The 142,964-nt window shown below is 50.9% G+C and overlaps 1 protein-coding gene across 5 annotated transcripts; it reads left to right on the top strand.

The window, feature by feature from the left end:
• Window positions 1-26,068: 26,068 nt before the first annotated feature.
• Window positions 26,069-134,756, top strand: LINGO3 (leucine rich repeat and Ig domain containing 3). Of its 5 annotated transcripts, none has more exons than XM_038383592.2 (3): window positions 26,069-26,611; window positions 69,908-70,012; window positions 131,874-134,756. In XM_038383592.2, exon 3 carries the CDS (start codon window positions 131,908-131,910, stop codon window positions 133,723-133,725), a length of 1,818 nt encoding a protein of 605 aa, XP_038239520.1. In that variant the 5' UTR covers window positions 26,069-26,611; window positions 69,908-70,012; window positions 131,874-131,907; the 3' UTR covers window positions 133,726-134,756. The 5 variants fall into 5 exon arrangements, with proteins under 5 accessions (XP_038239520.1, XP_043358617.1, XP_043358618.1 ...); XM_043502682.1 differs by having other exon boundaries at window positions 69,908-70,016; XM_043502683.1 differs by lacking the exon at window positions 69,908-70,012.
• The last annotated feature ends 8,208 nt before the right edge of the window (window positions 134,757-142,964 follow it).

Here is a 142,964-nt window from a genome sequence, read left to right as displayed (position 1 = left end):
GGCCCTACCCTAGAGCCCACACCCCGGCTGGATCCCTCCTCCCCTCTTGCACCCCAACCACCTGCCCCAGACCGGAGCGCCCTCTGGCACCCTGAACCCCCATTCCTGGGCCTACCCCTGAGCCCCCAGCCCCTGCCTGAGCCCTCACCCCCTCCCGCACCCCATGCCCCTGCCCCAGCCCAGTGAAAATGAGCGAGTGAGGGTGGGGGACAGCAAGTGACAGACGGGGGGGAAGGAATGAGTCGGGGGTTGGGGGCCTCGGAGAAGGGACAGGGGCAGGGCCTCGGGGCGGGGCAAGGGTGTTCGGTTTTGTGCGATTCGAAAGTTGGCAATCCTAAGTGAGAGAGATGCCCACAAGGTTGGGCCCCGCCGCACAGAGCAGGTGCCCAGTGGCGGATTAAGGCACCAGCTCCTGCGGGTCGGGCTTGAGGGGCCTGGGGAGAGCTGTGTGCGAGGGGAGCCCGGGGCTGAGCCAACAGGGGGCTGTGAGCAGGACTGAGGTGTCTTCGTGGCACAGGAAGAGCGCTTGAACGGTGCCAGCCCGCGCGGAGCCTGGCGCCAGGCCAGCGTTATTAGGCTCTCACTTTCCCAAGCAACAAATCCGCCCACACGATGGAATTAAACAATATTGTTTTGAAACAAGGGCTTTCCATGGCGTAGCGATCCGGCTAAATCGATTACTATCAACATCCCCCGCCCCGTGCTTGTGAGGCCCCACAGAATCCTGGCCGTGTGCACGCACAACCCCCGTGCATGTGCGTGCGCACGCATACACACAGCTGCATGCACACTCACACTAATGGCCCTGTCCGCACCACACACCCATTGAGGCGGGCTGACGCATTTCCCAGCTGCTGTGTTTCTTCCTCCCCCCCCCTTCCCCTCCCCCCAGGGGCTCACTGCGCCCAAAGGGCCCCTGCTGCGGCCATCCCGGCTGGAGCCCCACACTTCTGAGACGTGGGGCCATGTCGGTCCCGTCCTCCCCGCCCTCGAGAGCTGGCCCCTCCCTGCGGGCGCTGGCAGGGCTGGGGATCTCAGGGCTGGCCACCTTCGGAGTTAGGCCAAGGCAGCCCCCGGTGCTCAGGGCTCTTGAGAAATGGCTCTGCCCCCATTGCCAAGCAGAGGGCCCAGCACCCAGCAGGGCTTGGGGTGCTGGGGAAGACGGATTCTCTGCTTCGCTGGCTCTGTCTCCTTCACTGAGAGTCTGGTCACCCCAACCATGGCCCCCACCCTCCCCCTTCCTCCCCCACTGCTCCCTGCCCCTTCCCATCTCTTCTCCTCCTCTCTCCTGCCCTTCATCACCCCCTTCTGCCCCTGCTCCCCTCCCCTCCGCCGCCTGCTCATCCTGCCAGCCCCCTCTCTGCCCCCCACTCCCTCACTCCACTTTGGGCATAGGGCCCTGTCTCCTCCTGTCTGTGCAGCAACAGGCACTTGTGGCCAATTTGGGGGTTGATCCCCTACACACAGAGCTGCAGCACATCTGGGGTCTGCTCGCCCCATGCCCCCTGCTTGCCCCCTGCCCAGATGCCAAGCTGTGCCCACCAGCTCTCAGCCAGCGCTTTCCTCTCTCCTGGGCTTAAGTATCCTTTCCCCTGGGGAATTTTCGGATTACCTCGCGGGGGACGGTCTCTCTCACCGGGCAGCAGCCCTGAGTGTGCTGGGACTCTCCGGGTTTGCACTGGGGGCGGGGGGCTATGCCACTCCAGTCCTGCACCCTGCCCCCCAGTGCAAAGTGGTGCCAAACGCTACAGGGCAGATTCTGTTCCCTGTTCCAGCCCCAGTGAGCTGCTCCAGGCCCCTGTACGCCACTCCGGCAGCGTACAGGGCTGTCCCTGCACTGCAACTGGCCCACACGGACCCCACAACACGGCAGACCCTTCTTAAGTACTCTTAGGCTGCCCACCTCACTAGCCCCAGCCTAGAGGGTGTGCGGGGGCAAGGCGGGGTCCTTCTCCCCAAGCCCATGGGGCTATGGAGGAGCAAGGGGGGTCCTAGATACTGACGGCAGACCCAAAGGCGAGGCAGGGGGCAGGTGAGCACAGGGCTGGGATGGATGGGAACTGCCAGGGGCTGCTGAGGCCGGTGCCATACCCCCTCGGGGCTCCCGCGGCAGGCAATTTTAGAGGCAATGCCCCTTCCCGCTCTGCTGCTCCCTCCGCCCCATGCCCCCAGTGCCCTCATGCCCAAAATGTCTGTGGTGCCAGCTCAGTGGGGGAGATGCAGTAAGCGCCCCGCATGGGGCCTTGCTCGCCCAGTCGTTCCCTGCCCGGCCCCTAATGCAGAGAGAGGTTGGGAATGCCGAGCCCTGTCTTGGGTCCTGGAGAGCCCCACAGCTCCCTGGCATTAAAGGGAAACGTCCCTTCTGCCTTTAGTCCTTCTCCTCCCTCATTCGCTGCCCCACATGGTGCTTGCTTCTCTCTCCCCATTCGCCCACCCTACTGTCGGGCTGGGGCTGTTTGCCCACATAGGCACCACCTGTAGGCAGCAGCCACCCCTTGGGAAATGCTGCTTCATCAGAGAGACCCCAGCAGGGCAGCCTCCCCTCCTTCCTTCCTCCACTCCCCTTTCTTCTCCCCCCATGCTCCCCGCTCTCCCCCCAGCTCTCCCATCCCCCCCAGGGGACCAGTGGGCCATGCAGGATCCCCAGCCCCAGGATCTGACAGTGCTGATGGAGGGGCACTGATTGCCTCTGACAGTCAGAATGGGGGTGATTAACCTTCTGCCTGATGAACCCTGCCCCCCCGCAAGCCCCAGGAAACACCTTGCCTCTGCACGGCAGGTTTGTGATCTGAAGCGGCAGCTCCTCCTCTACCCTGTTCTCAGCTTTGCTGACCGGCGCCCCCGGGGCACTGCCTGTCACCCCCATCTCCCCAGCGCCTCCTGCAGGCTCACCCCTTTGGTGGGATTCTGGGAGAGGGTGTGTTTAAGCTATTGGGGTCTCTTGGGTGGGGGGCAGGGGGGTCAGCACTGGTTCTGGGACCTGAGAGGCTCCATTTCCACAAAGGAGTGACGGATTGAGTGTTGTTGCCCTGGAAATACCACCTGAGAGGCCAAGCGGGGAAGAAGTGCTGCAGACCCAGGGAAGGTTAAAACACCTGGGATCCAGAGGCCTGGATTCTCCTGGCAGTGGTGTAGTGAGTGGCTGAGGGGGTGCTTGGCTGGGACCTGTGACAGGCTGCACGCCAGCTCCTAGGGCAGGCATCCGCGATAGGTTTGGCTCCTGGCTGGCAGTGGTGGTAGAAAGGCCAAGGCTGAAGTGGGCCATGCAGGCTGAGCTCCCTTCTCACTGGCCCTCAGGCAGGATGTGAGGGACGTCCAGTGCCGCTGCCCAGCCAGTGGATTCAGGTGAACGTCATTGATGGAGAGGGAGGCGAAAACAGAACTGGATGGACCAGGGTTTGGTCCCCCAGTGGGGTGGGGGGTGAGCAGGAACGGGAAGCTGCTCCTCACTCCTGCCCAATGAATATCCAAAGGCATAGAAATCCGCTCCCGTGCCCTGCAGGAAGCGCTATTCAGCATTATCCCAGCTGTGGCAGGGTCAGCCTTCCACCTAGGAGTGGCTCCATCCCTGACGGTCAGTCTAATGATACATACACCCCTGCCGGACTGGTGTCTGGCCAGGTCTCCCAGCCGGAGCAAAGCATCCGGCTACAGAGGTCAGCTGCTTAATGCTGGCAGCTCTGCAGTGGCCCCCTCACATCCCAGCATCAGGGAGAGCTGGGGCACCTTCCTTGCCCCCGATGCTGCCCCAGTGTGGTGGGGCTTGACCCAGGGGCTCTCCTCCCTTCCTTTCTCAGCCCCCTGAAGGGAGAGGGTTCTTTGCCGAGGGCTGGAGGGTGCATAATTCTTTTGATACCCCGATCTCACATGCAGCCCCTTGCTGCCGGGCTCTCCTCCATCGCCTGTGTCCCAGCATCCTGTGCTCCTCGCAGCCGGCGCCACGGTGGTCCGTGCAGTGGGTTATGGGGCTCCTCACTGTTGAACTTTCCCCATCCGTAAAGAGCAGCCGGATACCAAAGCAAGGGCACAGTGTGTGCACGCACCCCCCCTCCCCGTAACAGCCGACGTTAGTGCTGCCTCCTCCAATGCCACCTGCTGCTCAAGAACATAAGGATGGCCACGTTGGGTCAGACCAAAGGTCCATCTAGCCCAGTGTCCTGTCCTCTGACAGTGGCTGGTGCCAGGTGCTTCAGAGGGAGTTAACAGAACAGGGAGATTAAGCGTCCCGTCCCACTTTCTGGCAGTTGGACCCAGGGATGCCTGGGGTTGCATCCCTGACCATCTTGGCTAATAGCCATTGATCATAGAATCATAGAATATCAGGGTTGGAAGGGACCTCAGGAGGTATCTAGTCCAACCCCCTGCTCAAAGCAGGACCAATCCCCAACTAAATCATCCCAGCCAGGGCTTTGCCAAGCCTGACCTTAAAAATCTCTAAGGAAGGAGATTCCACCACCTCCCTAGGTAACCCATTCCAGTGCTTCACCACCCTCCTTGTGGAAAAGTTTTTCCTAATATCCAACCTAGACCTCCCCTACTGCAACTTGAGACCATTGCTCCTCGTTCTGTCATCTGCCACCACTGAGAACAGCCGAGCTCCATCCTCTTTGGATGGACCTATCCACCAGGAACTGCTGACATACCATTCCCTGGTAACAGGTTGGCTGTGCGATGTGCAAAGTGGCACTTCCTTAGGTTTGTTTTAAACCTGCTGCCTATTAGTTTCATTGGATGACCCCTGGTTCTTATGCGAAGGGGTAAATAACACTTCGCTATTCACTTTCTCCGCACCGGTCATGATTTTACAGACCTCTCTCGTATCTCCTTCCCCCCCCCCCCAAGTCGTCTCTTTTCCAAACTGAACAGTGCCGGTCTTTCATCTCTTCTTGTAAGGAAGTTCTTCCATACCCGTAATCATTTGTGCTGCCCTTCTCTGTACCTTTTCCAATTCTAATACATCTTTATTTGAGAGGGAGTGACCAGAACTGCAGGCAATATTCAAGGTGTGGGCGTACCATGGATTTATATAGAGGCGTTGTGATATTTACTGTCTTATCTATCCTACCCCTCGGTTAGCGTTGTTGACAGCCGTTGCACACGGAGCAGATGTTTTCAGAAAACTATCCACAATGAAGGATTTTTAGGAATTTAAAAGGGCAGTGCGAAGTGAACCAAGTCAAAGCAATGACATAGCTGCATTTGCATATCCCACACTAAGCTCTGGAAGGGATACGTGGCGTGCGGGGGAGGCTGGAATACCTTAACCATTAGCACCAGGGGGAGTCTGCTGGAAGAGTAGGTAGGGGATTTGACTGGAAGTGGAGGCTGTTGCAAATCAGATCTCCTCCCTCTCTCTCAACCGTGAGGATATTGGCATTATATGGCCTGCCACAACATGTCCACCACTGCAGGGCTACTGCAGCTTGCAAAGCTCTGGTGGAATAGCAAATGCTAGGAAAGTCTCAGAGAATAGAGGACCCTGGGTCTGGTAACTGGGATGCCTTTGCTTTCTGTGTCCCTCACCTCGACATCTCTGAGAACCTGGTCACCCATCTCCGTTTCGTCCCCTCCTGCCTCTGGGCTGGTTGGCTACAGCCAAAAGTAGAAGGGAGCCCCCATTCTCCCCAGATTTCTGATCTGAGCGGAGGCAGGAACCACCAGGAATTTCATGGGAGGGCCTGTTCTCCAGAGAGCTCCAGTTTGATCAATCAAACCAAAGGAGCATGAAGAAACTTCTGAACATCTGGGTGCTCAGCTGGCCTGGGTCACCTATTGCTGCTTGCCAGATGTAGTGCAGACCTAGGGGCTGTTTTGGGGTCAGTGAAGCCTACCAAGGCATGGACACAACCCTGGCGTGATTTGAGGGGGATGGGACATGCTTCCCCCGCTCCGGCATTTTAACTCTTCTGTTGATGTCCTCTGCTTGGAAACTCCATGGTCCTGGGTGGTGGTTGTCAGCACTGGGATGGGACCTAGCATCTCTGAATCATAAAGCATAAGCTTCTAATACCTGAGTTATAAAAGTCACCCTGTAAGCAACGCTGGGGCAGGTTTATCAACCTCTCTCTTCCCCAACCACCGCTAAATGAGGACAAAACTGAGTTGGTGTAGGTTGCATTAACTGCATGACTCCTGCATTTTCACTCCAGGTCCCTTGTCTCTTGACTATAGCTTTCCTGTCCTGCAAATATTTTTGAGATTTCAAACACCTTTCAAAGTTTTCACAAGCCAAAACCTTAAAGATTTTTTTAAAATAAATTTTTACCTAAACAGATTTTTTTAGTTCTAATTAGCTTACATTTCTGCACAGAACATCATTTCAAACTGGAATTTTTCATTTCAAAAATATTAAAATAGGAGGTTTTGAAAATGTCAAAACATTTTTAATACATTTTTAGCTCAAGAAATTGATCAGAACTGACCCTTCTTGTGAAAAGTTGGGGGTTTGCTGACTTCCCTTCCCACCCCAGCAGGAGACTTCTAGGAAGCTCCACAGATACAAACTTCCACCCCCGCCCCTTGGCTGGAGAAGCCAAGCAGCAGAGCCCTGGGTCCCAGCTTGGAGACCCGGAGGTGCTATAAGAGGTCAGAGCATTACCGACCGTTCCCTGTCTGCATTATCTCTCCCTTCAGCTTCCTGTCTATGGCTTTGGTGCCACCAGAGCAGACAGAACCCCAGAGTGCATTTCCGGACATCCTGTAAAGCAGCTAGTCCTGCCCCTTGTTAGCCTGTCCCTAACTTGTGACCCAAGGATCTGGCTATCGGGGGCCATCTCACTAATTGCAGCATCTTCCCATCCGTCTCCCTGTTCGGTGTCTGTCTGGCTACTCTCTCTCTCTCTTTCTCTCTCTCTCTAACCTGTTCATATTCACCGCTCTGTCGCTGCTTCCCTCTCCCCCGGGATGGGTTCAGCGCATAGCCATGCTGGCAGAGGGACTGAATGGGGGGAGCAGCGCTCAGGCACTGGGAAAGGCAATCTAGAGGCAGCACCCTTCGCTGTCAGTGCCCCGTGCCACACGGGGCATAAGTGAGGTCTGAAGACTCCCCCTGAACCTGTCCATGAGGAAGGAGTCAGCTCTCTGCAGGGGCTGAATGATGGGCCCCGGGGCCTAGGGTCACTGCTCACTCTGAGGCTGAATCAGGGCAGGGCCAAGTGAGACTGGCATTAAACATTCACCTCTGCCAGTGGGGGCAATTGAAGCCCTGAGAAGGGACGTGCCTCGTCTGGAGCTGGGAAGGGAGCCCACAAGCCCCGGGGCCCAAGCCTGGGCCTGCCTATAAACCCCCGCCACGCACACATACACACACAGGACAGCTGCCATAACAGCCGGCACCGCAGGGACTGACCCAGGAACCTGCCGAGCTAAAAGCCTGAGCGGCTCCCGCTGGGGCGGCCACCAACTCCTACCCCCCGTGGCGCGAACACAGAGGGGCCATGTAACGCTCTAACCAGCTTCCGTCTCCACTTACACCCCACGCCATCTTTCCACGACAGCCCTGCCTGCCTTACCCCTCTCCCCAGCACTGCCCGCAGCCCCGAGGGCTCAGCCCGCTTTCCCTGCTGCAGCTTTTGCCAGTTTCCTTTAACCGTCAGGCCTTATCAAGGTCAAATGTCCCAGGTGCTCTGGTCACCGCAGAGCAGTCCCCAGATCTCGCAGAGGTGGGAACGCGATTTAATTCAATTACGCGCGGCGGCAGCAGCCAGGTCTCTGGGGCATGGGCAAGGGAAGGCACCTGGGATGGCTCCTGCTTGCCAGGTGCAAAGGGCCTGTTTGCCGGCCTTATCATCTCAGTGCCTGGAATTCTAATCTCCCTGGAAAATGAGCTCCGAGCCGCCTGGAAGGGTTCGATGCCACGCTGAGAGAAATGCTGGCGGGATTCGCACAGGGAGTGATGGGGCAGCACAGTTCACATGAGCCTGGTGCAACTGAGCCCAGGGAAAAGGTAGGTTCCTGTGCTCGCTGAGGACAGACGGGGCCCTCATGAGTCTTTCTCATGCTATGTAAATGCGCCCGTTCTCAGCTGTTACATGTAAGAGAGACAGAAATGAGAGAGTGTGAGTTGCCCCTTTGCAAAATCTTGCTGAAAAGAAATGGAGGGGTCCCAGATCTACAGAGGAGGACACATTTCCTGCAGGCTGCTGAGTGCATTTTCTGCCCAGAGCCCCAGCTTGACACAGACACCATATGCCCAGCCATGCCTCACAAAGTGGTTCCCCCTCCCCTCCAATAAGTGAAATGCTCACAGGCAGCTCGGCAAGCCGCACAATCTTCAAAATCTAGCCCTGAAACAAGCCATTAAAGGTCCTGCCCCGGCCACTGATTTCCCCACTTCCCATGATCCTGCAGGAGCGGATCACACTGCCACAAGTGGGTGTCGGAGAGTAGAGCAAAGTAAACTCTCCTCTGCCCCGTGACAGCCGCTATCGAGAGCTGAACCCACCACCTCGAGGGGAAAGCCCGTCTCGGCTACAGCTTGATCTAAAGACTCCTCTCTCCAGCTGGGGCTGTAACATGCCCATATCAGCTGTAGCTTGCATGCAGCTGGGGGAATCCAGAACACACCCTGACCTGTGGGTTACACCCCCCTCTCCCCATGTCCCCCAAAGCGCCCAATGAACCAGGCTTTGAAAGGATCCTGCCCAGAGTGCAGTACCCCAGGCACCCACTAGGCTGCCCATCACATGCCCTGCCGATGCCATTATTAGGGAATGTGCCAGGTGCAGGGTCCCAAGGCAATTGGTTCCCATGCTGCCTCCCCAGTGGATATCACTTGCTCAGCCTTGCTGAGCAGGTCTTCCCACCCCCCCCCCATGCACCTTCTCCCACCCCCCAGCATCCCTCTCCGCTCTTTCCCCATACAGTAGCAGAAGTTCACGCAGAGGGCAGTGCGCGGCTGCTGTCACGAAGCCTCCCCATGCAGCCTCTAGCTTCCCGCAGCCTTCCAAGCTTCTATTTTAATAGTGGTTTTGTCTTTCCAGAGCAGTGTGTCTGGAAGATCCCTGTCAGGTTGCATTACCTCTGCCCTCCGCAGTGCTGCGGGTCTGCATGGGCTCCAAAGATGCAGGGAACCCGGCAGCATTGCTTACTCTCACCCTTTGGCTGCCCCGTCCCTTTGGGTCCCGGCCTGACATGCAGAGCTGCAGGATTCCTCAGTGGAAGGAGCAAAGGCTTTGCTTCAGCTGCATTTCTTTTATCAAGATCAAGATGGGGTGGGAGAGGTGAGACCTGCCAAAATGTACTTATGGGAGCAAGGACTGCTGGATATAGCACTCGACTGTGAGTGCGGGCCCTGGGTCCTATTTTTGTGTCTACTCCTGGCCTTAGGCATGTCACTTCAATTCTTAGTGCCTCAGTTTCCCCTTCTGTCTCAAAGGGGATAATGAGGCTTCTTCCCCTGCTACAGAGATAGCTTTGAGCAACTTATTTAATGTGTGCAATGGGCTTAGAGACAGGAGGGTGAATTGTTGTTGCAGCCTATGACCCCAGATGAGGGACATGAAGAAAATAGCAGAGTGGGCAAGAGAGGAATTTGCTCCGTTAGCAAACCTGGCATTATCTGTCAACTCCGATTGGTGAGGCCACATATCTGCATGGCTGGCTGGCTGTGCTTAGAAGAGGGTGTCCCCTGCAAGAGCAGGCAATGCCCTCTCAGGCATGTTATAATCCTCTCTTAGTATGTAGAAGGTAGATGGCCACTTGAAAACCTAGGTGACTGGTCTTTCTATACCTGGTGCTCAACGGAGTGACTAGACTAGAAGATTGGGAATCAGCCCACCTCTGTTTATAACTAGCAAAGTGTGTGCTGTTGGGTAGGTCACAGTCCTGCTCCGGGCCTCAGTTTCCCCAATCTGTAAAATGAGTCTAATGATTCTGAGCTTCTCCAGATGAAATGTGCTAGGTCTGTAGCTGTGTTATTATTAAACCAGCATGATGCTACAGGGTGCTGTCACGCTGTGGGTGCTGTCCTTCATGAGAGACTGTGTCACCTCAGACGAGACCAAGTCTAGTCACTAAGGAGCCAAGGCCCAAACTCTGAAAAGTGCCTAGTGAATCTGAGTGTTTCCATTTTGGAGCAACGTGCACTCTAATAAAGGGGCCTGGTTTTCAGAAAGTGCTGAGCACCTGCCCTCTGAAAACCAGGCTCCTTTAAAGTGTCTCAAGGTGGGCCCCCAAAATCATTAGCTGCTTTGAAAAATGCAGGCCCAAGACTGTGGGTTACTCCTGGTGCCCTTGCCAAGTTCTAGTCTGGATAACTACTTCCAGCCTATGGAAGTGCCCCTGGCACTGCCATCAGGTTGTGGTAGTACACTATACTTCCAGTCCTCGGTGTTGCCATGTGCTGTCAGTTACTGCATTCCACCCCAGAAGCAGCTGAATTTCAGCAGTGATTTCCGTCTGGGGAAAGCACTCTGGGATCCTTCAAGAAAACTGTTGCTACACAAATGTAGGACAGAAGTTCCTTGGCAAAGCCGTGAGGGTGAGGGGGAAGCTTTCACAGCGTCTGCCCACACTGTGTCTGGCTCTTGCTAATCCTGGCCATTCCTGACTCTTAGGAGCACTCCATGCACTCACATTATAAGATATCTAGATCCTTAACTTTGGAGCTGTTGTCTCTCCCTATGAGGCATATCTCTAGCAGAGATCCTCTGAACCCTTTGCAACTGGGGCTGCCTGCACTCATACCTGAATGAATAATTTGCTGTCAATATATTTTACAGATTTAGCCTCTTTGTGCTCATGGAATATCCACCAGCAGATTGCAATTTCCTCCTGCTTATTCATTATACGGATTTATGCAGCAAGGGTTTCTTTGGAGAGAGGTTTTGTTTTGCTTTTTTTCACTTTCTGGATTGCTCACAAATCAACATTCAGGCTGGGTTGCGTAGCTGGGATCGGGCAGATGTGGTGTGTGTAAATTAAAAAGGGGTTCTCTGCCGGTAGTTGCATGTGCAATGTTGGAATCCACTTTCCTGGAAAGCAAATGCAAACGGCATGCAAGCAACATGCATTTGGTTGAATGTTCAGGCTAATATTCCTAGCCACTGCTTTGCAATATTCACCCAGCTATGGGCCTGAGCACATCCCATGAGTTTTGTGAGAATCTTGCTCACTTGGCCTGTAAACCCTTGGGGGGCAGAGAACCTGCCTTGCTCTGTTTGTGGACAGAAACTTACCTGGCCCCCATTACTGCAGTACTTAGCACCTTGCAACCTTCAGTGTTTTTATCCTTACAGCACTCCTCTGAGGTAAGGAAAGCCTATTCACCCCACTGTGAAGAGGGGAAACTGAGGCAGAGACTCACTCAGGTGGTCAGTGGGACAGCAGGGAATTGAACTAGGGTCTCCCAAGTTACTCACTTAAGCACTAGACCATCCATCTTCTCTGAACTTAACAAATCCTGACTAACATGCTGTGCCTTGGTGAATGACTGACCCACCCCAACTCTTTTGTACTTTCAGAACATTGCAAATGGCCCTGGATAGGCACTTTGCCAGATCTTATATTTCAAGCTGAAAGGCTCCTGGCTCTGCGTGAAACAGAGAGCACAGGACAACGTCAGGGCTTCGCTGGAAATTCTGCTGGCTTCTCTGATGCCTTTTCTTTTTCCAAAACCTTGCTGGCAGAGGACAGCGGCTTTGTCCCTAAAACAAAGGAACTGAAATCCAAACCGCCCGCTCAGCGGGTCGCCAAGGTGGAAGAGAACAGCAGGTGAGCTGTGCAAACGCACAGGGCTAATTTGTGGGGCGCCAATCTCCTTTCACTCGAGCCAGGCAGGAGGCACTTGTTACAGGCCTGCGTGCGGCACGTGTGGGTTTCCGATCACACCTTTACCTCTGCACCTCTGGCTTGGTTCCTATTTGGTATTTGAGACTCAAAGCTACCAAAGCAAAGTTGGTACCACTAAATCTCGTGAGTATTGGGAGGAGTTGTTAAAATTATAGGGAAACTACTAGGAAGGTTTGCAAGACCCTCAACTCTGATCTAGATTAAAATTATTCAAGCCTGATAGGGGAACAAAAACCCTCCACATGCTTGAGATAATTATACCTAGCTCATGTATAGTGCTTTTGTCAGTAGATCTCAAAGCGCTCCACAATCTTGAACTGGATGTAGTGAAGTAGTATTGTTCCCATCTCGTTTGTTTTTACTGAATCTTAAGAGGATTAATTTCCATTGATGTACAGTATATAACTGTACCTACTTTAATTCCAAAGCACTTTACAAGAAAATATTAGATAGATGGAGAAATCGCACCCCCCCCCCCGCCCCCAACATGCAGCTGTGCCTGGGGCAGAGCACAGCCCCACTTTAACAGCAGTACTGCACACCAGTTTAGATAATAGTGAAGGAGACCACACCAAGCTAAAAGCCCAGCTGGAGATTAGGAAGGCAGATGGAATTATCTGACCTGCAGTTTCATCAGGACAACGGGGCTGCCCCCCTGGCTCTTTTGAAAAATACAAGGTGATCTTTAATGATCACAAGTGACCAAGAGTTTCATTTTAGGTATCTGAAAAACATAGGAGCTGCCCATCCCTGGTATTGACCATCCTATTTGATTGCCTCACGACATGTCACGTACTTATCTCCATTTTACAGACGGAGCACTGATGGGCTACGGGACTTTCCCAAGGGCACTCAGGAAGTTTGTGCCAGAGCAGGGGACTGAGTGCAGGTCTCTTAACATCTTGATTAGTGCACTGGCCACTTGACAGTTCTTCCTATGTACAACAGTGTGGCGTTAGGGTGTTTGGTTTAGCGCTGACTTAGAGGTGAAGAAGAACCCCACTTCTTGCAGTGTATGGGCTTTCTCAGAAGTTCTGCCTCTCCCGGATAGCCTAGGCCCAACCCTGTTTAGCTTGCAACGACATGCTACGAAGGTGGTATTGCTGCTTCTCTCAGTGATTCAGTGAGACCCTCACAGGAATTGCAACAGCTGGCATTGCTACTTGTGGGGTCCCCGCTGCTGGCTTTGCAGCCATAGTTCGCCAGCAAACCCTGTTTCCTCGAGCCCTGATTACACTGGTGGTGGTGAATAAAGAAATCAGCTGCATGCAGTGGATTTGTTGTTGATGGACAGAAAGAGCCATGTCCGTTTCAGCTGCATTGGACGCACAAATGTGGTTCATCTCCTGGGGGTTCTATTTATTCCTAGCCTTAGCAGTTCAGGCCTGAAGGTGTCAGGAAGCCTGGTGCCAGCTCAGGAACTCCTGATGCCATTCTAGGCCGGCACAAGACAGTGTCCTCCATCCAATTCCCAGCAGGCTTGCTGGCCCTTTAAAGCATACGGGCTGAGAGACAGCTAATTCAGATGAGAACTGCAGCCAGCCCACCCAAAAATATGTCAGGGCAACTTGAGAGGCTGAGTTGGAGGCTCTGTCCCAGCCCCGGGTTGGGCGTTTCACGTTGCTCAGGAGTGACGTCTCCGGACAATTCAGCATCGATGGGAAATACAGATATAGAGAAATTCTGGATGCTCCAGGAGTCTTGCTGTCATTGAGGGGGCTCCAGGCCTGTTTACTCACTTACGAGCTGATGGGTGAAGCCAGGCAGGATTGCTCTGTCCAGGGTACAGGGGACTGAAAGGCTTGCTCAGGTATGTAGAGGAGAGGGTGGAGTTTGTTTGGGAGTTCTGGGCGGATGAAAGGAGCCAGCCGGGCAGCCCTGGAGAACTTGGTCCTCTATTTCTCTACAGAGCAGGTACAGCATGGCCAGAGGTAGGGTGAGCTTCCCCCATCCCATCCCCCCTGTGTGTCTTAACTTTTGAGCTGGAGGGGCCAGCACTAGGCATGAGAGAGGAATTCAGTCTCCAGGGCCCACTGAATCCTTCCCAACCTGCTGGGACTGCCAGCAAGGGGCCCCGTGGTAATGGTTTTTCTTGTGATGTGGACAATTGTCTGAGAGAGACCCTGCATGTGCTTTTCACACAGGCCACTAGCTGATTTAGACTCATAGACTTTAAGGTCAGAAGGGACCATTATGATGGTCGCACAACACAGGCCACAGAATCTCACCCACCCACTCCTGTAACAAATCCCTGACCTATGTCTGAGCTATTAAAGTCTTCAACTCGTGGTTTAAAGACTTCAAGATGCAGAGATCCTCCAGCAAGTGACCCGGGCCCCACGCTGCAGAGGAAGGCGAAAAACCCCCAGGTCCTCTGCCAATCTGCCCTGGAGGAAAATTCCTTCCCGACCCCAAATATAGCGATCAGCTGAACCCTGAGCATATGAGCAAGATTCACCAGCCAGATACCGCGGAAAGAATTCTCTGTCGTAACTCAGATCCCACCCCATCTAACATCCCATCACAGGCCATGGGGCATATCTACTGCTAATAGTCAAAGATCAATTAATTGCCAAAATTAGGCTATCCTATCATACCATCCCCTCCATTTAGTTGGGGTTGGTCGGGCTTTGAGCAGGGGGGGTGGACTAGATGACCTCCTGAGGCATGATGGCATACATCATACATGGCATGATTTTTAGCGGTTCTGAGCGCTCTCAGCTCCAACTGAAGCCAATAGGAAGCGGAGACAGTAAACGCTGCTGGAAAGTCAGGTCACTTGCTGTGCTTAGGTGTCGAACTACAGGCATAGGTGTGAACTTCTGCTCCAATTGAAGTCAATGGCAAAATACACTGGGGCCAGGATTTCATCTCCGGTGGCTGACTTTAGGCACCCAGAACTTAAACTCTTTCTAAATTGTCTTGGTCCCAAATTTTACAGACTTAGTATCCTAAAATTACGTGCCTAAAATTGTATTTAAGCAGTTGATGCAATATTCAGGTACTAGAGGCTACCTTTGGGTGCCTAAGTATAGACTAAATTGCACCCAGTTCTGACAATGTGGCCCTCAGTTACTACACTCTTTGAATGAAGCTTGCTGAATGCCTTTTGCTAAAGCAAACCAAACACCCTGTGGTACTATAAAACAGGCCCCAGATTTCAGACATCCTGCATTGCTTGGAGGTGAAATTGTTTTTTCCTTCATTGCTGGTTTTAATACTTATGCCTAATTGGAGGGTATGACCCATCTCCATCAGAAATACAGGCACTTGGCCAGAGAACTTTTATTGAATTACTCATTTTTTTTATTAAAAGCAAATGGGATTGTTGACCGTGCAGGCAGTTAGTGTTTGCAGAGCAATAGAGACAGGCATGGTGCTTTACTGACAAATAAAAAGATGACATTTCTCTCCCATGGGCTTTAGAATCTAAAATTAAATAAGTCACACACAAACAGTACAGCAGATCACGGTGTGGGGGAAGGGGCAGAGAAGGGAGATGGGGAAACAGCAGGTTAGAAGGGGAGAAGATAACTGCTTGTGGAGCAGTGTAGATTTTTTTGCAGAGAGCAGGTTGCATACACAGATTTATTTGGTTAATCACCTTTTAGAATAGCCCTCAGCACTAGTTATAAGGCACTTTTCATCCACAATCTCAAAGCACTTTTATAAAGCAGGGTTTGTGTTGTCATCATTACACAGACACACAAATGCAGACACAGGGAGGGATAAGATTGCCCCTAGGATCACACAGTGACTGGGTCAAGGTCGTAATGATTAGGCCGAGGTCATGGAGCGGGAGTGACTAGAACCCAGCTTCGTGTGTCACAGTCCCCTGTTCCAGCCACCTGAATTCTTCCAAATTAATTTCAGTCCCTTTTGTTGTGGGTGGGTTCCCCAGGCGAAGTGCGCTCTAAGGTGGAATTTGAACGAGGAGAGTGGGAGAGCGTTCTCAGCAACTGGAGCAGCATGGAAGACGTCAGTAAGTGGGAGGAAACCAAAAAAACCCCAAGCGTTCTGTCCTGGGCGTGAATGCAGGACCACGCCAGCGTCCTCCATATCTCCTGTTCAGATCAGCAACCTTGTCATCACCAAGGGGGCTCCAGACCCGCATGGAGGGTTTTGGTTTTTCATTTAAGAAACGTGGAGTTGAAGGAGAAGCTAGGAAATGCCACTTGTGTGTGTGTGTCAGGACTGGGGCATGGGCAGTCAGGTCTAGTGGTTGGAGGCAGCCTTGCCAGCCAGGATGAGCACTGAGGGTCAGAGCTGGAGCCAGGACCCAGCCGTCAGAGCCAAGGCGCAGAGCTGAAACCAAGCAAGGGAGCAGGCCTGGAGCAAGGCTGAAGCAGAAGGAATCACAGTTGCAGGTGTACGCCCTGAGCAGCCAGTGGCCTGCTGGCGCTAGTGGGTGTAAGTGCATGCTTTCAGTGCACACCGGCCAATCAGGTGGTTCTGCTGTAGCCCATCTGGGCGCATTATGTAAGGGGACTGTTGCCCCCTTACTAACATTCAGTGGGGGTGTTTTGGTTGGCTAGCTCCCAGTACTAAAAGGGGAAGGGTCTATGGGAAACCAGGACCCTGAGACTGATAGTCGCCAGGATCAATGGGGAGAGGCCAGTGCTCTAGGTCAGCCTAATGACAGGGCGGGCAGGCTAATCAGGGTGTCAGGAGGCCAGGGAGGTCCTGTCCTCAGTGTGAGCTGGATTTGCCTGGGTCAGACAGAGAGGGGCTGAGCTAAGGAGAAAGCAGGGGCCCAAGCTGAGCTGGGGAGCATAACTGTGCCGGATCCAGAGGGACCAGAAAAGCAGCCCAGAGAGAGCAGCCCCTGTCCTGGGAGCAGAGCTGCAGCCCCAGAGCCAGAGGCACAGCCCAGAGAGAGCGGACTTGCCCTGGGAGTAGAGCTGCAGCCAGAGGGGCCAGAAAAGCAGCCCAGGAAGCAGGTCAGTGCTGGGAGCAGAGTCACAGAAGCAGCCGGCAGAGCAGACCTGTCCTGGGAGCAGAGCTGCAGCAACCAGAGCCAGAGGGGCCAAAGAAGCAGCCCAGGAAGCTGGAGGCCGAGCAGCAGCAGCAGGGCAGAGACCGAGCGGTGGAGCTGGGGCTGGAGCAGTCCGGAGCTGGGTGCAGTGAGCAGCTGGGGAGAGCGAGGGGGACCCTGGGCAGCAGGCCCAGCACAGGGAGACACCTCAGCCAAGAGGCTCTGCAGGCCAGGCTTGGATCATAAACCCGACAGGGCGGGGGCAACACTGGGAAGAAGGGTCCTACCACTTAGAGCCTGAGAGCATGTGGCCACCACCAGAGCGAGTGTCCAACCCACAGCATCCCTGCAGGACAGCCGGGGCCTGAGAAAGAAGGCCTGGGACTTACAAGGAACAGACTGAACTGCCCTGACGTTCCAGAGACGCTGTCTGTGATGTTCCCTGCCATAGAACGGGTTGATGTGTTTCCTTTAACCTTTCCCATTTTTCCTTATTCTTTTTAAAATTAATTGTTGATTAAATAACTTGCATTTGCTTTAACTTGTACGTAATGGTCAGTGGGTCAGAGAAGTGCCCAGTGCAGAGAGAGGACCCCAGAGTGGGGACACCCTAGCCCCTGTCTTAGGTGACCACAGCAGGGTTGGGGGTCAAGCCCCGCAGGAATCCTGGGCCCAGCCTTGTTGGGATTACAAGGGCTCTGCCAGACAGGAGAGGGGAAGGGGAGTCCTCAAGAGCAGGGAGGCCACTGGATAAAGGAAATGGGAGCGAGGACTCAGATCCTTTCGCTAGCCCACTTCACCGGGGTCGTGCAGAAGCCAGGAAAGTTCCCCACAATAGCGGGACTATTCCCCCGCTTACAATTAGTCAGTCTGGCCCAGGCCCTCTCCGAAAGGAGAAGCATTCCTTTTTTGCCCTTTTTTTTTTTCTCCGCTTTGATTTCTGAAGGCCCTGGACTCTGCCTTTTGTGGGCTGCAGAAGCACCCTGACTTTTGTTTGGACTATGCCCCCGTAAGGGAACAGATGTCCTGAGCAGCACAGCTGGAGGGGTCCAGCTGTGAACTCCATAAGAACAGCCATACTGGGTCAGACCAAAGCTCCATCTAGCCCAGTATCCTTTCTTCCAACAGTGGCCAATGCCAGGTGCCCCCAGGGGGAATGAACAGAACCTGGAATCATCAGGTGATCCATCCTGTCCCCCATTCCCAGCTTCTGGCAAACAAGGGTTAGGGACACCATCCCTGCCCATCCTGGCTAATTGCCATTGATGAACCTATCCTCCAGGAACTTATCTAGTTCTTTTTTGAACCCTGTTATAGTCTTGGCCTTCACAACGTCCTCTGGCAAAGAGTTCCACAGGTTGACTTTGCTTTGTCTGGAGAAATACTTCCTTTTGTTTGTTTAAACCTGCTGCCTATTCATTTCATTTGGTGACTCCTAGTTCTTGTGTTCTGAGAAGGAGTAAATAACACTGCCTGATTTACTTTCTCCACACCCATCGTCATTGTATAGACCTCTATTATATCCCCCCTTAGTTGTCTTTTTTCCAAGCTGAAGGGTCCCAGTCTTACTAATCTCTCCTCATAAGGCTGCTGTTCCATCCCCCTCATCATTTTTGTTGCCATTTTCTGAACCTTTTCCAGTTCCAATACATCTTTTTTGAGATGGGTTGACCACATCTGCACGCAGTATTCAAGATGTGAGTGTACCATGGATTTATATAGAGGCAACATGATATTTTCTGCCTTATTATCCATCCCTTTCTTAATGATTCCCAATGTTCTGTTCGCTTTTCTGACGGCCGCTGTACATTGAGTGGATGTTTTCAGAGAACTATCCACAACGACTCCAAGATCTCCTTCTTGAGTGGTAACAGCTAATTAGGCCCCATCATTTTATATGTACAGTTGGGATGATGTTTTCCAGTGTGCAGTACTTTGCCTTTGTCAACATTGAATTTCATCTGCCATTTTGTTGCCCGGTCACCCAGTTTTGTGAGATCCTTTTGTAGCTCTTCACAGTTTGCCTGGGACTTAACTAGCTTGAGTAGTTTTGTATCATCTGCAAATTTTGCCACCTCACTGTTTGCCCCTTTTCCCAGATCATTTATGAATGTGTTAAATAGGACTGGGCCCAGTACAGATGCCTGGGGGGACACCACTATTCACATCTCTCCATTCTGAAACCTGACCGTTTATTCCTACTCTTTATCTCCTATCTTTCCAGGACAGCTGCACGGCAACGCTGCGGCTCAGGGAGCGACGCTGAGCTGGGCAGATGCCCACCCTCTCCCCCAGGGAGTGCCAGAGCGGTATAACGTCCTACACTACGAAAGGGGAATTCCTGTTAGCGGTGTGCAGTCTATGGGCTATGCCAGAACTGAACAGGTCTGATTCCAGTCTGCAGAGGGCAGGGAGGCAATTACAACAGCTAGGCAATTATAATATTATTTCCCTACATATCTTTCCAGGTTCTTAGTTGACCCCATACTACCCAGGAGTATTTTCCTGCTGCCTCATCCACTCCTGGACCTCAGCCCAAAATGCTGCTCGTAAAAGCAGGGACAGCCTCTGGCAGACAGAACTCCTCCTCCTCCCAGGGCCCTGTCTGCAATTGGGCTGAAAGCAACCTGGAATCAGGCCTCAGGTGTCAGTGGGAAGCTACTGCTGCAGCATCTTCCCTTGCTCGTTCTTGGCTGGTTCTCCCAGGCCAACTAGGGGTTGTTTTTTTGTTTACTGAATCAGCTGAATGTGCTATTCATAAAACAAGTAGGTTGGTGCTGCAGGGAAAAGCCAAGCGCTGTCACACTGGTTTATGCTGTGCACAATTCTCCCTGCAGCTCCTCCAGAGCACGTCCTGCAGTCCCCTCTGCTGTTCCCAGTGCTTAATGTGTAATGAAAGAGGTGCCGGCATTCAAGCAATTTTTGTACTTTCATAACTGATGTGGCAGAGGTGCCAGGGCTATGAACTGCCAAGCCCAGCGGTGCCAGAACTCAGCCCTGGTACAAATTAAGCACTGGCTATTCTGCTCCTAACTTTCTTCACAGCAAGGAGGCTACGCCATCAACAAAATACCTGCAACTTGCCGTATCTACATAACGCCAGTAAGGGGCGCTCTATTATTCATTCCAATACGGAGCCAGGCCGAAAGGTGAGGCGACACTGAGGAAGTTGCGGGTGGGAAGGGAGGGAGGGTAGAAGGACACCAGCTTGGAAGCCCTAAAGATGGGACACTCCTTCAGATGAAAGCCTCATCAGGGCTTGAGTGCAGAGAGAATCTCCAGCGGGTGGTGAGGGGAGTGTGAGGCTGTCCGCAGCTGCCCGAGGCTGGGGAGAACAGAAGAGCCAGTGGTAAATGCGAAGAGGAACAGAGGGGGGCCAAAGCTTTGCCTTGGAGTGGAGGATCTCCACAACTGGACCAGCCAGTGTGTGCTCCCCGGCTGGGCTGCAGGGCCAGTCAGGGCCGTGCTAACACCCGCAAGCCCTTAAAAATCATGAGCCTGCCACCCCCCAAAAGCATGAGACTGACTTAAAAGGCATGAAATTTTTGGAAAACCACACATGCTGGGGGGTCCTTTTATTTCTGATTTCTGAGCCTTTAGGGCACGCTCGGGTCACGTGTTCAAGCTTTTCTCAGCAGCCATGAGGGCTGGAAGCTCTCTTTTGCGTTTGTGACAGCTGGGATTCTCACCTAATCACCTGACTCCAGGAGCTGGGGCTTTAGGAAAAGCACCAAATATTGCGAGAGCTGGCAACACCCCCATATTGCTCTTAAGCCAGTTGGAAAAAGAGCAGCCAGGAACTCCTATCAACCGTATCCTGCTGCAGCATTTTCAGCCCTTGCTCAAGCCCACCCCTCTGCTTGTCCCCAGCTGGCAGTGCTGAACATGAACTGCCAAGGGTCTTAGAATCATAGAATATCAGGGTTAGAAGGGACCTCATCTAGTCCAACCCTCTGCTCAAAGCAGGACTCATCCCCAATCCCTAAATGGCCCCCTCAAGGATTGAGCTCACAATCCTGGGTTTAGCAGGCCAATGCTCAAACCACTGAGCTATCACTTCCCTTTGTTTCCCAAGCTTTTATGCAGCCCTATTTGAGAAGGAGAGACATGGGTCAAGAAGGTCCATGAAGTACAGACGAGGGGTTCGCTTCCTTCCTTAGCAGATTTCTTTTCCTGTCGCATTCAGCTGAAATCCGCTCCTGAGTTCTGATCGCTCGCCAGCGAATATGCAACAGATGGTTGATCCTGTGTGAAAAAGACCCAGGGAGAAAGAAAGACTTACCAGGTTGCTACTAGGCACAGGGAATGCCTCCTTCAGGAATGCACCTCCATTTAAGAGCAGGAAGATCCTTGCTCCCACTCCCACCACCCCCTTTAGATTTTCGAATTGGGTGCTCCTGGATGTGAGGGAAGAGCTGAGAGCCCTGGCTCGAGGCAGGCAGCTCTTGGGACAACTTCCCATCCACACAGCTCTGCCAAGGTACTGTAATCCTGCCCTCCAATACCCCCTGCTGTTCCATGGCTGGATTTCTCCCAAAACTGTGCCGTGCTCTTTCTGTGGATAAAGCATTCAAGAAGTTACTGCCTGGAACAATCCTGCTTTGGCAGGAGGTGGCGGGAGATGGTTTTGTCCCCCTCTAAGTTCTATGATTGGGGAGAGAAAGAAAGGATCTGGGGCTTGGAGACAGTCACACCTGCCTTTGCTGAGCCTGCTCCCTGGTGGGGGCTCTGCATTGTCAGGCCTGTTGGCCTGCAGCGAGGTGGTGTCACGGTGGGAAGGTGCAGCCTCAGTGGATGGTTGCCGTCATGCTAACGGCTCCGAGCTGCCACCTGGCAGCAGAACCTGACTCTGGGATTCTTGAGGCTGGGAACCAGGGCAGCTCTGGGAGCAGGACACTAAGGATTTCAGGAGGGGTGGCAACCCCGTTTCTATTATGGGGGGTCCTCCACATTGCCAGGGCCTCCCCTACAGTATCCAGGATGGTTATCTAAAGCTTGGCCTGCCCCTGGGACTGCCCACCCATGTTTCTATCTAGATCACACTCATCTCTGTGGTATCTCGGCTCTCCCACTAATTTGGGCCACATACAGGCAAGCACTGCGGGAATGGGTCACGACTGGCAGGAGTCGGTGGAGGCTGGGCCCAGCCATGTGGCAGCCGCTTAGGAGTCATCAGGCTCACGCAGCAGGGAGCAGGCCCTGGGGTGATGCGCTGGGGGGTGGGGAGGAGGCTTCTTCAGGCAGCAGGATCGCAAAGCAAGTGCCAGGCTCTCCCAACCTGGCACCGCGTCCCTGTGGGATGACAAGGGAGGTGGGGACCTGGCAGCAGGAGGGAGCAAGAGATAGCAATTGCATTCACCGAGAAGGAGCAGGCAGGCAGGCAGGCAGGACGCTGGCCAGGCCAGCAGCTGTCATGCTGAGATCCATCCCCTCTCTTCCTTCACTCCTCCTCCATGAGGTCTTTAATCTGCACCCCAACCACCACTACCACACACACACACACACGCTCCTTTCTCAGCCCCCTTTGTGTGGGGGATAGGGGTTGTTGAGTGGAATTCCTGCTTGCTACAGGCAAGGTGGCCTCTCAGATTTCACTCTGGGGCAGCATCTAGCTAAGATGGGCAATCCTGGCACCAGATGGGGCTGAGGAGGGCATCAAGGAGGGAAGAGCCTTGGAACAGAGCTGGGAAAGCCCTGTCCCTGTAGATCATCTGCATCACCGCCTCCGCCGAGATACAAATATCGTGTAGGGGACGATCCTAAATGTTTTGGTCAATATAGGCTGTAAGTATCCCAGCAATGACCCACCCCTTCCCCCATCATAGGAAACTTTTCCCTCATGTCCACCCCAGATCTTCCCTTTTGTCATTTTACCCCATCACTTCTCATGTGCCACCCTGAACAACCCATCTCCTTTCTCAGTGTAAATGTATGGAAACTGGTCATCATATGCTTCTCCTACCCCCCAAGTCATCACTTAGACAAGATGGGTGCAGTTAGCTCTGCTCTGCAGTCCTCCCATGTCAGTCGCTCCAGCCCCCTGGTCATTTTTGTTTCTCTTCTGTACACTTCTGCCAAGCTGTTGGTATTTTTCTGGCCATGCGGCAAGCAGGAGTGAACACGACATGTTAGATGCCATCTCACCAGTGTTGGGGCCTTCACCTCCCCTGCCTCTTTGCATGGTGCCTCAGTGTGCAGCCCAAAACCGCACTGGCTTTTCTGCTGCCACGTTACATCTGAATCTCCTGTCTCCAAGCTCTTGCTGTCCCCTTGTCTTTTTTTCTGCTCCACCCCGCTGCATGTCGATGCTCCATTTTATTTTTCACCTCCTGCATTTTTCTCTAGTGAATCTCAGTTTCACTTCTTATTTTTAATCCCTCTCTGAAAAGGCCTTTTATATTAATTCTTTATTCCCACTGGTGTTTGCAATTTCTCCTCATTTAGCATTGTCAGTGTGTTCCTTTAATATGCTGTTTATCTCGCCCCATCTTCCAGATCAGTAATGAAGGGATATTTCTCCCCAACCCCACTCCTTGCAGTTCCCTACAAGACATCTCCCTCAGATGCAACACGAGCCTGTTTATCCTTTGTTTAAGGTTCCTTAGGCAGGCCATCTATCCAAGCCAATTTGAGTTCATTGAAGAGTGCAATTTTATGAGTCCCTGTGTCACCTGCTTTACTAAAATCCAGATAGAAAACATCCCCTCCCCCACTAATTTTGCAATTCCCTCTGAACAAGCAATCCGACTGGTCAAGTGAGATCTAGACTTTCTACTCTGAGCTGTTTATTCCTGAGCAGTGACTCCGTTGCTGTTCGCTGATTTATGGTCTCGTAATATTTGTTCAGTTATTTTATTAAGGGTTACAGGGAAACCAATCTAAGCTGCAAGCAGAGTGCTAGAGGGCTGCATCTGAAAACTGTGCACATGCTCTGTGTTAGAACATTAAGGTTTGCACCAAAGACTTGCAGGATCCAGTCATTTTGACAGTTTGCCACTGAATATCAATGAGAGAGAACATGGCCCCAGGACAGAGTGATGGGTGGTGAGGGGGTCCCTTCATCCCAGAATTTATACAGGTGAGGATCTCTTCCCCAAGGAAAGGCAGTGTGTCTAACAGGCAGAGCAAAGGGCTCAGCCTAAGGAGTTGTAGATTCTATTCCCAACTCTGCAACTTGCCTCCTTTGTGATCTTGGGCTGATCATATGTCTTGGTGCCTCCGTTTTCCCTCATACAAAATATGCTAACACATGTCCTAGAGAATGGGATCCACCACTGTACCGGGACTGCAGTGGCCCCTCCAACTGTCAGTCAGCTGCCTGTCCCAGTCCCATCCTAGCCCACAGGAGCTGTGCTAAGCTGTTCTCTTCTGGGAGGCCTGTCCATCACACATCCAGCAGGCATAGAAACCTCTTCCAGCAGGAAAAATCACATCCGTGTTTTGCCTCTGGCAAAGAAAGTGCGGGCTTTATGGTGGAAAGCAATTTCCCTGTCTCCGGATTACTAACAACAAACTCAGGCCCACAGGCTGGAGAAGCGAAAAGAGCTTCATTGACTTGGAGTTTTAAAACAGGGTCTTAATGACTAGATTCAAATTAGCCACTGTCACCTTTTCATCCCGGGGAATTGAAATGAAATGTGATTCTCGACAGCAGCCTTGGGCTAGTCCAGCTCCTACTACACATATGGCCCTTTTAAAACATGTCTCAAGTAAAGTAGGTATCTTCTGCTTTCACGGGTTCTACTGTTTTTGTCATGGTATTGTCTGAAATACAATTTAACCCCCCCCCCACACACACGTATCTAAACAACCCCTGTTTTACCTGCAAATCAAGAGGAGTAGGAGATCTGGGGGGAAAAGGAAAACAAAAAGAAATGACTTTGGACTGTTTTGTTTTTCCAGTGAAATTATAAAGCCATGTCCCAAGGCAAAGGAACACTGTCTGAGTGTCAAAAGAGCAGGACATGATTCTCCACCAGCACAGGGGCAGGGCTGGGTGACAGGACGGGCGAGTAGAAACCATGGCACCCAAAGAATAATAATAACACCTGACAGTTCCCACGGCAGAATTCTGCCGTAATGGGGCAAGAGCAGTGAGAGCACGTAGGGTCTACTGGCCACGAGTCTGGGAATCAGACAGTGACTCACAAAGCCCACTTAGGCCCCTAGGCTCCCTGTGCACTGCATGGGGAGAAGTAAGTGCCTAAGAATGCCATCCCCAAAGGCCAGTACTGCAGCCACGGACCTAAGCCAGGCAAGGAGAGAGGTGGCCAACAGGCATGTGTGAAGCTCCATCCATTGGGACACCTGTCAGTTTAAAGAACAGGAGAACTTGTGGCACCTTAGAGTCTAACACATTTATTTGAGCATAAGCTTTCGTGAGCTACAGCTCACTTCATCGGATGTTCACGAAAGCTTATGCTCAAATAAATGTGTCAGTCTCTAAGGTGCCACAAGTCCTCCTTTTCTTTTTGTGGATACAGACTAACACGGCTGCTACTCTGAAACCTGTCAGTTTAGCGATCCCCAGACAGGAGCTCACCCCCGGCATCAGACAGCTGAGGCCTGCTCCAGGGATCCTGCCCTTTGGGAGCTAGACAGTGCAAGCTAACTGCTCCGGGCTCTCACAAGCTGCAATGCTTTGGATTGATGCTGCAGAACTATTTAACATAGCGCTTTGTGTCCTCCGCCAGATCTCCCCAGGGAAGCAGCAGAAGCCCTAGGGCTTGGCACCTTGAAAACTCCCCTGGCCCAAACACTGATAAATGCGCAAGCAGGCGCAGTGGAGCAAGGCTGGCTGGTCTAACTAGTCTTTTTAATCTCTGGAGTCTGTGCTTTACAGACATTGACTAATGAATCCAGAATTGTCCAGTGTGAGTGGAGGGGGGACTGGGGTTGGAGGGACATTGCCCCAGTGCAGATGCTTATTAAGTGCTGCTGGAGCAGGAGGTAGGGTGGTTGAATAGACCTGGCATTGGCTTGGCAGTCCGCAGCGGTGAGCTCGGTTGCCTGGCTCTGCCACTGAGCCGCCATATAAACTTGGGCAAATCCCTTAAACTCTGCATGCCTCCCTTTCCTCATCTGTAATGACCCTGCCGCACGTTTGTAAAGTGCTTGGAGGTCACTCAGGGAAAGATGTGATCTCAGTGCTGAGTGCTTATCGGGAGATCCCAAAGAAGGAGCTTAGGCAATCAGCCTCAAACAGCCCCAAGAAAGATGCCCGCGGGGGAGCGGCCGGGGGAGGGGGGCAAGAGGACAAACCAGGCTTGTTGCACCGACTCCCCGCGGTTTCCATCCGTTGCGCTGCGTTTCTGTTCGCCTGGGTCTGCCCAGCCCAGCAGCCAGGGAAGGCGCCGCTTTGCAGGGGTGGCCCCGGGCAGCGCTTTCCCCGACGTCTCCCACAACGAGCCCCTGCTGCGGCGGCTGGAGACCTGGCGCCCCGAGCCGCGGCCGCCGCCGCTTTCCCAGCCACGGCGGCGGTCCCCGCTGCCGCGACCCCGGCTGGAGGACGGGCGGCGACGATCCAGCCCCCCGCCGCCCGGGGACCGCTCGGCCAGCCCGCCCCCTCCCTGCGCTCGCCCGGCGGCGGCTGGGGACGTTCGCCAGGGTCCCTGACCCCGCCTTCGAAGTGCTGGCCGGCGGGGCTCGCCGGGCTCGGCGCCGGGGAGCCGCCGAACCCTCCCGCAGCGCCTGGGCCGGGGGCCGCAGCCGCTCTTCCGTCCGAGGCCCCGGGAGCGGCCGGGGATCCCCTCGCGGCGCCAGCGGGGATCCGGGCGTCTCTCCTCCCGGCGAGCTCCAGCCCCCGGCCCCGGCGAGCGGGATGGGCAGCCCGGGCGAGCCGCTGCGGTGAGTGCGGGGGGGGGGGGGTCCTGCCCGGATCTGGGGGCGGGGGTCCGGCGGAGCGGAGACCGGCAGGTCCTGGCGGCTGGCGAGCCCGGGGCTCGCCGTGCCCGCTGCGGGCTGGGAAGCGGGCGGTGCATGCGGGCCTGAGGGCCAAGCGCCGGCTGGGGGTGTCTTGCCCGGTGCCTTGGAGAGGTGCCCCCCCAGCCAAGCCCCAGGTGCCCGGCGCTGCTTGCACCAGCTGCGGAGCCGGGCTGGGGGGGGGGGAATGGAGTTAAAACAACCGGCTGCCCCCCGGTAGTGTGTGGGGGTGAGAGCAGGGCACAGCCTGTGCCTTTGGGGTCTGTGTCCACCTGGGCATGGCTGGGTATTGCAGCAGGTCTGGTGTCCCCCCTCGCGGCCCCCCCTTTCTGTCCACCCCTCCATCCACCTGCTCCCTCCCATTCTTCTGATTCTCCTCTGCTCTTCCCCCCCCCCCACCTCCTCTGCCCCTGGTCTGCCCCTTCTCTGCTTCCCCTCCTCCAACTCCTGGCCCAGCCTCTGCTTGAGGCATCTCTTCCTCTCTCTGCCCCCCACCTCCCCGCCCAGACGCTGCTGCCAGGGGACCCCCTTCAGCACGGCGGGCAGGAGGCTCATCACGCTCTTCTAAAATGCAAGCGGGCTGTGGTCCGAAATGAGCCCTCTCGGCCCTTCCCGGTGCGCCAGGCCCCCTCCTCTTCTGGCTGCTCTGAGCTGAGTTCATCTCGCCCCCTCCCACGGGGGCAGGACAGGATTGTGCTCTGGAGTGTGTTTCCCCAGGGCTTTGGCCAGTCTAGTTTGTCCGGAAAGTGAGCTGAGAGTTGGTGTCAGATGTTAAGGCCGGAAGGGACCATTGGGGTCATTGTATCTGACCTCCCGCACAGGACAGGCCAGCAAAGCTTCTGCATCAAACCCAAAGCTTCTCTTTGAGCTGTAGCGTGTTTTTTGTTCAGTTTTTGAAAGACGTCCAGGCTAGCTTGAAAGGCTTCCAGGGATGGAGAATCCACCATGTTCTTAGAAGAGTGGTTCCAGCCGTTAATTCCCCCTGCTGCTAACAAAATCTGCACCTCATTTCGAGCCTGAAATAAGTCTAGCTTCATCTTCCAACTCTTAGCCTCTCATTACGCCTTTTCCTGCTAGATTAAAGCATGGTCTGGTACCAGAAATCTCTTCCCCATGTGAGTCCTTGTAGACCATCCTCACGTCCCCTCTTAACCTTCTCTTGGGTAAACTACATTGACTGAGTTGCTTAAGTGTTTCACTCTAAGGCATGTTTTCCAGCCCTCGAATCATTCTTGTATCTCTTTTCTGAACCCTTTCCAATTCCCTGCTGCCCAGAGTCTGTCTGCTCCCTTCTGCAAAACATTTTAAAGTTAGGTGGATGCTTCCACTCAAAGATCCTAGTTTCAGTGTCAACGCCTATGTTGTGGGATTGTGTTTCGCGTAGGAGAGGCTGTGAGAAGAGGAGCCTAGGTAGGGTGACCAGATGTCCTGATTTAAAAGGGAAAGTCCCAATATTTGGAGCTTTTTCTTATATAGACACCTATTAGCCCCCACCCCCGTCCCGATTTTTCACACTGGCTTTCTGGTCACCCTAGCCTAGAGGGAAAGGGAAAAAGCAGAGAATGGGGCAGAGTGAAAGTCCAATCTAGTGAGAGAGACAGACAGATGCTGAACGAAAGGGAGGAGAGAAAGAGAAACACGTCTGGATAAATGACTACAGATAACAGGGTAACCATGTATAGCACTGTGGTTACATACACCACAATGGATATTGAACCTTAGACCTGATGCACCAAAAATCCCTTATCCCTTGAGCTAAATAAATAGCTGCTTTGCTTTGATATAGCTGGCTGTTATAGTTGCTGGAGCCAGCCACTAGAAGGAGACGTGGTGTGACGAAGTGGGACTGTTCTTAATGTTTCCTCTGAATAGTGTGGGTGTGCCTCAGTTTCCTCTAGGCAGTTATTAAGTATCTAGGTGGTGGGATAAGGGTACGTCATCCTTGCAGAGCCCTAGAGGGCAGGTGTGTGCAGGGGTCTGGACACAGAGAATGGCCGACACCCTGTTTCCTGGCAACTGATGGCCTGGGCCCTTCCCCCCTGCAAGGTGAGAGCTAAAGGGTTGGAGAACAAAGGAATCAGGTGCCCTCCTGGCCCAGGAAAGGGACAAAGCCCAGAGGACAAGGGGCTGGAGAGAGTTTCAGTTTGGGGCTGGCTGGGGACATGGAGTGAAGTGCAGATGGGGTTGTCTGGCTCACTGCCCCCCAGAATGGACCCGGCTGAAGGGTCTTGTTCTCTGCACCTACAAGCTCTGTGTTAGACCATGTTCTTGCATCTAATAAACCTCGGTTTTACTGGCTGGCTGAGAGTCATGTCTGACTGCGGAGTTGGGGGGCAGGACCCTCTGGCTTCCCCAGGACCCCGCCTGGATGGACTGGCTGTGGGAAGCGCACGGAGGAGCAGAGGATGCTAAATGCTCCGAGGTCAGACCCAGGAAGGTGGAAGCTGTGTGATCTGTGTGTCCTGCAGACAGGCTGCTCATAGAAAGGAGACTCCCCACAGAGTCCTGACTGGCTTCGTAGGGAGCAGTTCCAGAGCATCGCCCGGGGACTCCGTGACACATGGCCACACATACGTTGCTAGCATATGAAACCCATCTCTGCCAGCCTAGTTCAGGGGCATTCTAGGTCTATCCAAGAGCACACACATTTGTTGTCTGCTTTGGGTGAGTTTTTGGTGCTTGGGAGACAGGCCAGTCCTTGCTTACAGACAGCCCCCCAACCTGAAGCAAATACTCACCAGCAACCACACACCACACAACAGAACCACTAACCCAGGAACCTATTCTTGCAACAAAGCCCGTTGCCAACTCTGTCCACATATCTATTCAGGGGACACCATCATAGGGCCTAATCACATCAGCCACACTATCAGAGGCTCGTTCACCTGTGCGTCTACCAATGTGATATATGCCATCATGTGCCAGCAATGCTCCTCTGCCACGTACATTGGCCAAACTGGACAGTCTCTACGTAAAAGAATAAATGGACACAAATCATATGTCAAGAATTATAACATTCAAAAACCAGTCAGAGAACACTTCAATCTCTCCGGTCACTCGATTACTCAAATAAATTTGATAGTCTCTAAGGTGCCACAAGTACTCCTTTTCTTTTTTGCGAATACAGACTAATACGGCTGCTACTCTGAGACCTGAGAGTGGCTATCCCTCAACAAAAAAACTTCAAAAACAGACTCCAGCGAGAGACTGCTGAATTGGAATTAATTTGCAAACTGGATACAATTAACTGAGGCTTGAATAGAGACTGGGAGTGGATGGGTCATTACACAAAGTAAAACTATTTCCCCATGTTATTTCTCCCCCCCACCCCACCCCCCACTGTTCTTCAGACGTTCTTGTTAACTGCTGGAAATGGCCCACCTTGATTATCACCATAAAAGGTTTTCCTCTTCCCCCCCCCACTGGTAATAGCTCATCTTAAGTGTTCATTCTCCTTACAGTGTGTATGATAAAACCCATTGTTTCATGTTCTCTGTGTGTGTATATAAATCTCCCCACTGTATTTTCCACCGAATGCATCCGATGAAGTGAGCTGTAGCTCACGAAAGCTTATGTTCAAATAAATTTGTTAGTCTCTAAGGTGCCACAAGTCCTCCTTTTCTTTTTTGGTGCTTGGATTTTTGTCTGTCGGTTGTTGTTTTTTAATACAAGGATGCTGTTATCAGGGCGTGGGGAGCAGGGGGATTAAAAGTTTGATGTCATCCCTCCAGGGGAAAAAAGCAGCCTGAAATTTTGTAAACCCACTGGCTCTGGGAGGTGCCCGTCCCTAGCCCTGTTGGACCAAATAAAGTTTGAAACAGCCTCTGCCCTCCTGTTGTGGGAAGATTTTTCCAAGTCCTGAAACACTGGAGGTGGGGCAGAAAGGGCTGGAGGTTTGAAGAACACCCATGCTGACGCTGGGGAGGGGAGCACGAGTCCACTCTCATCTGGGGGATGAGAAGGGAAGGAGAAGTCTGGAGCTGAGTTGCTTTTTCCTTGTGGGGCTTGGGGAGTGGAGGGATCTGACCCCAAGGGACCTCCCCCTGCCTTCCTTCAGGCCTGGCTGAGTCCATATGGGACTCCAAGCAGGCTGGCTCTGGGGAAGGGGAGTGGGTTGTGTGGCCAGCAGGGAGATGCTGCCTCCTGTCGTCTCCATCTGCAGCCAGGCAGTTTCCTGAGCCATCCTGCCAGGCACTCAGAAGATGAGCAGATCTTGTTACAAGCCATGGCCCATAGTGTGGTCCTTGCCCAGCTGCCGCCATCTCTAGTCACGGGGGAGCTCGTACGGTCCGTCCCGTCACGCCTCCTCTGGGGGAGTCACGGCTGTTGGCCAAACCTCACGTGGCTTCATTTCAAGTGTCTGCACTGAGCACTTGGGCTTGTGCTTCCGAGGTCATTCTTTGGGCCCGGGGCACACGGGGATGGGGGAAGGGGGCGAGGCAGCTTTGGGCAGATGAGGGAGGACAGGAAATTCCTCCCTGGGGAATTCCAGGGAATTCCTTCCTCATGCAGAGCAGGACCCCCTGCCTTTAAGATCCAACGGCGATGCTCACTGAGGGGGGCTCCAAGGAGATGCGCCGGAGGCATGTTAAAAAGCCTTAGGAAAGCAGGACTGAGTGACGGGGTGGGGTGAATGGATGCCCAAGTCCCTGTTTCCCCCGCGTGCTGGTCTGACACCCGAGTGGCAGGGCGTGGACGTGGTTTCCCTCTGATTGTATCAGTGGCGTGTTGTTTGCTGTGGTGGGTTCTGGACAAGTGGGAGCGGGGATGGTCTTGTGGTTCAGGCACTGGACTGGGGCTTGGAGAACATGGGCTCAGCTCCTGGCTCCTCTGCAGACTCCCCGTGTGCCCTGGAACGTGTCACTGAATCTCTCCGTTTCCCCCCTGTTCTAGCTCTGGCTTAGTCTCCCCTAGTGAACAGTCTCAGGTAGATGTATTGGACCCAGCCTTTGGAGCCTCCCTTCTAAGCCAAATGGCTCTGAGCAGCTTCCAGGCGTCTCTAATCCTGGCCTCTCAGGCACACTCCTAGGGTGCCCGCACCCGCTCTGGCACCTCTTCCTTGAGCGGTGGAAACCCCACAGTCCCACTGCCCGCACCTCAAGACCAGTGCTGTGCCCCCACAGTAGCTTGTGTATGCTCCCATCTGAGCTCCACCCTCATGGGCGCTCTGATGGATAGGCATAAACTGACACCAGTCTCCTCCAAAATGTAATTCAGAATTGCCAAATTAGGAGCATTGTGGGTAGATCTGAATAGCCTGGGGCTTTGGAAAAGTTTGGATCCACTACACAATTTTGTGGATTGGTCATTGTTGTGAGTGTGAGAGTCTTAACCCTCCTCTGGCTTATCTGGAATTCTGCCTTGTTAGAGAAAGGCTGTTGGACGTGCCGGCCCATTAATCTCATCCAGTTTGGGAATTCCCTTGTGAATGAATCAAGGGAGCCATTTCTGGTCCTCCCTTGTCTGATCTCGGGAGAAAGAAGCAATAGAAGAGAATAACCTCTTAAGAAAGGGAAATCCCATTTTCCTATGAATGTTTCTATTAATAAAAGTCAAAGGGAGTAAAAAGATACCAAACAACCACCCAGAAAACAGAATTGCCCCTAGACAGAACCTTCTTTCCATGAGACACTAGCTCGTCTTTAAAGCTGAAATGCCGGCTTCTATTGTTGGCCTTAAAAATGAAGCTACTTTGACCCTCTCCTTTTTCAGTTGTGACTTACTGTGGCCATTTTGTGATCACACATTTTGTGCATTGTGGTCCAGTGGGCAAAGCACAGGACTGGGAGACAGAACACTTGGGTTCTATTCCTGTGTCTGCTACTACCTTTCTTTTATCACCTTGGGCCAGTTACTTAACCTCTCTGTGCTTCAGTTACGCTGTATAAAATGAGGGTAAAGTTGAATTCAATACAAGAAATGTCAACTATGTCCTTCAATACGATTGTATAAGGATAGTTAAAAACACGATAGGAAGCTGCCAGTTTGACAGCCTCTTGATGGATTTGATTTAATTTAATCTAATTTATGTATTCATAGTCATTTCTATGGTGCTCATTAAGACCTGGGGGGGTGAGGGAGAAACTGCCATTGGAAAAGAGATGGCACAGAGAGATGAATTTTAGATCCAGACTGCACCAAAGAGTCAGGGGTTGGCTCTGGGGTTCCAATATATTGGAATGCAGGGAATTTTTCACATGTGGCCAACTATTATGTTCTTACTGCAGATCTCAGGATGTTTGAAGTCTGTCTTAAAGCCCTATAAGATTGCAGGAGAATCTCTGCTTTCCTTTTAAAAACAAAAAAGTTAAACTGCAGCCATAGTGGTTGCAGAGAAAAGCTTGAAACCTGTGACGTGAGCGCGACCAGCAGGCTCAAAAACCGGAAGACAAATAGAAAGGGCCCCAAATTTGTTGTTTCTTCTTAAAACAAAAAACCTCAAGATTTTAAGCCAATCCCATGACCTTTTTAGGGGATGATTCAGGATTTCTGAACGCTTGGGATGGCAGCAATGAGTAAGTTAAGTTCAGTGAGCCAAAATTCTTCTCCCATTAATGCTCGTGCAACTCAGCTGGCTTCAAAGTAGCCGAGAGCAGAATTGACTCAGCCTCAAAATTAAGTCAAGAATTTCCTGTGCTATGGGTTGGAAAGTCTGTGGGCCTTTCCCAGGCTTTCCAGTGAGTGGGCTGAGCTTCCTACAACCTTATGCATCCCGCAAAGTGCGCCTCAGCTCTTATTGGGAGTGCCTCGCATCTCTCAGGAGGTTCTTGGGGCCCAGTCATGGTAGGTCTCTACTTCCCAGCCACAGAGTCCAAGCAGACCCCCTACAAGTTTTCATTGGGTAAAGCACTAGCGCTGTTCTCCGTTATCCTGTTGCCACTCAAGAAAGAGATCTTGGAGTCTTCGTAGAAGGTTCTTTGAAAAGGTCTGCTCAGTGCTCAGCGGCAGTCAAAAAAGTGAACAGAACATTAGGCGCCATTAGGAAAGGGATAGATAATAAGACAGAAAATACCATTATGCCACTATGTAAATCCACGATGCCTTGAACGGTGCATGCAGTTCTGGTCGCCCCATCTCAAAAAAGAAATACTAGAATTGGAAAACGTACGGAGAAGAGCAGCAAAAGTGTAGGGGGATCGAACAGCTTCCGAATGAGGAGAGATTATAAAGACTAGGATCATTCAGTTTAGAAAAGGGACAACAAAGGGGGGATATGATAAAGGTCTATAAAATCACGAATGATGTGGAGAAAGTGAATAGGGAAGTGTTATTTACCCCTGTGACGTTGCACTCTATATGATGTTATGAAAATATGCTAATGAGTGTGAATATAATGTAACTGGAATATTCTTCATGCAAAAAGTCTTTTGTAAGGTATCATTACAAAGCTTATAATCTATTGAGTGTGGTCATCCTACTTGTATGTATGTATCATTCTTGTATCTGAAACTAGAAATATGAAATATAACTCTGAGGGCCTATTGTAATTACACAAAGTATGGGCCATTAATGGTGGTTTGGAATCTTGATGGCTCCCATCAGCCAGGACAATTGACTGTGGATGGCTCAGTTTGCAGGCAGGCCTGCCTGTGAGTCAGGCTGGGAGGAATGAAGGCTTGGGGTCTCACAGGACATGTGACCATCTTAAACCTGGTGTTTTTCCATTTAGAAGGCGGGGTGGGGACAAAAGATTCCCACCTTGTGCAAAGCCATATAAGATGGTAGAACAGACCAAAGGGGGCTGCAATCATGAGAAATCCCCTAGCTACCACCTGAGCTGGAACAAGGGCTGTACCAGGGGAAAGGATTGTGTCCAGTCTGTGATAGAAGCTTATTGAAACATCTGAGGGTGAGGTTTTATCTGTATTCAGTTTTCTTACTGTATTAGGATAGACTTGCGTGTTTTGTTTTATTTTGCTTGGTAATTCACTTTGTTCTGTCTGTTACTACTTGGAACCACTTAAATCCTACTTTTTGTATTTAATAAAAACACTTTTTACTTATTTATTAACCCAGAGTATGTATTAATACCTGGGGAAGGGAGGGCAAACAGCTGTGCATATCTCTCTATCAGTGTTATAGAGGGCGAATAATTTATGAGTTTACCCTGTATCAGATTTATACAGGGTAAAACTGATTTATTTGGGATTTGGACCTCATTGGGCATCTGAGTGTTGGAGACAGGAACACTTCTTACGCTGCTTTCAGATAAGCTTGCAGTTTGTGAGAAGTGGTTCAGATCTGGGTCTGTGTTTGTGGCTGCAAGTGTGTCTGGCACAACCAGGCAGGGTTCTGGAGTCCCAAGCTGGCAGGGAAAGCAGGGGCAGAAGTAGTCTTGGCACATCAGTTGGCAGCCACAAGAGGGTTTCTGTGATCCAACCCATCACAACCCCTTCACATAACACAAGAACCAGGGGTCACCCAATGAAATTAATAGGCATCAGGCTTAAAACTAATATAAGGAAGTACTACTTCACACAGTCAACCTGTGGAACTCATTGCCAGAGCTTTTGCGAAGGCCAAACATATAACAGGGTTCAAAAAAGAATTGTATCAGTTCATGGAGGATAGGTCCATCAATGGCTATTGACCAAGATGTTTAGGGATGCAGCCCCATGCTCTGTCTGTCCCGAAACCTCTGAGTGCCAGAAGCTGGGACTGGATGACAGGAGATGGATCACTCAAGATTGCCCTGTTCTGTTAATTCCCTCTAACGCATTTGGCATTGTCCGCTGTCAGAGGCAAGATACTGGGCTAGATGGACCATTGGTCTGACCCAGCATGGCCATTCTTATATTAAGCTTATGGAGATATTGAAACCGGAAAAGGCATTTTTAAAATTTGCTTGGAGACGTCTGGCTTTATTAGTGATGTATCTATTGCTCTGAGGCCGCATAATTAATCACTGCTGTCCCCCCTCTAAGCCATGTTACAGGCCTGAATTAAACATTTAATTTGAAAGCTGATTGCACAGAAGGACAAGGGCATCTGGATGTATTTGCGCTCGGTATTTAAAGACTGGAAATCGATCCTATTGGAATCAACGTGGCCTCTTCTAATCTATTTTTCATTGGCCTGTGAATAACTCCTGCTCAATCCAGCACTCCCCAATCTGTCTGTGGGAGTTTGTGGCATGTTCTCTGAGCCTGTCTCATTGCTCAGAGCAGTGTGCTGAGACACTTGTCTATTTCAGGAAGTCGCTTTTTTTTTTTGAGGCAGGGGAAGACGGGGCGAAATGAACAGACCGTTGCGAACAGACTGGAATATTGGCGCAGCGATGAGCTATACTGCCACTGACTTTCGATCTGTTTGGGTTTTTATATTGTGCCCACCCTCACTGTTGTAACTGAGCATGTCCTTGCTATTTCAATTGTCTGAAACTTGTATTTGTCTCTCGACAATTCTTCCCAGTTGGCAGCGTTGATAGTAGTGTGTCTGGTGTAGCCTTTGGATTCAGCTGGGTGATGCTCCGAATGTTGTGCACTCTCATGGTCACCAGTGACTGTCTTGGTCCAGTCGCTAAGCAAGTTCTGTCTCGTAAAATTTGGGAGTAGTTGATGGTGTCATTTTACTGGATCATAGCTGCCATGGGAGGCTGTAGCATGAGAGGAAAGTGATCTCTCGCCTCCCAAGGGCCAGTCCTATGGAGGACTTTGAATATTAGCGCCAATGTCTTGAACTGGATTCTTTAATATTTGCAGTGACTTTACATATGTACCTATCAAGGACCTGATGCTGTCCTGGTGACTTGAATTTTCTATAGCATCTGCTATCAGCCTGTATACCAAATCTCTTTAGAGAGTTAAAGTGACCCAGAGCAGCATTGTGGCTGAGCAGGGAAATATCCTTGATTCCACGCCCAGCTCTGCCGTTGGTTCACTGTGTGACCTGGGGCAAGTCATTTCACTGTGTGTCTCAGTTTCCCTGCCTTTACAATGGATGTAATAGTACTTGCTCTGTGGTGTCATACATGTAAACAGAGTCAGGATGAGCTCTACCCTGACATCTGGTGGCGAGTCATGGTGGGTTGTGGAAAAGAACTTCAGGGGCTGATCTCATTTGCATAGGCACACCCACCCTGCCTAGATGGTCACTTTGGCTGCTGTAGGAGCCCCAGTTTCTATGTTATTGGGGCAGGAATAAACTGTTATTATCCTGATTATGTGAATCAAGGACAGTGGAACTGTACTCGGCCTTTTGTTATGATGGAGGGACTCACCATCAACTAAGCAGCAGTCACTAAGCAAGGGTCATGGGTTCCAAAACTGAGTGAAGGGAGAGAAGCTGGGGATAGGTATTAATACTTGGTGGTATGGGTCCCCTGGTGAGGGCTTACGTGCTAATTGCACTGTCTCTTCTCTCCCCTGTGGAATGTCAGAGCTAATTTTGATTCCATTAGGAGTCTAGTTATAGGCTGCTGAGCTGAATTCACTTTGGGCTAATGGTGCACCAGCACTGAGGCTCCACAAAAGAGGTAAGCTTACTAAGAGCTGAAATCACTGAGTGTTGCGTTAAGTAGTGGGGGAGCCTGAAGATATGGCAGAGCAGTTTGTGGGACAGCTGGCAGAGCAGAGCGGCAGTTTGTCGGATGCCTGGAGCAGCTCATGGGGGTGGCTGGCAGAGCGGAGCCCTATGGAGAGGTGGGGCAATCAGCTTTGGACCACGTAAGGTGCCCCTTAACCCCGCCCCCCATCTCCACCCAAGTTGGGAGGTAAAACTCTGCAGATAAACTTTCAAACTCTGGGGCTGCCCTGACCAGGAACAGAGACTTTTGGGACTTTGGGTGATTTTGGGTTGCTGGACTCAAGAACCAAAGGGAAAGGGCATGCCCCAATTTGCTTGGGGTGGGTTTTTTTGCTCCTGGGTTGTGTTATGAATCCTGTTGGTGGTGTTTCCCCAACATAATGCCACATTGTTTCTCTCTGTTATTAAAAGGCTTTTTGCTACACTCAGACTATGTGCTTGCGAGAGGGGAAGTATTGCCTCTTGGAGGCACCCAGTGGGGGTGGTATATATTTGTCCCAGGTCACTGGGTAGGGGCTCGAGCCGGTTTTGCATTGTGTTATTGGAATGGACCCCCTAGATACTGAACCTGGCCCTTGTTGCTGTCAACTCTGATGGGCAGAAGGGTTACATACATATTCTTGTCCAATTGGCTAACCACTCTAACTGCCTTTTTGTGCTTCTCCACTCACTGCTCTTGTACCAACCAGCCCCTTGATTAATCACTGATGCTACGTTTTTAATAGGGAGAGGATAATACTTCTCTACCCCTGTCCTAGGAGGGCTGTGAGTCTTAATGAATGTGTGTAAAGCACTTTGAGATGCTTGTATGAAAAGAGCTATTGAAATGCAACGTGTTACTGTGAATTAATTACAGACCGCCACAGTGCAAAGACATTGTGTAATGAAGAAAGGGTAGTGGGGCAAGCCACAGAGGGGTAGCAAAACAAATAGGCGAGGGAGAGAAATGTTTTAAGCTGAGATTTGAAGAAAGGACAAAGGAAAGCAATAAACCTACAAGAGATCTCAGAAAGGTGACAACCCTGGCTCTGGCTGGCTGTGTTAGGAGCACTGATTTTTTTGACTTCTGGGCTTTATCGGTTGAGTTTTGTGGGAGGCTGGTTTTCAAGTGTTTCGATACAGTTTACATTTATAGACAAAGGAAATGCTTCTGCAAGGATTGACGCCCAGGATTGCAAGTGCACCCAGAACACACCCGTTCAGGTGTGTGATATAAGCAATGTCAGCTGACTAGGGGCACAGTTGCAGCAAAGCCCTGCATGTCTGCGATGGTGTGCTCTTGTCTACTAGTGGCTGGCTGATAGGTAGCCTCAGAGACCTGTTACTGCTGCACACTCCGAGATCTCCTTTGGCAAAGGCGGTGGTGGAGGCTTGTGTCTTCGGAATGGAAAGGCCCGGGGTCTCGTCCTGTCTCATGGACAGGATCCAGTTAGTGATTGTCTGTTTCTGCAGCACGTGGATTTGTTTGGGAGTTCTAAGTCCCCAAGAAAAATGTGATCAGCCCCCCTCAGGACAGGCTCAGGGGATCTAGTGGAGCTGCAGTTTGGGAAGCATTGCTTTGCTTCGCTATCTTGGCTGCTGGGTGGGCTACAACAGCCTTGTATGTTTCTCTCCTTTAATCATGTCAGTAGCCTAAAAGTGGCATTGCTCCAAGTCCTGCCCCTGGGGGAGGGTATCCAGCTTGGTTTCCTGCACCAGGCCTAAGGAGTGGTTCAGTCCCAGAGTGCACTGCCTCTCATCTTTGATCCCTTAAGGGATATCCTGGGCAGAGCAGAAGAATGATGCCCAGGGATCTGCAGGCATTACATTGGGAAGTGGGTTGAATAGCTTATGTGCCTAATGTGTAGGAGCTAAGAAATAGTATCTCTCATCAGAGGAGCCCAAAGAGCTTTACAAATACTCACTAAACCTCTCTCTGAGGCAGGTGATGTTGTGCCTCCCCATTTCAAGGTGGGGAAACTGAGGTAAGCAACTTGCACCATAACACAGCTAGAAGGTAGCAAAGCCAGGAATCAAACCCACGTGTTTTCCCTCCATGTACACTGCTGTATATGCTAGACCATGCTGTTCACAGCACACGCTCAGTCGCTGCTGGGAAGATCTACCTGCTAGATAGACGGGGTCAAATTCTGTTCTCGTTTACAGCAGTGTGAACGTGGAGCAAATCCGTGGACATTCGTCTCCTTGTTGCAGATTTGCACTGGCGTAGCTGAGAGCAGAACCTGGCCCAGATAGGGAGAGACTTTACTCTGTGTGTGTAATATATCTCTCACACACACACACATGTAAGGATTTGGTTTTAATAGAACTCCTATCCATACACACGTGCGGGAGAGAGGACTATGTTACAGGCAAATGGAAGATGGAATGGAGAAATCTTAGCTGTATTTAGCTACCCCGAGGAAACTGCAGTCTATTGCATTTCCCTCCTATTTGTACAGCACCAGCCGCACTGTCATTGCTCAACAAACCCCTACTACAAGAGGGGAAGTGCCGGCTTCTCTGAAATGGCTGTGTTTCTCCTCTGGGCTTGGCAGTTCAGTGAGATAAGAAAGCTCTGTCTTCATCAAGCTGTTACTTCCCATGCCACTCAAGGCGTTTAAAAAATAATAAATCCTTCTTCCGCTCTACTTCTTGTGCGACTAGCCAGCTCCATGCCTCTGCAAGTTCCCTCCTGGGCACAGAGACCCAGCCTGACAGGATTTCCATATTTGGGGCCATCTCCAGCGTTCAGCCAGGTTGGCCTCCCTAATTAGACCTCTCCCCAGCACTGCCGCTCATAGGTTTCTTCACAGCGGCTTTGCCGTTCGGCTCCAAGAGCCCCTCGCTGCTTTCAAAAGAGCCGTCAGACCATAGGGACATTCCGGGAAGAAAGGGTAGTGGGGCAAGCCACAGAGGGGTAGTAAAACAAATAGGCGAGGGAGAGAAATGTTTTAAGCTGAGATTTGAAAAAAAGACAAAGGAAAGCAATAAACCTACAAGAGATCTTGGAAAGGTGACAACGCTGGGCTTCACAGAGTCACTCGCTCTCCCTGGGCCAAATTCTCTTTTATTGATTTGTTTTTGTTTTCTCTTTCCCTCTGAATTTTTCATGACCGTCGCAATCTGCAGCAAACCTCCCTCGTGCGCCGCGCTGAGCTCCCCAGCTGGGACCTGCCAGTTGAAAGTCCAGCGCCTGTCACTCGGGCTGCATGGCAGCCAATGAGTGAAAGAGCCCCCCGTGCCCTGTCCCCACCTTGATTTTTAGCTGCCCAAAGCCAAAGCCGCACAGCTACTCTGGTGGGAATGTGCGTTCTCCACCACGACAGATACAGGGTATGTCTACACTGCAGTTGCAGCCCGTTTACCCATACCTGTCTCGCTTTCATCTAGCTAGCGTGCTATCAGAGCCGTGAAGCCACTGCAGAAGTGGCTGGAGAAGCCCACCTGGAGCTCTGGGTAATTCTTCGGGTGGATACTCCATACTAACTCCTGCACTGCCCACGGCTTCACTGCTCCAACACCTGCGTTAGCTAGATTAAAGCTAGCTTGGGGTAAGTCTGCGTGAGCTTCAATCAGACCCTGTGCCAGCAGTGCAGACATCCCCACAGCTGTGATGCCCTGTGCCAGCAGTGCAGACATCCCCACTGCTAGCTCAGACCTCAGCCCTTCACTGGGAGAGATGTTTCCAGTGGCTCCTCACAGGCAGCTATAACTCAGCAGGCGTGGGGCTCTGGGTAACTTTTGTTAATTTAAGACAGTAGGATCGAGTCATGAATGGAATGCTGGGTATGTGCCACCCTGATCCTCCGCTGGGTGGAATCGGAACTGCTCAGCTGCGTATCATAGGCCCTACGCTGTCAGCACCAGCAAATATCCTCCTTGGGCTCAAGGGGTCAGACCCCTGTGTGTTACAGCAGTTCTGTTGCTGCCTGGCCATTACGTTCCAAGCAGAGCTGAGTGGCAGCTGTGACATCCTAAACTGGCCGTGGCTGTCTCTGCAATACATGTCTTTATTTGTGGCTGGCGAAAGGTGCGAGATTGGCAACCGGCCCTGGAGAGTGAACTCCTCTTTCTGTTCCCAGAACAGGGACCCCCCGGACAGGGACAGCTTCGCTCACACCAGGGAACTGCAATCCTGACTCACAGGGGCCATTTCTAAGCGCCAGTGGGGAGATAGTTCTCCATGGACCACACGCAGTCTCTAGCCTCTCTGCTGAGGCTGTCTGGAAGAGTCCTGACCCCAGGTGATGGGAAACTGAACTAAAGTTCCCAGCTCCTTTCTAAAGGCCACTGAACGCAGGCAGGAGTACCCTGAAATGGGTACAAGCTGAAGGCCTAGGAGAGGGTCCTTATTCGATTCCCAATCCCAGGAGCCATCAATGCCCCCACATTTCCCTCCCCACCAGAACAAATGATGGGCATCTTTCCCGTGAATTGGGGCCTGCAAGGGATGTTTAGCTATTGTAGATTTCAGATATAGGGCGACGGCAGGGACTGTGGTCTAGTGGTTAGCGCAGGACGCCTGGGTTTCACTCCTGGCTCTGCCACTGGCTTAATGTGTGGCTCCGGGCCCAATGTGACATGCAGGTTCTGTAATGCCCCCTCTTCCTCAGTCAGAACGAAGGGAACCCGTGGCCCAAGCTATGCACCTCTGGCCTTTTATCATCTGCTGCCTGCCGCATAGAACATGGAGTCTCTCTCCCTCTGACGTCACAGGGGAAGGTTCTCCCTGGGTTGGGTCTCTTAGGTATCCACAGAGGGCAAAGCCCCTAAGCAGTGAGATTTCCAGATGGTACTTCTCAGTCTCTGCCTACTTTGTGTTAATGACACCAGACTGGCTTTGGCTGCCCACTGCTGCCTGTTTGCTCACATCGGCTGCCTGTTCTTAAAGGGGACACAGGCAGGGCGGAGATTAAACCTGCTCTTGCTTTGGCTTCTATCTTCTTGATAACTCTGGGCAAGATTTAAAAGAACCAAATACTTCAGTGCTCCTTTATAATTAATGCCTCTTGTCCGGCACTTGTGAGCAACCCTATGATAACAAACCCCTGTGTGCATTCCGACCCTCAGTAACAACCTGCTGAGAGCAAACTGGCAGATACGGCTCTTCTGAGGAGCTCTTCAATGACAAAACCATTGGGAGGGTCCCCAGCCTCCAGGAGCAACCCTACAATAATACCTCAGTGCTGAGCATGCTCTCCGGACTAAACAAATATTAAGGACTAAGTGTCGACCTTAACAACCGGTGTGCACGTGTAACTGGCTGAGTGTGTGTTACAGGTCCCATTCTGTGCCGATTCACAGAGGAGTCTGTAACAGCCCCAGACTGCCGTGCCTGGGTGCTTTAGCTCAAGCCATAGCAAATCACACTTTTAACCCTGGAGCTCCACGGTGAGTCAGCCGTCATCCATACCCCATGGCCGTCATCCATACGCCATGGAGGAAAACCAATGTTAGTAAGAGCTAAAACAGATTTCTGTATTAAGCTGTCTAAGGTCTTGGGTTTTAATAAGCGCCAGTGAGTTAATAAAAGAGAATTTTAACCTGAAGCATCAGGTTTTGGCCTGCAAGAAAACAAAACTGGAAATTAGGGCTGTCAAGCGATTAAAAAAATTAATCGTGATTAAAAAAATTAATTGTGATTAATCACGTAATTAAACAACAATAGAATACCATTTATTTTAAATATTTTGGATGTTTACTATATTTTCAGATATATTAATTTCAGTTACAACATAGAATACAAAGTATACAGTGCTCACTTTATATTTATTTTTTATTACAAATATTATGTAATCAAAAAACAAAAAAAAATTATTTTTCAGTTCACCTCATACAAATACTGTACTGCAATCTCTTTACCATGAAAGTTGAACTTACAAATGTAGAATTATGTACAAAAAAAACTGCATTCAGAAATAAAACCATGTAAAATTTTAAAGCCAACAAGTCCATTCAGTCCTACTTCTTGTTCAGCCAATCACTCAGACAAACAAGGTTGGTTACAAGCTGCAGGAGATAATGCTGCCTGCTTCTTGTTTACAATGTCACCTGAAAGTGAGAACAAGCATTTGCATGGCACTATTGTAGCTGGCATTGCAAGATATTTATGTGCTGGATGCGCTAAAGATTCATATGTCCCTTCAGGCTTCAGCCACCATTCCAGAGGACATGCGTCCATGCTGATGACTGGTTCTGCTCGACAACGATCCAAAGCACCAAGGACCAGTGCATGTTCATTTTCATCGTCTGAGTCAGATGCCACCAGCAGAAGGTTGATTTTCTTTTTTGGTGGTTCCGGTTCTGTAGTTTCCACATCAGAGTGTTGCTCTTTTAAGACTTCTGAAAGCATGCTCCACACCTCGTCCCTCTCAGATTTTGGACAGCACTTCAGATTCTTAAATCTTGGGTTGAGTGCTGTAGCTATTTTTAGAAATCTCACATCAGTACCTTCTTTGCATTTTGTCAAATCTGCTGTGAAAGTGTTCGTAAAATGAACATGTGCTGGGTCATCATCCGAGACTGCTGTAACATGAAATATATGCAGAATGCAGGTAAAACAGAGCAGGAGACATACAGTTCTTCCCTCAAGGAGTACAGTCACAAATTTAATTGATGCATTATTTTTAACGAGCATCATCAGCATGGAAGCATGTCCTCTGGAATGGTGGCTGAAGCATGAAGGGGCATACGAATGTTTAGCATATCTGGCATGTAAATACCTTGCAACACCGGCTACAAAAGTGCCATGTGACCACTTGATCTCACTTTCAGGTGACGTTGTAAATAAGAAGCAGGCAGCAGTATCTCCCATCGGTGTAAACAAATTTGTTTGTCTCAGCTATTGGCAGAATAAGAAGTAGGACTGAGTGGACTTGTAGGCTCTAAAGTTTTACACTGTTTTGTTTTTGAGTGCATTTATATGACCAAAAAAAATCTGCATTTGTAAGTTACACTTTCATGATAAAGAGATTGCACTGCAGTACTTGTATGAGGTGAATTGAAAAATACTATTTCTTTTGTTTATCATTTTACAGTATATTTATTTGTAATCAAAAATAATATAAAGTGAGCACAGTGCATTTTGTATTCTGTGTTGTAATTGAAATCAATATTGAAAATGTAGAAAAACATCCAAAAGATTTAATAAATTTTAGTTGGTATTGTTATAAGTGCAATTAATTTTTTTGAGTTACTCGCACGAGTTAACTGCAATTAATTGACAGCCCTGCTAGAAATAATATTTAACCTTAGACTCTTAGACGCCGATTCAGGAAGGGGCAGAACAACCCCGTCTTGATCCTGCAAAGCACTTAAGCCCATGATTCACATTAAGTAGGTGAGGAGCTCTATTCATTCAGTGATGCTACGTACGTGGATAAAGCTAGCCAGGTGCTGAAATGCTTTGCCAGCTTGGGGCCTGAGCACTCGGCGCTATGCAGGATCAAACCCTTACACACTGTGATGCTCAGAAACAAACTAATCCTCCCAATCCCTCAGAACAGGTAACTACTGTTGTTGTCCCCATTGTACAGAGGGGAAACTAAGGCACAGACTGAGGCTGTGACTTGCACAAGGGAAGTCAGTGGAAGAATCAAGGTTAGAATCCACCAGGAGTCTGCTAGCCCATCCAGCGTTGACATGGCAGGAACACTTCATCACCACGAAGCCCACGCTTTCACCCCTGCCCTTCTTCAGAGACAGGGAAATAGTACTCTGACTATTACTGGTATCACTGTAGTGCCTCCGAGGCCTAGCCATGGACCCGGAATCTGTTGTACAGCTCCTAGCGCAGCAGCAATCCTGTCTGCAAAGGGCTCCGGATTCTTCCTCCTCCCCAGGACTCCCCAGAAGCTAGGAAGTTCCGTGGGTGGCCCTCCTTTACTCTGGGCCACTGTTGTGCTGCTGAAAGTGTTTTTCTTTCAGAGGAGGCCTAAAGCCAAGGCCTTCCACTTGTAGCCGTTAATGATCCCATGTGTTTTTTTGCAAACATAGGGGTGACGATCCCAGCATTTGGCTGAATGCCAACTTGGATCAGCATTAAGAGCTTCATTGCTCTGGGTGCAGGAGGCAAGCTGGGTAAAAGTAGAGAGTGTGGGGGGGCGGAAAGGAGGAGGGAATAGAGATAGCAGCAGCATTTACTGGTACTATGTGGGAGGGCCACTTTAAGCATCCTTTTGCTGCTTTTTCCATCGGATTTATACAAACGTGGTTGTGGCAAAGTTGCCATTTTCGTGTACAGATCTGTTCCTGTCCAGAGGATCAGCCCATTGTTTGACATGACAATCTGCCTTCCTAAATTCCCATTCCACGTGGTAGTCCTCATCACCCCTTCTCCTGTGCAGCGCTAGGGGTGCTGTCGGACAGCTGATCTGCTCCGCTTAATAATGAAAAGCATGGAAATAAAAATGCAAAAAACATAGGGAACTCTGATACCAAGGCGGCACATACAGATACAGAATTGGGCACATGTAGGGAGTATATATTTGAGAGCTGGTTGGAGTGTGCAGTGGCTTCATTAACGCTGCTGGGTGATCCTTCTCTTTTGTATTTGTATTCATTAGCATGGGTTTCTTCCTGGATTTTGTCTTCACTCCAAATGGGAATGGCCATCAGCCGGTATGTGAGCCCGGCAGTGTCTGCGTCTGTGCTCTTCCATGCAATTTGCTGGCTTTTCATCCAGCGGCTCCCAGCAAGCTCTGCACTGTGGTGAGCATGAAAAATTCAAGAGGAGGGAGACATGAGGAATCGGCAAAGATGAGTGAAAGAGCCCCTGGGTGACACCAGCCAGAGAGCTGGGACATGAAAGAGAGATGAATCGAGAGAGAGCAATAATGAAAACCTACTTTTCATGCTGGCCCAAAGCTGTTTGCTTTTCCCTCTGGCCCACTTGAACTTAAAAGCCACAGCCAATTTGCCAGAAAATTCAGAGGTAGCAGATAATTTCCAAGCCATCTCCATGTTCTGCTCTGAGAAGTGTCTCTCTTGTTATCCTCTCTCTGCTGGCCTTCACTGCAGTCTCTGAAGTGCTGTCAGCACTGAAAGGCGGCTTTCAGCTCTAGTGGAGTGTTTTGCCTAATGTAGCTAGTGGGTTGGAGTGTAATGAATCAGTTAAACGTCAATTTTTATATGCAGTTCTATGATGGATTGTTTTTTAATAGATCACTGTTCTTTAAAATGCATTCTTTCTGCCAGCTTTCATTCCTAGAGGAGATGGATAGAAAGGGGTCTAGCGCAGCGGTTCTCAAACTGTGGGTTGGGACCCCAACGTGGATCGCTACCCCATTTAAATGGGGTCGCCAGGGCTGGCTTAGACTTGCTGGGTCCCAGGGCCGAAGCCAAAGCTTGAGCCCCACCACCCGAGGCCGAAGCCTGAGGGTTTCACCCTGTATGTTGGGACTGTATGTTACAGGCCCTTGTGCTTCAGCTTTGCTGATCCCCCCACCCCCCGCCCCATTCCCGCTTCCCGGGACAGGAGAGCTCAGGCTTCAATCCCTCCTCCTGGGGTCGTGTAGTAATTTTTATTGTCAGAAGGGGGTTGGACTAGATGACCTCCTGACTCCTTGCAACCCTCATATTCTAAGGGGGTCACAGTGCAATGAAGTTTTGAGAACCCCTGGTCTAGCGGAAACACTCGGAGTGAAGAAATAAAATATTATAATAGTCATAGGAAAATGTTTTCATCTTAAAAAATACTATCTCCCATGTAGACATACCTTTCCTGCTGAAGGATGTTAAAATGCTCTAGGCACTCCTATGTGTATGTACCCAGACAATGCCTCCCAGCCCCCAAAATGCAGCTACCTCTCAGGTGAAATGCCACACCTGTTTAACAGCTAATGAAAGCTGCACTCAGTAGCGCTGATGTGTCAGGCAACGTTGCTAATGGTTCTGTAATCCCCAAAACATCCTGCTTTGTTGGGATTTTGGTACACGGAGGACAGGAAATAGAGAAGAATGTTATCCAATTAAAATTTTTGGGATGGGTTGATAATTTAGGGGAAGTGAATGTAATTGCCCATACTGGGAATTTGGCAAGGACACTGAAGTACACAACAGCCGTCTGGGGGTAAAGCCCCTTAGGGTTGCTAACAATCACAGATTGGGGTTTTACACCTCAGCTGAAAGGCAGCAACTCGAGCAGCAGCGTGTCCCAGCCCAAGGTAGGAGTAACACAGGGCACTGCGAACTCCAGTCCATGTAGCAAAGGGAGAAGATCCACATTCATGTTTAGTGTGAATGAGCCGATGGTCAGAACCTCTTTTTAATGAGATTTTGCTCTTCTCTTTGTATTGTGCTGGTTTGAACTTAGCAAATCCCAGCCTGGTCCTGGGTTCAGACAAGAAGCCTGGACCAAGCTTCATGTGCTAGGAACGTCTCTGCTTCGTTCCTGGGCGCTCTTTTGATGAACATGTTGATAGCACAGTATTCCACGTGTTGCTGTTTGAAGTGGGGCTTGGAGATATTGGAGGGGGATAGCTGCCTCCAGGAATTGTTTTGGAGATACCTGGCCTTTGAAATGGACCAGCTTGCATTACAGGTTAGAAAAAAGGGCTCTTCCGAAGAATTATCCAAAGTCTTTGGGATAGGTTAGGGGTGGATCAGCAGGATCCAGAAAAGCAAAGACTCCATCGGACACAGGGAATCACCCCACTGCTCTTTCCAGCTTGGAAGGAGAATTTTAGCAAGTGTCTCCCAGGATTCCCTGCTAGCTCACCAGAGGGCTAGTAAGTAAATTGCAACCCCCCCCTTTCCATCAGGGGCTCAGTGCAGTACCTCAGGCCTTTATGAACCCTACAGTAATCACTGCCCGGGGCTCTGTAGAGAGCTACTCAGAAGCTACACCTGGGTGCTACGAGACGCAGGGCTCACTTTACACCAGTTTTCTGATAACTGCGCTGTCTTGTTGATATTGGTCTATAAAGCCCTTTATGGCTTGAGCACTCTCAGACCATATATCACCGCTGCAGTTGAGGTCAGCAGAGATGGTCACGCTAATAGTCCCTAGATTTAAGCCTCTGGGGGAAATTGTTCCCCCTGGAGGACCCTTGACTTGCACTGGGGACAGTGCGGTTATCTGAAAACTCCAGTTCATTTCCCCCACGGGTGCATTGGAGCCAAAAGGTCTGTCACTGGAGCACAGTTCATGTTTCATGCCTGCTTTGGCTCTTGCCTCCTGGGTAAAGCTGTTTAAATAACAGATTTTTCAGTTTGCTGGCTGAGCTGAAAACCTTTTTTTGGGTTTTTTTTTTTTTTTTTAAATGCTTCTGTCAAACGAAACATTTCATTTTGGTTTTGAGTGTTTCACCTCTTTGCAGATACAACTGAACTCAAATTTGTAACGAAAGGTCATTTGGGACTGAACTGTTTCTTTTTAAAAAATAACAAAAGGTTAGATTTTTTTTCCCGGTTTTGGGGGGGTGGGAGGGAAGGATGGGGAATGGTTTTGACCCAAAACAATCTGACAAATTTGATGATGCATTTTTTTCTGTATGTTGGGTTGGCGGGCGGAAAAATGCCCCCCAGCTGTATTCCCAAGGGGAAGCACTGGTAGATAAGAGGAAGTTTCTTTTGCATAATGACAGGTTTCAGAGTAGCAGCCGTGTTAGTCTGTATTCGCAAAAAGAAAAGGAGTACCCGTGGCACCTTAGAGACTAACAAATTTATTAGAGCATAAGCTTTCGTGAGCTACAGCTTCATCGGATGATGAAGTGAGCTGTAGCTCACGAAAGCTTATGCTCTAATAAATTTGTTAGTCTCTAAGGTGCCACGGGTACTCCTTTTCTTTTTAGGAAGTTTCTTGTGTTTTAAAAGCCATCTTATGTTAAATGTGCTTGTACCCAGAGATTGTCCATCGGACCTACTTTGTCGGTGTCTCTGGGGATTTACTTTGGGGACTGGAGCATTTCAGCTCTAGGCCAGTGGTTCAAATCCAGTGCAGGATGCCACAAAACTGTTTCCCCTGATGGCTTTTTGGTGGCCAACATGCAGTAACGTGAGGGCTTCAGGACAGTTCCTAATAGCCAGGTGGCCAATTGGAAACAGAAGAAAACCCTGCCGCACTGTCAATGAGGGAGGTCGGTTTGTAAATCTCCACAGGACAGTCAAAAATGTGGCAGAAGCTTGTGTTGCTGGTGCCATTTCTTCTAGGGAATGGAGATCTTCAGTTCCTGGGATGTCAATGTGGTATCATTTTTGCAAGCCCTATATATTGCACTCAATATAAAAGTTATAAGAGAGGAAGAAGTGAATCAGGGCATGCCTTCAAACTTTAACCTTGAAAATTGACTGTCACCGAGACTGTGTCGTTCACCAATTGGCCACCGGGTCTCTTCAACACATCTCCCCTTGGGCATGGGTGTCAGTGTACACATTACCTCTTCTTGTTGGGTTGCTTTGCTATTGTGTGTTTCCCATCACAACCTTTAAAACTCCTTGCTGGGGAAATGGCTTTGTATCATTGTTTGAATGTGCGTGTGTGCACCACTGCCCTTAGCTGGATGGATTCAGAACTGCTCAGCTGTGCCGTAGTTAAGGAAGGCTCTCCTTCAGTTAAAGTGGCAGAGGTTTGTGCTTTGGGACCATGAGAACATGGGTTCTATTCCCACTGTCGCCACGAAGCTCTGAGTGGCCATAGCATGCTGCACAGTGACAGCCGTGACCCTCTGAGGATGGCCATGGGTTTGTTACCATATTATTTTCAGCCTATGGATTAAACGCTGCATCTGAGCAGAGCAAAATCTACTTGGCAGCGTAAAAACTGGCCAGACAAAGAAGCAAATTCATAGACTAAAATAATTTTAGTGCCGTGATTAATAGCCTGCAAACTGCCAGGCCAAATACTCATCCCCAATGGAAACCTATAATTAGACCAAGCGTCGATGTAAAATAGGGCCCCGGGGCAGCCCAGCAGAATTGTAACATAAACTGAATTGGAAGAAAAGCTTCCTGCAGCAAGAAGCAGAGTAAACCCAAGCTGTTGATTCAAATAAGATCTGAATTGATTCAATGCAGCATAAGACGAATAAAGGGAGGTCACAGCCCAGGGTGTCAAACACAGTCAAGGACCTTCACCAAACAGGAGCAATGATCTGGGCTCCCCGAACAGCCATCACATAAGATTTAAGTAGCCTGCAATGCTAGGGGCTGGCTGGAAACCACGTTGACTCTTTGCAGAGAAATGAAACCTAAGAAATTCTAGGGGGTGCCTTGATGTTTTCTTATTGGCCACTTCAGGGCAGTGGCGGATTAGCCACTGGGCCAACAGGGCCCGTGCCCAGGGCCTTCGGCCAACTGGAGGCCCCGGAAAAAATCTGCCACCAGCGGAAGTCCGGAGCCCCAGCTGGGCAGGACGGGGGAAGAACCCGCGCTCCGACCTGGCTCCCCAGCAGAAGCCGCGGGAAGGGGGAAGCCCCCTATGGCAGCAGCCCCTGTTTCTACTCCACGACAGTAGCCATCAGATGGGGGAAGTCCCCCTCAGTAGCCCCCACCCCATTCCCAGCAGAAGCCACGGGGAGGCAGGGGAAGCCCCTGCACCCCAACCCTGGTCCCCTGAAGAAGCGCGGGAGATGGCAGGGCAAGCCCCAGCATCCGGACCCCCTTGCACCCCAGGGCATTCCAAGTGCATCCCAAATGCATTCCCGCTACTGAAAAGGCACCAGCCACCGCTGGGTCAGAGCATGGCAGTGGCTTAACCAGTGTTTAATTTGTTATGAGAGGAGGTGCCGGGGCTCAAGCAAACTTTTTGCATAACTGCCCCGGCAAGCCCAGTGCCAGGGCTCAGCCCTGCCACAAATTAAGCACTGGGCCTAATGATGCACAGAAACGCTACACAACCATGTAGGGTTGTGACATGAAGAATTCGAAGGGAGCATGTACTTACTCAAGATAGACTTGGGTCAGGACCTTTGCATTCATGCAAGAGGTGGGGTCCCAGTCACAAAATGGAGAGTTGAACTTTTGTGAAGTTCTTGGGTGTTTGGACATGGGGTTTTGGGTCAGTCCTGTTGCTATTTGACACCCTTTCTTTTAGGAAAAAGTGCCTTGGGGTCTTTACAAACTGTCAGAAGAGGTCAGCGGGGTGTAGGTAACACTGTCTTATTTCTGTTTGGTGCTTTTAGATTTCCGGGAGTGTGCTGTTTCGTGTTAAGTACCAAAAAGATCTGGTACACAGCAGAGAGCCACGTCAACACACGCTCTCTGCCCATGGGAAATACCTTCCCCTGTATAGGGGATTTATGATGGGCTGTTGGCTGACGCTGCAATTTTGAGTCAGGAGGCTTGAGTTCTGTTCCTAGCTCTGCCTGCGACTTTGTGTGACCTTGGGAAAGCCACGTCACTTTTCTCTGCCTCCATTTCCCTCTGCGTAAAACAGGGAATAATGGCACATACCCACCTCTGTAAAGTGCTAGGAGATCTGTGGAAGAAAATCATGATGATAAATGCTCAATATTTGTATCCTTCTGCACCCCTCAGAGGGCACTGGAGCCATTTGTCAGATGACTACGGTAGTAGATTCTCTAGTCCTTGTGTTTCCATCGCAGCTTAACCACTGGTTCATCCTTTATTTAAACAAGGAAAATCATTCAAAGATGGTATTTCTCCAGTCCTTTTCCCATCACAATACAGCACCTAGTGTTTAACTAAGCTTTACATCTTCAGAATGTCTAATGGACGTGAAATTAACCCTCACAGAAGCCCTGCAGAGTCGGTAAATAATGAAGACTTTTATGAAGTAACATTCTGAGGCGATGTGCTGAACAGAACATTCCCAGCCTGAGTGGCGGTGCATCCTCGCAGCGACTCTGTTGCGACGTACTGATAACTCCGTGAAGCAGGTGGATGATTGCTCTTCTCAGCTCACAGATGGAGGAACCTGAGACTACACAGTAAAACAGCGTCCGAGTTCGTTCTGGCTGGCACTCCCTTGAACCTGGACCTCGGATCAGATCCAGCGTGATAAACAAGGCCTGATTTGCACGGTTTGAGGTGGGGTGGTCATTCAATGGATCCTCAGGGATTTTTGGTCGCCCTTGGCTCGCATGTCCGAGTGAGGATTGTCTCTCCGCTAGGTGGAGAGGTGGGAGGGAAGATGCATGTTAGGTTAATCCCTAGCTCTTGGGTCCCCTTTCACCAAAGGGGTAAGATAATGGATTTGTTGCCCAATGGTTAGGGCAGTTTGGACATGGAGGGTTTGTCTGCACTGCAGTTAAACATCCGCGGCTGGCCCATGTCCAATGACTCTGACTCATGGGCTTGAGTTGGGGGCTGTAAAACTGCTGTATAAACGTCTGGGCTCAGGGACCCTCCCCTATTGCAGGGTCCCAGAGCTTGGGCTGGAGTCTGAGCCTGAACATCTACACTGCCGTTTTATTGCCTCCAGCCCAAGCCCCATGAGCCCAAGTCAGCTGACCTGGGCCAGCTGCGGGTGTCTAATTGCGGTGTGGACATGCCCTGGATCTCCACTTACGCACAGACAGAGCCACTTCTTAGTTCTCCATTTAATTCTCACCTCAGTTTGAATAACAAGTTCCTTGGCTTCGCTCTCACTTCTGGTCACCATCTGGTTTCTGGTCAGGTTGTCTTTGCACGACAGATCTCAAAATGGGTGACCAAGAGTACCCATCGGAGGGAATGTCTATCTCATTTACTCCCCAATCCTGACTCAACACAGCCAGGATACCTGCTCACCTCTCAATGGGTCAGACCCTCAGGTCCTGTGGTAACGATTGCTATTGTAGGAACTTGGGGTTGGAGAGGATCCACTGCAGTGTTTGCACTAGAGGAGAATTTCCATCAGCGCTGTGATGCTGATCTCTCTTCCAGCTGTACTCTGGAAAACACAGAGCATCATACGTCCACAGTTGGATCTCCCTGGTTTCTTGGTGGGATCCTTTGCTGATGGAACCCATCAAAATTGACACTATAACGTTCCACCAGCCAACTACCTGTTGACTCATGTTGGCCAAGGCACGTCCTGGAGCCATCAACTTTTGAACAAAGATTAACAGCAGGTATGAGTTGGAAGGGAAAGACCCCAGTAATCAAATACTGATCTGGGAAGAGAGAGCAGGACAGTGCATTAGTGAACTGAAGATTAAGTGACATAAACAAAATCTAAAGTGTGACCTTTGTTTTCCTGAGCAGGAACATTAACAAACTGTGACAAACCAGAAAAAAAATTCCACCTTCATTAATCCTCCCGCTCATGCACACAGCTGACATCTCGACTGCAGCCTTTGGTCTTCTCCTCGCTCCCAGCGAGGCTCAGCACTCTCAGTTTTAGACCTTGTGTGTTAGACGGGCTCTTGTGTTAATTAGATAAGATCATTTACAGAGCACAGGTTATGTGAGGCAGGGAGGTATATCGCTGCTAAATTACTGGTGAGGAAAAAAATTAATTCCTTCCCTCTGAGGGAATCTGAGCTGATGGTTGGAGGTAGATCTTTATTCTGCTGTCTGTGGGTGGGAGCATGGTGTTGAAAGAATTTCTCTGCTGGTCTCTTAATGACTGTATCTGTCTCAAAAATGAGCAATTGATCGCACGGTCTGCTGCGAAGAATTGGCCACACTATAAGGCTAGCTCCTTGAGAGCTGGTTGAAATATGGCATGCTTTAGGGTAGGTTTCCCTCTCTAAAGATGGTGTTGACAATCTCTGCCAGCAGAGGTATTGGGTGTTACTGAGCATCCTCCACCAGCCATGATGGGGGTGGCATTGGTGGAGTGTCTTGGTCTTCTAGCTTGATTTCAGTGGGTGGTTTGTTTGTTGTCTGGAGGAGCATCCTGGATGTGGTTGTTCTTCTCCCAGACACACTACCAGGGATTTTACATCAAATAGCATTGGCATTCAGGTGGCCTGACTTGACAGAGCAATAGGATCTTCTAAACTTCTGCAGGGCAGGATTTAGCTGCAGCAATGGCCGAGGAGAAGAATCGTGGTTTAGCCTTTGCTGTACTGTAGGATTCTAGGAAACCCTTGTGCTGCATCTGATCCTGTTCACTGCCAGCAATGCTCCATCCTGCTTCATCTGAGAACTATGATGGTCTATGTGGAGGAGCAACATCTAGGCACTGGTGTGTTAATGGAAGAGGCCAGTGCATATTTCTAATGGCTCGACAGATCTTTTGCTCCTTGGCCCATGGGTTAAGGTTCCATAGAGGATGTCAGAAGCCACCTACTGCATTGGATTTAAGCCTTAAAAATGAGAGAGAGGTTGTATACAACCATACTCTGGTCTCCATCTCTGAGTATATTCCATGCCCCCTCTGCTCACACCCATTGACACCAGACTTGATGCCATAGAATCTTCTTCTCCTTCAAACTCTGAACCTTCCTCTGTGTCCTCCTCAAATGCACTATGGCCTCTCTGTCCTTATTCAGCCGCCCCCCAATCAGCATTTTTCACAATGCCCACAAGAAGTGAGGAATTGTTGGTTTTTCATTTGGTTTAATTACATAGCTCCCTTTGGATTCCTCACCTTCTCTGTGCATCTCTTAGGGTAAAGACGGTCTCTTTGTGTCTCATCCAGTGCTGGGGACATTGCTGTCATATAACAAATAATAAATGGATGTGACTTTCCTCAGGAAAGCCAGGGCAGCTACATTTTACTTGCTATTTTTGTTGACCTGTCTGTGGTCCTGTTTTACTTGTGCAGAAATGTCCTGTGTGAGGCCTAACGCCAAAGCTCTTCCACGTCTGACATTGAATAGAAAACATCAATTATAAATTCACAGCCCGTAACGGATCCCCCTGTGTGCTAATAATGGCAGCAGCAAAAATTACCTGTCACTACAAAGGTCAATCAGAAGCCAGACCAAGCCAGTAATTACTTTAAACAAGTCTTGTTTCGAATGTGTGTGACTTACTTTTATATAAGATAGCGTGCTGGCTAGGGGATGTGTGCCAACATTGCCCTCTGCAGGATGCCACCAGAGCAGCTAAACTGTGGATCAAAGGCCCTATGCTGCTGACTGCTCTCAAATTTTTCCTCTGACTCAAGCAGTAGCACTTGCTTTAAAAGTGCACATACCTCTTCTCCATGGCTGCTGACAAGCTACCAGTAGCTACAGTGTACAGTACAGTAAGAATCCTGAAATTTCTCAGGGTGCGGGGGCACAAATTTGATGCAATATATTTTAGTTGCAGAGCTGTCACTTTGCCATTCTCGTTTGTGGCTGTAGCACCTAATACACACACAGACACACAGAGACTGTTATACTCTACTAGAATTCAGAGTTGGGAAAGAATTAGGCAGTGCCATCAACTTCCATGCATTCAAACAATCGTGTGATTGGTTCTAAAAATCTCGTGGGTTTTTTTTTTTTAACTAACCAATTTTGCTCCCTTTTTGTTTGGTTGGTTGGTTTATTTTGGAGGGGTTGTTGGTGATGGCTTTTTGAGTTGTTAGGATAAATGAGGATCATATTTTCAAGATTTTTTTTCACAGCCATGAGGGTTAGAAATTTTTTAAAAATGAAAGCAGGGATTCACATGCAATCACAGGACTCCAAGAGCTGGGACTTCAAGGAAAACACTAAATAATACCAGACTTGGGGTAAAGTTGGCAACGCTCGGTTTTGCCTGTTTCTTCCACTTCATCCTCAATCAGGAGATTCTCCAAGGCCTTGCCCAGTCTAGTTTTAAAAGTCCCCAGCAATAGGACTGCCACCACTTCCCAGGGGAGAGTCATTCCACATTCCAATAGATCCCACTGTTAGCTGAATTATCAAGAAGAAATTGCCTCATGCTACTTTGGCAATGACCAGCTATGCCTTAAAGGGGAGTTCCTACTATAGTTTCCATTTCTGTCCTCCACTTACCCTCCCCATCTTCCCCCATTGAATTAATTCAGCTGAAATAGCAACTTTCTCCCAGGTGTTCTTGATCTCCCCCTTTCTTCCACTGGGGGGGGGTGTTTGTGCACAGACACAAACACCCCCCCAGGTGTTGTTTTGTTTGCATGCTCTGTCCCTCCTAAAAATCATGCAACTTTCCAGCCTCCCACACTGCCCTTTAAAGCAGTGGTTCTCCACCAGTGGTACATGTGAACCCCTCAGGGTATGCAGAGGTCTTCCAGGGGTACAGCAACTCATCTGGATATTTGCCTAGTTTTATAACAGGCTACATAAAAAGCACTAGCCAAGCCAGTACAAACTAAAATTTCATACAGACAATGACTTGTTTATACTGCTCAATACAGTATCCACCAAAATGTAAGTACAATATTTATATTCCAATCAATTTATTTTATAATTATATGGTAAAAATGAGAAAGTGAGCCATTTTTCAGTACTAGTGCGCTGTGACACTTTTTAATTTTTATGTCTGATTTTGTAAGCAAGTCGTTCTAAAAAGAGGTGAAACTTGGGGTTCACGAGACAAACCAGACTCCTGAAAGGGGTACAGTAGTCTGGAAAGCTGGAGAGCCACTGATTTAAAGTACTTGCAAATGGAACTAAAAGGGGTTTTTGCTTTTCTTTTCTTTTTTTTTTTTTTTCTCCCTCTCTCTCTTCTACTTTACTTTATGATGTATAAAGAAGCCCTGGATGTTTTCGCTGGAGGTATTCCTGAAGGACCAGAGAACTGGAGTGGGAGCTTTCTTAGCTCTTAACTGAGGCGGTTAGGTCTGTAACAAGATGATGTGTATAGCTGTTATTTCCCTTTGCTGGGTGGACCATGTCAGGCCTGTTCATGTCTATATAGGCGTCAACTAATGTCAGCGCCAGCTGAGTTCTTCTGTGGTGCAGCTGTTGTATATGCAGTACATTACTGGCTGTGCGTCTCCACGAGTCTGGCCCTGCTCCCACTGACGTGACGGGAGTTTGCCATTGACTGCACCGGACGCAGGACGGAGCCCTACGTACGACTGCCTTAGCACAACGTTTTGTATATGTGTTCTTCCTCCACCAGGGAAAGGAGAGGATATAGTCCCTCCCGGCTGTGGCTGTGGGGAGGGACAGGAACGGTTGTTTGTGACTGACGGGCGATTGCTCTTGGTAGGAAGGAGCATGGTGCAAAGGCTGGGGCATGAGCCAGGTTCAGTTCCTTGCTCCACCCCGACGTTGCGTGAGGCCATGTGCGGGTCACTTAGGGTGGGATCTGCAAAGGGACCCGGGCAATGCTGAGCGTCGCAGCGCCCAGGAAATCCCAGGAACGGCACAAAGCCTGAGTGAGGCTCCTAGGCTCCCTGTACAATGAATGGGGAGAGAGGCGCCTCAGAATGCGATCTACAAAGCCAGCCGGCTGCATGGGGAGCCACCGAAGCTAGCCAAGGGGATGCTGACAGGAGGGGTGTGGACTAAGGCCTGCCCCTCGCTCACAGCCAACTGCCTCTGTCAGCGACCCACAAACAGGACCTTGCTCCCAGGGGTCCTGCACCGAACCTGGTGTTTTGAAGGAACGCGTTAGGGGCCACATAATGCCGATGGAGAAAGATGGGGAAGCTGCTGCTCCCACCCCGCTAACTTAGCCCGGTGGCTAGAGCACTCACCTGGGATGTGGGAGACACAGGTTTAATTTCCCCCTCTCTGCCGGGTGGGGAGAGGGGAGAGGATTTGAACATGGGTGGGGAGTGTCTTTCACCTGTCGGGAAAGTGTTCTGACCACGGGGCTAGGGGATATTGTGAGGTGGGGAACTGAGTCATCTATCCGCTGCCCCAACCGGGAAAACCGAGAAGTCTTCTGCTTGCCAGGAGCTAGGATTTACAATGTGACGGAGAGACTGCCGAGACTCATCAAGCCCTCGGATCGCTACCCCTTCCTGCTTCTCCACGTGGGCACCAATGACACTGCCAAGAATGACCTTGAGGGGATCACTGCATACTATATGGCTCTGGGAAGAAGGATAAAGGAGTTTAAGGTGCAAGTGGTCTTCTCGTCCATCCTCCCCGTGGAAGGAAAAGGCCCGGGTAGAGACCGTCGAATCGTGGAAGTCAACGAATGGCTACGCGGGTAGAGTCAGAGAGAAGGCTTTGGATTCTTTGACCATGGGATGGTGTTCCAAGAAGGAGGAGTGCTAGGCAGAGACAGGCTCCACCTAACGAAGAGAGGGAAGAGCATCTTCGCAAGCAGGCTGGCTAACCTAGTGAGGAAGACTTTAAACTAGGTTCACCGGGGGAAGGAGACCAAAGCCCTGAGGTAAGTGGGGACGTGGGATACCGGGAGGAAGCATAAGCAGGAGAGCGTGAGGGGGAGGGCTCCTGCCTCATACAAAGAAAGCAGGACAAACGGCAAGTTATCTCAAGTGCTTATACGCAAAAGCAAGAAGCCTGGGAAACAAGCAGGGAGAACTGGAAGTCCTGGCACAGTCAAGGAATTATGATGAGATTGGAATAACAAAGATTTGGTGGGATAACTCACATGACTGGAGTCCTGTCATGGATGGATGGATGGATAGAAAAATGGTCAGGAAGGACAGTCAGGGCAGTAAAGGTGGGGGAGTTGCACTGTATGTAAGGGAGCAGTATGACTGCTCAGAGCTCTGGTATGAAACTGCAGAAAAACCTGAGAGTCTCTGGATTAAGTTGAGAAATGTGAGCCACAAGGGTGATGTTGTGGTGGGAGTGTGCTATAAACCACCGGACCAGGGGCATAAGGTGGACAAGGCTTTCTTCCGGCAACTAACAAAAGTTACTAGATCACAGGTCCTGGTTCTCATGGGAGACTTCAATCACCCTGATATCTGCTGGGAGATCAATACAGCAGTGCACAGACAATCCAGGAAGTTTTTGGAAAGTGTAGGGGACAATTTCCTGGTGCAAGTGCTGGAGGAACCAACTAGGGGCAGAGCTCTTCTTGACCAGCTGCTCATAAACCGGGAAGAATTAGTAGGGAAAGCAAAAGTGAATGGGAACCTGGGAGGCAGTGACCATGAGATGGTCGAGTTCAGGATCCTGACACAGGGAAGAAAGCAGAGCAGCAGAATACGGACCCTGGACTTCAGAAAAGCAGACTTTGACTCCCTCAGGGAACTGATGAGCAGGATCCCCTGGGAGAATAACATGAGGGGGAAAGGAGTCCAGGAGAGCTGGCTGTATTTTAAAGAATCCTTACTGAAGTTGCAGGAACAAACCATCCCGATGTGTAGAAAGAATAGTGAATATGGCAGCGACCAGCTTGGCTTAACAGTGAAATCCTTGCTGATCTTAAACACAAAAAAGAAGCTTACAAGAAGTGGAAGATTGGACAAATGACCAGGGAAGAGTATACAGATATTGCTTGGGCATGCAAGAGTGAAATCAGGAAGGCCAAATCACACTTGGAGTTGCAACTAGGGCAAGAGATGTTAAGAGTAACAAGAAGGGTTTCTTCAGGTATATTAGCAACAAGAAGAAAGTCAAGGAAAGTGTGGGCCCCTTACTGAATGAGGGAAAAAGAAAAGGAGTACTTGTGGCACCTTAGAGACTAACAAATTTGAGGGATGAATGCGGGAGGCAATCTCGTGAGAGAGGATGTGGAAAAAGCTAATGTACTCAATGCTTTTTTTGCCTCTGTCTTCACGAACAAGGTTAGCTCCCAGACTACTGTACTGGGCAGCACAGCATGGGGCAGAGGTGACCAGCCCTCTGTGAAGAAAGAAGTGGTTCAGGACTATTTAGAAAAGCTGGAGAAGCACAAGTCCATGGGGCCGGATGCACTGCATCCGAGAGTGCTAAAAGAGCTGGCGGATGTGATTGCAGAGCCATTGGCCATTATTTTTGAAAACTCATGACGATCGGGGGAAGTCCCGGATGACTGGAAAAAGGCTAATGTAGTGTCCATCTTTAAAAAAGGGAAGAAGGAGGATCCAGGAAACTACAGACCAGTCAGCCTCACCTCAGTCCCTGGAAAAATCATGGAGCAGGTCCTCAAGGAATCAATTCTGAAGCACTTAGAGGAGAGGAAAGTGATCAGGAACAGTCAGCATGGATTCACCAAGGGCAAGTAAAGCCTGACGAATCTAATTGCCTTCTATGATGAGATAACTGGCTCTGTGGATGAGGGAAAAGCAGTGGACATGTTGTTCCTTGACTTTAGCAAAGCTTTTGACACGGTCTCCTACAGTATTCTTGCCAGCAAGTTAAAGAAGTATGGGCTGGATGAATGGACTATAAGGTGGCTAGATCATCAGGCTCAACGGGTAGTGATCAATGGTTCCATGTCTAGTTAGCAGCTGGTATCAAGTGGAGTGCCCCAAGGGTCAGTTCTGGGGCCGGTTTTGTTCAAGATCTTCATTAATGAGCTGGTGGATGGCGTGGACTGCACCCAGGGCTGGCTCTAGGCACCAGCAAAGCAAGCACGTGCTTGGGGTGGCACATTTCCAGGGGTGGCATTCCAGCCCTCCTTTCCTTTCGGGGCAGTGGCGCTCTTGGAACTGCGCCACTTAGAGGGGGCGAGGGTGCCGCGCCCCCAGCCGCAGGAAGCCCCAGCCCCAGGATGCTGAGCTGCCAGGACCCAGCCGCTACCTGGGGAGGAGAGGGCGAATCCTGCCGGGGAGCCGGGCCTGTGCCGTCTCATCTGCGCACCAACTGCTGTGCTGCCTTGTGCCACCCCTTATATCGGGGCATCTCTCGCGGCCAGGCGGGGGAGGGAGGAAAGCCCCTGCAGGTGCTGGGAGAAGGTGACATCACTCCCTCCACTTCCAGCACCACCTACAAGCCGCAACTCCACCTCAGCTTGAGGTGGCAAATTTTTTGTTTGTGGTGGCAAAAAACCTAGAGCTGGCCCTGACTGCACCCTCAGCAAGTTTGCAGATGACACTAAACTGGGAAGAGAGAGAGATACCCTGGAGGGTAGGGGTAGGATACAGAGGGACCTAGACAAATTAGAGGATTGGGCCAAAAGAAATCCTGATGAGGTTCAACAAGGACAAGTGCAGAGTCTTGCACTTAGGACGGAAGAATCCCATGCACCGCTACAGACTAGGGACTGAATGGCTCGGCAGCAGTTCTTCAGAAAAGGACCCTAGGGGTTACAGTGGACGAGAAGCAGAATATGAGTCAACAGTGTGCCCTTGTTGCCAAGAAGGCAAACGGCATTTTGGGCTGTATAAGTAGGGGCATTGCCAGCAGATCGAGGGAAGTGATTATTCGGCACTGGGGAGGCCTCATCTGGAGTACTGTGTCCAGTTTTGGGCCCCACACTACAAGAAGGATGTGGAAAAATTGGAAAGCGTCCAGTGGAGGGCAACAAAAATGATTAGGGGGACTGGAACACGTGACTTATGAGGAGAGGCTGAGGGAACTGGGATTGTTTAGTCTGCAGAAGAGAAGAATGAGGGGGGGATTTGATAGCTGCTTTCAACTACCTGAAAGGGGGTTCCAAAGAGGATGGATCTAGACTGTTCTCAGTAGTAGCAGATGCCGGAACAAGGAACAATGGTCTCAAGTTGCAGTGGGGGAGGTTTAGGTTGGATATTAGGAAAAACTTTTTCACTAGGAGGGTGGTGAAGCACTGGAATGGGTTACCTAGGGAGGTGGTGGAATCTCCTTCCTTTGAGGTTTTTAAAGCCAGGCTCCACAAAGCCCTGGCTGGGATAACTTAGTTGGGGTTGGTCTTGCTTTGAGCAGGGGGTTGGACTAGATGACCTCCTGAGGTCCCTTCCACCCTGGTATTCTATGAAGTGGGGCTCCCTGCGTCTCTCCTGTTGAAGCTGTTGCACTGTGGATAAATAATGGAAGAGTAATTTGGAGCAAGAGGACTGGACCCGGGGTCTCCCACCTCCTCCCTAACCACCAGACCGCAGAGTAATCCCCCCCACACACACACTATTTAAGTATTTCTCCACAGTGCAGCCGTCACCTCAGGCAGGTGTTCTAACCACTGGGCTAAAAGTCCTACTTTCGTCCTTTTGGGCCTCAGTTCCCCATCTGTACATTGGGGATAAAAGCCCTGCCTTGCCTCGCTGGAGTGCATTAAAGATTGCAGGGATCTCTGATGTTACAGTAAGGGGGAGATACAAAGGTAAGAGTTCAGGTCAACTGTATCTGTGATACCCACTCGTGATCCACCATAGGCACCCATTTTAGCCTCCTCAGCTGTCCTGTCTCTTGGGCAGAGAACCACGTCTCTTCCCTTCCTGACTAGGGTTTTTCCAGGCTGCACAGTTCCCTGCCTGTGCTGTAATGTTCCCAGCCAGCTGTGAGGTCTCAACAGGCTAGCATCTGCGCTTTGCTTTCTCCCCAGAGGTTATGAACTACCCACAGTTACAAGATACCACCCAGCTCTTCCTAAGCAAGCACGTTTTTTCTTAAGGTGAAAGCATTACAGAGAGCACCCATTAAAAACAATCAGAGAACGTACATCCATGCTAAAAAGCTTCCCAGAGGTCACCCCGACTCCAACCTTGGGCTCTGGTAGATGTGGGTTTTGAAGGACTGACAACCAGGTTTCCTTGTGGTTAAAACTTCAAAACCGTCTCAGATTCAGCACCAGAACCCAGGATGAGCAGTTCAGCTGTTTCTTTATACATCTTGGGCTTTTGATCTTGTCTTCAGGAACAGTTCACCAGCAAACAATGACCCACTCCTCAGGGCCTAGCTTCCAAAGGCTGGGTTTCTGCATAACCAGAGGTGGGGGATAATACATTCACTGCCCCCTGGGTATTTCCAAAGAAATGCACTTCACACTTCTTATCCTGTCTGGCATGTTTTCAGTACAGTCCTTTGAACACACAGACCTCACATCACATCTCCCCCCAGAGAGGTACATACAATCCTGACCCACAATAATACATAAACTTAATACAATTGGGTTTAGTGAGGATATTGCAGGAAATCACCCTACCTCTCTCAATAAGTACCTATGGGCAGGTCTACACGTCAAATGATGCAGCTGTACTGGTGTAGAAGCACCACTGTAGTACCTCAGTGAAGACACTAATCCACCTCCAGGAGAGGCAGTAACTATGTCAACAGGAGAAGCCCTCCCATCGACACAGCGCTGTCTGCCCTGGGGACTAGGTCAATATAACAACATTGCTCAGGGGTGTGGATTTTTCACACCCCTGAGCGACGTAGTTATACCAATGTAAGTTTGTAGTGTAGACCTGGCCTAAGATATGAAGCTGGATACGAGTCAGCAGTGTGCCCTTGTTGCCAAGAAGGCCAACGGCATATTGGACTGTATTAGTAGGAGCATTGCCAGCAGATAAAGGGAAGTGATTATTCCCCTCTATTCAGCACTGGTGAGGCCACACCCGTAGTATTGTGTCCAGTTTTGGTCCCCCCACTACAGACGGGATGTGGACAAATTGGAGAGTCAGGCGGAAGGCAACAAAAATTATTAGGGGGCTGGGGCACATGTCGTATGAGGAGACGCTGAGGGAACTGGGGGTGTTCCAAAGAGGAGGGAGCTCAGCTCTTCTCAGGGGTGGCAGATGACAGAACAAGGAGCAATGGTCTCAAGTTGCAGTGCGGGAGGGCTAGGTTGGATATTAGGAAACACTATTTCACTAGGAGGGTGGTGAAGCCCTGGAATGGGTTCCCTAGAGACGTGGTGGAATCGCCATCCTTAGAGGTTTTTAAGGTCAGGCTTGACAAAGCCCTGGCTGGGATGATATAGTTGGGGTCGGTCCTGCTTTGAGCAGGGGATTAGACTAGATGACCTCCTGAGGTCTCTTCCAACCCTAATCTTCTATGATTCTAAGACTGGAATCTAGCTAATAAATAACAGTTCAGCAACAGAGCTGAAGGATCAATATGTGAAACCACAGGTGACTCTTTCAATCCATGTATTAAAGTGCTTCTGGGTCCCATTTCAAAGGCAAATGAAATTATAATAGGTTTCCAGACAACAAACTTAGTCAACTTGAAGTTTAAGGTTGCTAGGAGACATGAGTTACCAAAAATACCTACCAAGAACATTACAGTTGAGACCCTAATCATTTAAATGTATGGAAATGATCAGTCAAAGTAATGGATATGGAGAGTTTAATGCACTTAAATTCAGATGTTATTGTAAAAATGTAATTGTGGCGTTATCCTACTGCTAACTGTGTGCTAGGCTCTGCGAAAGGGTCTGAAGGCGAGGTCACTGCCCCCAGGGAATTTACAATCTAGGTAGAAAACATACAAATGCAGGAAGAGGGGTAGTGAGCAGCAGGAATTGACTGTGCGTTGAGCATTCCATGGGTTTTGTTCAGATGTGATTTTGGGGGGCGAAGCGTAAAATACACAGGTGTTGAGTTTGCTAATGTGGCACATTAATGTTTGCATTAGACATTCCCAAAGCAACTTTAACTCTGACCTGAGCTATCAAAAAACTATACTTCTCATTTCCAGTTTTACTTACTTTTTAGGTTGAAAAGCCTCAGAATACTCTCAGCAGTTATAGTCACATATGTTGGGGTTCTAACTGTTGTGCCGTGAAACACTTAAACAATGGGCTGTGAGGTGGATCCCACAGACGCATTCCAATCAAATGCATATCTCAATTATCCCATTCTTTAGACAGTACAGAAGCCACGTTGTTTTGTATCAATGGTATGTAACTGAAATGTATAGTCTCACACCTATGCTGCAAAACGTACAGTTCCTCAAATTGCCAACTATTTTTGATTCATTCTCCTTATAAAAATCCTGTCACTTGGCATCATATCGTAGTTGTTAGACAAATCATTCATCGACTGTGTCACACAAAAACAGAGCATGAAGGCAGCAGCATCAAAGTTAAGGTTGGTTGGGGAATGTCTAATGGACCATTTTTTTATGTTTTTTTGTTTGTTTTTAAAGAGAATTTATGAACTTTAAGGGACTGGGATCTTTTTGAGTGACTTTAACTAATAATCTCCCCACATTTTACCTAGGGAGGTGGATGGAGATTCCACCTTACAGGTTTTTAAGGCCCGGCTTGACAAAGCCCTGGCTGGGATGATTTAGTTGGGGTTGGTCCTGCTTTGAGTAGGGGGTTGGACTAGATGACCTCCTGCGGTCTCTTCCAACTCTAATCTTCTATGATTCTATTATTTTAATATTTAGGCATCCTTAATGATAACATTCTTGGCTTGTATTTTTAATGTCACTTAACATCTAGAATTTGAGGTTAACAAAGTTTTTTGTCTGAGAATTTCCATAGGTTTTTAAAATAACTGCACCTTGAACATGGGTGAAGATTCTAATCTAGGCCTCCTATTCCCTGCCATAGACAATTTGAGGCACCGAGAGTGGAGAGAGGCCCATGGTGATGGGGTTCCAATGCCCAATTCCCAGTGCTGCTCCCCCCTCTTAGGAAAGATGAACTTGACAAGTCAGCCGCACCAGAAAGATTGACCTGCCAATGCTGTCCAGTGTGGAGAATTTTAAATGACGCTTCTTTTTCCCCCAGCTAATCTCCAAGTGAGTTTGCCACACAGAAACTTTGCACAGCAGCATTTGTGGTAGAGGAGGGGGGTCCCAGTTCAGCAAAGCACTTAACTTTAAGCACGTGCATCCGCCCCACTGACGTCAGCGAAGCAAACTCCAGTGGAGAATTTAATCTCTCGTGCATCGCCATCCTACTGAATTAAAACCAAGTCGAGGGCAATATTGTGGGGGTCAAGCCAGCGCACATGGGAATAGTAGAAAGCATGGATGTGCTCTGTCTGTCGGTGTATTTATATAGCTCCCATCACTTCAGGAGCAGAACACTTCCCCGAGGGGCCTCTTGGAGTCCATGGTGTCAGAACTAGGGCAGGGCTTGGCTTTATTGGTATCTCGTAGAGTGCTGTGCACATTGGCGCTTAGCAAGTAATGAACGTTAACTCTGTTTTTGCAGAGCTTGGTAGCGCTGACAAGACCAGGCAATAATAGGGATGGGCCTGGCGTTTACTAGCTTGGGTGGAAGCTGACACACTTCAGCTCACGTCCCTTTGCCTTTGACAAAAAGCTCTTTGATTATTTCCCCCTCCTGCCTCCTCTTCCCTGCTATTTTCCTCCCCAGTCACCAGAAGCCCACATTTTAAAAAAGCCAGCCAATGGGAAACTGGGGAGCAAGTAGTTCCCAGGGTGCATTGGGAAGTGCAGCCCACGAAGGGGAGAAGTCAGCAGTCACGATTCTGGGAGTTTAATGCAGCTTGCCGCAGCGCTGATTACGGGGTAGGTAAAGCTTGCCACCTCCGGCTCATTGTTCCAGGAGAAGGCGGTTGAGTGAGGCATTAGAGAGACAGTTTTCAGGTGGGTAGCTGATATGTGAAACGCAGGCAGGCTGTGGGAATAGGCTGCTTTAAAATACCCCGTGCTGAAGGCGGAATCTGAGTGCCTAGCAGATCTCCCCAGCCATGCAGGAGTCCCAGGTAATTGCAGAAGTCGGGGCTTGTTAGCGCCATGGCCCTCATTCATAGTCTAATAAAATGGGCTCAATCCTTCAGCCAAAGTACAGGCCATCAATGGCGATTAGGCAGGATGGGCAAGGATGGTGTCCCTACCCTCTGTTTGCCAGGATCTGGGGATGTGGGACAGGGGATGGATCACTGATGATTCCCTGTTCTGTTAATTCCCTCTGGGGCACTGGACATTGGCCACTGTCGGCAGACAGGACACTGGGCTAGATGGACCTTTGGTCTGACCCATTGTGGCCGTTCTGATGTTCTGAAGAGGCTAACGGCAGCAGAACAGAGCCAGTTCTGCTGGGCAGAGGAAGGCAAGGTCTGTAGTGGCCTGGTAGACCTCTTCCCAGCCCCAGCTCCACAGAGGGCAGTCAGGAGTGTGACCAAGAAACCCAGTGGATCTCCGGGGTGTTGCGAGCCCGCATTGCAGCTGGCAGAGTTTGGTGGCACAAGGATTGAATGGGCCACGGAAAGTGAACTCCTTTCCTTACCCGTGGGCTCTCCAGCTGTGTGTCGAGGCACATGGGTGAGGAGATGGAGATGGGAAGTTTGTCCTGCCTGCCATGTGCTGTCATATGCCCACATTACCGTAGAGTTTAAGGACCGAATGCACCAGCAGATCATCTCGTCTGACCTCCTGTATATCCCAGGCCACCAATCCCAACCAGCTAGCCGGCCACTAGCCCAACAACCAGAATTAGACCAAAGGATTACAGCCCTCAGGAGACTAAACTTCTGAGTGCCACAGGCAAAGAATAGGAGGGAGCACGGTGCACCAGTTGCTGGGAATTGATGAAGTGAGATGTGTCCAGATGATCCTGGCAAGCGACCTTCACTCTATGCTGCAAAGGAAGGTGAAAACCCCACAAGATCACCGCCAATGTGACCTGTCAGTGTCCTCAGGATGAACCAGCCTTCTCTCAGCAGGGCTGCTAGTCTGGCACCTTTCCTCAGTACTAAAATCACTTGTAGAAAAAGAAAACACATACAGCTGGTTATAGACTGTATCTTCAGATCTCGGTTTCAGCCTCTCTCTCATTCAGCTACGAATCCCCTGTTGGATCTAGATCTGCGAAAGAGGAGGCTAGGATTTATTAAACTGCAGTTAGGGCTTCTGTTATCAGGGTGTTCTCAATCCCATAGGCGATCTTTTTATCCACCTTTTACATTTCTGTCCTCCTTTGATGCTCCTCGCAGCAACGTGCTGCAGATCTGAGAGGAGGGACCAGTAGGAGAGAGGGCTTGGAGATGGGAGGGGTGTGTGGCTCCCCGGCCACACACTCCAAAGCAAGAGGTCACTGTTTTTCATTCAGAGCCTGAATAAAACAGCTGTGTGAAAGCTCAGAGAGATAGTCTAGGATTGGGACCATTTATAATACATAAATTGATTCTAGCTGGGCTCCCCATCCAAAGAAGGGAGATATTTACAATAAATGAGACCTTTTGTTTAGGCACAAAGTGAGTTTGAGATGAATCCAGTGAATTAATAAATACTCGAGTAAAGCCATACCAATGCATGTTGCATGAAGGGGCTTCTTAGCGTGCAGGCCTGGAGTGGCAATATGCAATGTAGATGCATCACTTCTACGCCAGACAGGGCCACTGCGATCCAAGTGAGTTAGTCTGATCTTGCAATCTCAGCACATTTAGGCTGGATCAGAACCTGGATGGAAGTTGCAGGAGGTGGGCTTCAGGAACTGGGGGGCTTGATTGGGTAGGAAGTGCTTTTCCTTCCGAGCCAGCGTTGAACTAGCGAGGTGCTGATAAGCAGAGCCAGATTTGTGGGCAGGTAACCCAGGCGACTTCCTGGAGTGCCAGACTTGGGGCGGGTGCAGGGCTCAGGGTGCCAGGGTGTTATGCTTTTAAGAAGTCCCTGGGATCTTTTTAGGAGCAAAGGCAATACGCCATGTTTATTGAAGATACAACAATTAGCATATGCATTCAATCACACACACGCACGCACTGTCCTGCCAGTTGATGTTATAGTTACCATCCAGAGTCTGGATCAATCTAGTGGCCAGGTAGGTTGATCACAGGTAAGGAGGAGCCGGGTTCCGTCGGTCCTGACATGATGCTCAGGGGAAGTTTTGACAGGACGAACCCAAAGTTTCATGGCAAGGCACCCTGTTTATATAGTGATTTTCCTTCATTGGGACCAATGAGTTTTGCACGGTCATACTGAAATCAATTGTTGTTTGATGAGTGTTCGTTTTATTTAAATAGTTTTTCTTATTTTTTATTTTGTTTTTTTTAATTAAGTGTTTTAGGGAGTTCTTTCATGCTGATTTTGATTACAGCTATTTTGTCCCCATTGATAGGTGCCTGTCTTATTTTTAGAGTCGTCAATCTGCTTTTCTTTGACATTACAATAGGGGCGTGTTGCAGCCTCCGGGCACCCTTGCGTCTGTCTCCGGTTCCTCCCTAGACCATCTGGTTCAGCCCTGGCCTTTATACTTCTCTTTTAACACACACATTCCTCATTCACACACAAAACAGAATTAATTTACACAGAACATTTTGAACAGGAACATCAAGTTGCAATGCAAAAAAACCCCAATCATGGCATTCTTTTACTTATTTTAAAATGCTAAACCTACAACAAAGTGGTGACCCTCAATGGTCTGTTATTGCCTTGAAATTAGTCCAGACGCAAAGGAGTTCTGGCTGTTGCCCTTCTGCCAATGGCATATTAGGCCATTCCTTTCTGCTATTCAAAAAGGGTGGCTGGCAGGATATGGTTAAATCATCCATCAGTACATTTAATACATGCTACATTATTATTTTATTCTTTATTTTTTATTCTAAATTATGCAAAATACAAACATAAAATCCTACTACGCCAAGGGCAGGTATTCAAAAGTTTTACAAATGGGGAGGACACCTGGGGCACCATTTGGACTAAGGCCGGCCCTGCTGGTAAGCAGCGCCATCCTTCAGATGCAATGGAAAATGAGGTCCTGGCTAGATGTCATTCAACATTTGTGGCTGGAGCAGGGGTTCTAGCCCCAGCACCCAGGCCAAAACCCCAATGTGGGCAAGTGCATCCTGCCTCCCTACACTTCTGCCTCGCAGCCTCAGTGGACGTCCTCTTTGTCTTCGCTTCCCATCCTTAATTCTCTGTGTGCTGCGAAGCAGCTGGTGCATTCCACCCAGAGCTGGCAGCCTTTCAGTGCAGGGCCCAGTGACCCTTCCGTTTCCAGTGGATCTTCAAGGTAAAAAATGCTCTGGAAACAGGATTGTTGTTAGTGTGCCCATGATGGGCAGATCTGAGAGGGCCTGGGTCAGATCCAGAACCTTATTGCACCTCAAGGGGAGACTACCTTTCCACTGGGATACGCAGTGACCTTGGTGCGTGATGAAGTCTGTTCAGAACCCCCACCTTTGGAGGCTGTGTTGACTGAGGTTTTATTTATTTTGTCTCTTGCTTTCTCCAGAGGATCCCTGACCTGCCGTGCAGAAACATTTGCCATGTAAAGTTCCCAGCCCCCACGTGCCCCCAACGGACCCAGATGTTGGTGTGGACTCAGAGCTGCAGAACAGTGAGTGAGTGGCAGGTTTGCATGGCCTTTGGGCTGCGTTTCCCTGACCCTCCCCATGACGGGAGAGTGACTGCTCGTGTGGTTCCATTGGCTCTCCTCATGGACTCGTCGGATTGCAGAGCTCAGCAACAACCCGACGCTTGGGTCATGTGAAATTAATGATCTCCTAGGCTTCTTGTAGATTACAGAGCCGTGGAGAGCTCGGGAATTGGTTGGATGGACCTGGTCTGTGGCTGGACAGAGGTTGATGCTGAGGGTCTGGTCTGCTAGTTTAAGCACATAACTGGTTTCTAATCATGGTCCTGACCCTGGCTCCTTCTATGACCTCAGACAAGTCCATTAAGATCTGTGCCTCAGTTTCCCCAGGTGGCAAAGGGGATCATACTGCTGCACCTTAGCTCCTGTCTGGCAACGTGAAACATACTAATTATTGCTTTCCACGATGGAAAGAGCTTGCCAAAGACAAGCTAATTCTTCTCACACCAGTCAACTCCCCTTGTGCCTACTAAAGGTACGTCTACACTCTACACTCCGTACACCAGCATGTGGAGTACATCCACTGCTTCCCCCCCCCCCCCCCCGAGAACTGGGAGAAATGGCAGTGTAGATGGTGAGGCACGGCTCAGACGAATGACACGGGAAGCCTGTGGGTGGGTGGGTGGGTGTGTGGGGGGTGTGTGTGTGTGTGTGTGTGTGTCCATCCTACACAGCTCTCTGCAGCCCAACCAGCACCTCCCCCTATACTGCTCTTTTTAGCGGCGTGGTGCCCCACTGCCTCCTGGCGGCTAGAGCCGTTCCCTGCCGCAGCTATCCAGCAGGTCTCTGCTGTGGAGCCTTTCCACGCCCCAGGGAAAGGCTCCGGTTGTGGGGAAAGCCTCTGGCAAGGGGAAGGCAGTGAGGAAAGACTCTGGCAGCGGGGCTCTGCCTCCTCCCACCAAAGCCTTTTGCTGACACGTGTAACTACACACTGCTGTGTGGATGCGGCCACCTTTGTGCCATAGAGATGGAGCCGCATCAGCCCCAGTTTCCAAATAAGGAAACTGAAGTGGGGAGTTAAGAGACTTGCCCAAGGCCATAGAGGATGGCAGGATTACAGTTAGGACTCAGGACTTCCTGGCTCAGATACCTATGTTCCAGATTGAATTCTCCAGAGCGGTCATCTGGCACGCGTTAAAAATCCATCTATAAAGCAAGCCTCTCTCCCCCACTCTTGGCCTCCCCACCTTAACAGTGTCTCTTTAAAGAAACCTTGGGACCTGTGAGATCCTTCATTCTCGCGACAACCCGGAACTGTGCCTCTTCTGGGCTCAAGCTGGAGAGCCGCCGAGCTCTGTCCACAGCAGAGCTGAAATGATGATCTATCAGGCAGTGCATGCAGGCCTCCAAGTCCAACTTCCTAACGCTTTGATGGAACATCAATCCAGATAGAAGCCAGCCCCGGCCCCCTTAGGCGTGGGGGAGCTGGAGCTGACGGAGCTGCTTCCACTGCCTTGCGGGAGCAGGTTGTTCGTTTCCTTTATTGTTTGGAATAACAAAATAATGACTCTCCAGGTCTCAGCAGGCCAATTGCCAGGGTCGTTGGGTGATGGAACCCGTTCAGGAAGGTGTTGGTAGCATGGGTCTCAGGGCATCTAGTGTGAATGGGACGCTCGGCCCCACCTGAAGGAATGTAGCTGGGTGCTTAGATGCCCTGGGGATGCTGAGCGTGGTATTAATGTCCAGCTACACAGAGAGGATTTTCACCCATCTTGTCTGAGTCTGTCCCAGTTTCAATATCATGTGGCTGCTTCTTGCCAGGTGGCTTTTCAAGATCTTCACCCCCGAGCTTGCACCCGTCATTATGCTGGGCTGGGGCAATATTGCTTGGTGGCCTCTGTTCCGATGTGGGAACGCAAAAGCATCCATCCTCCAGGCAAGCCGCTGGGCGTGGCAAACCCTGCTTCCCATCTCAGAAATCCGTGCAGTCTCTATTCGTGCTGAGAGGAAACCTAAGTCCCAGCACTGTCCTAGGATTCTAGAAACCTCTCAGTTAGGAGTAAGTGGGGCCAGTGCAAAGTTCTTTCATGTGGAATATTTTCTAGGGCTTTGCCCAGACTGGGTTTAAATGTCTCGAGCAATGGGGTTACACCCTTTCCCTAGGGAGACTCTTCCATAGTCAAGTAGACCTCACTGTCTGGGCATGATTCTTATCAATGGACTAATAGAAAATCCAGTGTACCCACTGCAGAGCAGTCCAGGAACCAGCTATCTTCTGAGATCTAGTGGGTGGAAGTATTCCCTAGTAGACGGAGCATTGGTCTTGGACTTGGGTGACCTGGATTCTAGTCCCAGCTTTACTACTGGTCTGGTGGGTGACCTTTGGCAAGTCACCTCTCTGTGCTTCAGTTTCCCCATGTGTAAACAGGGATAATGGTACACATCTCCTTTGTAAAGTGCTGGATAAGAAAGAGGTATTATGCAGCCCAAATTTGGACTTCCCCAAGTCTCCCCCCTCCACTTTCCCTGCCTCCATGGGGTTTGAACCCTGCCAGTGTCTGTAGATGTTGTCATATTTCACAGCACGTGTCCCCTGTGATCAATGGGAGTTGCCTGGGAAGACCAAGAATGATATGTGTCCTGCATGTGGTAGATCTATGGCTGCTAGGGGACTATGCCATGCTATGATCGTCATTGCAGTGGAAGTCCCATAGGTTCGCAGTAGCCATGCGGAGGTCCCCGTCAGGCAGCTGGAATCTTTTCCAGCAGCTCCTCTGATCACAGAGGTTGCTGGAGCTGCCTGTGTAGTACATGCAAGGCGGGAGAAGAGGCGTGTGCATTAGGAGAAAATTGGAGAGCATGTGAAGTGCATGAGGCCAAGTAAATCTGCTTTCTGCAAAGTAGGCTCTGAGCTTTGTGATAATGCCAGGGCTGGATTGAATTGCTGGAAGCTGGGGCACCCGCCTAATAATGTTGGGAATGAGCAAAGCCCATCCATGGGAGAGGCGCCAACCACGTGTGAGCTCTGTGATAAATCTGCTGCCGCTGGCTACAGAGTGTCTCTCCCCTTTGAAAAGGGTTCCCATCCTGGGGCTGGCTCCTGCACTACACAGTTCTGCAGGGACCTGCCTCGTTGTCAATGGAGTTCCCAAATTTGGTGCAATGGGTCAGTCGCTTTGTCAATCCGTGTCTTTTCACCGTGCCACAGATCGAATGCAGGGCCCAGAGGTGCTGGAACTAGGCGTGCTGGGGGTGCTGCCACACCCTGGCCTAAGTGCCCTCTAAGCTGGGCAGCCGTGCAGCAGCCTATTAAGGGCCGTGCAGGCACTCAGGGCTGCGGTGGGGAGAGATGCCTGTCCCCCAGCCCCAACCCAGCCCAGCTACAGATCTGCTGCGGCCGGGGGAGACGTGCCCCTCCCACGGCCCCAACCCAGCCCAGACCTCCTGCAGCTGGGGGGAGACGCACCCCTCCTGCAGCCCCAACCCATCCCCGGCCTGGACTTGCTGGGGCAGGGAGAGGCGCCCCTCCCCCCGAGCCCAGTTGCTGCTGCGGGGAGGGAGGGCTGGGAGGAGTTCTCTCTCCTCGATGTAGCGCTGGGGCAGCCTGCACCCAAAACCCCTCATCCCTGGCCCCACCCCAGAGCCTGCACCCCCAGCCAGAGCCCACACCCCTGCCCCAGCCCTGAGCCCCTCATCCTCGGCCCCACCCCAGAGCCCGCATCCCCAGCTAGAGCCCATCCCTGAGTCCCCTCCCACACTCCGAACCCCTCCTCCCCACCCCTACCACATGAATTTTGTTATGTGCACCAATATGCAGGTGATGTGTGACACATCACCTCCATATTGGTGCACATAACAAAATTCATTCCACACATGGGTGGGAAAAATTAGAGGGAACGCTGCCCCTGGCTGTTAGTGGTTTCCATAACATACAGGGTTTACTGTTTGGTTCAATGGCTCTCAGCACCCCCACTATACAAATTGTTCCTGGCAGGGCCCCATCCAACTGGTGGGGCCAGCAATCCAGGTGTGACTGGGTCAGGGACCGAAAGGCCCTTAACATCTGACCATGTGGGGGATGGTCTCAAAGAAATATGGCCCCACTGCTCTGAAACCCTCCAGTCCTGGGTCCTGATCAGAATTTTGCATCTTTTCCTCTAGAACTGTCCAATCCAAACCCCAGGGTTCTCTTCCTCCTCCTTTTCTTCTGTCCTACGTGGTGCTTGAATCACATAGGGCCTTAGTCTGGGTCCTCAAGGCTCGTGCCATCTTAATTACTCAGAAACATCCTGCCAGGGATTTTATCCCAGTCAGGGGCGGAGCGGAGAGGGGCTTAGCTCAGTTATTACACATTTTAGAGCCAATTAGAGGTCGCTGGACATAGAATCATAGAATCATAGAATATCAGGGTTGGAAGGGACCCCAGAAGGTCATCTAGTCCAACCCCCTGCTCAAAGCAGGACCAAGTCCCAGTTAAATCATCCTAGCCAGGGCTTTGTCAAGCCTGACCTTAAAAACCTCCAAGGAAGGAGATTCTACCACCTCCCTAGGCAACGCATTCCAGTGTTTCACCACCCTCTTAGTGAAAAAGTTTTTCCTAATATCCAATCTAAACCTCCCCCATTGCAACTTGAGACCATTACTCCTCGTTCTGTCATCTGCTACCATTGAGAACAGTCTAGAGCCATCCTCTTTGAAACCCCCTTTCAGGTAGTTGAAAGCAGCTATCAAATCCCCCCTCATTCTTCTCTTCTGCAGACTAAACAATCCCAGCTCCCTCAGCCTCTCCTCATAAGTCATGTGCTCTAGACCCCTAATCATTTTTGTTGCCCTTCGCTGTACTCTTTCCAATTTATCCACATCCTTCTTGTAGTGTGGGGCCCAAAACTGGACACAGTACTCCAGATGAGGCCTCACCAGTGTCGAATAGAGGGGAACGATCACGTCCCTCGATCTGCTCGCTATGCCCCTACTTATACATCCCAAAATGCCATTGGCCTTCTTGGCAACAAGGGCACACTGCTGACTCATATCCAGCTTCTCGTGACAGTGGACAGCCCGGAAGTCGGGGCCGCAGGTTTAGGCGAAGAGGGAATGTATGTCAGAGCAGCTCAATGAAATGCGACTGGTAAAGGGCAGCGGACAGGATTCCAGCTGAGGAGCGTTAAGAGCTTTAAGCATCTGTGGACTTCAGTAATTTAGCAGGCCCTGTGTCAGATTTCTGCTGGGAAGGAGCTGGCCACCCTTAAGGGTCAGGAGGGAATTTTTTGCTGGCTTGTCTGTCATTGCTTCTGGTGGTGGTGGCTGGGTTATATTTTTTTAGTAATTAGGTGTTTTAAAATTGAATAGGCCTAAGCTGTCCTTCAGGCATCTCAGTCACAAGGGATTCCATGGCTGCTTCTGGGCCAGCACTGCTGTGTGACGGTGATTTACTGATAACAGGAAAGTGCATGCAGAGTCTGTCTTAAAGGAACAGAGGACTCCTCACACCAGATCAACCCAGTGGTTTATTTAAAACCAGTGTCCTGCCTCCCTCAATGGTTAACGCTTTGAAATGACCCACGAGGTCCCTAGCAAATTGTGCCAGGCTGCATGTGGGAGGGAAAATTCCTTCCTGACCGGCTGATGCCCTGAAGCTTGAAGTTACTGATCCTAGCATGTCTCACTGTCAATAATATTGCTCTTAAAAGTCCCCAGTCCTTGAGAAATGCAACCCCAGTATTGGACTCTCTGGCCCCTCTGAGCAGTGCATCCCACAGGCTGTGTGAAGAAGTGTTTCCTTTCATATGTTCTAAACTTACCAGCCCTAAATTTCACAGAGCGACCTCTCGCCCTCGCAGTATGGAGCAGGGTAAAACGCAGGGACTGATTGCGTTCCGCGTGTATGAGATTTGGATGGGACGAAACCATTATCGCATGTCAAGGAGAGCCTGGCACGTTTGTCTGGACCTCCTTACTGAGCCAGCCCCATTGGGCCTGGGGCTACATTCTGCGCCACCATGCAAGAGACAAGAATTTAAGTCACCCTTAAACCCAGTGGGTTTAAGTCTCATCCACACTGAAGCCCCTTTACACCTCTTGGGTGGTATAAAGGTGTGAGGAAGGGGACGGTACGAGCACACTGTACTACAGCTATTCTGTACTTCTCATGGGGATCATGGGAAGCAGAGAAAAAATATGGCTGCCCTAAGGAAGCTGTTACTTGGAAAGGGGGCGGGAAAGGCCTCTGGCTGCATTAGGACACAGAGAAAACACAGGGGGCTAGAAGACACTTTTTCCCTCCCTCCCAGTCTGTTCCTGCCCCAAACACAGGACCAGAGGAGCTGAGCACGGGGGCTGGTGTCTTGCTCCCCAGACTTGCAGAGGCTACAAACCCTCTAGGCTGAGATGGAGCTTCAAGGCTGGAGGGTATGAAGCAAGCAAAAAATAGAGGCTTCTCCAAGGAGCTGAGAGGAATCTCCACTCCAGGGTTGCAATAGCTTTAACAGCTTCTCCTCTACAGACCAGTATTTAAGTGTCAAATATTATTTCAGCCAGTTGAGTCCCAAAGCACTTGGCTACCTGATCGTTCGCACTGAGTCCAGCATTTTGGAACTGCTAGTGAAATGCAGACCCCTTTGGGGTGAAACGCAGCTGTTGGTTAACTGCACACAGCAACAGGACGTAGAGAATAATGCTGTCGCCAGCTGAAGGCGTAGTGGGAACTGAGGGAGCACGGTGTATTATTCAAATTAAAATTTTACTGTCACAGCGTGACTGGCCCCTTTAACAGGGGAAGCGGGGGTGGGTCCAGGGCACCTGTGTCTGATTACTGGTTGCCCAACTGGGCTTAAGGGAAGGCACCCGAGCCTTATAAAAGAAGAAGCCTCTGCAGAGGTTGTGGTAGAGCTGCAGGAGACTGCGAGGAGGGTGTGGGCCAAGGAGCCAGAGGGCTGAGCTTGGCTACCAAGGACTGAAGTGGTGGCTTCCTGCAGAGCAGAGTGGGAAAGCAGAAGAGCTCTGGATGGGGCAGAAGACCCCAGAGCTGTGTAAGACCTTTTGTGTTGTGAGGATGGGCTTTATTTGGGGACCCTGAGAACTTTTTTTTTTTTTAACTTTTTCTTATTAAACCAGCCCCGGGCAGGGTTGGCATTAGCCACAAGAAAGACTGTGCGAAGGTTAAAGGAGCCCCGAGAAAAGGGGAAAGTGAGGCTGGGTGCCGCAAAGCCCTCCCTCGCAGTGTTACATTGACCAAGACAATGGGTCTAACCCAGGGTTTCTCAAACTTCTTTGCACTGTGGCCCCCTTCTGAGAACAAAAATGACTGCCCAACCCCAGGAGGGGGGACTGAAGCCTGAAACCGCTTGACCCCCCCCCATAGCGCTGGGCAGGGGGGGCCCAAGCCCAAGGGCTTCAGCCCCAGGTGCAGGTCCTGTAACCTGAGCCCCACAACCCAAGGCTGAAGCCCTCAGGTTTGGCCCTGGGCAGTGGGGTTGGGCTTGGGTCTTAAGCCACAACAAGTCTAACGCCAGCTCTGGCAACCCATTAAAACGGGATCATGATCTCACAGTTTGAGAACCGCTAGTCTAACACAACCACCCTAAACTGCATGTTGTGAAAAGTGTCAGTCTTAGAAGATCAAACTTTGTTTCATGTCTCATTTGACAGATATAATACTGTGTTCTTCATAGAATCATAGTCACGCAGGGCTGCAAGGGCCTCAAGGTCACCTAGTCTGGCCCTGTACGCTGAGGCAGGATTCAGTAGCCAGTCCTGGGTCCGTCTGCAAAGCCTGGGATCTCTATGCTCGCCTCTCTGGAGTCGCCTGGAAATGAATCAAACACCCTGAGGCCACCTGCTTTTCTGCACACTGCTGTGCTTTGTTCCCCATGGCTGTCCGGATCGTCCTTGAGCTGGGATCCACACTCCATGCCGCTCAGAGATGATCTGGGAAGATGTCCTCAGCTCGCCCCACCTCTGGGGGACTGAGATGACCAAGTAGTGGTGGTTCAGACTGGATGCTGGCTGTTGGGGATGAAGGTTTGTGGGGCAGCGTCATGCAGTATTTTCCCTGTAATGGCATTTCGCTTTCTTCACTGGCTGCTCCCAGGATCTTAGGAGGGCAAGAAAACTTTAAATGCAATCACTGTGGACAGTTTTCAAATAAATGCCTTGAGCCCTGGATTGATCCTAACTGGAGCTGAAACGCACAGAGAACCGAACAAGTCTCTGGAACTCTGATGTTCCACTCTCCCTCCATCCAGGATCACTGTTCTCCAGGAGATTCCAGCCCAGAGGCCACCAGCACCCTCTGCCCACTAGGCAGGAGTCTGGCAAGCTTGCTTTCAAAGCTATTCACTCTTCTCTCCCAGCCACGTTCTCGGACGATGTCCAGCTCCATACAGAGTCCAAAAAACTCCCCCCCCCATGCTTTCCCCACCCAATCTGGGGTACTCTCAGAGGCAGGAGGACCCTAGTATCCTCAGTGAAATGCTCTGTCCAGTAGAGAATTCCCTTTTATGATGGTTGCACCTGATCAGATCCAGAACTGGAGTTAGGTCTGAGCGATGCCATTTAGCTAGACAGTCTCCTTCAAACATACACACCTCTACTAAGAAGCATGTGTATGTGTGTGTGGTGCGTCCAGAGGATGGGAAGGGGGCTTTAAAAGTTAAGTAATAGGAACGTCTCTCTTGGTTAAGACTGAAAGCTGCTGGCTGTGTTGTATCCCCAGACCGCTGTGCATCTGGCAATGGTCTATGATGCAGGGCAAATTGATTGGGAGGAAAAATGAAGACAGAAAAATGGGAACAGAAATCAGAAGTTCTTCAAGAAGAGTTTGAAAGCCACGATTCCACCATCAAGAAAAGCTGGTGATGTGACTCGGAAACTATATAGACTGTCATTGGGGCAGGGGCCGTCTTTTTATTCTGTGTTTTGTGCAGCACCTAGCCCAGTGGGGTCCTGAGCCGTGACTGGGGCTTCTAGGAGCTATTGCAAGGCAAGTGGTATTTGGACTAGTGTTAAAGATGCAGCATGGACAGCGCAACAGATATGACAATTTCCTGCCTTACCCTTATTGACCTTATTGAATGAAGCTGAAGTTTCTTTGGGGTCCACTGTATTAAATGAAAGGTTTATGTATTATTGTGGGCCGGAATTGTATTGTATTACAATTTGTATTAAATTGTATTGTACTCTGGAGAGGGGAGATATGAGACCCATTGAACAAGGGCCAGATGAAGAAAAAATGTTTTAGGAACAAAAAACGTTAAGTGGTTTTGCTGGGGACTATCTGGGGCAGGAGAATCCAAATCCCACCTCCTCTCCTTCGGCAATGCATAAACCCAGCCTTTTGAAGCTTGTCTGCTGATCAGCTGTTACATGAGGCCAAGATCAAAGGTCCACACTGTAGAAAGGAAAGACTGAACTATTCCAGGTTGCTCTGAATCTGGGGCCATTATGAACTTGTCACTTCGGGGGAAAAACCCAGCTGCGGGTTTTACAAGGCTGACACCTGCCAGAGCCCAAAGTTGGAGTTGGGGTGACCTCTGGTAAGCTGCTTAGCATGCGTGTAGGTTCCTTTGGTTGTTTTTAATGTGTTCTCTGGGCTGCTTTCACCTTAAGGATGACTGTGCTTGCTTAGGAAGATCTGGATGGTACCTTGTAACTATGAGCAACTACAGTGTTTGTAACCTCTGGAGAGAAAGCAAAGCCTTTTAAGTACTCTGATTTTAGGCAGGGAATTGTGCAGCCTGGAAAACCCTGGTCAGGAGAGAAAGAGAGAGTGATGGGGGTCTGTACCCAAGAGAGGTGACAGCTGACTCAGGAGCTGGACCCTTTCTTCCCCCCCTAGATCCATGGTTCTCAGTCAGGGGCCCACCAACCCCTGGGGGTACACAGAGGTCTTCCCAGGGGTACATCAACTCATCTAGAGATTTGCCTAGTTTTACAACAGGCTACATAAAAAACTCTAGCACGGTCAGTACAAATGAAAATTTCATACATGACATTTCATACGTATTGCTCTATACACTGGAATGTAAGGACAATATTTATATTCCAATTGATTTATTTTAATACTATATGGTAAAAATGAGAAAGTCAACAATTTCTCAGTAATAGTTGCTGTGACGCTTATATTTTTATGTCTGATTTTGTAAGCAAATCGTTTTTAAGCGAGGTGAAACTCGGGGTACGCAAGATAAATCAGACTCCTGAAAGGGGTACAGTCATCTGGAAAGGTTGAGAGCCACTGCGCTAGATATTCCCCAGGAAAACCACTTCACACTTTTTTGTTCTAAGAGTCCATTCTTGTCTGGCCCATTGTTCAATACAGTCCTTTGAACCCCCCAGGTCTCACATCTGTCACATCTCTCCCCTTCCCCATCCATTTAATACAAGGGACCCCAAAGATGCTTAAACTTAACTCAGTAAGGTCTCCCAAGGGGGAGGGATAGCTCAGTGGTTTGAGCATTGGCCTGCTAAACCCAGGGTTGTGAGATTCAATCCTTGAGGGGGCCATTTAGAGATCTGGGGCAAAAACTGGGGATTGGTCCTGCTTTGAGCAGGGGGTTGGACTAGATGACCTCCTGAGGTCCCTTCCAACCCTGATATTCTATGATTCTATGATATGACAGGAAATACCCAGACCTGTCACATCTTCCAAAGAGTCCTGACCCAGCATGCACTGGGCCCAATCTATAATCCAACACGCCCTATGGGTAGACATGAGGCTTAATGGACGAGTGGTGCTATCTAATATAGCAGCAAGTGAAACACTGGCCTGGATGGATGAATGGTCTAATTTGCCATGGCAAATCCTCTATGCCTAGGCTTGACTCTGTGGGAAGCTGCCTCTGCTGAGTTTGGTACAAAGCCCTGATCAGAAACATGGCAGGGATCTTCCCTGGCCGCTGGAAGCTCCGCACTTCCTGTGCCAGATCCGGGAAAGAACAGATTGGGCCAAACCTGCCTATTGAGGCATAGCAGAACCGTGAGCCGTCAGCCTCAGGAGAAGGAGAGATGAGTGTGTTTCAGGTAGGAGATTGAGCTGGCGTGCATGCTGCAGAGGCATGTCATTAATCAGCCTTCTGAAAGGGGGATAATTACAGCATATGCTTCTCTTCTGTGATTATTAATCATCCTTTTCCTGTATTTCGTGTATTGTGCACCAGGCCATGGAATACTCCCAAGGTGATGTGATGGTGCAGGGACTCCTTGGGCCAGTGGATAGGTACTACAGCGTGGCCCTTGTGCAAGACAAGACCTTTTCACAGCTGTCCCATTTACTCTCGTATTTGCAGCCTGACCCCATTTGGGTGAAACACCCCTGAGAAAGGCTTGAGCAAAGCAATTGTGTGAAATGAGCGCTGGCCAGATAATGGTCCCAATGGTGCCTAATGCCCATGAGCTATAGCTGTGTATCTTCAGCATGCAATGCCCCGTTCTGATTCCAGTCCCCTTCCTTGCCAACCAAGATGCCGTATTGCATGCTGGGGTCTGTAGTCTCTCCAGGAGTTGCATTTGTGAACCCAGTGGATAACGTTTGGCCCACGGGCTATGCTTTGGCCACCTTGGGGTCAAGGGCTGTTCATGCACTGCCATCCATCTCCAGTATGCTCGGAGAATACTGTCACTTCCAGTGGGCACCAGCCAGGCTGCCCTGCAAATGCGCCTCTCCTCTGGCATTGACATTTGGAGTTTTCAGGCAACAGTTACTGGATCTTGTAATCTGACCTGCAATGAGTGGCGGGCTGTTGGGACAAAGGTAATCAGCAAAAGCAGGCTTGCGTTGATGCTTGGGAGGAGCTGACAACTTCCTTTGCAAGATCTGAGGGCTCCAAGGCAAGGGGGAAGCAAGTCTAAGTGCTTGGAGAAGAGAACTGGTACTCATGAAGGCAGGTAGGAGACCATGGCAGGCGTGGAGAGGGAGGCGAAGAGATGAGGTAAGTTAGAGAGCAGGTGGAAGGGAGGCAGAAGCTGTCTCTAGAAGCTAGGGATGGGGAGGGACAACAGATTGCCCCGGATAAGAATCTTGCTTTGACTCGAGGGTCATGTTTGCATCTTCTGGCAGTAGGAGCTGATGTCTGGAACTTTGCTGTTATGGTTTCTGCTATCAACCTGTCTAGGATGAGAGCCCTGGAATTCATACGTGCCCGATTTTTCTATTGGATGGTTCATTATGGAGACTCTTTGTTGGTTTGTTTTGTGTAAATCTCTCAGCAAAGTAGTGGGATGGATTTTGAAAGAAGAGAGTTAGAGAGATGCCAGAGGGCATTCCCCAGGAGCTAGGATTCCCCATCCACAGTCTGCTTCTCAGCTGGAGAGTGCTATCGAAGGGCACCATGCTGTGGAGATATAACAAACAGAAGGATTTGAAGAGTGCTCAGATTTTGGGGCTTAAGCGCTGCGAGCCAAATACAGTAAGATGAGGGAGGGTGTTAGGGATTGTTGATCCAAGGGACTCTCTGTTGGTATAATTTACAATTGAGGGAAGAGGAGGAAGACGTAAGTTATACAAACGTTGACTCCTTCTAGACACGCAGACTGCCCTTTGAATTTATCCATGTCTCTAACACAACACCCAGTGGCCTCCGCCAAGTTGACGGTAGGTGATCGACAAGGCCACCGCATGTCAAGCAAATATGCAATCGGACTCGGAAGATGGCGCCTGTAAAGGAGATCTGAAGGGTATAACCCTTTGGCCATCCTAGTCTGTTTATCTACAGAACCGGGGGCAGTAGCCGTGCAAAGCAAGTTTCCCCCATCCCACACCATACAAGCCTGCCTCTGCCCTGACCCAGAGGGACCGTTTCTTGAAGTCAATGCGAATTTTACTCTGTGAGGTCTGGTCCTTCCCGTCCCTGTTCCCCTGAGTCAGTCTGTCCCCCAGAACACCGGCTTTAGAGGAATTATACACCTGGTCAATATAAAAATTCTTACGGGATACTAGCTAACCCCCAGAAATGCTGGGTGCCGATGAATGGGCCCTGCACTTCAGTCTTTTATTACACACAGTGACCTTTTAGCAATGTTGTAAACTGTGGTCATATCTAAATGTCTTCTCCCTGGGGAGCATCTTTTGCAGGCAGAGATTCAGAGGTAGTTCGTGTCTATCAAGAAGAAAAGCAGATTGGTTACAGATTGCAGATTGGAGATTGGCTGGATATGCAGGGTTGCCAGCGCCACGTGCTCAGAATGGCATGCGTCAGGCCCCCAAAATCATGAGTTCGGGTTAAAAATCATGAGATTTTTTTCTTTCCAAAAAGAAAGGATGGGCTCTCTATTTGCCTTCTGGGTTTTGAGCTTTTAGGGAGTCACATTTTCAAGCTTTTCTCTGCAATCCTGAGGGCCAGAAATTTTTCCTTTTTAGATGAAAGCTGAGATTATCACACAATACCAGCAAATGCAAGACTCGCAATCAGATCAGGAGAACTGGCAACTCTACAATGTGCAGATGTCCAAGTTCTCAGCTGTACTGGACAGAAAGTGTGATATCCTGGCTCCATTGAAGTCCATGGGAGTTTTGCTACTGATTTCATTGGGGTCTGGATGTCGCCCAAAGTGCTCTAGCGGCTAAAGAAAACCAAATCCAGTACTTTAGATTGGGGGAATTCTTTAATTAATTAAATGCAGAGCAACGTCCATACAAAGTAAACCTCACAATGGAGAGGCTAGAACTCAGCATAATTCAGCACAGGCGCTGACTCCGTGGGTGCTCAGTATCCACCAGCCACCCGCCGATCAGCTGTTTGGTGGCCCCCACTGATCAGCTGTTCAGCAGCAGACAGAAGGCCTGGGGGGAGGGGATTGAAGAAGTGGAGCAAGGGTGGGGGCTGGGCCTTGGGGGAAGGGGCAGAGCCTCAGGGTGGGGCGGGGGTGGTGGAGCACCCACCCAGAAAAATGAAAGTTGGTGCCTGTGTAAGCCAGCATGAAGAGGGATATTCGTCTGCATACCTGGAAACTGCATACATATTAGTCAGTGCTCACCTGAGCACAGGGTTATGTAACAGGAACCAATTAGATGCATTCTTGTGGACTGACTGGAGAGCGACACCGTGCCATGATCATGTATTGATTGGGTGAACCTCCCCTTGCCATATCAGGGGTACGATCTCACCTTCCAGGGAGTCTCTCCTGACACACACATTTATTGTGGGGGAATGTGTGAAACGTGGTACTTTCTTGAGACACTTGAGACAGACCTCAGTTCTCTGTCCCAGCCCAGCAGCTCTCAGTGAAGGAACAGATGTGAGAGGGAGCAAAGATGACTTTGCTCCACCTTTGGCACTTGACCATATTCTGGAACTATCCGGGAGTCTATCCGGCTCCTATTGTAAGGTAGAGCAGCCTTGAGGCTGCTCTAATTTATAGTCAGCTGCAACAGCCCTCAAAGGCTATTGTATCATTGGAGAATTGCCAGAATACAGAGCACTCACGTCCTACCTTTTCCCTCTCCATGTGATGGGGGCTGTGAAATGACGACGTGGAGCCAGCTTTGGCTTTAAGCCATCTGAGAAAGCCCCACCATGAGGGCTATCCCCCAGTCGCAGTTCACAGCATTTACTGCCCCTTAATGCCTCTGTAGCTGCTTAAAGGGACCATACTGCAGTGTAGAATTGACCCCCTAGACTTTGGAAGAGTCTTGAAACTGGGAGAGAGCCATGGGGCATTGCAAGTTATTTCGGCAACTCAGCTGCTACTATGTAAGGTTTTCATGTTTCTTAAACAATTCCTGTAAGTAAGCTGCGGGAATGCTTAGGGGCCTCTTCTGCTGTGACCTGATATTAAAGCATATTTTCATACCGTCAGCCTAAATTTCATGCTATCCTCTCTTTTTGTGTAACTTGCTAGTAAAATCTGTTTTTACTTAAGCCGTTTGAATCAGATCATGATCCTGTTAGTTGGGGCAGGCACGTACTGCCTGTTACATGCCAATTGATTACCAAGAACAGAATTATTCAGGGTTCCAACACGCTGATGGTGCTCTGCGAGATTTGTGATGGAGAAATTAGGGCAGAAGGGGTCAGGTTTTAATCAGCAGTTTGTGTTTAGCAGCGTGTGATGCTCTTTTGAGGCAGAAACTCCCATTTGGGACATTACCTTCATCTTTTAAAACTGGATTGGCTGCTTATGTGTGACCTAAGGTAATTGTTCTGAGCAAGAGAACTCGGTGTAAAGACCGGCTGAAGGTATTTAAGAAAACCTATTCAAGAGGCCAGTTTGAGCTCTTAGAAGCCTTCCCTGCTAACGATGGGATAAGACCGCAGCAGGGAGTGCAAACGAAAAAGCAGGAAGGTGCTGAGTGGGGGAAAGTTTCATATAAATTATAGGAGGAGAGAAAATAGAGACCATCCGAAAACTGCAGCTGAGCCTCTGTAGGACTTAGTGAAGGTGCTACCAAGACTTGTAGTGTAGTCCAGGGCTCAGTCTCACAGTGAACTGGCCATGGCAAAGCGGGATTTTTAAGAGCACTGGAGAGGGTGTTCTGAAATCAGAAGCGAATCGGGGCATCTGCTGTGCTGCATGGACAGCGCGCCTGTTTATGAATGATGACTAGGAGCGTGCTGGTCACAACAAATGGATTCCATTACCAGACATTTTCATACGTTGCCCTTCCTCAGTTTCTCAGAGGGAGCTACTTCTCGAAGCGTTTTTGCAACCGACGTAAGGGAGGAGAAGAAATTTATTTGGCATCTTCGCTAGGTGAGAGTTGACATGTGCACGGGGGAGGAGGGGGAGAAGCTGGGGTGGCAGACAAAGTCTGTGAAAAGGGAAAAGAAGCCAAACTGGAACCAGTGAGTGCCTTCGACTGCACAGGAGCCTTGCTCCAAAGGAATCACTCAGCCAGAGGCTGCAGCCAGGCACGAGGAGGAAGATGGAAGAACGAAGCATCTAATGAGGTTTTAAAAGCTGTAGGAAAAGTCGAATCGAAACTGGTACGGTCATCGTCTTACCTTGCGACCCGAGTGCTGTCCTCCGCAATTATGCCGTGTGTTTCTACAGTGATTTCCATCTAAGAATCTCAAAGGCCATTACAAACATGTATTGGATCTGGCCACACAACCTCCTGAGAGCTAGAGGAAATTGACATTGGGACTTACCAGGATCACAGAGGGAATCTGCGACAGAGTCAGGAGGAGAACCCAGGAGTCCTGATTCCCAATCCAAATACCTGTAAGAAAGAGGAGGTGACTCCACAGGGAGGAACTGGATGGAAAAAGGAGGTGGATCCACAGGGAGGAACTGGGGCCCAGATGAAGAAAAGAGGCTGGTTCACTGCTTCCCAAGTAACAGGACAAAGGATGTAACAAAAGGGATACAAACGATTCTAGATGGAATTTCCCAGCACTGTTTAATGATAGTCTGTGGACCAACAACCCAAGTGGAGGAAGATTTGATAGGGACCTGGACGAAAACTGAAGATGAGGTGATACAGTTAATCTTCTCTGCGATCTCCCCAGTACTAAGCCCCAGGCTGTTCTGAGCCCAGGGAAAAGAAAATCTTTTGTCTAACTCCAGTAATCTGTGTGCCTAATGTGAGATGGAAAATGGAGTTTGTTATTAGTGGACTTAAGTCCCTGGCCAATGCTGCCAACTCTGCTGCTTTTCCCCACAGACTTCTGCTTTTTGGCCTTTTCTGCAGCAACACCTAATCAATCAACAGCTTCTGATCCTGGGCTCCAGGCTTGGTGCAGGAGGATTTCATATTAAACCGGGGACTGATTTGTGTGTGTGAAGAAATCGCCCTGGGACTAAAATGCTTAAAAGTTCCTGTCTGTTTCCCTGACTTACCTCCGAATTTAGATTCTTCAAATTCAGATTTCCCAAGACTTTCACCCCAGACATTATTCTAAGGCACATACCTCTGCTGGTTTTTGCATGTATTTATGCAAATATACGCGCATTTTCAATGTATGGCTTTTGTATTTGTGGATGTTGGTAGATATGCTGTACACAAAGGAAAAGGAAACGAGCACAAAGAAATGGAAGGGCTATCGAATGCCAGTCACTCTGCTACAGTGGCTGTTAGTGAACCTCATTGGGATGTTAGTGGTATGTGGAATGTCAGTATAGTTGCTATAAGCTACCTAAGGGGGGAGAGAAAGGAAAGCACATCAAAAAAATGTACAGGGCCGGGGATGGGGTGTTTAAAGATGATAAGCTCTTTGGGTCAGGAGCGCGCTTTGTTCTGTGTTTTGTACAGCATCTAGCCATGGAGGAATCTAACTACCCCAACCGCTGCTGGGGAACAGCTCTAACATCAAGAAAAAGGTTCCTAAACTATATTAAAAAAACAACAACAAAACTTTCCAGTCAAGAACTATGAGGCTCCAGCTAGAGTCGAAGCCACTGGGGTTTGACTTCTCTTCAAAAGGGCAGGACTCCCTGAGGATGTGAAGAACATAAGGGAAGCTTAGAACTAGTGCTCGCAAGCTCTTTGAATCCAGCAGGAGGTGGAAGGGCTCACAGAAGAAGCCGTGGAGAAAAACGCCTACAAAGTAATTGCGGAGTAGGTGGGACGCGGCGTTCAGTGCTGTGAGCCATGTCATGAGAGAGGAACGGGAGGTAATTTTAAGGAAGAGGCAGTGCAAACGGTCAGAGGACTGGAAGAAATGAATAGTGCAGCAAGAATAAGAGTGTCCCTCTATTTCCAGCCGGGCTAGGCACAGACTGAAAAGTGAGGAGGAAGTGAGAATATCTCACAAATATTAGGAGGACATAAACTCTAAGGAGAAAGAGATCTGGATAGTATAAAGGCAGCTAGGATGGTCTGGTGCTGAGGGCCATGTACAGTCTACATCTAGGATGTGATGGGGTGTCCACCCCACACCGGCAGGGAAGGGGTTAAAAGCAGCCTAGGGAAACTGCGCAGGGAGCAACCAATCTGAGAGAGGTTGCGAGGAGCAGCCAATCAGGGCCCAGCTGGCCCATATAAAAAGAGCTGCAGTGGCAGAGGCAGTCAGTTGCTGCTGGGATTTGCAGGCTTGGGGCCCTGAGAAGAGAGCAAAGAAGGGACTGGGGCTGCTGGGAAGTGGCCCAGGGAATTGAAGCAACACTGGTGACAAGTTAAGGAGAGGCAGCAGAAGGCTGCTAGCTACAGGCCCCTAGGAAGGATCCCCATCCCCACCCCCATCCTCACCACTGGGGAAATGGCTAGTCTCTAGAATGGGGAGACCCTCCCCAAAAGGGGAAACCACGGTTGTGACCTAACTGGACGGCTGAGTCATGAAGAGGAGCCTGCGGTTCCTGGAGCAGGAACGGGGCTGCAGACCAGAGAGAGAGATGGAGTGATGGCGTGCAAACCACGGGAAGGGGCGTAGCACCAGGCAGAGCTAATCCCTAGGCGGGCTAGGAGGAGGCGCTATCCAGTGGTGAGTGGTGCACCCCATCACAAAGGGTTAAGATGAAGGAAAAGAAAGATGGTGTATCAGCAAAAACTTCCACGTCCAAACACTGTCCCTCTCAGCAACAGGAACTGTCTCCTACGGGAACCCTGTGGCTTGGGACCCTTCAAGACTGGATAATATATTAGAATATGTCCAGTAGTGATCAAGCCAGAATTGGCAAGGAGCTGGCCTGGGTGAGCTATTGCAGTAGACCTCTTCACTCTCAAACATGTGTGATTCTGTGAGCATATTCTTGATTTATGGGTCTAATATCCCTCCGATGGCTTCAGGCTTTAGACCAAGAGGGGCAGATAGGTCCCTTCATAGTGTGGTGGTAGAGGGTCGGCACACACAGCATGCACTAAATAGGACCCAACGGAGCTGGCTGGCAGTAGATACATGCTGAGTAACAGACAGGGTCTGCACATCTATGTCAGCATTAATAAGTAGTAGTATTGCTGTATCGTCTAGGAACCCAGTTATGAGCCAGGTCCCCCTTGTGCTAGCCACTGTACAAACCCAGAACAAAAGGCCAGTCCCTGCCCCCAGAGCGCTGCTGGGACAATGGATCGTTCCTGTGGTTACACCCCAGCCAGCTGTTGCTGTTTTTTCTCTCGGCATCTGCATTGGCTCTTCCCTTTGGCATCCCACCAGCTTGAGCCCATTCTGATTTTACAGGCAGAAGTGGAGTCTGGAAATGAAATGACCAAGATGTGCAGAGAGTGGCAGAGACAGTAGAATTGTTTTCTAGCCAGAGACTCTGATGGGATTAGGGATAATTCTCCATTAGAGTTTGGAGGCGGGGGTTTCCACACACACCCCTCCCCTGCCCCAGGCTCCCTTCATCTCCCTGCTCCTGTTAGATTATCCCCATGCTTGGATTTCCAAGTGCCTGATCAGGGTAGTCTCGTCAATGTGTAAACACACAAGGAAATCACTGGCCTTCTTTGACCCTCCTCGTTTCTCTGCTCTGATTTAATCTCTTCTCCAGCTCTGCGGCAATGATGGTGTCTCACTGCGCTAATCAGGCTGAGAATTGTGCCCTACTCAGAGCCCTGCCAGTTGCACAGTGAAGGGGGGGAGCTGCCTGGAAGTCAGAGAAAAGAATTGGGCATCTGGCACACTGGGTTCTGTTCCTAGCTCTCTGTCACCGGCCTGGTCTGCCTGGCACAGGGAGGTGCCTTTAGCAACCGTTGGCTAGCACATGTTAACTATTTGTTAAACACCACTTAGCACCTATTTGTGCGTCCACACTGGTGCTGGAGGTGTAATCTCCAGCTCAGTAGGTTCATCCACGCTAGCTCTGATACAGCCGGGGCACGAAAAATAACAGGGGGGACACAGAGTCCTGCGGGGCAGGGGAGCTGGGCACCCAAGTACGAGCCCGTCTGAGACCCCAGCTAGGCCCTCCCGCTGCTCATGCCACTACAACTACTCTGCTATCTTCAGCGCGCTAGCTCAGTTAGAGCTGGGAGTGACCCCTGCCCGCCATGATGTAGACACTGCAATTGAGGTGTGATTGCAGCATGGTGTAGAGTCCAGGGGTGGGCAAACTTTTAGGCCTGAGGGTCACATCTGGGTATGGAAATTGTATGGCGGACCATGAATGCTCTAAGACATTAGGGGTTGGGGTGCGGGAGGGGATGAAAGCTCTGGCTGGCGGTGTGGGCTCTGCGGGGGGGCCAAAGATGAGGGGTTTGGGGTGCAGGAGGGGGCTGCAGGTTGGGGGGTGGAGCAGAGGGGTTTGGAGTATGGGAAGAGGCTCTGGGCTGAGGCAGGGGGTTGCGATGTGGGAGGAGATACGGTCTCTGGGCTGGGAGTGCAGGTTCCACGGTGGGGCCAGAAATGAGGAGTGCGGGGGGGGTGAGGGCTCAAAATGGGGGTGTGGTCTTTGGGTTGGGGCTGGGGATGAGGAGTTTGGGGTGCAGGAGGGTGCTCCAGGCTGGGACCAAGGAGTTCAGAGGGTGGAAAGGAGATCAGGGCTGGGGCATGGGGTTGGGGTGTGGGAGGAGGCCGGGGTGCAGGCTCTGGGCAGCGCTTACGTCAAGCAGCTCCCGGAAGCAGTGGCACGTCCCCCCTTCAGCTCCTATGCAGAAGCATGGCGCTGGCCAGGAGGCTCTGTGCGCTGCTCCATCCACAGGCGCCACCCCTTCAGCTCCTATTGGCCGCAGTTCCTGGCCAATGGGAGCTGCAGAGCCGGCGCTTGCAGCAGGGGCAGCGTGAGGAGCCCCCTGGTTGCCCCTACACATAGGAGCTGGAGGGGGGACATGCCGCTGCTTCCAGGACCCGCGCAGGCCCCCGACCCTGCTCCCCAGCAGAAACTTGAGGGCCCGATTAAAAGGTCTGATGGGCCCGACACAGCCCACAGGCTGTAGTTTGCCTACCCCTGGTGTAGACATACCCTGAGCTGGCAGTGATCTACCTGGTGTGAGTATCAATAGCAGTGAACCTGAAGAAGGACAGGCTTCAGTGCGAACTAGGTGGCCTGAATAAGTAGCCAGGATCCCACGGCTTCACTGCTATCTGTTCTCGCTCTGGCTAGATCAAAGCTAGCTCAGGTATGCCTACGCCACGCTGCAGTCACCCCTCGATTGCAGTGTAGATGTTCCCACAGACTGCAGGGTGGGTTCTGAATCTTCAGTCAATTGTATGTAAAGAGCTTTGAGATCTTCCTAGGGAGAGCCCGGGCGAAGGGCCAAGCGGAGCAGAATATTGTGCTGCTCAGAACAATCACCTTGTCTGACCTATGGTTAAACCCATCAGAGCTGTTGTTTAGAGCAGTGGTTCTCAGCCCGTGGTCTGTGGAATCCCAGAGGTCTGCGGATTGTCTCAGGGTCTGTGAAAGACTTAGACTGAAAACTGACTAAACAGAATTCAATTGTATATGCAGACAGTAGATTTCCAAAGGGAGCCACACCTCCATTCGAATGAGAAAAGATTGAGAACCACTGGCTTGGAGCACGGTACAGGTCCCACTCTGGGACTGCAGCGGGACGAGCCTACTGCTGCTAGTAGCTAGAGGGCTCCGTCCTTTAGTGCAGGTGGTAGAGGTTTCTGCATTTAGCACAGGAGGGCCAAGTGAAGCCCTATAATGTCCCCTATGGCATTACTTACGTTGCTGTAGCACTTGAAGGCCCCAATGAGGGATCAGGCCCCATTAGTTGGTGGGGGTGTGTGGGGGTGGAGGTGATCAGGCCCAGTGGGTGGGTGGGTGGGGGTGTTGCTGAAAAGGCAGGTGGAAATGGGAGCAGATTGTGGCTGGAGTGAGAGGCACTCGCTGGTTCCTAGATAACAAGAAAAACACCTGGGTATCCTCCATGGGGAAAAGGAGTTGGCCAGGAGCCGGGTATTACGGTTGGGCACCAGTTTTGGGCCGTTTTGGGCCTGCCACAGTCCAGGCTTGGTAGGACTCTGAGTCCCAAGTCAGTGCGTAATGGAGAGAAGAGACTGGATCTGATCAGAACTGCCCCAGAGGGTGGACATTCGTTCACACTCAGGCCAGTTGCTGTAGGCAGAGGTCCTCCGAGCAGCCAAGCACATTCTGCTCCGTTTTGGGAAGGGGAGAGGACTGGATTTTGGGGATATGTCAGTGAGCCAGAGACAGAGTATCGATGGCCGTGCAGCTCCGAGAGGCCTCCCCTGCCACTTACCCCCACCACCCCCCTTACAGCTACGTTAAGGGTTCCTGGGTGGTCTCCGCCATTCTGCCAGGCATCTCTTCAGTGCCAAGCCTGGGCGCTGGCCAGGCCCATCCAGAGCAGCAGCTGTTATCATGCAAGCAGGATAGTGCAGCCTTTTGTTCCGGCTTTCGAAGGAAGCTGGAGCTTGCAGAGGTGTAAGGTTCCGTGTTGTGATCCGTAGGGGAGTCTCACCGTGCTGCAACAAAACAGCTGAGACACTCGTACAAACAGCAGCAGAAGCTTTGCATCCATTCATCAAAGGATGCTCAGTTCCCGTTTCAAGGCGAGTTTAATCTGTGTGCAGAGAACTTCAGTAAATATAAAAGATGCATGTTAAACCCCCCCTCTTCCCCCGCATCCTTGCAGAGCCACTGACTCATGCCAGCTGCTCCTTGAACTCGTGACATGGATCTGTGCTCGGGCCTGGAGGTGGGAGCAGGCAGCATGCGCTACCCAGTCAGGACATAGTGAGCGGGGCTGGGCCTGTGGATGTCACCTCGGGGCTTCCTGGCTTCATTCCCAGGGCCAGGATAAGGTTCCACTCCCGAGATACCTGTGGGAACTTAAGGCCTTTATACCAAGTGACCAACACGAGATGTCATGTCCTGGGAAGAGCCTTGCTGTACTCAAGGTGGGAGGGCAGACTGCTCTTGGTTACCCCAGCATTACTCCAGGGTGAATATTCCTCAAAATGCAGCTCTCGTAGAGGGTGCTTGGCCCTTTCAGGGAGCGGGGCTTAGCTCTACCTCTGACTAGCTAGTTACCTCCTGGAGGATGGGTTTGATTTCTTTCACTGGTGCTTGGACAGCCATTACGTCCCAATGGCATTGACTGCATGCAGAAGGTGCCCACCAGCTGGACAGGAGAGAAAGGAACCCCAGCCCAGATGTGCACAGATCAGCCCCCAAATTTGAAGGCAAAAGCAACAGAGAACTTTGTTAAAGGCAAAGATGCTTCCGGCAGATAAAACAGAGTCAGCACAGCAGCTGCCAGTGCTATCCCTGCCTTCTGAGGTCACCGGATGGGGATGGCAATGGAGTTCCATGAGAAACCCTTTCCAAGCTGCAGGAGCTGGTTTTCTGTTCGATTCCTATAAACTGTTTTAGTTTTGAGAAATAACCCCATCGCTGAAGAAAAGGCCTGAAATCCTGCCTCTGGTGGGAGCAGTATCCGATGCACTGGTCAGTCAGTTGATGTGACAACGTGGGAATTTTCTGTAATATTTTTATGGGTCTTATGAGTGCTTCAGCAGTATTGCCAACCCCAAATGTTTAAAAATCATGAATCGGGCTCTCCAAAATCGTGAGATTGGCTTTAAGATCATGAGATTTTGTAAAAAGAATAGATTTGGTGTGGGTTTTTTTATTTGCCTTCTGCTTTTTGAGCCTTTAGGCTGCACTAGGGTCACATATGGAAGCTTTCTCCATAGCCACGAAGGCTGGAAACTTGTTTTTTCTTTAAGAATGAAGGCTGAAATCATCACCTATGCACTTGAATCCAGGAGCTGGGGCTTTAAGGAAAACAATAATTGTCATGAGACTCGTGACAAAATCGTGAGAGTTGGCAACTGTGCCTCAGTTTCCCTCTTCACTTTGCATTGCTATCCCGTAGAGGAAAAAAAGTTAAGCCTGTTTTGGGGGGCAGTGCAGGATATGAGGTGTGGGTGTTGCCTTGCTGTCTGGGCCAAAGTGAATAGGGTCATTAAGGAACTGGCTGGAATCTGCTGCATCAACTCGTACCAATGCAGAATCCCAAAGAGATTACGGAAAGCCCCAATGACCAGAACAGTCACACCTGGGAAACAACCAAGAGGAAGAAGCTGAGCAGAGAGCAGCTCGAGAACAAAGGACTGCCAGGTGATTTGGATTCTGGAATGTGGGCTCTCACCTGGACTGAAACTGCTTCAGGAGTCAGAGAGACACAGTGAGATCCACTACAGCTCGGCTGGTGGTTTGCTCTGGCTTCACCAGAATGGCCGATGCTTTAACCTTTACTTCTCTGTGCTAGCCTAAGGACTTCCCATGCACACTAATAAATCCTACACTGGTTTGAAAAGGCAGTTTGGTGTCACTACAAAGACTTGCTAGGGTGCATTGGTCCCTGAAGAGCGTACAAGCCTCTGTCCAGGAGTCTATCTCAGTGGGAGTCGCTGGGCAGAGCTCATGGGGTGAAACAGGAGGGCTGGGGCCCACGGCCTCAGTCAAGGGGGTAGTTGGTCTACCCTGGACATAGAGTGAGACCCCTTGGGGATCTGGCACACTACAGGGGTTCCTCCAAGAGCCTGTTTAAAAGCTGGGGCATAGCACAACTCCTGTGGCAGTTGGCCCACTGGCTTACCTGCTCAGTCTCCACAGAACCTGTCTGGATTATATACAGCACCCAGTGCATGCTGGGACAGGATGCTGGCAGAGCGTTGCAGGTTCTAGGCTGCCCATCGCTGGATGCATGTCGTACATACAGCAGCTAGCTCTTTATCTTTAATATTGTTGCTTAGGCCTTGGCTGTCCTAGGAAAAAAGATCTGTTTTTATCTCACGCCAGCGAACACGTGGTAACCCACGTGTGGTCAAGTCCTGGTGAAGACAAGGCAGTTTGTCGCTTCCCCCTCCCCCCCCCAAATGAGTAGATTAAGGTAAACACTAGAGGGGAGCCTAGAGTTTCACCTCAACCTGCTCACACACGTCAAAACTACAACCTGCCTTGTCCTCGCTAGGCCTTTACCTGGCATCAGTTCTCGGGAGGTAAGGACGGGCCTTTTTTCTCTAGTGAAGACACACGCGTGGAACCTGGCCGCCGGACTGAAGCTACTCCCTCGTGTGGCTGGAAGCATCCCACACCCACCCTGCGCCGGTGGAAACAGCCTCACAGGGGCCAAGGCAGACAGGAACAAGCCGTAATGCTCTAAAGTTATGTTTGGAACGTGCAGGAGAGACTCGCCTGGCTCCTTGTTTGAATATATCTATTTATCTTCCCTGGATCCCTTTTGAAGTCAAGCCTCCCCGTTCTCTAGGCTGCAACGCTGGGCCTAGTGAGGGCTAAATCCCCCTTCCCTCCTGGCCTGCTCCCTTTCCCAGCCTGAGCCTTCTGCCGGCTCTGGTACCCTCTGGATGGCACGGAGCCTGCCTTGGCTGTTCAGAGGGTCCATTCTTGCAGCTGCCTGTTTTGAATTCCTCGTGTTTTTCCAACTGCTGCTTTTCATAATTAAAAAGATACACTCAGCAGGCAGGGGCCTGGTTTATTTTCTGCCCAGCCTGTGAATAGGAAGGATAAAGCCTCACTAATGATGATGGCTTCATTTTAGGTGACAGCTCGTGTGCACTAATGCCCAGCTTTAGTGGGGGGCTGCCTGCCTCATCCTGCTCCCAGCTGCAGAGCTGCGCGGTGCCTCTTGAATCAGACGATAATTAGCGATCTTTCCACATATGCTTGATTCTCTTCTGCCCGCCGGGTCTTAGAATTCACTTGCAGCTCAGGGGCGAATGTAGCATTTCAAACAGGTCAAGCGACCACCATCAGTACTTCGGGTCTGCTCTGTTCTGCTTGCATGGTGCATAGGGAAACTACCCCCAGGTCCCCTCTTGGGGAGGCCCCTGTAGGTGGCCAGCTAGCACACCCAGCTTCTGTGCCTCCATCTGGTGCAGGGTTGTGCTGGGCGCAAGGCAGAGTGGCTGTGCTCTGGCTAACCCCAGCCAGCATGTGGTCCCTCGAGGGGGGTTAGCATCAAGCATGCAGGTTCCACCCTAAGTGTCTGTATAACTGCAGTCCCGGTCTAGCAACTCTGACCCTAGCAGCCTGCCAGCGACACCTGTCACACTCCCTGGTCTCTACCAGCCTTGGTTATCACCAGCAAGGTGACCCCCACACACACACTCCCAGTCCTGAATTTTCCCACAACCGTGAGCTCTGTGATATTCAGCCTCTCCTAGACACTTTGGAGAAATAGTAAAGTTGGTTTGTTCTCGTAAAGAGACAAAAGCACATCACAGCATAGTAACTTACCAGGGGTGAACACACCCTTCCCTGCAAACACAGCACTCATTTGGTTCATAGTAAAAATTAAGCAAATTTATTAACTACATGACACAGGTTAGGTGATGCCAAGTCAAAGGAATAAAGTTAGAAAGGGTTACAAGCAAATCAGAGTGAAAACCCACGTCTAAAAGTCTAAAACTTAATTGGGCAAGGTACAGCTTGTGTTCAAGATGGCTTCTCTCAGGGTCAGATTTAGAGGCAGGTGACCCAGGCAACCACTTGGGGTGCCAGGCTTGGGGGCCACTGGGCTCGGGTTGCTGTTTTTGTTGTTTAGCAATAAAAGTTTCCATAAGCTTAGAGGAAACTCATTTTTTTTATTTGCTTATATATGTGCCAGGAAGAAATACAGACTTACAGATCCTAGTGTGCAATTTATCATCTTATATGACAGGGATAAATCATGCATGCAAATCGTGCATCAAAGTCACAAAATGGGTTGCAAATGCAATTTAAAAATAAGGTATTCAAAAAATTTAACCAATGGAGGTGGGGCCACCACAGATGTTTCTTGCCTGCGGTGCCATTTGGTCTAGGGACCGCCTTGGTTTCTATCACCAATCTCCCTTCCTGCCAGCTATGGCTGATTTTCCCTCAGTCAGGACCTTCCACAGATGTACAAGGTGCTGGCTTCCCTTGTCTTCCTAGGGGAAAGATCTTTGCCTAAGCAGGTTTCTCACCTATATTCACTTCCAGAGACTTCAACCTGTCCCATTGCTTGAAGCACCCCTCTTTCTCAGCTTGGAAGAGCTCTGTCCCCTTGTGTCTGTCTAGTGATGGATGCTAAAGAGGGCTTCTGTCTTTGCTTATCTCTCCCAAAGCTTGTTGCAAGAGGCAGGATGACCTCAGGCTGTTTTTCCCTCCCTGTGGGCTTCCCATCCCCCCGGCTGTAAGTGGGGCTTCCATTGTTCTGATTGCATCATGCTTGATTTACATAGGTAATGGGCAAATAGCTGCCTTCTCTCCTGGCGGGCAGGGAACCTGTTTGGCCACAGACTTTAAAGCATAATATAATTGAGGATCCATATTTCCTCATGTGGTGGTAATACAGACCTCTCGCAATGATATTAATCCCAGTGTGTCGTTAAGCTTTCAGAAAAGACCTCACTCTATACAGTAATATTGTATACAATCAGTTGAGTCAATTGCTTATCCCTTGAGGTTCAGGGTCAGCCCCCTCTCCCGCCTCTTTCTAGACCAGTAAAGCTTTGAAATGGATTCCTTGGACAGTAAAACCAGACCAAGCTTCTCTCTCCTGCTGGGGCCACAGATGCCAAGCTGTCTCCTCCCCCACCTGTTGCTTGACAGCTTAGTTTACCTGATATGTGAATGGATCTCCATTGTCTCTGCCTGATGGCTGGGCTGATTGGAGAGGCAAACACATTCCTTTGTCTGGGGTGGCCCTGATTACCAGCTCCCCCTGACGTGCCTGGTTTAAATACATCTTCGTCCCAACCCCAGCATCTATCCCTAACTTCTCATCCCGACTGCCCATGTGCATCATAGTAATGATCAGCGAGTTCTTCGTTTTCAGATGACAGCTCCCAAGGCCCGTGTTGTACAAAGATGATTACAATAGCGGGGAGGGGGTGAATACGGGGGCGCTGAGGGTCACCGGTTCCCCCTGCTCAGCCAAGAAGGAACGGAGCAGCCAGAGCTACTCTCGCCTCCTGCCTCACCTGCAATGCAGCCGGCAGCAGGGAAGGAGCAGGAGTTGCACCCAGTATTCCCGTTCCCACAAGAGCCTGTTGTGGTGGGAGCCAAGGGGGGGGTCCACTCCCCCCACCTGTAGCACCAGTGCTGCTGATTCCAGCCCTTTGATTAAAAACGGCAAAGCAGAGACCAGGACTTGTGTTTCCAATGAGTAATCAAGTGTAAGTTTTCTCCATACCACGGTTGCCCTCAAGGCCCGCCGGTAGCCACCAGACACAGGCAGAACACTCCTGATCCGTGTAGCTTTGGGAGCCTTCAGGGGAAAGGTCCTAGATAAATATCAAATATCAGTGTATTGTCTGCACTGACCCTGTGGAGCTATGACCCTGCTTGCCCCATCTAGCTTCACCTCCATTTAAAATGCTTTGTTGTTGTTGAGGCATGCCCTTCCCTCATGCAAAGTGCTCTGTTTGGTGTCCTTTGCTAGCTGAGTTACTGTCGCCAGGACTTCTTTGGCCAGTGAGGTTTGTTGCATCCCCCCGTGAGCCTTCCTCGTGCATTTCACCCATTGCCTCCCAGCCCCTGGGCAGCTGCAGTGAGACACGCGTTGCACTACTGAGCACTGACAGCTTGTGTGCTGCATGCCACCAAGTAGTAGTGCCCCTAATGCTTTGCACAGAGAGGCTGTCCCCACTGGCTGCTGAGATATCACCATCCATCTGGGGAGCCCTGCAGAGGCACCTCTCTAATGCCCTGGAAGCTCTTGCCTGCCCGCCACACTGGCTTTGCTAATCCCATTCACTTTCCAGAAATTGACTCGCTCTCCTGACCTGGAATTCATTCACATTTCATATTAATATCTCGGTGTGATAAAGCCTCCTGACAGAACATCTGTTCCACCCCAGCTTGCCTGAGCCCTTTAGGATTCTCCATTTGTCTGTTAAACCTGTCAATAATATCCCCTCAGCTGCGTGAAATTCCTGTGAGTTGGTCAAGAGACAACAGAACCTCTGGTAAACCACTGGGCTGGGCATATGGATTCAACCAGTCAGCAACCTTCCTCGTGACACAGAGACTAGGAAAAGGGCAAGAGACTTGAAAGGGGGCTGGGTGGGAATAAACAGGCTCGTAACTGAGTGGAGGACTGTTTGGGAATCAGTGAGAGAAACGACTGTATCCAAAGAGAAATTAATTCACTCCACGTTGTTACCCGACAATGGTAATAGTCATCTCCTGTTAACCTCTCTGATTCCCTGGTAAGAGAATAGGAGGGGGTATAATTCACAGGAGGTGGAGCTTCAAGTTGTTCTGAGGTGCACCTGATTTCATGGAATCAACCCACTCTTGGTGAACACTTTCCTAAGCTAACTTTAGAGACTAACAAATTTATTTGAGCATAAGCTTTCGTGAGCTACAGCTCACTTCATCGGATGCATTGACCCCAGGTCAAACACCCCTAAATGTCAGAGCCAAACTCTGCAAACTGGCCTCTATTTCTTTAATGGACCATACCTCACGCTTGGCTCCTTGGCTCTGAATGAGTTTGGAACCAGCTGCAGATTTGAGCCTGGGTCAGTGTAACCCCAGCATGGGCTGGTGTGTGGGCCGCGATGTGATGACAGGCACAGCAGGATGGGGTGATGTTCGGTTTGCAGTGTGCTGATGCAGTGAAAGGCTAGAGAGGGATGGGAGAAGCAACACCTATAAGCCACTGTGATCCAGATCCACGAAGGTTCCTTACACCGACCGAAATCCTAAACAGCTTTGGGGATCTAGGAATTGACTGACTGACTTTGGAAATTGAGAAATAACCCACAGGCCAGCTTATTAAAGCTGCCTTTGCACACAATACGCTAAGAGGATCTCTTCCTCACATACAGTCACCAAACATCTGCTTCCCAAGGCAGTTGTCTGACCAGTCCATATGGCAGAGCTAGTCTTGCTGTCTAGTTCTGGGCAGTTTTAGGTACTTCTGACCGCTCTCTTCCAGTACATCATAGACTCATAGAAATGTCAGGCTAGAAGGGACCATGAGGTCATCTACTCTATCCCCACATGCTGAGGCAGGACCAAGTAAATCTACACCATCCCTGAGAGGTGTTTGTCCAACCTGTTCTTCAAAATCTCCAATGAGGAGATTCCACAACCTCCCTTGGAAGCCTGTTCCAGAGCTTAACTATCCTGAGAGTTAGAAAGTTCTTCCTAATATCTACCCTAAATCTCCCTTGCTGCAGATTAAGCCCACTACTTCTTGTCCTACCTTCAGTGGACATGGAGAACAATTGATCACCATCCTCTCTATAACAGCCCTTAAAAGATTTGAAGACTGTTATCAGGTTCCCCCCTCAGTCTTCTCTTCTCAGGACTAAACATGCCCAGTGTTTGTAATCCTTTCTCATGATCATACCCAGTGAGAAGGCAGATGAGGATAACTTCATTAAAAGTACCTTGCACAGATATATAGCACCTTTCAACAGAGGATCTCAAAGCACTTTTATAAGTGTGTAATTATCCTCCATTTTATAGATGGAGGAAACTGAGACACAGAGAGGTGAAATAGAACATCCAAGATCACCCACCACATATGTGGCAGAATCAGAAACCAGGTCTTCTGAGCCACCTGCTCTAATCATTGGACCATGCTGCCTCCCCAAGATCGCACAGGTCATTCCTACCACACCAATGACCTCTGGAGGTCTGACCCCATTAATTCCAAGACCTTGTGAAAACCCTTTTTCATTCCAAGTGTCTCATTAAAGGCGCAGAGGGAAAAAGTTACAATATTTCTAGACAATTCACCTTTGTCTGTTAACTGGAGGCATTTTCCACCCAGCACTCAGCTGGTTGCAGCACAAGTGACACATCTTTGGTGTTATCCAAGGTGACAGGGTCCAGTTTGTGTCTTAGCTTTGACTTGACCCTCAGCCCTTATAGGATTCTCTCCAGCTGGCATCAGGCATGAGGCGTCAGTGTTAGGCCTTCTGGGTGGTTGGTTGTTCATAGGAATTGCTGTCTCGATCTCTAGTGGAAATATAGACATTTGGGGGTGAGATTCACAAAGATATTTAGGTGCCCATGGGAGTTAGGTGCCTAATTACTTTTGTGAATCCCAGCGCAGGGCTCTAAATGCTGAAGATGAAGAAGTGTGTGGTGACTAGAGGCTCTCAAGTTCTGGAACAAAGCTCTCTCACTAAAGCCATGTCTAGACCAGGGAAAGAGGTCATGTAAGCCAACACCTTCTAATTAAAACGTTTCTAACACTAGTGTAGATGGCAGGTTTACCCCATTAAAAATGTCTTAACTGATTGCAGGCTCCTCGGAGGGGCTCATCTCCCCTGTGCTTTTAACAGAGCAGAGCCCATTTGCAAAAGGGACAGAACTTTCCCCAGATGGGGCTTGGGACAGGCTCCTGTCCCACCTCCAAATGGGAAAGGGAGCTGGAGATTTGGCATGTTCAGCAGCATCCCAGACACTCTGGCTGGTTGCTAGGCAACCTGCGCAGCATTGACGCCCGCGTCAGGCCTTTGCTGCCACTATAATTTAATTTTCTTTCTTCCTTTGAGAAAACAGGGCCGTGTATCAGAAACCAGGGCCCCTTTGACAGAAACGGTCTATGGGAGTGGGGCTCTCTGCACAGTGAGGAGTTGGCAGCTTTGTGATGGACGTTCCGTCACCCCTCAACGCTGACTGCAGCCGTTCCTCATCAGCCCTGGTTCTCAGATTGCTGATCTATGGGGATCTGCGAGCTCCAGACTCCAGCATCGCTCCCAGTCTGTTCTGGGGTAATGGTCATGACAGCGACCCACCCCAGCAAGGCATACAGGTCTCTCGCACGGTTGATGCAAGCATCAGCGGTCCAAGATTTACGGTAACAATCAGGCCTGATTAAGGAGACCCTTGTGTATTCCATACATGCTGCACTTAAAGGCAGCTATGAAGAGGAATGAGCATCGGATACTGGAGCCCAAGCAGGGGACACAAGGCAGAGGAAAGAGGGATGGATGGAAGGAAACGTCTGTCTTATAGGAGTCTGAAAATAAAATGAGCTCCATATCCTGGCTTTCTCCATGTTTGGCAGGAAAGGACATAGTTTAATGGTGCCATTCAAACAATGACCAATACAGCGGCTAAATGATCCATTTCCAGAAGGGGATATTTACATGAAAATCCCCTCCAATGCTGGGTAAAGTAGAAACAAGAAAATCACCAAAGCATTTGCATACAGACCTGTCCCTGCGCATCCCCTTCTGTGCATGCATCTACCTTCGCCTCCATGCAGCCCCGCTGCTCTCTGCTTCTAGTTGTGTCCACGATGCTTGGCTCCATTCCCTCTGCCTAGGCGTTCTAGCAACATGTGCTGGGCTTGCATGAATAAAGCATCCAGAGTCCCAAGTTCATCTCCATGGGGCAACATGAGAACCCCAGAGACATCGAATATTGCAGGCCACCTTCAGCCTCGATTTTAATATTCAAGGCGTATCTGTTAGCATTATGCAATATGTGTGATCATTCATGCAGTGACTCTTAAGGGACAGGAAACAACAAACAAGACCGCTCAGGGTGTCAGCAAAAGCCTGTAATTCAAGCCCCTACCACCAGATTCAGGTGTGGAAGCTTGCTCTGACAAATGGTTTAGAAATCCCCCACTGGTTATCTATCTGCTTAGAATCATAGAATATCAGGGTTGGAAGGGACCTCAGGAGGTCATCTAGTCCAACCCCCTGCTCAAAGGAGGGCCAGTCTCTGATTTTTTTGCTCCAGATCCCTAAATGCCCCCCTCAAGGATTGAACTTACAACCCTGGATTTAGCAGGCCAATGCTTGAACCACTGAGCTATCTAAAGGATCTATCTATTGGCCTATCTTCAGGCTTCCATGTACCAGCAACAGCAAAGTTCCGTGTGGAATTCCTAGAGTGGCTTTTCTAGCTTTACCGGGTGTTGGCATCTGGGTATCTTTTTTCTTTTTTAGCTGGTTCATTGATTTGTTTGTTTGTTTCCTGGTTGTATTGTTTATTGGGGGAAGGCATTGGCCACGGGGGGTGTCCATGTTGTGAGTATCAGTCTTGCTGTGGTGGACACTAAAGTAATAAACTTCTGTGCTATTTATTTTTGTTGTCGTTTTTTAATCATTACGTGAATTCATTAACCCTTTTGCTAGTGCTTTAAGTGGAGGTCACTGATTGAGACTAAAGGGTCGTCGACGCTGCAGTCACAGGCTGCGACTACAGCTTGCGTAGACATACTTGAAGCTAGCGAGGATCTTGCTAGTTCAGGTACAGAATCAGTGATGCTATGGCAGCACGGGTGGTACAAGCCCAGCTGGAACCCTGGGTAATTCATTGGGTAGTTAGCCTAAGCTGAAGTGCAGACCAGCACAGCTTCACTGCTGCGGTCCCTGAGCTAGCTAGGTTAAAGCTAACTCAGGTGTGTCTACACAAGCTGTAGGTGGCCCCATGATTGCAGTGTAGACAGAGCTGGAGGGAACAGCAAGGAGGGAGCCCACAAATGGTGTATTTTGAAAACCATAAAGGTGCCGGGGTTGTGCTGTTGTTTGTCCTGTATCTTATCCTACACTCCCAGGCAGAAGATGTCCCTGCCTGGAGTTAAGGCTGAGTCCCTGAGTCCAGTCATAAAACCCTCAGGAACACACTGTAGATTGCCACAGTGCCCTCAAATTTTGGCTGTACATGGAGCCTCAGCCTGATGCGTACTTTTACAGGCATCTGTAATATATGTGGAAGCTGGTGTGAAGAGCGAAATAATCCCTCCCAACTCCGATAGCTACAGCAATACCCCTGCCCTCTTCCCCCAAAAACCAATGGGGGCTCTTAGCCCCTGTGCTTAAAAACTACAATGATCCAAAAAAACAAACAAACCAGTAACATCTTTCAAAATTGAAAGCCTGGTCAATGTTCTGAACAGCACCAATCCCCCGGCACAGAGACCCCGTTGGCTTAGCTCCAGAATGTCTTGTGTGATTTGCCCCAGACCTTCCAACCAAATTCTAGAGAGCAACCATGTGAAATTCCAGGCTGATTGGGTTCAGTTTTCAGTTTGGGGTGGGAGAGACTCATAGTTGGGCTTTATAGTGGGAAATTAGCTTCAACCTTAACTGTATAGAGACTACATGACTCTCCGTCATCCTTTCCATATATCAATAGTATTTAAAATCGGTGGAAGATGCAATGATGTATTTACCCAAGGGCTGGGTGGGGCAGAGAGTTTAAGAGACTTGCCCAAGGTGGCACTGTGAACCAGTCGGGAATAGAACCCAGGAATCCGGATTCCCCGTCCCGTGCAGTAATCTCTAAAGAGCAGTGCCTCTCCTACACAACCCAGCAGCCAGGAGACAAAAAAGGCATAGCCCCCAGGTATTCATATTGCCTTGTGATATGCAGTTTGAGCACCTTCTGATCTAAGGAGCACAGCCTGTGCCCAGTGAGGTGATATTTACATGCAGATTGTGCCTAAACCAATTTGTTAAACACGACAGATGGAAATGGAAACCTGGAGGCCTCTACTCGCATCCTGTCTGGGGGCAAACTAGATGGGTTATTCTGTGGCACAGAAGGCAATGAATCCAGAGAGAGCACTTCAAAGCCAGCCCATGTGTGCTTCAGTGCATATGTGTAACAGAGACACAGAGTTGCGTACACTGCACCTGGTTAGAGGGCCAGCCCCGTGGCAGCTCTGTGATTAGTGGACCATGCAAGAGACCCAGATACAATTTCCAGCTCCTTAGGGCAGCTGGCTGGAAGGACTGCAAGCAAGAAGCCTGTTCCTTAAGAAGAACTTTAAAAAAAAATAACCCTTGGCTGATGCCCTAAAAAGCAGAGGTTCTCAACCTGGGGTACACGCACCCCTGGGGGTGCGCAGAGGTCTTCCAGGGGGTACATCAACTCCTCTAGATAGTTGCCTAGTTTTTCAACAGGCTACATTGAAAAGCACTAGCGAAGTCACGGCAAACTAAAATTTCATCCAGACAATTATTTGTTTATACTGCACTCTAAACTATGCACTGAAATGTAAGTACAATATTTATATTCCAATTGATGTATAATATGGTAAAAATGAGAAAGCAAACTATTTTTCCGTAGTAGTGTGCTGTGACACTTGTGTATTTTTCTGTCTGATTTTGTTAGCAAGTGGTTCTTAAGTGAGGTGACGCATAGGGGTACGCAAGACAAATCAGACTCCTGAAAGGGCTACAGTAGTCGGACAAGGTTCAGAGCCCCTGATCTAAAGACCTCTCACTGTGCTCGCCCTGTGCAGGTGGGTGCGGGGAGAAGCAGAGAGAGGAGTTGAGATCCAGACTCGCACTGTTAGTACAGGGGGCAGCAGTATAGCCGGGGTCTCAATAGCAACATGGATTTGTGATACCAAATTGCTTTAAAGGTCGACGGTTCTGACTGGGGGCTTGGTTGCAGTTTGGGGAGAAAGTTCCTGGTGTGGGGCTACGGTTTGGCATAACAGCGTGCAAGTTAGGTTACAGTTTGAGGTGAAATTTGAGGATTCAGTTCTTCCAATATCCTGCCCAATTTGCCCATCCTTGGCTAAAATCCCTGTGTCATGCTCTGAAAACAGAGTCCCAGAGGACACAGCAGGCTTGTTTAAAGCAGACATATTCCCGTTCTTGTTCATCAGGACCTCGTCTTGTCATTACCTGGGGCGGGGAACAGAAAAGAGCCTCTGGTGACAGATTATTACCCAGCTCTTCTGTAAACATTGTCATTGACTTATAAATGGGCCCCCGCCAAGGAAGTGCTCCCCGCCTCGTTACTTAGACAGGGAGTGATGCATTTCGTTCGTCCTGCTCCATCCATCTTGGAAACCTGGCCAAATAGACAGCATGCGGGATGAATGGGGACTATGATTTGGGATGGCAATTTTTTACTTGAGTGTTAGAGCAAGGAGGAAAGATGCAGGTGTCTGAGTGGCTACTTCGTGGGCTGCAGGGCCAGTGGTGGTGTATGTAACAAAAGAGTCAGTGCATGATCAGTGTACGTGCAGGGAAATATCAGCTTCTAGTGCAAGGAGAACAGGCCAGATTCCCCCCCTGAACTCCACTGACTTCACTGGAATCACAAACACCAGGGTTGTGTTCGGCCCAGTTGCCAGTGGCTCTGTGCCATTCCGTTCTCCTCTGCCATCGGCTGAATGCCCCAGCCTGGCCCTGGAGAGAAGCAGACAGGGAAGTAGGTAGCACCCAGGTGCCATTTAGAAGTGGAGCAGAAATAGCCACAGGAATTGCCAAAGTAGATGAGTCAATTGGTTCATCTAGTTTGCATCCTGCCTCTGGCTGTGTCCAGTGATACTGTCAAGGGAAGTGGAAAATCTTCCTCCTACTATATGTGGCCAACTGAGCAGTGCCGGGCACAGAGCGCAAATACATAGAATTGTAGAAATTAGAGACAGAAAAGCCCTGTTGGATCACCCAGTCCGTCTCCCTAGGAGCAATGCGGGATTGCTCCCTAGGGCGCATTTCCCAGCGCTTTGCCCAGACCCCTGCAAGTGACCCAGGTCTGTCCTGGAGCACCAGAGCTTTATCTGCAAATGTTATTCCTCTGCCTGAAATCCTCCATCCCTTCGTGAAATCCAGGTTGTTGCCTAACTTGTCTATTGTGAAGTTACATGCATGTTCCTCTGAAGCATCTGGTACAAGCCAGTGTCAGAGGACAGATGGACCACAGGTGTGATCCAGTTGGCATAGCTCTCACTGGGTGGTTAGTCAGTATCATCAGCCCCTTCTCTCAGAGGGCTAAGCTGAGGCGCAAGGAGGTTGCTCACAGTGAGTTTGTAGCAGGGCAACAAAAAGAACCCAGGAGTCCTGACAGCCAGTTTCTCGCCCTCACCAGTCACTCCAGTGAAGGCTGATGAGATTGCTCTGAGCTGGTATCGTGATGGGAAAGTCATTAGATCAGAATCTGGCCCAGCTGAGGAGGGAGCAGTGGGCAAGCCCCAGGCGTCTGGGAATAGAGAGAGTTACCAACGCTGCACAGGCATCAAATCAGTGGGTAGTGCTTCCCCCATGGCAGGCCCAAGTCCCAGCTGGGAGGTCACAGACACGGCAAGGGGCAGGGTCATGGGGGGCACCGCTGTCCCTCAGCTGGGCCTGCTTGAGACCTGCAGATGGCCATGAGAGTGAGCGACACCCCCGCCCCCAGCCTCCATCCCCCCCGCCCCCCCCAATGTCTGTGAATGACAGTACTCCCGGCTGTGCGCGGGACGGGGCTCTGCATGGAAGGGCTGCTCTATTTGCCTGTTGTTACTCTCTGCATTAATGCTCCATGGGGAGTTTTCCAGAAGGGGAAGAGAGCTGCGGACAGCAGCTGATGGACGGCGGCAGAGAACTCGCCTCGCTGGGCATTAGATCAAACCCTTCTTGGGGAGCAGGTCGTGAGGACCAAGGAGGCATGTCTGGACCCTCAGAGTTTGGAGCACCTAGATCCAGAGTTTCCTTTGGGAGCCCTCTTTACTTTCAGCGAAGAACCATTCCACGTGAGCCTCGCATCAGACTAGATGAAACTCGGCCGGAATTAATATAACGGGGATTTTTTGTTGAAGCTGCTGGACGGAGAGAGACCCTGTGACTCTCTTGTACTCTAGCTCCCAGCCAGGTTGTGCATCCTAGTGTTATCACACAGACTTTCCCAATACCCTGGCCTGCGCTAAGCGCTCATGGAAGGGACTGGTCTACGGCCGCTATGTCATCCACCCACCTCGCCCCCACCACCCACAATAGCTATAAACAAGCTATTGATCCCCCTGCCGAAAGACACAAGTTTTGCCGCGACAAACGCCAGCGTGACCAGCGTGTTGTCGGCAGGAATGCAAACGCCGCTCGTTGGGGGTAGAAGTTTTTTGTCGTCAGGAGAGCCGACAGAGGCTATACTGCACGACGTTTAGCGGCACAGCTGTGGCGACACAGCCCTGTCGCTAAAGCTGTGTCATGTCGACATCGCCTCAGACGTGACGGCGAGGCAGAGAATAATACTTTCACCAGATAGAAGGATATTCACGAGGCAAACCTTTGGCAGTCCATGGTAGGTAGATATTGCGATCCCCATTTTACAGATGGGGAAACTGAGGCAGAGAAAGGGGAAAGTGGCTGGCCCAAGTCCACACAGCGGATGAGTGACAGCGCTGGAGTAGAACACTGAAGTCCAATTCTCGGTCACATGCTGTAACGACAGGAGCCTCCTTCCTTTGCACCACCATAATGCCTCATTCCTGTCATTCTGTCTTGTTTTAATGGTGGCTGGATCACAGAGCGTCGTAACAGCTCCAGCCACCTCTGTAAGAGGCGCTGAGCGATGATGCTGAGTGCCAGCGAGATAGAAGGGCACAGACTGGGCACTCCCAGTAGTACAGCGGTGACAGTCATGGGTACATCTCCAAAGCAGAGGGTTGTGCCAGACAGAGCTATGCAGAGCTCACCCTCCTTCTCCACCCTCAGCTGGGGCGGACGGCCTGTTTAGCAGACGGTAACTAACAGCCGTCGTTCTGCTTTTCTACTTGGCTGCCTCCCAAAAGGCAGCCAGATAACTTGCTTTCCAGCCGGACTAGTTAACTCTGGTTTACGTGCTTAGATGCTGCTTGTCAGCATCCATTGAACGGGCAAAGTGCAACTCGGCTCGGCTTCTGCCTTCTCGCTGGCCACTGTGGCTCTGTTGTTCCTTTAATAAGCACCCTCCTGCTACGCGGGCATTGTGGAGAAGTCCAGCCTGACCCTGCATCTCAGAGGACCTTAGCTAGGAAAGGGACTACAGACTCTTATCAAAGCCAGCTCCTGTGTGCCTCAGCCATTTCTTGGACAGGATGGAGAGCTAGGTTGGGAAGTTAGTTATGCTGGAGGCTAAGAGAACTGGACATCGGCAGCTTGATTGTCCATCGCTCTGCACGCTTTATGTTCACTTACACCAGTGCCACACGGGTGTGACCTGAGACAAGTCACTTGACCTTTCTGTGCTTCTGGTTATTTATTTGTACAAAGGGCTCGATCCTATGGAACTAGATTTCAAGGCTGTTGTGAGGTTTAGTTAAATGAACGTTTGCAAAGTGCTTGGAGGCTATGGAGAGGTGATATGGTTCCTGGCCCTTCACGGTTACCAAAGAAGACCAGAGTGTGTTGCAGCCAGGAGCTTAATAAAGAAAGGGGATTCCCCGGTCAGAGAGTTCACTAGTTGCTGCTTAAGGCATGGCACCACTGTGTTTATCTCCTCACACTACAGAGACACTGGAATGAAAATACTATAGAAGGACAAAGCATTATTATATGTGTTGGATCCATGCTCCTTACCTCCATGATATCCTGTAGCAATGAGTTCCACAGGTTAATTCTGCATTTTATATATTAAAAATAGTCTTATTAATCAGTTTTAAATATCCTTTGTCCTTATGTTGAATAGCCTTTGTTCTTATGTTACGAATAAGCAGAAATAGCAGTGCCTGATTTACCTTGCATATACTATTAAGGATGTCAGAGTTAAGGATGCCCTTTACACTTAGGATGCCCATTACAGCCTCATGACTTGAGGACATACCAGTTAAAGTTGCCTTAGTTTACTGCATGCCAGTTAAGGGTTCACTGTTTAAGTGAGTTAGCAATGCAGAGCTGACTTTATGCATTTAGCAATACTGAAGGGCTTCTATAGCACTTTAACAACTGAGGGAGTCTTGAAAATGATTGAACAGCCCCTTTTCTTGTCCTTATGAAAAGGAAGTAGTTAAAACCCCAAAATAATGTTAATTCTCTCTTAAGTTAAGGAACTGAACGCTCAAGTGTCAGGAAACTCCCAAAGTTAGTTTTTCTTCTGCAACATTAGCTCAGTCCTGTTGCCCATCCTGCATGGACGATGGCTCAGACAAAATAACAGCCATAGCAACACAATAAGGATTGCATTTAATCAGGAAAAGGAGGAAGGAGAAAATACACTGAGTGGCGGATCTTCAGAAGACCTCAATTCCCAATTAGGCACGTTAATGAAGTGGCCAGATTTAATTCCCTTCACTTATATGCCTGACGGGTAGAAGAGCTCTTTTGAAAATCCGGCCTCCAACATGTGGCATGGCCAAGAAGCTAGCCCTGTGCTAGAAACCTGGCATCTGGGAGTTTCCTGGCTTCATGTCTCATCCTTTAGCACTGCAGGAATGTTACTTTAAAAATTAATTAAATGCAAAAAAAAGAAAATCTAGGGCTTCAAGTAGGTTCTTAATTAGCATCTCTCTCCAGAGACCACACAAGCCATGGGGAAGGCCATAATATCAGAGTAATGAGCTAATAATAAACCGCCCTGCTCTTATCTGCTCAGATCTGTACGTGCCTGATCTGAAATCCATTCCAAAGCCCTAGGCATGACCTTCCTTGGAGGTAAGGGGCCTGGGATCGATACAGCTGGGGGTAGCCAGAGGGAAGACCCATCTGCTTTGCTGTTTCTGGACATCCCTGTCTGGATATGCAAACTGAGCATCAAATCCATAAAAGTTGTTATGGCAGTGGGGTTAGGCTCAGGTGCTAGGCTCAGAAGAGACCTCAGGATCTACTGGTGGGGTATGTCTTGGAGGTAAATGGGTTTGGTTTACAGTGGTGCTATGACTCCATATGGAAGAGATCAGATCCAGAAATATACGAGAAACACAAAGCTCCTTCCATTCCCTCACCAGTCCCTCCACCTGTCAAACATGGAGACAGGCAGGTCATTGTCCATCCAGTTCCTCTCTAACACTGAAAAAAGAAAAGGAGTACTTGTGGCACCTTAGAGACTAACAAATTTATTTGAGCATAAGCTTTCGTGGGCTACAGCTCACTTCATCGGATGCATAGAATGGAACATATAGTAAGAAGATATATATATATACATATATACAGAGAATTCTCTGAATGTATATATTGTATGTATATATACATATATCTTCTTACTATATGTTCCATTCTATGCATCCGATGAAGTGAGCTGTAGCCCATGAAAGCTTATGCTCAAATAAATTTGTTAGGCTCTAAGGTGCCACGAGTCCTCCTTTTCTTTTTGTGGATACAGACTCACACAGCTGCTACTCAGAAATCTAACACTGAAAGAGGCACTGGACTGGCTCCTGCATTCAAGCAGCAAAGTCACCATCCCACCATCCTGTCAGCACTGAGCGCTAGCAGCGCCACTGTACCTGCGCACAGCACCACCCTGATCTGGAACATGCCCCCATCAGGCATAGTCCTGCTTACATCTCTACCCCTGCCATTGTAGATTTGCATCGCGCCTCTCATCCCAAAGTGCTTCATGTTGTGTGAATCATCCGTCATGTTGTGTTCATCATATTGTGTTAATCTAGGGCTGAGTATCATTATCCCCGTTGTATAGACGGGGAAAAGAGAGGCCTAGTATGATCTCTCCAAGTGGCAGAACTGGGACTAGTCTCCTGGTCAGTTGTCTCCCAGCTCTGTGCTCATGGCCACAGCTGATGTGAGCCGCAGTGGCTGTCTAACAGCACCGAGCCACTCTACACATTGGGTCAGGTGAGGAAGTGGGGAAGAATCCTCTATCCACTTGAAACCACCAGGAGGAATTTATATCACAGAATGTAATTACCCAAGATGGAATTTGTCCAGGACTCCCAGGGTCATGCCCCATCCCTTCCGAAAAATGCCATGGGAGCTCCTATGACCAGCTCGAGCTGGGACGTTGGTTTAGTTTCTCCTCCTCCAGCGAACGGTGTGAGCAGCTGCTGTGTCCTTTGCTCTATTATCAGGGGCCCAAAGATTGCCCAGGTGTTGTGTGCACCTGCAGCCCTTGCTCTGAGCCCTGCAGGTAAAAAAAAAAACAGGTAAAATAATCCGAGCCCATTCACTACTTTGTTACGAGGATCACCTGGTCAAAGAGGTAACCAAAACTGGAGTACAGTTACCAAACACTCATCCATTATGCATGCAACAGAGAAATCAACAGCTAGCGCAGAAGGCAAGGGTCTGTAACTCGCTCCCCTTTATAATGGATACAATGAAACGGCAAATGACTCTCCACAGCAGGCTCTGAAACACTCCAAGCAGAGGAAGAGCATGGTCCAGTTACCTGCTGCTGCCCTCACTTCTGCTGTACTTTTCTGTGGGTGGGTTCTCTCGTCTGTCTCATAGTGGTGTAAATGAGGAGTAACTGCTTTGAAATCGGGGGATTTGCCGGACATCACATAAAGAGGAGGATTGGTACCAGCATGTGCATAGATCCTGCAGATCTTACGCATGTGTACAATCCCGTTGAAATCAACAGGATTGTGTGTGTAAGGATTGCAGGATGGGCCCTGTATCTGAGTGCAGATTTATGTTTGCAATCTGTGTGCCCTTGGTGTGTGTATTTCATGTGTGGGTGTGTGTGCACGCATTCATGTGCATTGTGATGGCTCTGCTAAGCAGGGGACTATAACTTCCATCAGCCCCCTCCACACTGCATGTCCCTTCGGAAAGGCTCTTGAATGGGAAGGTCCAGACTCCTTGTGGAAGCGGCAGCGTCCCCTCTGGTTTTAGTTGCGACATCTAGATGGGTTCTCCGCCCCTGCCACGGCCTCGCTCAGCCCTTCAGTTAGCAAATAAACCCAAGGGCAAGAACCAAACACTTCTGCACCAGGCAGGCCCCAGGGTCCCAGCAGGGCCCCGCTGCCAGGGGTTCTAGAGGATCCCGCAGAGGCTTCAGGCTGGGAATATAGTGCCACAGTTTGAGGGCAGCTGTCACAATGGGAAGCACAAACCAAGAGAAAAACAACATTTGTTTTCTTAATGGTGCTGTGACCGCAATTCAGGGCATGAGTTTTTGTCAACTCTTAATGCAGCTAGTTGCAGAACTCTTATCTGCCTCTCCATCCATCCCCATATATCCCATCTCTCCATCCATCCATCCCCGTACATTCCCATCTATCCATCCATCCCCCTATCCCCCACCTATCCCCCTATACCCCATCTATCCATCCATCCCCATATACCCCATCTATCCATCCTTCCCCATACACTCCATCCGTCCCCATATACCCCATCTATCCATCAATCCCCATACACCCCATCTATCCATCTGTCCCCATACACTCGTATCTATCTATCCATCTCCATATACTCCTATCCGTTGATTGATCTCTGTCAATAGATTAATCTATTGATGAGTCTATCCTGCCGAGGGAGGTTGGGGAAGCTCCTTCCCTGGAGGTTTTCAAAAGGAAGCTGGAGCCATCTGTCTTGGATGCTGTGACAACAAATCCTGCATCTTGGCAGGGGGTTAGATTAGATGACCCTGCAATCCCTTCTAACTCCATGGTTCTATGATTCTTTGTTCCAAACTGCCTGGTCTGTCTGTCATCATGTATATCCATCCTCACTGCATGTATCCATCTATTTCTCTGCCTACATATGTACCTATCCATCCATCACCACACGGCCATCCATCTGCCTATCTGCATGGGTACCCCCTTCTCAAATGTATTTAGTGAGCACCCATGGCTGTAGTGGCTGTGTAACATGTGAGCAACGCGAGCAGAGCAGACCTGAATGCCCGCAGCAAGGGGCAGGGTAGCAGCTTTCAGTCACATTTGTCAAGAGCGGCATAGGCTCCTAAACCTCATAACCCCCCAACTCATCCCACACACCCTCCCCCATCACTTTGATCAGACTTGCCTTAAAAACGACCCCTTCCGACTCCACCCGGCTGCCTGCATCAAAGTCCTTAACCCTGGCACCCCAGCACAGGGAAGCTGGTTTGCTCCCGCTCCACGTCTGCCTCCCCTTGGCCACCCGTCCTGTTACTGGTTCCCTCCCCAAACCTTGGCCTGAACTGCCTACTTTTCCCCCAGCCGGGGCTCCCAGCCAAAGATTTTGGTCCAGAACTGGGAGCGGGGTTTCTGCTGGGTTGTGTTGGGACTACATGGTTGAAGGGGAGAAAAGCGGTGTGAGGCACAGAGGCAAATTCAATTCCTAGCACAGCACCCCCTGCTGGCTGCTCAAAAACACTAGGAAACAGACACTTGACACGTGTCCCTGCCAAAGGTCAAATCCAAACAGTCCTTCCCAGTCGTCCACTCAGAAGGAAACTCAGTTTGACGCCCTGCTTGACTGCTAATCTATCTCCCGCAGGCTGCAGCAGTGTGAAAACACATAATCAGTTCCTTCGCAGTTCAAGTCATTAAAAAGGGGAACTGTGACAAAAATAAGATACATAAAATGTCTTTAGAAGCTAATCTCCTGCAGCTCCCAGATTGCTCTGAGCAAGAGGTTTATTGCTGGAAAATCAGTTGGCTGGTCTAATAGGATCAGGCCTGGAAATTATCCACTGAGATTGTATTCTTCACAAAGATGGCTGTATCACTCCCCCATTAAATGCATTACCTTTATTATCCCGGCAAAGCAGGATGAAAGGACAGACAGTCATACCACTGAGCTGCCCAGCCTGAGAGCCATGGCATGGGCAGTGGGGTGCCTGCCCCAGGAGATGTCTGAGTGCATGGGATCGGGCTGTGTGGGCTTCACCTGGGCTCAAGTGGTAACAGTGGGAAAGTTGTGGGTTCAAATCCTGCACCAACAGCCTGGTCCTGTGGTTAAAGCACAGGAGTGAGAAGAAGGAGACCCAGGCTCTGCCACTGACTTGCTGCCTGGCCATCGGAGAAGTGGCTTCATCACAACTAGCGGTGGCAGCACGAGTGGCGGAAGGCACGAGCTGCCCTGAGGATGAGCCCGGCCAAGACATTAGATCTTGTGCCACCGAGGCACCACTCTGTTCTTAGCGCAGCAGCTCGAGCCGAGCTAGCAAGTATAGCGCCTCCAGCTGGAACTTTGACCTCTAGCTCGACGTGCAGTTGGATGGTATTTGGCTGCGTGTTCGGTGTTCTTCCTGGTCCCACCACGGCTAGTCGCTCCTAGCTCTGCTGCCCCCTTTGGACACTTGGCATGTCAACGGTGCTCTAGAAAAGGCCAATTCTGTTCATCTTCGCTGATGAACCCTGCCCCAGGACCTGTAGGAGAGGGTCACCAACTGGCGGCCTTTTGGCACTCTTAATAAACACTTAGCCAGTGCTATGGGCGGGCAAGGGCTTTCCTCGGGTCCCGGGAGCTTGGGAAATGGCTTGTTGGTAGGGCCAATAAAAGCTGGCACAGCCTGCCCAGGCACCTTGTTCCCAAGGACAGAGTCAGCCACACTCATTTGTTTTCATCCACATGCGGCTCAGTCATTCATTCCAGCGCTCGAGGCCAAACCCCAACGACAGATGCTCCAGTGCAGCTCTCATAGGGCTCAGTGGAGCTGTGTGCCCTCATCTGAAGGCAGCAGCTAGCTGCAAACATGCTTATCCTCGCACGGAGTCCCTTGTGGCCAGATTTCCAAAAGAGCCCATTGTTCTCAATAGGAGCTGCAGGGTGCTAACCGGTTTTGAAAATCATTGGTATCATCTATCTATCTATCTATCCATCCCCATCCACTCCCTCTATCTATCTATCCCCATCCCCCCCCATCTATCTATCTATCCCTATCCACTCCCTCTATCTATCTATCATCTATCTATCCCCGTCCACTCCCTCTATCTATCTATCATCTATCTATCCCCATCCCCCTCTATCTATCTATCTATCTATCTATCTATCTATCTATCTATCTATCTATCCACTCCCTCTATCTATCTATCTATCTATCTATCCCCATCCCCCCTCTATCTATCTATCTATCTATCTATCTATCCCCATCCACTCCCTCTATCTATCTATCTCTCTATCATCTATCCCCATCCACTTCTCTATCTATCTAGCTATCCCCACATATCTCCTCTAGCTATCTGTCGCTATACACCCCCTTTCTTTCTTTCTTTCTTTCTTTCTTTCTTTCTTTCTTTCTTTCTTTCTTTCTTTCTTTCTTTCCCCATCCATTCCCTCTATCTATCTAATCTATCTATCCCCATCCACTCCCTCTATCTATCAATCATCTATCCCCATCCACTCCCTCGATCTACCTATCTATCTATCCCCATCCACTTCTCTATCTATCTAGCTATCCCCACACATCCCCTCTAGCTAGCTATCGCTATACACCCCCTTTCTTTCTTTCTTTCTTTCTATCCCCATCCATTCCCTCTATCTATCTAATCTATCTATCCACATACACCCCCTCTAGATATCTATCTGTCCTCAGACACATCTGTCTAGTTGTCTCTCTGTGTCTCTCATACACTGTTCTGATCTCATTGTGTCTGACCCCCTCTGCTCCCCCCCATTCTCCCTTCCTGTAGCATTTGGCAGCGCATCTGCCCGGGGCCTTTCATAGACATGGGCCCAGTTGGCACAACTTGGCTCCACGTGCAGCAGGCTGGAGCAGGCCATGGGCTTTGGCCCGTTACAGCGGGAGGGCAGCAGGGCGGTGTTGGGCTGGGGCTCCCGTTCCGCCGGGGGACAGTCACGGGGAGGGGGCTGCTCCTCCCGGCTCAGCACCATCGGACAGCATCACAGGGAGCCGAGATGGACATTAAGTCAAGTACTCGGAGAGCAATAATGGCATAAAGCAGCAAAGACACCTCCAGGCTCCGGGGGCAGCATTTAACTGGGCGCATGGGGGGCAGGCAGGGAGAAGCAGATTGGGCCCTTCAGTCCATCCACCACATCCAAAGCCATCAACCATCACGCATGGGGACGTGCAGCTCAGCCCCTGTCTGCTCTCACCCTGACACCCCCTGCCTCGGGCTCAGGATTGGCTTTGGAGGCTCTCACCCCAACTCTGCACTGTCACATGTTGCCAGGAGAAGCCCCAAGCAGCCAAGGGGGTGGGCGGGGAAGCAGGAGTCTATGTTTTGTTTAATTAGTGTAATTAGTCTAATGTTTGCCAAGTGCTGTGGAAATAGACAGGGCTGGGGGAGGGCGGGGGGGCTGGCTCCCCTGAGGAGAGAATCAGGGGCAGGCGCTTCAGGAGCGAGGCCTGACAGCTGGGGAGGAGGAGAACGACAGAGCCTGCAAGCTCAGGAGCAGACATGGAAGACGAGGGGCTGGTGGCAGGGGGCTGGGAAGTGGGGATATGGAGTGGGGGGGCTGGGACAGGGGGATATGGAGCAGTGCGGTGGGACGGGGATATGGAGCAGTGGGGGGCTGGGACGGGGGTATGGAGCGGGGGTGCTGGAATGTGGGGATATGGAGTGGGGGGGCTGAGATGTGGGGATATGGAGTGGTGGGGGCTGGGATGTGGGGATATGGAGCAGGGGTATTGGGAAGGGGGGATATGGAGCGGTGGGGGGCTGGGACGGGGAGGGTATGGAGCGGGGGGGCTGGGACGTGGGGAATGGAACAGGAGGGGACAAGATTCCCGGGCACAGAGGCTGGAGGAAGGCACCGGGTTATGGAGCCAGTGAAAATCCTCCCTGTCGCTATTCAGCAGAGCAGTGCCTCCCCCCCCAACACCCCTCCACCCCACCGTCCCTATGGAGCACTAGCTGATGTGCCCTTGCTCTGGCTGGCCAGATCGCCTCGGAGCGTCCCTCCCTGGTGATCTGGGCAGCGCTCGCTCAGGGTGGCCCTGGAAAGGAGCATCTCCCCGGCGGGGTCCTGGCCGTATGGCCACCAGCTGCCGCTGGCTCCTGCAAAGGGCTCGTCTCGCCGGCAGAGCCTCCTCCGCGAACCGGTCAGCGCAGAGTCTGAGGCGGAACGAGACGCTGCACGACGGGCAGCACGTTACGTGCCCGGCACACGACCCTTCACGTTACATCACAGGCCCAGAGGGTTTGCCACGCTGGGCCAGCCCAGGCCCCCCCTCCTGCCCCCCACCAGGGGCCCAGCCCTGATGCTTCCAGAGGGAGCTGAACATAGTAACTGGGATTGTGCAGAATTCCCAGGCGGGAGGGCGACGGTCGTGCTGGGGCATCGCTTTAAGTGCGAGGGGCTGGTGGGCTTTGACCTTTGACTCTAGCTAGTGTATGGGCCACGGGACACATCCAGTGCCATCACTTCCGGCCAGATTGCCCCTCGTGTGGCCTCCAATGCTCCCAAAGCCGAATGGCGCCGCAGGCACGGCCAGGCAGTGGAGAGACAGGCTCCCTGGCTGTAGCCAGTGTCGCCGACAGCAGCACGCGCCCCTCTGCATTTGCTCAGGGCCATGGCCAGGCTGCTGGCCCTTCGGGCGGAGAGACTCCCCCAGACGCTGGCTTCCCTCCATCCGCCCGCACACGCTCGCCGGGAGCCTGGCGCGAGATCTGGAGCCAAGAGCTGGTCCCAGAGGTGGGGGGCCTTGAATTGGCCCCTTGCAGAGCTAGGGACCCTGCTGTGAAAATCGGATCCCACGTCCGATTCAGAGCCAGACGTAGCTGGTGAAGGGGAGGCTCCAAAAGGCTCCGTTCGAGGATGCAACCAAAAGTCAGGCTGCTCCTCCAAACCACCCCCAGCCTCGGGCACCTGTCAATTTGAGCAGCCCTGGCTCTTGCTGCTTCAGACGGGGGGAGACATAACCGGGGACGTCTACACAGCATGTCTCGGCGCCTGGGTCGACTGACTCGGGCTCATGCTGCGGAAGTGAATGTAGCAGTGTCGATGTTCAGACGGGCTGGAGCTTGGGTGCCGAGACCCTCCCCCTGCCAGGTCTGTGGGGAAAGCTGGGAGCAATGAGAGAGAAGGGGAAATGTTCTTATGGTATCTGAGCTGCTTCCAAGCCCAGAAAAGGGGGGAGGAGGGGCTTACAGCACAGGATTGGGACAGGGCTGCGTTTGGGGTCAAGTTTCAGGGGCATGCTTTTGAGGCAAGGGCTTGGAACCCCCAATTTGCATGTGGGGTGAAAGTCCTGGGGCTTTGCTGTTGAAGTGGGGCAGAGGGGCAGATTGCGTTTCGGGTGCAGGTTGGGGCTGGGGCCTCAGGTCGGTGTTCAGGGCATGGGCTTGGTTTGACCACCCGCAATCCATAGACAGGAGGCTCCCAGACTTGGGCCTATGGTCATTGCAGAGTCGGGGGGTGGGAGGAAAGCAGAGAATCGCAACAGACACCAGGCTTGAGAAGCAGAAACGGGCACTGCCCTGGGTCCCTCTCTTCTCCCGTTAACAGGTGGAGCCTTTGCTAATCCCCCCCCACCCCCCGATACATTTTTCCCCTCTTGGCTGCCAATTTAATCCGGTGGAGGGAGCGAGCAGGGTGCCCTGATAGCAGCCGCTGCAGCCTGCCTGGTATTAGCTGGAACAAAATAGGGCAGAACCGCAATCCATGCGGGTGGGATGGGACCGGCATACATAATGAAGAGCAGCGTTGGGGGGGGGCTCCGCTCCTCAGCTGGCGACACGCTGCATTCATGGCGAGGATTTTCGGGAAACGTGGGAAGATTGAGCGGTACAGCCAGATGTATTGTGTCATTCCCTTTCAAAAGCAAAGGAACACAGGAGGGGGGACCCAGCGGGGTCCTGCAGCCAATAAGCCAGCTGCCTTTGGCACCACTAAAGCCTGGGAGAGTGAGCGATCAGGCAGGTATTAGAGGGAGGAAAGCTCCCACTTGGAAATGCCGTTGCGTGCAAAAGGCAGATGGTGATTCCCGCCCCTCACCCCTGCCTTCCAGTCCGGGGGGGGGGGGGGTGGGCACAGCGACCTAGGCGCTGATGGGCAGAAGGAGAGAATGTGATGCCAGTGTCACCTGGGAGCCTCCAGGAGATCAGGTGGAGGAGCACAGAGAGCGCTTGCCGGGGGTTGGCGTAACAAGCCGATCCCAGGTGGCTGGGGAGGCGTCAGTCCCAGCCTGCCCCATCCTTTCATTCCCCCAGACCTCACAATGCTGCGCTCCTCCTCCCCCAGGCAGGAAAGCGCCTAGCAGAGAGCACCGTGGCTGGGGCCAGGACTGATCCCATGGGGATGGTCAGTGGCTGCGGCGGGGTTTCACCACGGTCACGTTCCAGGAGCAGGATCTCATGCTGGCAGGGACTGGCCCTGAAACGCCAGCACCTTGGAATTAGAGCTCGATGGGTTTCCAAAGTGGGGGGGGGGCTGTTGCACCCAAAGGTCTGGATCCTTCTGGGGTCGGCAGCACTCAGGGGATTTCTGCTGGGCAGTGGGACTGGGGAGGTGCATGGAGACAATGAATGCGGGGGAAGGGTGGGGCTGGGGTGGTTGGTTTGGGCATCGGATGAATGGTTGGAGGTGGGATGGTTCCATTTGGCCCAAGGCCTGGGATGCCCTTAAGGTTTGGGGGATGGTTCAGTTTGAGGCGGGGTTGCCACCTGTCCAGGTTTGCCCAGGATCATCCCCTTCTTGGGGTAGCTGAGCCAGGAAATCTGCCAGGGTGCTCAGGACATCCTGCCAGCTAGCCAGTTTTATGGGCATAGGCTCAGGCTCAGAGTTCCCCTAAGTTCCCCTGCCTCAGTGTCCCCAACGGGGCTTTGTATGGGAGTTGATTAACCGGGATGCAGGGCCCTCCCAGGCACACACCCACCTTCCTCCGTCCCACCTACACCCTGCCCATGCCACATTCCAGAGTGCCCCTTCACCAAGGTTCCCCAGAGGACATAATGCCATGCCCCACAGCCCCTATGTACCAGCCTTGCTGGCCACGGGGCAACAACAAGCACCACCCTTCATTTCAGGGCAGCCATTGACACCCTCGGGTGCTTGGTAGGGTGTCATCGCTTGTGTAGCGCACAGCAGGCTCCTGAGGAGAACCGGTCGGGAGTATTTCAACCCCAAAATGTTTTTTCAGCAACAAACGCCAGTTTGTCAAAACTGAAACCTTTTGTAGGAATGTCCTGGGTTCAAAGGTCCAGGATGGAATTTCTGGTCCAAACCAGAAAGATTCTTCTTATTTGTTGAATTACCGTAGCGCCTAGATCCCCAGTCATGGACCCGGACCCCGTCGTGCTTGATGCAACACAAACAACAAAAAGACAGGCCCTGCCCCAAAAAACTTCCGCAGCGAGAGACCCTACAACGACCCGCTCACTCAGGCCCTCACTTGGGATGTACCTGGCTTCAGAGTAGGGCCTTTATCCTGTTCCCCCAACCCAGGTGCGTCGCCAAACCATGGGGCTGCAGGCTGGTTCTCATTCTAGTTAGTCACCAAAAAACTTCAGAAGGTCCCGGGTTTCGTCCCGCTGCAGAACAGGGACATTTTTGAAACCTCAAAAAAAAAAATTGCAGGATGGGAAAATGTTTCCCACCTGTCTCTGGTGCTGAGACCTTTGAACCTGTGGCTGGGGCTTGGGGTTTGCCTTCTGCCTGGACGAGCACACTGCCTCTGTTAGAGATGGGGCTGAAGTCAAACCCTGACCCGAACAGAGAGAAAATCTGGTGCCAGATCCCAGCTTTGCTGCTGGGGCCCAACTCTGCCTGTCCTGAGTATTGGAGGTCAGAGTGCGTCTTCCGCCCTTCATCCCATCTGCCCCTCCCCAGCCTCTCTCAAGAAGAAATCTGGAGAGGGAAGAGGGCGGGGGGATGCTTTGGAAAGGAAGAGTGGCATTTCCAGCTATTTTTGTTTTTTAATTAACGAAGCTGCATTCCCCACTAATAGGGATTTAGCACCAGGCCCGTCCCAGGGTGGCTGACTCCCGGCCCCGCTTAGCCTCTTGGTAACATGAGCTGTGGAATGTTCCATCCTAAACGGAGGAAACCGGTGTTACACTTTCCATTCGGGGTCCAGCCTGAAAGGGGCCCGGGGGCATATTTCAGGGACTGGCTGGCTCAGAAGCTTTGCTCAGGAGCTCCAGACCCCGGCGCGTTCCATGCAAGGCCCCTGGTTTGAATCCACCCCCGAGCAGAAAAAGCTGGAATACCATGGCGGGCACGTGATGTGAGATGAGTTGGTAGGACGAACTGGTGGAAGCGGCTCCCTGGAGACCCATGCAGTGCCAGCGGCACTAAACCAGCATACCGGAGAGCAGAATCAGGCGCAGAGTGATCAAGGTCCTGCTGAGAGCGAGGGAGCTGTCCATGCTACATGCAACCAGGCGTCAGGCCCCGGTTCGTGCTGTCAGGCCACGGGACAGCCACAAAGCTGGAAAACAACAGACCAAGTGCCAGGGCTGCTTCACAGGGAGCTTGGCTGTGTCCACTGAGAAGCCAGAGGAAGGCAACTCAAAGCCTAATGAAGCCAAGGGGAGAGAAGCCATGTCCAGCCTCTGCTCTTTTCCTGACTTTCCAAAATTGTAACATTTTAACTTCTACATTTCAAGAGAGCTTCCCCGTCGGAGTGGAATTTCACCGCCTCGTAGGGCCACACCTGGCTTCATCCTAGAGCATGGAACAAAACCATGGTCCCGGTGCCGCACACCGTGATCAGTCACGACCTTCGCAGAAGGAACAAGGCGAGAACCTCAAGCCACAGGAGCCCAGCCCCTTGCACGTCAATCCAGGGAGATCCACACTGCACACTGCAGGAGCCAGGCCTGTGCCCTCGGTGTTTCCATGCCCACACTTGAGCATCCACGCTGCATTGTAAACCCGGGTCTAACGTCCATGCTAACGCGTCCGTACTGCGCTACACCGATCTTCTGACTCGGGGCTGCGGCTCGAGCTGAGTCCACACTGCAGAATGACAGGGCTTGCGTCACCCCCACCCCCAGCAGCACAGCCCCCATCCCAGCAGCCACTGTGGGCCAGCGGATCAGTCTCAGAAGGAAGTGAAAAGAAAAGGAGTACTTGTGGCACCTTAGAGACTAACAAATTTATTTGAGCATAAGCTTTCAATGAAGTGAGCTGTAGCTCACAAAAGCTTATGCTCAAATAAATTTGTTAGTCTCTAAGGTGCCACAAGTCCTCCTTTTCTTTTTGCGAATACAGACTAACACGGCTGCTACTCTGAAAGAAGGAAGTGAAGCACCTATTGAATAACTGTCTGGATCCGTCTGCTGTCTCTTGTCTCATCTTGTGAGCTGTTTGGGGCAGGGACAGTCTTTTTGGTCTGAGCACATACAGCACCTACCACGCGAGGGTCCTGGTCCCCGACGACAGCTCCTAGGTGTTACCATAATACAAGCAATCGTGCTACTCTGTGTTTGTGATAGGACCATGTGCTCCAGCTCCCTGCAGCCTCCCACAGACCAAAGCTTGTGTTTCAGGCGTGGACTCTGGCTAGGTTACAGCGAACCTCACTTCCTAGGGAAGCCGTCTCTGGGAAGTGCCCATGGAGTCACGGAGGCTCCGTCCAGGAATGTGCTGGCTGGCCAGCCTGCTGATCCCACAGCTCCCTGACAGCGCTGAGCCTCTCAGACACAGCTCTCGCACTCGCACTCACACTCACACACACTGCCTGGTAATGAAGAGATCTGGGGCGCAAACGTGAGTGGCAAACGGCTCTTTTTTCTCACTTCATTACCCTTTTAACCGAGCACAAAGCAGCTTTACATCCCATCTGGTCAGAAGCATTTTTTGAGGCATCTGCGGCACTGCGGGGCGGGGGGGGGGGGGAGCACATCTGACCGCGAACAAAGCAGCCGCAGCGTCGCCAGCCTGGGGGTGATGGACTTGAAAATATTATTAGTCCTGAATGCAGCTCAGACATGGGAGGGGCGAATTCTGAGGTGAGGAGTGTATATATGACGGGGGTGGGGGGGACGTGCATATCGGGGGCTTGTGCAGGGGTGGGGGGGCCTGAGTTAGTACTATGTTTGTGCACGTTGTGCCTGGGGTTTGTGTGAGTGTTTGGCAAGGGGGGATGAGTGAGCAGGTGTGTATGTGTGTGTTTACACACCCATGCCTCTGTGTGTGCTACTTCGAATGAGTCTATGGAAAGGGAAGGGTATGTGTGTGGGGGGAGGGCACTCTATGTGTGTGTGTGTTCATGTGCGTGCGAGCCCCTGTGTGCGGTGGCGTGTGGGCGCCCCTGTGTTTATGGCCTGTGCATGGCTGTATGTCTACCTGTGGCTGTGGCTAGTGGGAGGATGGAGGGGATGGCCGGCTACTAGGATCCTGGGCCTACCCTGCTTGCTGCCTGCGAGATGGGTTGCATTTCTCATCCCTTCCCTGGTGCATGCTCAGGAGAACGGCAAGGTGAGCTGATGTGGGATGACAGAGAGGGTCTCCCAGACAGCCATCAGCCTGTCACCTCCCGGAAGGGATAGTAAATTCTGTTGCTTAAAAATTCAGCAAAGGTGAGTGATCTTGATGACAGTGGTTCTCAACCAGGGGGTCCAGGACCCCCTGGGGGGCAGTGAGCAGATATCAGGGGGTCTGCCAAGCAGGGCCAGCATTAGACTCCCTGGGGCCCAGGGCAGAAATCGGAAGCCCCACTGCATAGGGCTGATGCTCGGGTCCCTGAGCCCTGCCACTCGGACCTGAAGCCGAAGCCTGAGCAACTTAGCTTTACGGGGGCCCCTGTGGCAAGGCCCTGGGCAATTCCCCTGCTTGCTACCCCCTAATACCAGCCCGGGGTTTTATATGCAGAAAAGCAGTTGTTGTGGCACAGGTGGGCCGTGGAGTTTTTGGGGGCAAGGAGCTCAGAAAGAAAAAGGTTGGGAACTCCTGCTTTCTGGGCTAGATAAAATACAGAGACAGGGATGCTTGGGGAGAACCAACAGTCTGGTCTGTGCCACAGAACGTTCGCTCCGGCCAGGATCGCTGATACTGTGGTGCCCTGGATTTTGCTAAGTCTGCACTGGCTGCTGAGTGGCGGTCAGGGTTGTGTCGTGTTGCGAGCTGTAAGGTAGGCAAGCAGAGAGAGTGAGCACATCCGTAAGGACGGTCCAGCAGGCAGCGATAAAATACCAGCCTGCACCTAGGGCTGAAATTCCCAGCAGACCCAAAGTTCGAGTCTCAAGAGTGGAGAGGCTAGAATGAGCCTCAGACCATTTCCCCAGCACCGGATATCGCTTTGCAGCCAACTATTTCTTTATACCTTTGGGCTGGTCTACACTACACAGGTGGACATTAGGCAGCTTATGTCCACCTAATTATGTCAGTGTCTGCACTACAGCCGTCCTCCCACTGATGTAAGTGCCCGACTGTACCGACATCATAACTCCACTGCCAGGAGAGGCGTAAGGCTTATGTCCATGTAGTTAGGGCAACACAGTATCTGCCTGTAGACACAGCTGTTGGCTGTCTCGTCAATTTCAGGGCAGGAGCCTGAAATGGACAGGAAAGTCAGGCAGCTAGAGCCCAGCTGTCCCCAGCTCCTGTCTGGGAGCTGGGGGAGAATGGACCCTGCTCCCAGCTGTGGGGAGAAGCCCCAGCAGCTTTGGACCCGCTCCCAGCTGGAGCCGTGAAATTGACGAGGCTGCTCGGCTCCTGGCAGAGAGTGGACAGGGGAGAAGCCCTGGGCAGGGAACGGGAAGTGGGGGTGGGGGGCAGCCCGCCAGGAGCCAGTGGGGCAGCCGGGCTCCTGGCAGGGAGTGGCCAATGGAGCTGAGAACCCAGGCTTTCAGCTCCCCACACTGCCCTTCTTAGATAGGTGCAAGCACTCCTGGTGAGGACATGCACCACCGACCCTAGGAGGGTAATGTGAACAGTAATTGCCTATATTAGGTCAACGCACATTTCTAATGTAGACATACCTTGTATGTGTGTGTGTGTGTGTGTGTGTCACACTGGTGAAAGGTCTGAGCGGGGCAGTCCTTGAGGCAGAAGGTTTCGCTTTATCCTACCAACAGATGCAGGAAGGCAAGCACACACACACATACCCCATGCCTTGATTGCATGGCTCAGTCAGCCCTGGGTCTCTCTGCCGAGTGTAATAACCGAGGGCCACAATAAACACAATATCTATGCTGGCGGGTTTTACATTATAGATACATGGCCACTGGGGCCATCTCACGAAAGGAGCAACATATTAAGTTGTTGTTGGTTGTTATATTTTTTAAAAAATTGCAAAAACTTAAGAGGTTCTGAAGTGGTTTCCTTTTGCAGGATTCAAAACCACAGGTGTGTTTTTCATGACATTTTTTTAATCATAAAGGTCAGAACTGGTCCTAAAAAAAACACTGTTGTTGAGATTTCTTGATTACCAAAAAGAAGCGAAAAATGTCAGTAACAGTTCTGAGAATGGTGTAGGTAAAAATGTTGATAAAATTGTCTGGGGCGCGGGGAACATATTTAGAAAGTCAGCAGGTTTTCAGGAGGTTTTTTTATTTTAGAAAATAAGGCAGGTTTTTTCAGCAACAAAGCCCCTTTGCATCCTAAAAATTTCAGCTCTAATCCTGTGGTACCCATCTTTTTATTACTGACCCAGGTGGGATGGGAAAAAGAAACACTGCATATCCCATTCCCATTCCCCAGTTCTAGTCACCAGTTCACTGCTACCATGAGCAGGAGAGCTGCTACACAGAGGTTATACACTGCAGTGAACTAGTTAATGTTTATATGCTCTGCTGCCCCCTAGTGGATGGAATCAGAAAGACACAGCTGTGTGTCATGAGCCCTATAATGCTTCTCATGTGGGTCAAGTGGCAGAAGCCAGTGCTTGTGGAGCAAAAGCTGAAATTCTATCCCTGCTGTGACCACAAAGTGCCCAGTGACGTCCTAGGTGCCCAGGGATTTATTAAAAGATGGTGTAGATACAGCAGTACAGTAGGTAGATTCTGCTGAGGGACAGATCTGGTGTAGAGAGAACAGGAAGATGCCGCAGAGGGGCAGAGCTGCTTAGATACATATTGTAGATAGATGGCTGATAAAGGCAGAGATGCTGTTGACTGATCGAGATCAGACATGCAGCGGAAGGGAGGCATTAGTGAGCATATGAAGCAGATAAATACTGCAGCCAGGAGGGGGAGAGGCCAGGTGGAGAGGTGGCAGATAAACAGACCTATTCTGGGGAGCAGTCAAGTCTGCTGAGAGCTTCTCCTTCCACTGCTGAAAGCAGCCACCTTTGACTGATTTGCTTTCCCTGGGTGCTTGAATGGTTCCTGTGTATAATCAATGGAGGCCCCTCTTCACAGCCCAGCTGGGCGCCTGCACCTGGCATCAGAGGCTGGAGTGCTGCTTAGCGCCCCATGATGGCGAACTGGGGATGGGGACAGGGATGCATCCTAGCACAGCTGATCTGGCTGCCAGGATCCTAGAGGTTCATCGCCCATCGGGGCACATCTGTGGCTCTTGTCACAGCGTCAATAATCCACATGGGACACTGAACAGCCTTAGTAAGCACTAGGGGAGAGTCCTTTGCACAGCCTATCATGTGCATTGCCCGCAGGGGTCAACATGCCAGGGCCACGCTAATTAACCCTGTCCATCCCCCGGAGAGGGAGGCTAGCACTGGGTCAATCCGCAGGCACACAGGCCACCCTGCTTTTCTCTAGGCTGCATGCCATGGACACTCCAGACTTCATGGTGGCAGAGGGGATACAACTCAGACACTCCTGCTACAGAAGCGCAGGGCCCTGCCCATTGAGCTGAAGTAGGATGTCTGGTAGCATGTTAAATACTCTGACACACGGAGCCATTCTGATTCCTTCCAGCAGAGAGCAGTGGTTACGCCCATCCCAGCTCATTAGAGTAGCATTATACCCATTTTACAAACAGGTAAAATGAGGCACAGAGAGGAGAATGACACTTGCCCCAGCCAGTGCCAGACCTAGGACCAGATCCTAGAAGAGCAGATTCCCAGAGCCCCGCTCTAACTCCTAGACACCCATTCACGGCTGTACCTGACAGCTGTAGAAAAGAAATTCTGTGTGAAGATGTTGAGCAGGGAAGCTACAATAACCCCACTTATCTGTCTGAAGTTGTATATTCAAAACCCTCAATCTCCATTGCCCTCTGCGTTGGGACTCCAGGAAATGTCAGACTTCAGGGAGTTTGAAAGCCCCATTTTGACAGCTTGACTCCACCTCTAAAAGTTGGGGTACTCAGCTGGTCTTGCCAGGAAACAGATGGTCCCAAACCAACCCCTCCATAAATTCGGGGGAAGTTGGATCTGATGCTGAACTTGGTGGTTTGGACCATCTCTCCCAGGGATGGCAGGCGGTTGTGTAGGGCAGGAGCGAGGGGCTTTGGCAGAGCTGTGGGGTGAGTCAGGACTGGTCTAGCTGCAGAGGGATGCTCGGGCCCAGATTAACCCATCACAGGGTCCTAGGCAAACATGCAGTTCTCAGCTCTGACCTTCTAAACAGAGATTCTCAACCTGGGGGGGCATGTTGGACTTTCAGGGGGGGTTGTGAGCATTCTGATGGTTCAGAATGGGGCGGGGGAGCACCAGATCACAGCGCCACTCACTCAGGTTTGGCCTAGCCACACTGCCCCCACCCCAAGGCCCCCCACACACACACATACAAATTTGGATCCAAAGCATTTTAATGGCCCCCACAAATCTGGGCCCCAGGCATGTGCCTAGCTTGCTGACGTATGAATCTGGCCCTGGAGGTGCTGCCGGTGAGGAGTGAGGGGCACCAGCAGAGCTGTGTGGGTGCCCAGGGCTGGCAGAGCAGAGGTCTGTCCCATGTTACCTCAGTCAGTCCCTTTCCTCCACAACACCCCGATGATGGATCACTGTCCTTAATAGCCTCATGCAGGAACGCCTGCCCCAGTACCCCCCCGCCAGCCCTGCAATGGTATCAGGGGACAGTCACGGGCTGCCAGTCGGGTGCTAGCCCCTTGACCTGCTTTCATATCCTCAGGCCCCATCAGCATCTCCAGAGGGTAACAAGAAAGAACAGGGGTGTCTGCCATTTTCAAGCCTAGTTACCATTGCCACAAGGTGAATCAGTGAATCGAAGTCCTTGGGTGGCATTTTTGGCTCTTGTTGTGTGAATGAAATCATTTTGAATGAAGGGTTAGGGTGGGATTCTGCTCTCAGTCACGCCAGTGTAAATGCAGAGTAGCCTCATTGAGTCAAATGGGCTCTTCACAGCTGCTGGGCTGCAGGCAGACACTGCCACTTCCTTAGCTGAATAGCAGCCCTTGGCTACTGATGCACGTGTTACAAGTTTTGCAATGATGTGCCGTAGTGGTGTGTGTGTCCCAGGTACAGGTTTTTTAATGTGTGTCTTCTGCATAGTCGTGAATCCACAGCACTCATGGGTCTTAAACCCCCGCCCACCATCCCCTGACACATTAACCCTTAGGGTACTGGATGTGCTGGGAGAGAGGTGGATTAGACAGTCAGGACCCAACCCATAATGGGCTCACTTGGGTCCCTGGCCCAAAGCTGCCTTTTGAGGTTCAGGTTCAAGTGACCCCCCAAATGCTGAGTCACACAACTCAAGCCCTCCCGCTGCACCGGGACCATGGGTTGACACCAGCTTTGCGCCATACTAGAGTGCTCAGGGATGCTCTGGGAAGCTTTAGCTGGACGGGGGCTGAGGTTGGCGCTCATAGCACAACCTGTAAATACACGTCTCCTGGGGGCTCCCAGTGAACACCTCCCCCCCACCAGCTACCAGTGTTGTCAAACTCTCAGCACTCTGCTTGGCCTCACTCCTGCCACGCGGTGTCTCGTTCTCGACCCGAACGCCTGTGTGACTCATGAGGCCAGATCCAGCTCTGGTGTAACTCCACTGCAGTCAGCTCAGCTGGGCCCCGGTCAGAACGGGGCCCTGTCCCTGTCGTCGTCAGATAACCACGGTGAGTGGTACCACGGTGGCCGGCGAGTGGAGGATTCGGCTCGGCTGCACGATGTGGCAGATCCCAGGTATTTACTGCCTGGGGAGCTCAATGCTGCCTGAATCGAATGGTGCGGCCCACAGCCCTACAACTCTGGCACGCAGAAACAGGGACAGCTCATTAATGGACTGTCAGCAGGAGCTGGGAGAGCCAGTTAGAGAAGGAGGGCCTGGTAATAGGAAATGACTGAAAGAGACAAGAGGAGTAAGCCAGGCAGAAAGGCTCATAAACCAGATGTCAGCAAAGAAAGAAGTGACTGGATCTGTCAGGGCTCCCAGGAGATGATGGTGGAGAGTCAGGTTGGACCCCACGTACTCCCCACTGCTCCAAGCAATGCGGCTTTTGTGAGACCCCCTGGCCGGGGAGGGACGGTATAACGTAGGGTGACCAGATGTCCCGTTTTTAAAGGGACAGTCCCATTTTGGGGGACTTTTTCTTATATAGGCACCTATTTCCCCCCACCCTCTGTCCTGTTTTTTCACACTTGCTGTCTGTTCACCCTAATATAACGTGAACCCTGCAATGGTTCGTTCGAGTCTTTGGCAAGCACAGAGTCCCAGCCTGCCCTCGCATCCATTGTAGGTGTTTAGTTAGATTTTCACAGCTCCAAGCTGTCAGATTCCTTGACCCTAACAATAAATAGAGTGTAAACTACTTGGATGAGTAGCCGCCATCTGGGACAGGGGCTGTCTTTTCATTCTGTGTTTGTGTGTTTGTACAGCACCTAGATATAAAATATCATAGCATATAATTAATTCTGCACCAATGTAAAATAGGCTCATCATAATAACAACAATAATATAATCCAGAACCACATAGCAAATTCTTTTACACCCTCCTCCCTCCCCCATCACTCCATTACCTCCCCCAAGCGCTCAGGGGAGCTTTGCCTTGTGTCCAGAAGGTTCACGAACTCCAGCTCTGGTGACCTGGCCAACAAGGGATTAGCCAATGACCACTAAACTCATTATATGAATGGAGGGGGAAGCATGGCCTAGTGGGTAGTGAAGGACACGGCCGACTGCTAAGTTACGGGCCTGCCCCGGTCAGGGACTCAGCGTATCCTTTGGCGCATCACTCCAGCCTTCTGCACCTCACTTCTCCGGGCTGTAAAATGAGGCTAATAACACCTGCCTTGTGTGAGGTGTCGTTACCGTGTGTAAAGCATTGTGAGATAGACAGATGGACACTGGCAGAGAAAGGGCAAAGGATCTGGAAGCGAGGGAGGGTGGAGATTGCAAGGGGGTTGGGGAGGATGCAGGGCAGTGCAGAGAAAAATTAAGTTGATAGAAAAATTCTAATCCCTGCAAAATGAGGACAGTTTCATCAACTGGAGGGCGGGTGGAGGAGGCTAAGGCCCGGGCATTATAATTCAGGGGTCAGAGGTCGGCAGTAATCTATAATCTACAAAGAATGAATTGTACAATCTGCAGACTTCCTAATCCAAACTCTGACAAGGACACCTCTGATCTGCACTGTTCGAACAGCCTGTGTGCCCAGGACATGCAGCTGCGAGAATGCTGTGTCTTGCAGGATGTCACACACACACACAGGGCAGGGCTACATCACAATGGAAGTGCTGCGAGGCCAAGGTGGGGCAGAAGGGCAGAGCCATTCAGTGCACCAGTTACAACTTACACACACACACACACAAGGTTCACTCCCTCTGGGTTAAGAGGCCGCGTCTACACTATGGGTGCTGAGCAGCACAGATATGGAACTGTAGCAGTGCTCCTGTCGCACCATAGTGTAGACGTTTCTTACAGTGATGGAAGGTTTTTTTTCCCTCATCTCTGAGCATTGGTAGCTAGATCAAGAGGGTCTACACCAGGGGTTAGGCCAGCATAGCTACAGCGCTCCGGAGATGTGAATTTTGACCCCTGAGCATCGTAGCTATGTTGACCTAGCGGTTAAGTTTGGACCAGGACACAGACCCAAAAGTGTGCACCTGAAAACACTTACGTCTACTCTACACACACAAGTTGTGTCAATTTAACTGAAGGTGTGATGTTCACTCAGCATGGGTACCCTGGTGCAACGTTGTGTGTGGACACCGTCACATGGGTTTAAACCTGGCTTGCATCAGTTTAGCTTGCCCTTCTGAAATGAACTTTGGGTAAAATTGATATAAGAACGTCCACACTCAAAGTTATACTGTTTTAACTGAATTGGCTTAACAGCAAACCGTTTGCTAAACCTGTGCAACCTGTGAGTAGATGAGGCCTTATTCCAAAGGGGATCTTGAGAACAAGGGCTTGAAGGCTTCTGGGCCCCTGAGAATCATGACTTGGGACACATCCCATTAAGGGCCAGACTCAGTTACTTGAGTTATTCCATTAAATCAACAGTTATCCTGACTTGTACCAACTCAACGGCCAGCCCTGCCAGAGGCAGCATGGACTGAATTAGAAATCAGTGCAGACTTGGTGGGGACAGGTGGTCTTGAGTGCTAATCTTGCCTCTGCTGGGTGACCTTTTGCGAGTTACTTGATAGTGCAGTGAGGAGAGCATTAGAAGCCCTTGAGTGAAAGGTGCTAAAGCAGAGCGAAGTGTTGTTAAAGTACAAGAGTGTGCAAAGCTGCCAGTCAGCCAGGCCTGGAGCTTCACAGGACCTTATTAGCATCTCATGGGTTCAGTTGATTAACACTGCTTCTGTCTTTCTCTTCCAGGTGCATGGGAGAATGGTAGTGCGACCATAAGATCATGCTCTACACAATGACATGTTGGCTTCCAGTCCTGGGCCTCCATTGGATTCTTCTGAGCACAGCCCAGGTGGCGGCCTGCCCGGCTCGCTGCGAGTGCGCTCCTCAGATCAAGTCCGTGGTGTGTCATCGCAAACGCCTCAGCTCCATCCCCGAGGGGATCCCCACCGAGACCAAGATCCTGGAGCTCAGCAAGAACCGGATCCGCTGCCTGAAGCCGGGGGACCTGTCCCCTTACCCTTTGCTGGAGGAACTCGATTTAAGCGAGAACATCATCATCAGTGTGGAGCCTGGGGCCTTCAGCAACCTGTTTAACCTTCAGATCTTGCGGCTCCGAGGCAACCAACTCAAGCTGATCCCTTCTGGAGTCTTCACCAAGCTGACCAATCTCACCCTCCTGGACATCAGCGAGAACAAAATAGTCATCCTGCTGGACTACATGTTCCAGGACCTGAGGAACCTGAAGAACCTGGAGGTGGGAGACAACGAGTTGGTGTACATCTCCCAAAGGGCTTTCTCTGGCCTCCTAGGCCTGGAGCAGCTGACCATAGAGAAATGCAACCTGACGGCCCTCTCGGCCGAATCCCTCTCCTACCTCCAAAACCTGGAGGTCCTGCGGCTCCGACACCTCAGCATCTCCGCGGTGGAAGATGGGAACTTCAAGAAGCTCTACAATCTCCTGCAGCTGGAGATCAACAACTGGCCACTGCTGGAGGACATCTCGCCCACCAGCTTCCAGGGCCTGAACCTCACCTCGCTCTCCATCACCTACACCAACATCACGGGAGTGCCCACGGCCGCCTTGAGGAACCTGGTGTACCTCATGTACCTGAACTTGTCTTATAACCCCATCAGCACTGTGCCCAAGGGCTCCTTCAAGGACCTCATCAGGCTGCGAGAGCTCCACATGGTGGGGGCTTTCTTGGTGTCCGTGGAGCCTCAAGCATTCTCTGGCTTGAGGCAAATCCGCCTCCTCAACCTCTCCAACAATTTCCTTTCCACCCTGGAGGAGAGCACCTTCCATTCAGTGAACACGCTGGAGACGCTGCGCGTGGACAGGAACCCACTGGCCTGTGACTGCCGCCTCCTCTGGATCCTACAGCGCCGCAAGACGCTCAACTTCGACGGGCAGCAGCCCATGTGCTCCTCACCCCCTGAGATCCAGGGCAACGCCCTGCGTGACTTCCCGGACTCCATACTCTTTGAGTACTTCACCTGCCAAAAGCCCAAAATCAGAGACCGAAAGTTGCAGCACATAACAGCTCGTGAAGGGCAATCTGTCTCCTTCCTCTGCCGTGCAGACGGAGAGCCCGTTCCTGCCATCATCTGGGTCTCCCCTCAGCACAGGATGATCACCACCAAGAGCACTGGACGAGCCACCGTCCTGCCCGGGGGCACGTTGGAAATCCGCTTTGCCCAGGTCCAAGACAGTGGCACCTACATTTGCATCGCTAGCAATGCCGGAGGCAATGACACCTACTTTGCCACCTTGACGGTCAAGGGGCATCCCGTGGACGGCTCCCTTTATGCAAACCGGACCTTGTACCTCAGCGAGTTCAACGACACCTTCCACAACAACACGCAAGTCTTCTTAAAGTTTACATTGGACCTCAAGACCATCCTGGTCTCCACAGCCATGGGCTGCATCACCTTCCTTGGGGTCGTGCTCTTCTGCTTCCTGCTCCTCTTTGTGTGGAGCCGGGGGCGGGGACAGCACAAAAACAACTTCACCGTGGAATACTCCTTCCGCAAAGTGGATGGCCCCACCACCACCGCCGGGCAGGGCAGCGCCAGGAAGTTCAACATGAAGATGATCTGAGCGGCCCCTGGAGGAGGGTGGTTGCTAGTCCACTGCCTGCTGCCAAATGGGGCCCTCCAAGGGCCCGGCAGGGGGTAGGAGCATCCTTCCTTTGTTTTCCAAGTGACCACTTCGTCTGGTCATGTGGCTTCACTTCTCTGAGGATCGAGGCGGTAAAACTCGCAGAGGAACCTGGCTGGGACATTGGCTCGGTTCGACCACAAGGGCTTGGAGGCGACTGGGAGGAGCGAGCAGTTTTCCTCGTTGGCCTTGCCACCCAACTGAACTGAGCAGAAGCATCACTGGAAATGGCCCCAGGGACCTCCCAGCAGCTTATTCCCATTCTGAGCCCACCCCACCTTCTTTGAACTGTGAGACCCCCCATATCCAAGTCCCAGAGAGCAAGAGCAGGCCAAGGAGGCATGCACAGCCCTTGTGGGTCAGGGCCTCGCGATGTAGCTAACATTCTTTTGTATCAACTATGCATTTTTTCAGACCTTGAGCAAGCAGTGTCTGGGCCCGGAGAACCTGCTTCCTTTTTTAAGAGACGATCTGGAACCCTTTCTTGGTTGTTGTTTATGGTTTGTTTTAAATTTGTTGGTTTTTTTTTTTTAAATGAATTTCCAACAGACGTCTTCCTGGGCAACAAAGGATTCCCGCAGAGCAGCTCCCAGCTGCCCTGGCGCGCGCTCCAACCGACCTGGGCTCCAATCGATCCAACGTAGGGGAGGCGCTGTGCTCGGATGAGTTCCTCTCGGCATTTGGAAGAAGGGGTGGCAGCATCTGAACATTGCAAACCCCGGTGCCTGGGGAGGGAATCCTCCTGCACAAGCAATAATAACCCAACCCAACAGTCCCTTCCAGACATACGGTTCTGTGCAGGCATGAATGCCACCCCATTGGCGCTGAGCGGTATTTCACCAAAGCACACTGGCATTTGAAGCCAGAGAGCAGGCTGCTGGTTGTGGTGGCAGCAGAAACAGGAAGCGCCACCCCTGTGAGTAATGGCCAGGCCTCAGCAGGCTCCGGGCCGAGCTAGCTGGCCTGCTCGCATGCGTCTGATTCAGCTGCCACTCTCCCCGGGCTACACCGGGCTCTCCTGTGCATTCGCAGTGGCTACCTGCTTTTAGGCTTGGCCTGGCAGCAAATTCTGCCACGTTGGGAGCTCTTACGGGGGGGAGAGCCCGTCCCTACATCTTGAGAGGCGCAGAGGAAATCACCACGGTAAAAAAATGACACCATCTCGACTGCGTCTCTCACTGCTGCTGTCCTCTCCGGTCTGTTCCATCCCTGCTCCTCCCTCAGGTTCCACCTCTACTCCACCCCTTCCCTTGAGGCCCCGCCTCTTCCCCACCCCCTCCCCTGAGGCCCCACCCTCACTCCGGCTCTTCCTGCCCACGCTCCACCCCTTCCCTTAGGACCCCACCAGCCTGCCGCTCTCCACCCTCTCCCAAGTCCCTCCCCAAGCCACCAAACAGCTGTTTGGTGGCAGCCGCACGGCAGAACAGCTCTTGGGCAGCGGCGCCGTCCAAGAGCTGTGACTGGTGGGTGTGGAGCACCCATTATTTTCCCCATGGGTGCTCCAGTTCCGGAGCACCCACGGAGTCGGCGCCTACATGGGGAGAATCCCCCATCCCTGTTCTCGGTGGAGCTGCTCCCAGAGGACAGCAGGGTGGAGCTGGGCACACAGTGGGGAGGGATGATGAGGAGCTGCTCTGGCTCCCCTGTGGGAATGGATGATCCTCGGCCCCTGATCCTGTTGGAGGTAAAGAGGCCCCATCACCCATCCTGGATGAAAGGGGACCTGTTTTGTCTGGCCATGCATCTAACTGCCCAGCCGATGTGCAGTTACCCAGTTTGCCTCGATTGCCATGGCACCTGTGTGTGCAAATTAGGTGTGCGCTTGTGCTTGCACTAACGGGCATGTAAAAATGCATGGGCAGTTTGGAGACCCTGACTCTCTGAGAGGGCACCTCCATATCAAAAGAGGCAGCCACCAGTGTAAAAAGAGAAGTCCTGACCTGTGGAGCAAGAGAGTGAGCCAGACTCATTGAAACAGAGTCAGACCCACACCGCAAGAGAGAGCGCCTAAGCTATGCAATCAGAGCCAGATCCAAAGCCTGAGCCATGTAAAGAAAGGGTCACCCCAAAAACCAGCTGGTCTTTTATCCAAGCGATCTCCATTTAACCCACAAGCTGGTCTGGTCCTTCGGCTTGCAAGGTCTGCAGGGTCTTCAGAGACCAGCGAGGCAGTGGAAAAACAATGCCAGATGTTCCTGTGCCTGTAGGGCTGTAACAAGGCTGGAAAATAAACAGCTATTTAAACAATAGCATAACAAAGGCATGCTCCCTGCCCTCCAACCCGCAGAGAAACGCAGGCAGACCCATTAAGCACAGCAAACGCCACTGCAGCGTTAGCCTCCTCAATTAACCCTTCCACCCGCAGCCACCGAGGGGCCGAAGGTCCCAGCCGTGTGCGCGCGCCTGGCCCAGACACAGATAATAATTCTTCTTGATGCTCCATTTGTGCCATGGCATTTTCTGTTCACAAATTTGAGTTGAAGGGAAAACATGGATCATGTCAGACAAAGTGGGTCCATATGGCGGGAGATTGTTTTTTTTTTAAAAGGACCCCGGGGAGGGGACAGGGAGGCAAGTGACTATCCCAGGTGGGCGTGAACTGGATTCGGGATTTGCCCAGGATCTGTGGGTGTTTAACAGTTTTGCCTCTCCAGCCCCACAGAGCGATGCTAACAAGTCACGCTGCTGCACCTCTTCCCCGCTGAAGGCCATGTTTAAAGGGACGGCATTTCTTTACAGTGCAGCCGGCTCATCAAGCCCGTTTCATCGGGAAGGTGCCACTTCTGTTTTATTATCCTCCCTGCCCCTGGCTGCTGTGACACAGAGCTAGCTGGATATCAGTCACTGACCACATTACTCAGCCCATGATGTACCCAGCAAAATCGTTCTGCTGGATGGTTCTACTATTAAAGTCATTTGGGAGGGAGTGTTGTCTACTGGTTAGAACAGAGTGGGTGCACCAGCTCCATGTCTGACCCCAGGGCAAGCCATGTCCCCGCTCTGTGCCCCATTTTACTCGTATGTAATCATCCCTGCTTATTAATGCTAATTCGGCATCCTCAATGTGTAAGTCCCTTACAAAGCAGCTCGTAGGGGTGCTGTGTGAACCTTAATTCATGATTTAGTGGTTGCAAGGCACTTTGAGCTCCATGGAGGAAAGGCCCAAAATAAGAGCATTATAACATACTATACTGGTTAGTGTGTGTGCGTGCGCACAGCACTGTCCTCTACTGGATGGAATTGGAACTGCTCCACTGAGTGTCATAGGCCCTATACTGCTAATGGAGATTTGCATTTAGCTTGAGTGGCAGGAGTCTGTGCTTCCACAGCAGAAGCAGCTGGGGGTCTATCTCCACTGCGGTCTGAAGTCTTAAGTAGAGCTGTGCAAATAATGGGTTGGTTTTTTTGGTTCACTGGCAGTTCTGAATGGTGGGGGGTGGGGGGGGCGGAATTAATTTCAAATCAACATTTTTTTAAAAAAATGTTACCAAATCAAAATAGCAAAAAACATGGTTTGGGTCAAAACAAAACATTTCATTTCGACTGTGTGAGGGATTTGGGGGTTTTTTACAATTCCTTTTACTGCAGTTTTCAAACAAAACATCATTTTGAACTGCAGAAGTTTAAACCTTTTGCCTTTCGCTGAACTTTTTTCCCCAACACAATCGAACTACGTGCTTTGGTGTTGCCAAATCTGCATTTATTTTTTTTTCCACCAAAAAAAAAAAAACGTTTTGGCTGAAAAGTTTCACCCAGTGCTAAGCTTAAGTAGCCACAACATGCAGCATCAGGAGACATATTTATCTGCACCGATGGTTTTATCCCACATTGGATGTCCCAGGCCTCCTCGATCTGTGATATCATTTTCCCCACAGCAACTGATGGTGATTGCCACAGACAGAGAATCCTCACTTCACATGGGGAATGAGCAGGAGGCAAAGCTCTTGAATGCATGCAAAGAAAGTGTCCTCGCTAATGAGGAACAAGGGGAGCGGGAGGGGGAATATATAGCTGATGGGCCTGATCCCTAGAGCCCCGCTGCTGCTACTCCAGGGCTCCGGCGGCTATTTAAAGGACCAGGGCAGCAGAAGCAGGGAAGCCGTGGGCCCTTTAAATAGCCCCTGGAGCCCTGGGGTAGTGGGGACTCCAGGCGCTATTTAAAGGGTCAGGGCTCCAGCAGCCTCTGCTGCCCCAGTTCTTTAAATAGCCGCCGGAGCCCCACCGCTTCCCCAGGGCTCTGGCGGCTATTTAAAGGGCCAGGGTGGTAGAAGAGGGGAGCCCCGGGCCCTTTAAATAGTCCCCGGGCTGCTGCTGCTACCCCGGGGGGGGCACTTCCTTACAGGGTGTGCTGGGGCTGGCTCTGACCCCCTCAACCCTGCCCCTTCTGGGGGCCGGAGCTGGCCCCAGAGTACCGGTAAGTCACTGGACTTACTTTCACCGCGGTCATCTGTGCAATATTTGTCAGTTTCACTTTGCAGAGTTCCTGCAGATTTTGTCTTTGATTCCCATCCAGAGAGGATCCACCAGGCAGCTCAGTGAATGGTTGCTCCCATGCTCACTGTGGGTAGAGGGGATGAGGGACTGGAGCCCATCTCTTCCTTTGTTTTTAAATCATGTCATTTCCCCTTAGTTTTTGAAAAAAATGGAAAAATAAAAAGGTCAAATCTTTCAGAGCAAATTTGCAAACTTGGCTACTCCCCACTGAGGCTGCATCAGCATAGCCTCGGTCCCCCAAGCCAGAGGCTGTGCATTGCACTGGGGAATCTCAGCTCCCTCTGCTGCACTACAACTCCTCTGACCCTTAATATGTGCCTTGCAGTTTGCAGACCTGGCACAATCATTTTCACAAGCATGGGCCCGTGCAAACCATTCCTAAGGGCAGCAGAAGTAACTGTGAACAGGACTGGGGCTCAGGCGCCCTGGGTTGTTGCTGGGTGACTTTGGTGAATCCGTGTGTGTGTGTCCCCCAGGGCTCTTGACACTACTCTGGGGTATCTGGGACAAGCAGAACCGCTTGCATGTTTTGGACTGAATTTTATAATGGCTGTTGGAGAAAACCAAAGATCGTGAATCATCTGTGCCACACGGGCACAAGAACAGGACAACAGGTCTCCTCGAGATGTTGCCTCCATCCAGGAGCTGAAGTGCGGAGTGGTGTTATTATTACATTCAGCCCCATGAATGGCTCCTGAGGGAGGTGTTAACAAAGCCCATGATAAATTGTAGGCATAAATATACATGCAGATTAACATGCGTGCTTGGCATACAGATACCAGCCTCTGCACGAGCGCCTGCTCCTATCCCCGCTGCTCTGCACCAAGGACCTCAAGAGACACTATCCTTCCCCCCCCACCCTCCGCCATCTCCTCCCCCAGGCTGTCGCTGCCTCTGGCACCATCACGGACTTTTTCTGCAAACGTTCACACGGGAGATGTTAGTTTCTTGGCTCCCCTGGTGGATTAAAACAGGTCTCGGATGCTGAGGCACCCCCAGGAAGGAGACTGGGAGGTCTTACAGCCTTTCCCCTGGGGCAGGTGGGTGGCTTTTTGCCCCCGCCCCCTCCTTTATTTTCATGGGTTTTTTCCTCTCCACTTTCTCTTAAGCCCTTATGTGTTTTCTCCCCCTCCCTCTCCTCTCGGCGCTGCGTCCCCTAGACTATGACGCACCTGCCGGGCAGCAGCTACCCCAGCTGCAAGGTCTGGGAATGGGAAGATGGCCCTCCTGACTGACTCAGACCCTCCAGCCCAGACACGTTGGCCAAGGGGTTGGTGCACCGGGAGTAGGTCAGGGCGGGCAGCAGACCCCGGCGCTGCGTGCCCAGGGGCAGCAGGACCCTGCCCAGATGTTATTTTGTGAATGTGTTTTATTTATGTTATTTTGTGAAAGGGTCACAGCAGCAATTGAGGTCGAGCCAAAGAATCAAACGGCCTGACTGGTTCATCAGAGACACTGAGATCAGCGATGGACAAGACCTAGGTCATCTAATCTATCTCCTGCACCCCATGGGCTTTAGGGCCTCTGCTCCAGAGCTTTGGCCAGCCCCGGGTCAAATGACCCATGCAATGTGGCTTCTGACCCCTGCATGGGGAGCCTGTGTGTTCCCCATTGCTCACCCTGTGTCCCATTCCCCCTGGCCTCTCCCAGTGCTTCCCCAGTGGGAGAAAGGTCAGGAAGGGGAACCAGCCCTGAGGAGCGCCCACAAGCAGCTGGAAAGGCAGGCATCACTAGGACCTGGAAAGAGAGGGCAATATGGGGGATTGCCCTGTGATCCAGCAGCTGCTCTCTGGGACCATGTCCTTCCCCAGGGCCTGCAGTCCTCAGAGACCGGGCCATCAGCGTCAGAGCCTCCCAAAGGTGAGCGGGATCCACCTTCAGGCTGTCCCGAATGACTTACCCTGTTAGAACGTAAACATTCCACCTCTGTACGTGACGCCTTGTCATCGTCCCTCTCTGGGGCTTGCCCCGGCACCGGGGGCGAGCCCACGTCTCTGCTGAGTCCATATGGCCTGCAGCCGGTTAGCACACAGGCAACCCGCAGAGCTCGGGTGAGGGGGTCTTCAGCTGCCAGCACAGTGGCATGGAACTGGTCAAGCCAGGCTTTGTCTGCCAGGCTCCAAGGAGCTGGACTGTCTCGCAACACCTGAATGTGGCCTCGTTTTTCAGACATACGGCGGGGGAATGGGAGGCACCATTGGGGTCTAGCCCTGACTCTGAGCCCGCCCCACCATGCCCTGGCACAGTTGGGCTTACATGGGTGCCAGGCCTCAGCCTGCGAACCAGTGCGGCCCTACATTTTGAAACAGACCCTTTAGTTCAAACCAGGTCAGGGGGATCATCCCCCGTTACAACCAGAAGCCCCCACCCTCCACGTAGCCGCATCACCCCCTACTCAGCCGCTGCCGGCAGGCACCAGGGATGCCAGGGTGCCCCTGTTTGTGAGGCTCCGTGGCCCTGCCTAGATTGAGAAGCCAGAAGCATGGGGCAGGGAGGGAAGTCAGTCCCAGATGGGACTGAGGCTGGGGAACCAGGGAGGGGGCCATGACTGAATGGCAGAAGACATGAATGAGATGGACAAGCTATGCACGAGCCCTTCGACCAATTTCCCCAGCCACACCACCTGTTCACGCACGCAGCCCCAACGGCCTTACCACAGGCAGCAGCACCCAGAGACCTACCTGCCCATGTCACAGGGACCAGCAGAAGAGCGGGGCTGACCCCGCACCCACACTGAATTGGGGGCAGCGCCCAAACATTGTGGCTTGAGTCCCTCTCTGCAAGAGTCTAATGAGCACGCCCCATCCAAACAGCCGCAAGCTGTGACATTCAGATCCTACCCCAGAGCTGCCCGCCTGGCCTCTGAGGTCAACACGGCTCTCTCCTTTGCCCCGGTTCATTCATCCACTGCTGAAAATGCCAACATGCCTCAGACTGCCAGCAGCTGGGATCCACCTGCAAGCTTTTCCTCCCCACCAATTCCACCACTGATCCCTCCTCCAGCCCACAGCCCACCCCCAGAGAGCTATGCATGCCACGTTGTGTCAGGAGTCCAAGTGGTGTCGTCCGCACAGTTAGCAAGTCCATGGTCAGTGTCTGGGGTTTTTTGAGGGGGGTGAAAACCTAAGAGCTGGGAAGCCCCGGATGGTTCCTATGGAAGGCCTTGTCCGCACGGAACATGTCCAGTTTCCTATGTAACAAGCATGTGAAATATACCTGAGAAAAGCAACACGCCTCCCATGTCGTTTTTCTTCCTCCCCCTCTGCGGAGCGACGCAGGAGAAAAGGCAGAATCGATGACTGACGGCCTGGAAAGAGGAGAAGTAGGGCGCAGCCACAACCGGCCAGATGCTCCCAAGTCAGGGTCTGAAATCTGCACTGTCACACCAGCGTGAATCTGAGTCTGGGCCTCTCTCGCTCTGGCTATCAGGAGTCGTTCCCATGCATGCCATGGACTTGCTCCAGTCTAAAGCTGGGGTAAGTGAGGGGAATGGATACGTCTACATGCCACACTAAGATCAAGCTCTGACTCAGGTTTGAGAAGGAGCCCCTTTTCTGTCCACACACAACTCAGTCTGACTCAGGTCAGCAAGCACTCAGGACCCGGGTCCTAAGACCCTGCTAGAGGGGTAGGTCGGAGTCCAAGTCCCACTCTGACTTGGGTCCAAGCCCTGTCACTTTGCAGTGTGGATGCAGCTCAAGTTGCAGTCCCAAGTCAGAAGGGCTGGGTAGTACAATATGGACCTGTTAGCACGGCTGGTAGACCCGGGTCCTGCGATTGTAAGCCCCGGTTCACAATGCAGTGTGAGCTTGGAAACATTGAGTCCACAAGTCCAGGTCCCATAGAGCTGGGCTTAGAGTGCAGTGTAGACATACTCTGACTCCAGTGGAGTGACTCCAGATTGACACCGCCCCGGCTGACAGCAGGACCTGCACCCCCGACAGCCATTAGGGCCCAGATCCCCAAAGGTATTGAGGTGTCTAACGCCCACTGATTTCAATAGATTAGGGCACCTCAACACCTTTGAGGACCTGGGCCTAGCACCCTAACTTTGGTTATTGGCACACAGCCAAGCATTTCCCCGTTGGGTCACATGCATTTGTGATGGATCTGGGGAAAGGGCTTGTTCTGCATTGGCTCTCCCCAGAACCAGGAGATGGTCTCAGGGAGTGCCTCACAGATCAGCATCTGCATTGCAAGCAGCACCCCACGGGGCAGGCTCAGGATTCAGAGGGACTTGGAGACAGTTGTCTCTGCACCTCGTATGATCCAGATCATCCCGTCTGAACTGCCAGGCCTAGTATCCAATTATTCAGCTGCTGCAGTGTCAGCTGCTAAACATTACTGCAAACAAGAGACAGCCCAAACTCTCTTGGTTGTTATTATTATGTGCGCTGTGGTAGCATCCAGGAGCCCCAGGCATGACCCAGGAGCCCATTGTGCTAGGCGCTGTACAAACACAGACGAAGATGGTCCCTGCCCCAGATAGATTCCAATCTCAGTAAATCTCTTGATTTAAATCCATTGCTAGCTGGAAACAAATAAATAATGAAGAATGAGAACTTCATTGTTCAGGTTGGGATGAGTACTTCTTTTCAGGTGGGACACAGCGCTTAAGAAGGAGTTAACAGGCCCACTTTATATTAATGTGGCACCTACAGATAGTTTGCTAAGATTCCTGGTGG

The sequence above is a fragment of the Dermochelys coriacea genome, chromosome 25 (genome assembly GCF_009764565.3).
Source record: "Dermochelys coriacea isolate rDerCor1 chromosome 25, rDerCor1.pri.v4, whole genome shotgun sequence".
NCBI classification, from domain to species: domain Eukaryota; kingdom Metazoa; phylum Chordata; order Testudines; family Dermochelyidae; genus Dermochelys; species Dermochelys coriacea.
The sequence above is the reverse complement of the archived record's forward strand: the minus strand, read 5'-3'. Positions and strand labels throughout refer to the sequence as shown.

Excerpts from the sequence above, each read along its gene's own strand:
- LINGO3 (XM_043502683.1), top strand. The coding sequence starts at position 131,908 with ATGCTCTACACAATGACATGTTGGCTTCCAGTCCTGGGCCTCCATTGG.